Genomic DNA, 144,179 nt, shown 5'->3' with positions numbered 1-144,179 from the left:
AGAGTGCCCACAACTTTCTGTACTAATAGAATGGCCAAGAAGTTACACAAATGACTCCAAATTAGCCAGGAACTTTTCAAGGAGCTTTTTAAAGGCATTTTGATGTGTCAGCTGTTAAAAGCTTTTGTCTTTCATATCGTCTGTTCTGTTTACATGTTGCAGAAATGGTGCATAAAATCAAAATGTTTTGAGCTTTTTATAGGTAAGGATAACAATTACCCCTAAAGTCTGGCCTCAAGAAAAGGTTTTCTTCTCGTTTTATATCTAATATATAAGAGACCTTGGCATGTAGGAAGTGTGTTATTTGAAACTATTCATTTTTAAGCATTTTGATTGACATGTGCACAGGTGAGCAAATACTGCAAATTTGGGCCAAAATTATTTTTCAAGGAAACAGCAAACTAACCATTTTCCTGGAATTCAAATGCATCCTAAAGCACAGCAAAAGCATCACGAAATATCTAGGTGTTATCAAACCCTAACCCTAACCCTAGCCCGACATCTAACCCTAACCCTAGTTTAAGCACATAGAGTGCCCACAACTTTCTGTACTGATACAATGGCCAAGACTTTACACAAATGACTCCAAATTAGCCAGGAACATTTCAAGGAGCTTTTTAAAGGCATTTTGATGTGTCAGCTGTTAAAGGCTTTTGTCTTTCATATCGTCTGTTCTGTTTACATGTTGCAGAAATGGTGCATAAAATCAAAATGTTTTGAGCTTTTTATAGGTAAGGATAACAATTACCCCTAAAGTCTGGCCTCAAGAAAAGGTTTTCTTCTCGTTTTAAATCTAATATATAAGAGACCTTGGCATGTAGGAAGTGTGTTATTTGAAACTATTCATTTTTAAGCATTTTGATTGACATGTGCACAGGTGAGCAAATACTGCAAATTTGGGCCAAAATTATTTTTCAAGGAAACCGCAAACTAACCATTTTCCTGGAATTCAAATGCATCCTAAAGCACAGCAAAAGCATCACGAAATATCTAGGTGTTATCAAACCCTAACCCTAACCCTAGCCCGACATCTAACCCTAACCCTAGTTTAAGCACCTAGAGTGCCCACAACTTTCTGTACTAATACAATGGCCAAGACGTTACACAAATGACTCCAAATTAGCCAGGAACATTTTAAGGAGCTTTTTAAAGGCATTTTGATGTGTCAGCTGTTAAAAGCTTTTGTCTTTCATATCGTCTGTTCTGTTTACATGTTGCAGAAATGGTGCATAAAATCAAAATGTTTTGAGCTTTTTATAGGTAAGGATAACAATTACCCCTAAAGTCTGGCCTCAAGAAAAGGTTTTCTTCTCGTTTTATATCTAATATATAAGAGACCTTGGCATGTAGGAAGTGTGTTATTTGAAACTATTCATTTTTAAGCATTTTGATTGACATGTGCACAGGTGAGCAAATACTGCAAATTTGGGCCAAAATTATTTTTCAAGGAAACAGCAAACTAACCATTTTCCTGGAATTCAAATGCATCCTAAAGCACAGCAAAAGCATCACGAAATATCTAGGTGTTATCAAACCCTAACCCTAACCCTAGCCCGACATCTAACCCTAACCCTAGTTTAAGCACATAGAGTGCCCACAACTTTCTGTACTGATACAATGGCCAAGAAGTTACACAAATGACTCCAAATTAGCCAGGAACATTTCAAGGAGCTTTTTAAAGGCATTTTGATGTGTCAGCTGTTAAAAGCTTTTGTCTTTCATATTGTCTGTTCTGTTTACATGTTGCAGAAATGGTGCATAAAATCAAAATGTTTTGAGCTTTTTATAGGTAAGGATAACAATTACCCCTAAAGTCTGGCCTCAAGAAAAGGTTTCTTCTCGTTTCTTATCTAATATATAAGAGACCTTGGCATGTAGGAAGTGTGTTATTTGAAACTATTCATTTTTAAGCATTTTGATTGACATGTGCACAGGTGAGCAAATAGTGCAAATTTGGGCCAAAATTATTTTTCAAGGAAACAGCAAACTAACCATTTTCCTGGAATTCAAATGCATCCTAAAGCACAGCAAAAGCATCACTTAATATCTAGGTGTTATCAAACCCTAACCCTAACCCTAGCCCGACATCTAACCCTAACCCTAGTTTAAGCACATAGAGTGCCCACAACTTTCTGTACTGATACAATGGCCAAGAAGTTACACAAATGACTCCAAATTAGCCAGGAACATTTCAAGGAGCTTTTTAAAGGCATTTTGATGTGTCAGCTGTTAAAGGCTTTTGTCTTTCATATCGTCTGTTCTGTTTACATGTTGCAGAAATGGTGCATAAAATCAAAATGTTTTGAGCTTTTTATAGGTAAGGATAACAATTACCCCTAAAGTCTGGCCTCAAGAAAAGGTTTTCTTCTCGTTTTATATCTAATATATAAGAGACCTTGGCATGTAGGAAGTGTGTTATTTGAAACTATTCATTTTTAAGCATTTTGATTGACATGTGCACAGGTGAGCAAATACTGCAAATTTGGGCCAAAATTATTTTTCAAGGAAACAGCAAACTAACCATTTTCCTGGAATTCAAATGCATCCTAAAGCACAGCAAAAGCATCACGAAATATCTAGGTGTTATCAAACCCTAACCCTAACCCTAGCCCGACATCTAACCCTAACCCTAGTTTAAGCACATAGAGTGCCCACAACTTTCTGTACTGATACAATGGCCAAGAAGTTACACAAATGACTCCAAATTAGCCAGGAACATTTCAAGGAGCTTTTTAAAGGCATTTTGATGTGTCAGCTGTTAAAAGCTTTTGTCTTTCATATCGTCTGTTCTGTTTACATGTTGCAGAAATGGTGCATAAAATCAAAATGTTTTGAGCTTTGTATAGGTAAGGATAACAATTACCCCTAAAGTCTGGCCTCAAGAAAAGGTTTTCTTCTCGTTTTATATCTAATATATAAGAGACCTTGGCATGTAGGAAGTGTGTTATTTGAAACTATTCATTTTTAAGCATTTTGATTGACATGTGCACAGGTGAGCAAATACTGCAAATTTGGGCCAAAATTATTTTTCAAGGAAACAGCAAACTAACCATTTTCCTGGAATTCAAAAGCATCCTAAAGCACAGCAAAAGCATCACGAAATATCTAGGTGTTATCAAACCCTAACCCTAACCCTAGCCCGACATCTAACCCTAACCCTAGTTTAAGCACATAGAGTGCCCACAACTTTCTGTACTGATACAATGGCCAAGAAGTTACACAAATGACTCCAAATTAGCCAGGAACATTTCAAGGAGCTTTTTAAAGGCATTTTGATGTGTCAGCTGTTAAAGGCTTTTGTCTTTCATATCGTCTGTTCTGTTTACATGTTGCAGAAATGGTGCATAAAATCAAAATGTTTTGAGCTTTTTATAGGTAAGGATAACAATTACCCCTAAAGTCTGGCCTCAAGAAAAGGTTTTCGTCTCGTTTTATATCTAATATATAAGAGACCTTGGCATGTAGGAAGTGTGTTATTTGAAACTATTCATTTTTAAGCATTTTGATTGACATGTGCACAGGTGAGCAAATACTGCAAATTTGGGCCAAAATTATTTTTCAAGGAAACAGCAAACTAACCATTTTCCTGGAATTCAAATGCATCCTAAAGCACAGCAAAAGCATCACGAAATATCTAGGTGTTATCAAACCCTAACCCTAGTTTAAGCACATAGAGTGCCCACAACTTTCTGTACTAATAGAATGGCCAAGAAGTTACACAAATGACTCCAAATTAGCCAGGAACTTTTCAAGGAGCTTTTTAAAGGCATTTTGATGTGTCAGCTGTTAAAAGCTTTTGTCTTTCATATCGTCTGTTCTGTTTACATGTTGCAGAAATGGTGCATAAAATCAAAATGTTTTGAGCTTTTTATAGGTAAGGATAACAATTACCCCTAAAGTCTGGCCTCAAGAAAAGGCTTTCTTCTCGTTTTATATCTAATATATAAGAGACCTTGGCATGTAGGAAGTGTGTTATTTGAAACTATTCATTTTTAAGCATTTTGATTGACATGTGCACAGGTGAGCAAATACTGCAAATTTGGGCCAAAATTATTTTTCAAGGAAACAGCAAACTAACCATTTTCCTGGAATTCAAATGCATCCTAAAGCACAGCAAAAGCATCACGAAATATCTAGGTGTTATCAAACCCTAACCCTAACCCTAGCCCGACATCTAACCCTAACCCTAGTTTAAGCACATAGAGTGCCCACAACTTTCTGTACTGATACAATGGCCAAGACGTTACACAAATGACTCCAAATTAGCCAGGAACATTTCAAGGAGCTTTTTAAAGGCATTTTGATGTGTCAGCGGTTAAAAGCTTTTGTCTTTCATATCGTCTGTTCTGTTTACATGTTGCAGAAATGGTGCATAAAATCAAAATGTTTTGAGCTTTGTATAGGTAAGGATAACAATTACCCCTAAAGTCTGGCCTCAAGAAAAGGTTTTCTTCTCGTTTTATATCTAATATATAAGAGACCTTGGCATGTAGGAAGTGTGTTATTTGAAACTATTCATTTTTAAGCATTTTGATTGACATGTGCACAGGTGAGCAAATACTGCAAATTTGGGCCAAAATTATTTTTCAAGGAAACAGCAAACTAACCATTTTCCTGGAATTCAAATGCATCCTAAAGCACAGCAAAAGCATCATGAAATATCTAGGTGTTTTCAAACAATAACCCTAACCCTAGCCCGACATCTAACCCTAACCCTAGTTTAAGCACATAGAGTGCCCACAACTTTCTGTACTGATACAATGGCCAAGACTTTACACAAATGACTCCAAATTAGCCAAGAACATTTCAAGGAGCTTTTTAAAGGCATTTTGATGTGTCAGCTGTTAAAGGCTTTTGTCTTTCATATCGTCTGTTCTGTTTACATGTTGCAGAAATGGTGCATAAAATCAAAATGTTTTGAGCTTTTTATAGGTAAGGATAACAATTACCCCTAAAGTCTGGCCTCAAGAAAAGGTTTTCTTCTCGTTTTATATCTAATATATAAGAGACCTTGGCATGTAGGAAGTGTGTTATTTGAAACTATTCATTTTTAAGCATTTTGATTGACATGTGCACAGGTGAGCAAATACTGCAAATTTGGGCCAAAATTATTTTTCAAGGAAACAGCAAACTAACCATTTTCCTGGAATTCAAATGCATCCTAAAGCACAGCAAAAGCATCACGAAATATCTAGGTGTTATCAAACCCTAACCCTAACCCTAGCCCGACATCTAACCCTAACCCTAGTTTAAGCACATAGAGTGCCCACAACTTTCTGTACTGATACAATGGCCAAGACGTTACACAAATGACTCCAAATTAGCCAGGAACATTTCAAGGAGCTTTTTAAAGGCATTTTGATGTGTCAGCGGTTAAAAGCTTTTGTCTTTCATATCGTCTGTTCTGTTTACATGTTGCAGAAATGGTGCATAAAATCAAAATGTTTTGAGCTTTGTATAGGTAAGGATAACAATTACCCCTAAAGTCTGGCCTCAAGAAAAGGTTTTCTTCTCGTTTTATATCTAATATATAAGAGACCTTGGCATGTAGGAAGTGTGTTATTTGAAACTATTCATTTTTAAGCATTTTGATTGACATGTGCACAGGTGAGCAAATACTGCAAATTTGGGCCAAAATTATTTTTCAAGGAAACAGCAAACTAACCATTTTCCTGGAATTCAAATGCATCCTAAAGCACAGCAAAAGCATCATGAAATATCTAGGTGTTTTCAAACCCTAACCCTAACCCTAGCCCGACATCTAACCCTAACCCTAGTTTAAGCACATAGAGTGCCCACAAATTTCTGTACTAATAGAATGGCCAAGAAGTTACACAAATGACTCCAAATTAGCCAGGAACATTTTAAGGAGCTTTTTAAAGGCATTTTGATGTGTCAGCTGTTAAAAGCTTTTGTCTTTCATATCGTCTGTTCTGTTTACATGTTGCAGAAATGGTGCATAAAATCAAAATGTTTTGAGCTTTTTATAGGTAAGGATAACAATTACCCCTAAAGTCTGGCCTCAAGAAAAGGTTTTCTTCTCGTTTTATATCTAATATATAAGAGACCTTGGCATGTAGGAAGTGTGTTATTTGAAACTATTCATTTTTAAGCATTTTGATTGACATGTGCACAGGTGAGCAAATACTGCAAATTTGGGCCAAAATTATTTTTCAAGGAAACAGCAAACTAACCATTTTCCTGGAATTCAAATGCATCCTAAAGCACAGCAAAAGCATCACGAAATATCTAGGTGTTATCAAACCCTAACCCTAACCCTAGCCCGACATCTAACCCTAACCCTAGTTTAAGCACCTAGAGTGCCCACAACTTTCTGTACTAATACAATGGCCAAGAAGTTACACAAATGACTCCAAATTAGCCAGGAACATTTTAAGGAGCTTTTTAAAGGCATTTTGATGTGTCAGCTGTTAAAAGCTTTTGTCTTTCATATCGTCTGTTATGTTTACATGTTGCAGAAATGGAGCATAAAATCAAAATGTTTTGAGCTTTTTATAGGTAAGGATAACAATTACCCCTAAAGTCTGGCCTCAAGAAAAGGTTTTCTTCACGTTTTATATCTAATATATAAGAGACCGTGGCATGTAGGAAGTGTGTTATTTGAAACTATTCATTTTTAAGCATTTTGATTGACATGTGCACAGGTGAGCAAATACTGCAAATTTGGGCCAAAATTATTTTTCAAGGAAACAGCAAACTAACCATTTTCCTGGAATTCAAATGCATCCTAAAGCACAGCAAAAGCATCACGAAATATCTAGGTGTTATCAAACCCTAACCCTAGTTTAAGCACATAGAGTGCCCACAACTTTCTGTACTAATAGAATGGCCAAGAAGTTACACAAATGACTCCAAATTAGCCAGGAACTTTTCAAGGAGCTTTTTAAAGGCATTTTGATGTGTCAGCTGTTAAAAGCTTTTGTCTTTCATATCGTCTGTTCTGTTTACATGTTGCAGAAATGGTGCATAAAATCAAAATGTTTTGAGCTTTTTATAGGTAAGGATAACAATTACCCCTAAAGTCTGGCCTCAAGAAAAGGTTTTCTTCTCGTTTTATATCTAATATATAAGAGACCTTGGCATGTAGGAAGTGTGTTATTTGAAACTATTCATTTTTAAGCATTTTGATTGACATGTGCACAGGTGAGCAAATACTGCAAATTTGGGCCAAAATTATTTTTCAAGGAAACAGCAAACTAACCATTTTCCTGGAATTCAAATGCATCCTAAAGCACAGCAAAAGCATCACGAAATATCTAGGTGTTATCAAACCCTAACCCTAACCCTAGCCCGACATCTAACCCTAACCCTAGTTTAAGCACATAGAGTGCCCACAACTTTCTGTACTGATACAATGGCCAAGACTTTACACAAATGACTCCAAATTAGCCAGGAACATTTCAAGGAGCTTTTTAAAGGCATTTTGATGTGTCAGCTGTTAAAGGCTTTTGTCTTTCATATCGTCTGTTCTGTTTACATGTTGCAGAAATGGTGCATAAAATCAAAATGTTTTGAGCTTTTTATAGGTAAGGATAACAATTACCCCTAAAGTCTGGCCTCAAGAAAAGGTTTTCTTCTCGTTTTAAATCTAATATATAAGAGACCTTGGCATGTAGGAAGTGTGTTATTTGAAACTATTCATTTTTAAGCATTTTGATTGACATGTGCACAGGTGAGCAAATACTGCAAATTTGGGCCAAAATTATTTTTCAAGGAAACCGCAAACTAACCATTTTCCTGGAATTCAAATGCATCCTAAAGCACAGCAAAAGCATCACGAAATATCTAGGTGTTATCAAACCCTAACCCTAACCCTAGCCCGACGTCTAACCCTAACCCTAGTTTAAGCACCTAGAGTGCCCACAACTTTCTGTACTAATACAATGGCCAAGACGTTACACAAATGACTCCAAATTAGCCAGGAACATTTTAAGGAGCTTTTTAAAGGCATTTTGATGTGTCAGCTGTTAAAAGCTTTTGTCTTTCATATCGTCTGTTCTGTTTACATGTTGCAGAAATGGTGCATAAAATCAAAATGTTTTCAGCTTTTTATAGGTAAGGATAACAATTACCCCTAAAGTCTGGCCTCAAGAAAAGGTTTTCTTCTCGTTTTATATCTAATATATAAGAGACCTTGGCATGTAGGAAGTGTGTTATTTGAAACTATTCATTTTTAAGCATTTTGATTGACATGTGCACAGGTGAGCAAATACTGCAAATTTGGGCCAAAATTATTTTTCAAGGAAACAGCAAACTAACCATTTTCCTGGAATTCAAATGCATCCTAAAGCACAGCAAAAGCATCACGAAATATCTAGGTGTTATCAAACCCTAACCCTAACCCTAGCCCGACATCTAACCCTAACCCTAGTTTAAGCACATAGAGTGCCCACAACTTTCTGTACTGATACAATGGCCAAGAAGTTACACAAATGACTCCAAATTAGCCAGGAACATTTCAAGGAGCTTTTTAAAGGCATTTTGATGTGTCAGCTGTTAAAAGCTTTTGTCTTTCATATTGTCTGTTCTGTTTACATGTTGCAGAAATGGTGCATAAAATCAAAATGTTTTGAGCTTTTTATAGGTAAGGATAACAATTACCCCTAAAGTCTGGCCTCAAGAAAAGGTTTCTTCTCGTTTCTTATCTAATATATAAGAGACCTTGGCATGTAGGAAGTGTGTTATTTGAAACTATTCATTTTTAAGCATTTTGATTGACATGTGCACAGGTGAGCAAATAGTGCAAATTTGGGCCAAAATTATTTTTCAAGGAAACAGCAAACTAACCATTTTCCTGGAATTCAAATGCATCCTAAAGCACAGCAAAAGCATCACTTAATATCTAGGTGTTATCAAACCCTAACCCTAACCCTAGCCCGACATCTAACCCTAACCCTAGTTTAAGCACATAGAGTGCCCACAACTTTCTGTACTGATACAATGGCCAAGAAGTTACACAAATGACTCCAAATTAGCCAGGAACATTTCAAGGAGCTTTTTAAAGGCATTTTGATGTGTCAGCTGTTAAAGGCTTTTGTCTTTCATATCGTCTGTTCTGTTTACATGTTGCAGAAATGGTGCATAAAATCAAAATGTTTTGAGCTTTTTATAGGTAAGGATAACAATTACCCCTAAAGTCTGGCCTCAAGAAAAGGTTTTCTTCTCGTTTTATATCTAATATATAAGAGACCTTGGCATGTAGGAAGTGTGTTATTTGAAACTATTCATTTTTAAGCATTTTGATTGACATGTGCACAGGTGAGCAAATACTGCAAATTTGGGCCAAAATTATTTTTCAAGGAAACAGCAAACTAACCATTTTCCTGGAATTCAAATGCATCCTAAAGCACAGCAAAAGCATCACGAAATATCTAGGTGTTATCAAACCCTAACCCTAACCCTAGCCCGACATCTAACCCTAACCCTAGTTTAAGCACATAGAGTGCCCACAACTTTCTGTACTGATACAATGGCCAAGAAGTTACACAAATGACTCCAAATTAGCCAGGAACATTTCAAGGAGCTTTTTAAAGGCATTTTGATGTGTCAGCTGTTAAAAGCTTTTGTCTTTCATATCGTCTGTTCTGTTTACATGTTGCAGAAATGGTGCATAAAATCAAAATGTTTTGAGCTTTGTATAGGTAAGGATAACAATTACCCCTAAAGTCTGGCCTCAAGAAAAGGTTTTCTTCTCGTTTTATATCTAATATATAAGAGACCTTGGCATGTAGGAAGTGTGTTATTTGAAACTATTCATTTTTAAGCATTTTGATTGACATGTGCACAGGTGAGCAAATACTGCAAATTTGGGCCAAAATTATTTTTCAAGGAAACAGCAAACTAACCATTTTCCTGGAATTCAAAAGCATCCTAAAGCACAGCAAAAGCATCACGAAATATCTAGGTGTTATCAAACCCTAACCCTAACCCTAGCCCGACATCTAACCCTAACCCTAGTTTAAGCACATAGAGTGCCCACAACTTTCTGTACTGATACAATGGCCAAGAAGTTACACAAATGACTCCAAATTAGCCAGGAACATTTCAAGGAGCTTTTTAAAGGCATTTTGATGTGTCAGCTGTTAAAGGCTTTTGTCTTTCATATCGTCTGTTCTGTTTACATGTTGCAGAAATGGTGCATAAAATCAAAATGTTTTGAGCTTTTTATAGGTAAGGATAACAATTACCCCTAAAGTCTGGCCTCAAGAAAAGGTTTTCGTCTCGTTTTATATCTAATATATAAGAGACCTTGGCATGTAGGAAGTGTGTTATTTGAAACTATTCATTTTTAAGCATTTTGATTGACATGTGCACAGGTGAGCAAATACTGCAAATTTGGGCCAAAATTATTTTTCAAGGAAACAGCAAACTAACCATTTTCCTGGAATTCAAATGCATCCTAAAGCACAGCAAAAGCATCACGAAATATCTAGGTGTTATCAAACCCTAACCCTAGTTTAAGCACATAGAGTGCCCACAACTTTCTGTACTAATAGAATGGCCAAGAAGTTACACAAATGACTCCAAATTAGCCAGGAACTTTTCAAGGAGCTTTTTAAAGGCATTTTGATGTGTCAGCTGTTAAAAGCTTTTGTCTTTCATATCGTCTGTTCTGTTTACATGTTGCAGAAATGGTGCATAAAATCAAAATGTTTTGAGCTTTTTATAGGTAAGGATAACAATTACCCCTAAAGTCTGGCCTCAAGAAAAGGCTTTCTTCTCGTTTTATATCTAATATATAAGAGACCTTGGCATGTAGGAAGTGTGTTATTTGAAACTATTCATTTTTAAGCATTTTGATTGACATGTGCACAGGTGAGCAAATACTGCAAATTTGGGCCAAAATTATTTTTCAAGGAAACAGCAAACTAACCATTTTCCTGGAATTCAAATGCATCCTAAAGCACAGCAAAAGCATCACGAAATATCTAGGTGTTATCAAACCCTAACCCTAACCCTAGCCCGACATCTAACCCTAACCCTAGTTTAAGCACATAGAGTGCCCACAACTTTCTGTACTGATACAATGGCCAAGACGTTACACAAATGACTCCAAATTAGCCAGGAACATTTCAAGGAGCTTTTTAAAGGCATTTTGATGTGTCAGCGGTTAAAAGCTTTTGTCTTTCATATCGTCTGTTCTGTTTACATGTTGCAGAAATGGTGCATAAAATCAAAATGTTTTGAGCTTTGTATAGGTAAGGATAACAATTACCCCTAAAGTCTGGCCTCAAGAAAAGGTTTTCTTCTCGTTTTATATCTAATATATAAGAGACCTTGGCATGTAGGAAGTGTGTTATTTGAAACTATTCATTTTTAAGCATTTTGATTGACATGTGCACAGGTGAGCAAATACTGCAAATTTGGGCCAAAATTATTTTTCAAGGAAACAGCAAACTAACCATTTTCCTGGAATTCAAATGCATCCTAAAGCACAGCAAAAGCATCATGAAATATCTAGGTGTTTTCAAACAATAACCCTAACCCTAGCCCGACATCTAACCCTAACCCTAGTTTAAGCACATAGAGTGCCCACAACTTTCTGTACTGATACAATGGCCAAGACTTTACACAAATGACTCCAAATTAGCCAAGAACATTTCAAGGAGCTTTTTAAAGGCATTTTGATGTGTCAGCTGTTAAAGGCTTTTGTCTTTCATATCGTCTGTTCTGTTTACATGTTGCAGAAATGGTGCATAAAATCAAAATGTTTTGAGCTTTTTATAGGTAAGGATAACAATTACCCCTAAAGTCTGGCCTCAAGAAAAGGTTTTCTTCTCGTTTTATATCTAATATATAAGAGACCTTGGCATGTAGGAAGTGTGTTATTTGAAACTATTCATTTTTAAGCATTTTGATTGACATGTGCACAGGTGAGCAAATACTGCAAATTTGGGCCAAAATTATTTTTCAAGGAAACAGCAAACTAACCATTTTCCTGGAATTCAAATGCATCCTAAAGCACAGCAAAAGCATCACGAAATATCTAGGTGTTATCAAACCCTAACCCTAACCCTAGCCCGACATCTAACCCTAACCCTAGTTTAAGCACATAGAGTGCCCACAACTTTCTGTACTGATACAATGGCCAAGACGTTACACAAATGACTCCAAATTAGCCAGGAACATTTCAAGGAGCTTTTTAAAGGCATTTTGATGTGTCAGCGGTTAAAAGCTTTTGTCTTTCATATCGTCTGTTCTGTTTACATGTTGCAGAAATGGTGCATAAAATCAAAATGTTTTGAGCTTTGTATAGGTAAGGATAACAATTACCCCTAAAGTCTGGCCTCAAGAAAAGGTTTTCTTCTCGTTTTATATCTAATATATAAGAGACCTTGGCATGTAGGAAGTGTGTTATTTGAAACTATTCATTTTTAAGCATTTTGATTGACATGTGCACAGGTGAGCAAATACTGCAAATTTGGGCCAAAATTATTTTTCAAGGAAACAGCAAACTAACCATTTTCCTGGAATTCAAATGCATCCTAAAGCACAGCAAAAGCATCATGAAATATCTAGGTGTTTTCAAACCCTAACCCTAACCCTAGCCCGACATCTAACCCTAACCCTAGTTTAAGCACATAGAGTGCCCACAACTTTCTGTACTAATAGAATGGCCAAGAAGTTACACAAATGACTCCAAATTAGCCAGGAACTTTTCAAGGAGCTTTTTAAAGGCATTTTGATGTGTCAGCTGTTAAAAGCTTTTGTCTTTCATATCGTCTGTTCTGTTTACATGTTGCAGAAATGGTGCATAAAATCAAAATGTTTTGAGCTTTTTATAGGTAAGGATAACAATTACCCCTAAAGTCTGACCTCAAGAAAAGGTTTCTTCTCGTTTCTTATCTAATATATAAGAGACCTTGGCATGTAGGAAGTGTGTTATTTGAAACAATTCATTTTTAAGCATTTTGATTGACATGTGCACAGGTGAGCAAATACTGCAAATTTGGGCCAAAATTATTTTTCAAGGAAACAGCAAACTAACCATTTTCCTGGAATTCAAATGCATCCTAAAGCACAGCAAAAGCATCACGAAATATCTAGGTGTTATCAAACCCTAACCCTAACCCTAGCCCGACATCTAACCCTAACCCTAGTTTAAGCACATAGAGTGCCCACAACTTTCTGTACTAATAGAATGGCCAAGAAGTTACACAAATGACTCCAAATTAGCCAAGAACTTTTCAAGGAGCTTTTTAAAGGCATTTTGATGTGTCAGCTGTTAAAAGCTTTTGTCTTTCATATCGTCTGTTCTGTTTACATGTTGCAGAAATGGTGCATAAAATCAAAATGTTTTGAGCTTTTTATAGGTAAGGATAACAATTACCCCTAAAGTCTGGCCTCAAGAAAAGGTTTCTTCTCGTTTCTTATCTAATATATAAGAGACCTTGGCATGTAGGAAGTGTGTTATTTGAAACTATTCATTTTTAAGCATTTTGATTGACATGTGCACAGGTGAGCAAATACTGCAAATTTGGGCCAAAATTATTTTTCAAGGAAACCGCAAACTAACCATTTTTCTGGAATTCAAATGCATCCTAAAGCACAGCAAAAGCATCACGAAATATCTAGGTGTTATCAAACCCTAACCCTAACCCTAGCCCGACATCTAACCCTAACCCTAGTTTAAGCACATAGAGTGCCCACAACTTTCTGTTCTGATACAATGGCCAAGACTTTACACAAATGACTCCAAATTAGCCAAGAACATTTCAAGGAGCTTTTTAAAGGCATTTTGATGTGTCAGCTGTTAAAAGCTTTTGTCTTTCATATCGTCTGTTCTGTTTACATGTTGCAGAAATGGTGCATAAAATCAAAATGTTTTGAGCTTTTTATAGGTAAGGATAACAATTACCCCTAAAGTCTGGCCTCAAGAAAAGGTTTTCTTCTCGTTTTATATCTAATATATAAGAGACCTTGGCATGTAGGAAATGTGTTATTTGAAACTATTCATTTTTAAGCATTTTGATTGACATGTGCACAGGTGAGCAAATACTGCAAATTTGGGCCAAAATTATTTTTCAAGGAAACAGCAAACTAACCATTTTCCTGGAATTCAAATGCATCCTAAAGCACAGCAAAAGCATCACGAAATATCTAGGTGTTATCAAACCCTAACCCTAACCCTAGCCCGACATCTAACCCTAACCCTAGTTTAAGCACATAGAGTGCCCACAACTTTCTGTACTGATACAATGGCCAAGAAGTTACACAAATGACTCCAAATTAGCCAGGAACATTTCAAGGAGCTTTTTAAAGACATTTTGATGTGTCAGCTGTTAAAGGCTTTTGTCTTTCATATCGTCTGTTCTGTTTACATGTTGCAGAAATGGTGCATAAAATCAAAATGTTTTTAGCTTTTTTAGGTAAGGATTACAATTACCGCTAAAGTCTGGCTATAAAAAAAGGTTTTCTTCTCGTTTTATATCTAATATATAATAGACTTTAGCATGTAGGAAGTGTGTTATTTGAAACTATTCATTTTTAAGCATTTTGATTGACATGTGCACAGGTGAGCAAATACTGCAAAATTGGGCCAAAATTATTTTTCAAGGAAACAGCAAACTAACCATTTTCCTGGAATTCAAATGCATCCTAAAGCACAGCAAAAGCATCATGAAATATCTAGGTGTTTTCAAACCCTAACCCTAACCCTAGCCCGACATCTAACCCTAGCCCTAGTTTAAGCACATAGAGTGCCCACAACTTTCTGTACTGATACAATGGCCAAGACGTTACACAAATGACTCCAAATTAGCCAGGAACTTTTCAAGGAGCTTTTTAAAGGCATTTTGATGTGTCAGCTGTTAAAAGCTTTTGTCTTTCATATCGTCTGTTCTGTTAACATGTTGCAGAAATGGTGCATAAAATCAAAATGTTTTGAGCTTTTTATAGGTAAGGATAACAATTACCCCTAAAGTCTGGCCTCAAGAAAAGGTTTCTTCTCGTTTCTTATCTAATATATAAGAGACCTTGGCATGTAGGAAGTGTGTTATTTGAAACTATTCATTTTTAAGCATTTTGATTGACATGTGCACAGGTGAGCAAATACCGCAAATTTGGGCCAAAATTATTTTTCAAGGAAACAGCAAACTAACCATTTTCCTGGAATTCAAATGCATCCTAAAGCACAGCAAAAGCATCACTTAATATCTAGGTGTTATCAAACCCTAACCCTAACCCTAGCCCGACATCTAACCCTAACCCTAGTTTAAGCACATAGAGTGCCCAAAACTTTCTGTACTGATACAATGGCCAAGACGTTACACAAATGACTCCAAATTAGCCAGGAACATTTCAAGGAGCTTTTTAAAGGCATTTTGATGTGTCAGCGGTTAAAAGCTTTTGTCTTTCATATCGTCTGTTCTGTTTACATGTTGCAGAAATGGTGCATAAAATCAAAATGTTTTGAGCTTTTTATAGGTAAGGATAACAATTACCCCTAAAGTCTGGCCTCAAGAAAAGGTTTTCTTCTCGTTTTATATCTAATATATAAGAGACCTTGACATGTAGGAAGTGTGTTATTTGAAACTATTCATTTTTAAGCATTTTGATTGACATGTGCACAGGTGAGCAAATACTGCACATTTGGGCCAAAATTATTTTTCAAGGAAACAGCAAACTAACCATTTTCCTGGAATTCAAATGCATCCTAAAGCACAGCAAAAGCATCACGAAATATCTAGGTGTTATCAAACCCTAACCCTAACCCTAGCCCGACATCTAACCCTAACCCTAGTTTAAGCACATAGAGTGCCCACAACTTTCTGTTCTGATACAATGGCCAAGACTTTACACAAATGACTCCAAATTAGCCAAGAACATTTCAAGGAGCTTTTTAAAGGCATTTTGATGTGTCAGCTGTTAAAAGCTTTTGTCTTTCATATCGTCTGTTCTGTTTACATGTTGCAGAAATGGTGCATAAAATCAAAATGTTTTGAGCTTTTTATAGGTAAGGATAACAATTACCCCTAAAGTCTGGCCTCAAGAAAAGGTTTCTTCTCGTTTCTTATCTAATATATAAGAGACCTTGGCATGTAGGAAGTGTGTTATTTGAAACTATTCATTTTTAAGCATTTTGATTGACATGTGCACAGGTGAGCAAATAGTGCAAATTTGGGCCAAAATTATTTTTCAAGGAAACAGCAAACTAACCATTTTCCTGGAATTCAAATGCATCCTAAAGCACAGCAAAAGCATCACTTAATATCTAGGTGTTATCAAACCCTAACCCTAACCCTAGCCCGACATCTAACCCTAACCCTAGTTTAAGCACATAGAGTGCCCACAACTTTCTGTACTGATACAATGGCCAAGAAGTTACACAAATGACTCCAAATTAGCCAGGAACATTTCAAGGAGCTTTTTAAAGGCATTTTGATGTGTCAGCGGTTAAAAGCTTTTGTCTTTCATATCGTCTGTTCTGTTTACATGTTGCAGAAATGGTGCATAAAATCAAAATGTTTTGAGCTTTTTATAGGTAAGGATAACAATTACCCCTAAAGTCTGGCCTCAAGAAAAGGTTTTCTTCTCGTTTTATATCTAATATATAAGAGACCTTGGCATGTAGGAAGTGTGTTATTTGAAACTATTCATTTTTAAGCATTTTGATTGACATGTGCACAGGTGAGCAAATACTGCAAATTTGGGCCAAAATTATTTTTCAAGGAAACAGCAAACTAACCATTTTCCTGGAATTCAAATGCATCCTAAAGCACAACAAAAGCATCACGAAATATCTAGGTGTTATCAAACCCTAACCCTAACCCTAGCCCGACATCTAACCCTAACCCTAGTTTAAGCACATAGAGTGCCCACAACTTTCTGTACTGATACAATGGCCAAGAAGTTACACAAATGACTCCAAATTAGCCAGGAACATTTCAAGGAGCTTTTTAAAGGCATTTTGATGTGTCAGCTGTTAAAAGCTTTTGTCTTTCATATCGTCTGTTCTGTTTACATGTTGCAGAAATGGTGCATAAAATCAAAATGTTTTGAGCTTTGTATAGGTAAGGATAACAATTACCCCTAAAGTCTGGCCTCAAGAAAAGGTTTTCTTCTCGTTTTATATCTAATATATAAGAGACCTTGGCATGTAGGAAGTGTGTTATTTGAAACTATTCATTTTTAAGCATTTTGATTGACATGTGCACAGGTGAGCAAATACTGCAAAATTGGGCCAAAATTATTTTTCAAGGAAACAGCAAACTAACCATTTTCCTGGAATTCAAATGCATCCTAAAGCACAGCAAAAGCATCACGAAATATCTAGGTGTTATCAAACCCTAACCCTAGCCCGACATCTAACCCTAACCCTAGTTTAAGCACATAGAGTGCCCACAACTTTCTGTACTGATACAATGGCCAAGAAGTTACACAAATGACTCCAAAATAGCCAGAACATTTCAAGGAGTTTTTTAAAGGCATTTTGATGTGTCAGCTGTTAAAAGCTTTTGTCTTTCATATCGTCTGTTCTGTTTACATGTTGCAGAAATGGTGCATAAAATCAAAATGTTTTGAGCTTTTTATAGGTAAGGATAACAATTACCCCTAAAGTCTGGCCTCAAGAAAAGGTTTCTTCTCGTTTCTTATCTAATATATAAGAGACCTTGGCATGTAGGAAGTGTGTTATTTGAAACTATTCATTTTTAAGCATTTTGATTGACATGTGCACAGGTGAGCAAATACCGCAAATTTGGGCCAAAATTATTTTTCAAGGAAACAGCAAACTAACCATTTTCCTGGAATTCAAATGCAACCTAAAGCACAGCAAAAGCATCACTTAATATCTAGGTGTTATCAAACCCTAACCCTAACCCTAGCCCGACATCTAACCCTAACCCTAGTTTAAGCACATAGAGTGCCCAAAACTTTCTGTACTGATACAATGGCCAAGACGTTACACAAATGACTCCAAATTAGCCAGGAACATTTCAAGGAGCTTTTTAAAGGCATTTTGATGTGTCAGCGGTTAAAAGCTTTTGTCTTTCATATCGTCTGTTCTGTTTACATGTTGCAGAAATGGTGCATAAAATCAAAATGTTTTGAGCTTTTTATAGGTAAGGATAACAATTACCCCTAAAGTCTGGCCTCAAGAAAAGGTTTTCTTCTCGTTTTATATCTAATATATAAGAGACCTTGACATGTAGGAAGTGTGTTATTTGAAACTATTCATTTTTAAGCATTTTGATTGACATGTGCACAGGTGAGCAAATACTGCAAATTTGGGCCAAAATTATTTTTCAAGGAAACAGCAAACTAACCATTTTCCTGGAATTCAAATGCATCCTAAAGCACAGCAAAAGCATCACGAAATATCTAGGTGTTATCAAACCCTTACCCTAACCCTAGCCCGACATCTAACCCTAACCCTAGTTTAAGCACATAGAGTGCCCACAACTTTCTGTTCTGATACAATGGCCAAGACTTTACACAAATGACTCCAAATTAGCCAAGAACATTTCAAGGAGCTTTTTAAAGGCATTTTGATGTGTCAGCTGTTAAAAGCTTTTGTCTTTCATATCGTCTGTTCTGTTTACATGTTGCAGAAATGGTGCATAAAATCAAAATGTTTTGAGCTTTTTATAGGTAAGGATAACAATTACCCCTAAAGTCTGGCCTCAAGAAAAGGTTTTCTTCTCGTTTTATATCTAATATATAAGAGACCTTGGCATGTAGGAAGTGTGTTATTTGAAACTATTCATTTTTAAGCATTTTGATTGACATGTGCACAGGTGAGCAAATACTGCAAATTTGGGCCAAAATTATTTTTCAAGGAAACAGCAAACTAACCATTTTCCTGGAATTCAAATGCATCCTAAAGCACAGCAAAAGCATCACGAAATATCTAGGTGTTATCAAACCCTAACCCTAACCCTAGCCCGACATCTAACCCTAACCCTAGTTTAAGCACATAGAGTGCCCACAACTTTCTGTACTGATACAATGGCCAAGAAGTTACACAAATGACTCCAAATTAGCCAGGAACATTTCAAGGAGCTTTTTAAAGGCATTTTGATGTCAGCGGTTAAAAGCTTTTGTCTTTCATATCGTCTGTTCTGTTTACATGTTGCAGAAATGGTGCTTAAAATCAAAATGTTTTGAGCTTTGTATAGGTAAGGATAACAATTACCCCTAAAGTCTGGCCTCAAGAAAAGGTTTTCTTCTCGTTTTATATCTAATATATAAGAGACCTTGGCATGTAGGAAATGTGTTATTTGAAACAATTCATTTTTAAGCATTTTGATTGACATGTGCACAGGTGAGCAAATACTGCAAATTTGGGCCAAAATTATTTTTCAAGGAAACAGCAAACTAACCATTTTCCTGGAATTCAAATGCATCCTAAAGCACAGCAAAAGCATCACGAAATATCTAGGTGTTATCAAACCCTAACCCTAACCCTAGCCCGACATCTAACCCTAACCCTAGTTTAAGCACATAGAGTGCCCACAACTTTCTGTACTGATACAATGGCCAAGAAGTTACACAAATGACTCCAAATTAGCCAGGAACATTTCAAGGAGCTTTTTAAAGACATTTTGATGTGTCAGCTGTTAAAGGCTTTTGTCTTTCATATCGTCTGTTCTGTTTACATGTTGCAGAAATGGTGCATAAAATCAAAATGTTTTTAGCTTTTTTAGGTAAGGATTACAATTACCGCTAAAGTCTGGCTATAAAAAAAGGTTTTCTTCTCGTTTTATATCTAATATATAATAGACTTTAGCATGTAGGAAGTGTGTTATTTGAAACTATTCATTTTTAAGCATTTTGATTGACATGTGCACAGGTGAGCAAATACTGCAAAATTGGGCCAAAATTATTTTTCAAGGAAACAGCAAACTAACCATTTTCCTGGAATTCAAATGCATCCTAAAGCACAGCAAAAGCATCATGAAATATCTAGGTGTTTTCAAACCCTAACCCTAACCCTAGCCCGACATCTAACCCTAGCCCTAGTTTAAGCACATAGAGTGCCCACAACTTTCTGTACTAATAAAATGGCCAAGAAGTTACACAAATGACTCCAAATTAGCCAGGAACTTTTCAAGGAGCTTTTTAAAGGCATTTTGATGTGTCAGCTGTTAAAAGCTTTTGTCTTTCATATAGTATGTTCTGTTTACATGTTGCAGAAATGGTGCATAAAATCAAAATGTTTTGAGCTTTTTATAGGTAAGGATAACAATTACCCTTAAAGTCTGGCCTCAAGAAAAGGTTTCTTCTCGTTTCTTATCTAATATATAAGAGACCTTGGCATGTAGGAAGTGTGTTATTTGAAACTATTCATTTTTAAGCATTTTGATTGACATGTGCACAGGTGAGCAAATACTGCAAAATTGGGCCAAAATTATTTTTCAAGGAAACAGCAAACTAACCATTTTCCTGGAATTCAAATGCATCCTAAAGCACAGCAAAAGCATCATGAAATATCTAGGTGTTATCAAACCCTAACCCTAACCCTAGCCCGACATCTAACCCTAACCCTAGTTTAAGCACATAGAGTGCCCACAACTTTCTGTACTGATACAATGGCCAAGACGTTACACAAATGACTCCAAATTAGCCAGGAACATTTCAAGGAGCTTTTTAAAGGCATTTTGATGTGTCAGCGGTTAAAAGCTTTTGTCTTTCATATCGTCTGTTCTGTTTACATGTTGCAGAAATGGTGCATAAAATCAAAATGTTTTGAGCTTTGTATAGGTAAGGGTAACAATTACCCCTAAAGTCTGGCCTCAAGAAAAGGTTTTCTTCTCGTTTTATATCTAATATATAAGAGACCTTGGCATGTAGGAAGTGTGTTATTTGAAACTATTCATTTTTAAGCATTTTGATTGACATGTGCACAGGTGAGCAAATACTGCAAAATTGGGCCAAAATTATTTTTCAAGGAAACAGCAAACTAACCATTTTCCTGGAATTCAAATGCATCCTAAAGCACAGCAAAAGCATCACGAAATATCTAGGTGTTATCAAACCCTAACCCTAACCCTAGCCCGACATCTAACCTTAACCCTAGTTTAAGCACCTAGAGTGCCCACAACTTTCTGTATTAATACAGTGGCCAAGAAGTTCCGCAAATGACTCCAAATTTAGCCAGGAACATTTCAAGGAGCTTTTGAAAGGCATTTTGATGTGTCAGATGTGAAAAGCTTTTGTCATTAACATCTTCTGTGCTGTTTACATGTTGCATAAATGGTACATGAAATCAAAATGTTTTGAGCTTTTTATAGGTAAGTTTTACAGTTACCACTAGAGTCTGGCCTCAAGAAAAGGTTTTCTTCTCGTTTATTTCTAATATATCAGAGACCTTAGCATGTAGGAAGTGTGTATTTTAAACTATTAATTTTAAGTATTTTTGATTGACATGTGCACAGTTGAGCAAATATTGTAATATTTGGGCCAAAAATATTTTTCAATTAAACAGCAGACTGACAATTTTCTCTATTTCAATTACATTTAAAATGACGAAAAAGGTTGTTCAATCCCTAACCCTAGTTCACGGTTTTACGGATCATTCTGTATCTTACTCAGCAGATCACACCTACCTATCTTAATAACTCAACTTTAATTTCACAGCTTGTTTCCTATGTTTCTAAGCTTTATCAAGGATATACTGTATATCCTCCAACTGATTTTTTTATCTCCCACTCTCCACACATAGAAATAATGTTGCTTGCTGTGCATTGCATGGGTATTATTGATCTTTGGATTTTTGTAATTTCAATGCGTAGTGTTAATTCTGCAATTAGCACGGCTTTGTTTCACTTGGATTTATTGAGCTGGCTCCTTAATTATTTTTTGGCTTCTTACTGTACATTGCTTTGAACCTCTATTGTCCAGAGGCAAAAGACAAACTGTGGTCATGGCATCATTACTTCACAGGTGACCAAGCCTGAAATACTGCTTTACTGCTTTCATTCACTACTGTACATCCTCTCAAGGCTACTCCAAGGGTAACATTGATACCTACTCAAAGAATGCAGAAGGCTCATTCCTCTCTGAAAAATGTGTTCACTGTAAATAGACTATGTAGCTCATGGTAATTTTATAAATTCTATCAGGCAAATGATTACAGATTTTCTAGAGTATAGGATGTCAAATGTTTATAAAATACACACCATGTTAAATTAATTTATTTTTCCCACTCACAAAACACCATATGTCGTCCTGTGTAATGCCCACTACCTTTGTAACATCACCTAGTATGTTTTTTCTTTTCAGTAGGGTGGCGTGGTACTGTACTTTGGTTGTCAGGACTACTGCCTCACAGCACCAGGGCCTTGAGTTGGATTCTGGATTTAAGAGCCTGTCTGTGTGGTGTCTGCACGATCTCCTTTCAGACTGTATTTGCCCCTCTCTCCTCCCACCTCCCAAAGTCAATTAACTTCTAAATTGTCTCTTTCCAGAGATGAGGCATTACGAGGGGATCTCATATTTGGAATTATACAGTTTATGCCTAGTACATCCAATACTGACTATTGAAAAATAGAATCAGATGAGTTCAGTGGGCTGAATAACATCCTGTCTGTGGTATTTCTGATATTCCTATCAGAAAGCTTGCTAAGAGGCACTTCTTCAGGACAGAATGCTGATAATTGTATAAGATATAAAAATGCTGTAGGCTGTAAACACTGAAATAAAAATTGAAAGAAAGAGATCTTCACAATGAGATGTAACTTAATTTAAATAAAAATCTTTCCACATGCAGAAAATGTCACATCCTTGGTAATTAATAGAATAGAACTACAGTAGAGCCATATTTGTTTGCTTACCCAGGGCATTTTCACAGTAATGTCGGCTTTTCTTCTATGCTTACTTTTTAAGGAATATTAAAATGTACGTTTTTGACAGTCAGGCTTCAGGCTTTCACTGTCAGAAGAACATCTGCACTAGCTTCTATACTGTATATTTAATCTTTTATTTGCTACAACATCTGTTATGTATCCATGAACTCACCTGCTGCTATAACACTTTAGGAATAAAAGTGGGGCAATTCAATGCTTGAAGCAAAACCTTTGAAAAAAAAATAGATTTTCCTATAGGGCAAAGAAACCTTTGATATGATTAAACCAGCCTCATTTGGTACTCTGTATTTGGGACCTTCCTACTTTTAGTGTCTATTAGATCAAATCATGATTCTTTTGTTTTTATTTTTTTAAATAATTGTATGCATTTGAATATTATTTTTTTGCTTAAAGGATTGTCAAAAAGTGCTTAAATATGCTGTTCTGTAATTTTAACTTCAGCTTGGAGTGGTTTAAAATGCTTTGACATCCATCAAAAAAATTACTTTAGCATTCCTAATCTAGGTTACCATAAAACCAGCCTTAAAATGCCTTGCTACCTCCTTTTCCAAATACAGTCCTTTAGCTAATGCAATCACTTCAAAGCACTGACAAACACTAATAAGAGTAGGATCGAGCTTTTCACAAAATTACTATCAGTTGTAAGGTACAATATCAAAACACAGAAAACCACAGACCAAATCCTACAGTATATACCTGTACCATATTCAAAATCGTCAAAGTCAACGCAGTGATCTTTTACAGAATCATTAGTAAAACATAGACTACATACTGTAGGACAAGAAATAAAGGCATCCAGATTTAAGACCTATAATAGGGCGTTCTTTCATACAGAACATAAAGATTTGTGGAAACCTTGAACAGTGTTGAGTAATGTTGTTGAAGCTGATGCTCTGTGATCCAACAATATGTGTCTGGATGAGATTTTCAGATCAATTAGGTTCTAATAACCAAACATGGAAGATGGGCCAAAATGCCTCCACTCATTTCTTGTATAACCTTTCTTCTAACTATAAATACACAGATGGAGAGTACCATTTAATTAATAGAGTCAGAGAGTTCACTACTCTACAAAAGAATTGCCAATGCCTTTGATAAGAAAAGAAAAAAGGTTTCAAAAACCAGAGATGAAACACGTTGCATAACACGGGACTATGATTCTCAAATACAAAATCCTCTGTATTTTTTCCTAAGGAACACAAATCAGCTATTACTGACAAAGTTCAAAATGTGATCACAAAAAATAGATGAATCTGTTTGAATCTTCAGTATAACAGAAGTCTGGATTTTTCCAATGCCATTTAAACTTTTTTTTCCTAAATTATGTCACTTGATTGTTTTTGATTTTGAAGTACTACACTCATTAAAAATGTGTAAAATTAATTTGAAAATTCTAAAGAAAAGATTTAGTTCTTTTTTCTTGCAAATTCACTGGCAAACTAGGCTGTACAATAATCATAAATTCAGATTCGAGTCCAGGAGTAGTTTATTGGTGAGATGTGGGAAGAACATTCCCTTCATACTGTAGGTTGATATACTATACAGTACGTTTGTTGTACCATCAACGAGAGAATAGTGAATCAAATCAACATGTTCACTATTTTAGTCCTTAGGATTACCTCTTTGTATCTTATGATAAAGTTGCTAAATAAGTCCTCAAATAAAGTTAATCCAAGTTCCTAATAGAATTAAAAACTAATTCCTGAAAGAAATGTAGACATTTCCTGTCCATTCTGACACAGAGCTTTGGGAATGTGCTTTTTAATGCATAAGAGGTGTTTCCATTCTATTAAATGTTACATTAGAAAGGAACACCAGCTTTTAATTATTAAATAGCTGTAGAACAGCAAAGGCATAATCCTTTAATGATGAGATGCTGTGTTCTTTATGTCTACACGTGCTCCAAAGCAACTGACACTGTAAAGTGAAAACTGTGACTGTTCCCTGAGGTTTTTGAGGAACTCTGTTCCACAATGTTGACCAACCAAAGGTTTGCTCAAATTTTTAGTTAAATAAAAATAAAATAATTTAGGATACCATCTGGTCACATTCACATACTGTATGTATTTCACCGTTTTCCTGCCTGCCAATGACAGAAGCTTGCGTTGGTCTTTTGTTAAGTGCTGTCAGTACACATTAGGTGCATTTAAAATGATACAAGCTTTATGTACTTATTTATCAAATTGCTGTAAGTGCAAAATAACTGAAGTAGATCAACCTGGAATGCATCATTAAAAAAAAGAAATTAAAACAGAACTGATTGCCATCTGCAAGCAGGCTTACAGAGGAGTACATAGTGGTTGGAATCCTAATAGAAATCAATAATAAGAAACTGCAGTCTGGAATGCTAAGAGAAATTAAATCTGATACAAAATCTTTCTGCTTCAGATGTGCAATGTAAAATTGCTCTTACCAGTTGGCTTGTTTAATTTCCTTCTATAATTTGTTAGTGCGCATTTTCCTTTTGATACTAAGGATTCTATAGATACACATCTACTAGATGGCCATTATTGGCCAACAAGCATGGGGAAAATATGCATGAGAGTAATTCATAGTAGTTTTTATTCCCTTCTTCTCCTTCAATAGATACAGATACTGTAGAGCGATGGAAGAACTCAATCCATTATCAATCTCTTTCTTTAAGGAAAATGTAATAATTGGTGGGCTTACAAGTATTGAGATAATTCGCAAATATTAATGAAAAACAACTTGTGAAAATGAATGCAGACTAAAAGTGTATAGATAAAGATTTTTATGTTGCACAGCTGGACTCAATAACACAAAGAAAACAAATCGATAAAAATTGTGGAAGGAAGGCAGCTAGATCCAATAGAAAATGGTGTCTAATAAAACTGTAACGTTTACACGCTGAGTCTCCGGAGGAGTCAGGTGAGGGACCTTTCCAATATAATGAGCCAAAGTATCTTGCCCTAGAAAATCTCTTACTGTCCAACACACTCAGGATTGATTTAATTAGAGGGACTGCCTTAAATTAAAGCAGCTCGGTGTGAAGTGTTTTTTACAGCCTTGTGGAGCAATAACCCTTGGTGTTGGCTAGTATAAAGCAGAAGCCCCTATTTAAATCAGTTTTCAAAAAATCTCCTGAAATGACATACACTGTTTCTTTCTCTTGGCCTGCAGGGGGGAGGATGTGTCACATTTCATATTTCTTTACCTGGCATCACCTGCACTCATGAACAAAAATAAGATGAACTGAAACATGTACAGGTGATGACAACTTCTCTAACAGATCTTGCCTTTGGCTCTCATGACAAATGCAGTGCTCATTTCTTTAGTCTGAAGAATGGATCACTTGAGGATAAATGAGGAAAAAGTTTAAAAACAACTAAAGCAGGAATATTTCAAATGGACAAAAGGATTTCCAAGAAGCATATGCTTACTACTAGAGAAGCGCATGGATGCCATCAAGAAAGAAAAAATCCTGTGTAACTTGTAATAATGTGATTATTATCACATATTTACATATGAGATTATTATCTCCTGTATTACGTGGAAATTTAATGAGATACTACATTATTTTGTTATTATGAAATAAAATATTCTTTTGAGTGTACAACCTATTACATTGTGCATTGAGAACACCTAAAAGCTATCAATAGCTCAGTTGTAACTTTCAATTTAGTGTTCATGCCAATGTCCAATGCTGCAGAATTTGTATGGACTTACAGTACTTTCGACTGAGATTTAGTCATAATGAAATCTAGTAAATTTTAGCTAATGTGAACAATGATTGTGAGCATAAGGAAACTCAGAAGTTTAATTCAATTATAAAGACTCTGCTATGCAATCGATTCTACTGCTTAAAACTGAAATTCATCTAAAGATAATATAGGTATTGCATGACAATTGTGTTATCATGTGGTTATCACCTAAACTACGCTATACTTTATTATCTCATAATAACAAGAGAATTCTCTTGTAAATACAAGATAATCATCTTGTAAATACATGATAATTATCAGGTAATTATGAGATATACATGCTTTTTTACTTGATGGCAGCTTTGTGCTTCCTTATATGACAGTATAGGTTATACAGGTATGTAGGATATAAGCCATACATACTCAACACTTCCAGTTCCAAAAAAATTAAAACAGCTGTCGATGATGTCTGTGACAAGAACCCTAGGTCTTAGAAAATAATTGTTTTGTCTAGACAATTTGAAAAGCTTTGAAACAAGATGACAAATATTATAACCTTTTGCTCTAAATTAGGAGCTATGCTTTTTCTCCTTTTGAAAAGTATCACTTTGTGTAAAAATAATAATTATGTTAGCCTGAAGATATTATTAACATAATCTTATCCATGGGACGCCACCTGTGTTTGCATTTCTCTCTGTAAAACTCAATGTCATTTTTATTTGCTTTCTTTTTTTACAAAATAAATCCATTTGGCAGTGATTCTAGGTGAGGTGACTTCATGGTTTACTAATCCTGATGGTATCTGTCACTGTAATGTGTTATTATGATGCAATTGTTTTTATCAGAGTGGCAACCCATATTTCTAGGAGTTTTCATACATTTGTATTTCCTTTTTTATTTTTTACTTATTTTGCTAACTGAAAAATTGAGTGAAATTACATGGGGCATTTGTGAGGTTACAAATATTTTTACAATGAAAGTAGACTCATTGTTCTTATTTCTGAAATCAGAATTTTCACAGGTACTCTATATATAGAGTTTTTATATTGTACATGTTTACTCATTTATAAAGTATTTTTTTGTATTGACATTCATACCTCCAATTGAATATTTGTTTCATGTTTTGAGAACTTCCATCATGGTGTTCACGCAGATACAGTATGTACCGTTATGCAGAAATTTTCCAGTAAATAATATATAGTATTTCAATATAAAGTATGTGTATCAACATTTTAAAGGAAGATGCCACTTGTGTTTTCTTATAATAACACATTATTATAAAAAATAATAACTTTTCTATGATTATTATTAATTAGATGAGGAAGGCAAGCTTGTCATTTACTGTAGCAATCTTAAATTTACATTAAATTATACATGAGCATTCAATGTAATGTTTTTCATCTACCTACCAAATTTAGTTGACACTGGGCTCCCTATACACAAAATACAGGATTTACTTGAAATTAACTTAACAGATTGTGAAAGTGACCATCACTCAGTGGAAGATCACTGTGGTACTGTAGATTCAGAATCTGTTTAATGTTCCAGTGCCAGTAGGTATAGACAAGATAGAAATCTTTGTCTGAGCCATATTACCCAGAATGCTGAGGGAAATGAGCTGCCGTCTTCAGCCTCCTGGCCAGTTGGGAAATGACCATTGGTCAGGTGACAGTTTCAAAAACCAGGAAGCTGAGGCTTCCACGTTGTTCCGCATCCTCTATACTGCATGGCAGCAGGGGGAGAAGGAGCCAAGAGCACGACCTAGGGCAGGACACGAAGGAAGCTTTTTGACAAGTTTATTTTGTATTGAAGAGTCTCAGAGACTTAGAGAATCCTTGCCAAGCACTGTGACTTGGCTTCAAAAGTGTGATGTTGAAAGGGTCTAGGAGAGAGACCTTATTGTAAAAAGCAGTATTCAGCTTAGCTGTCTGGATATTGATACAAAGGGACAGAAAACGTCAGAAGAGTCATAAAAGGAGCTTATGTCTGGTTTTGGTGGTGTTTGTTTTGTGCTTTCCTACATTATAAATAAAAGAACACTGCTTTTGTCTCTTGCGGCATTGTTAATGTCTTTTTTCCTTGGACTCACCTACTGTATATTAAAGATTGTAACTAAGACACACCACTAACATGTGTCACAGGTGGAATAAGACATGCATAGTTGCAATATTCAGGTAATTACTCTTGGCAAAGGTTAAGTCTTTTCCTGGTCACATTTTTGTTTGTTTTAGATTAAATAAAAGAGGTTATACAGTAGATCAAAATATTTTCATTTCTGTCCTACTGACTATGCAGAAATTGTAATCTAATGTGTTCTTTCAGAATTTTGATTAAATAGTTGTATTGTGTTTTCATACCGGCAGGAACAAGCAACAGCAAATGTTGAGCAATAAATCTTATGATGATAGTATGTCTGGAGCTTTTCATATTGATATCTGGCAGTTATTTGGTGATGTTAAATTTTCATTTGTATTAAGTCTTCCATTTTTAATGCATTATCTGTCACAACTTCTATTATGTACTCAGAGGTGACAGTTCCTTGAATTTTAACCATATGGAAGAAGGCTGTTGGCCAGTGACTGTGATAAAGTTGATAAAGACTGGAGGAGGTGTTGGTTGATTTCCAAACCGGGACTCTATTTCCCTAGTTAATACAACACAGGAATATTGATTACATCTCAACAGAAGCCTTAACAACTCCCCCTTGTTTGTATATGTTAGTTGTTTGATGAAATAAGAGATCAACATTGCTCTTTTTTCAGCATGCAGGTTGCTTCTCCAGACGTTTTTCCTGGCAGCTGTGTCTTATCTTAGCTTGGACTGGATATATTTGCTGACTACTTTGCAAGGGGCAATCAGTAATTCTATTACTAAATGGAGTTCATGACGAAAGTCAAGTTCAAATCAGTAGTTTATAATCACTCTCTATGTCATTTTCACACCTACATTGTGTAATCCCCTGCTCTCCTTTGTATTCATCTTTTGCATCTCTCCTCCACCCCATTTCACCTCTGCAGGTGACCTTTGGTTATTCCTCACTCTGCATAGGGGTACAAGTCTCCTCATCACTTGGTCATGAGGTTAAACTTCAGCTAAGCAGGTTAAGGCAAATTATTGTAACTTAAACTACTCAATAAACCTTTTTATACCATATGCCTAATTCTTGGGTGTTGAAATTTTCTACTGAATCTTTCGTCCTTTGTAGTATATATGTTTACATTGCTATTGGGAAAATAAGATAAATGTTTGTAGATTTGCTGAATAGTATTATTATACTTTAGGTAAGCCTCTTCTTTCTCAATAGAACAAAACAATCGGTACCTTAATTGTATTGCAAAGATTTTTCAAATTTCTCTCTTTGGTTCATGGTGTGATGACTGGCTGGCATATTTGAAAACTGGTACAGTATTGCGGGTATAGCAAATTGCTTGTGTCTCAGTTTATGTTGTTATAATGTTTTATGAGATGGAGACGTTTTTTAGCCACCTGACCAAATCCCTTGTTCTAAATTGTCACAATACTCTTTCTACTTCAAAATAAAATAGTTTAACACTTGCAATTTTTTAATTAATCCAAGAGGGTAGAAAGTTTTATTAAAAACTGATATACCTGTATTAACAGTCTTGATTTTAGGAGAAATGCTAATATTAGAGTTCATCGAGAGAATCCAGAAGACTTTCATGTTCCAATATGTTTGGAGGGCATTTTGTATTCATCAGGTCTGTCTTCCAGGCAGCGAACAATTGTTTTTTTTTTACATTTGAATGACCCATTTTGTATTGCATGTCCAAAGGGAAAGAGGTAGGATAATTGAAACTGATTGCAGGGCTTTGTCTAAAAAGGAAAGTTGTCTGGGAGAATTATCTGATTAATCTAGTGAAGATGGGCTTTCTCTCACACCTAGTGCAGAAATAACTTCTCTTTTTCTCTCTCTGATTAAAAAAAATGGTTTCACAGTGATTCCTTTCCTTTTATTTTTCTTGACTATAATAGTATTTCCATTGAGTCAAATCCTTCACCATTTTATCAAATCAATTATGGCCTAAAATGATATAGTGACCAGGAATTCACATGGTGGCTCTTTCAGATAAGAACAGTAGGCCTGCGGAGTACAGTCTCCCAGACGCCAAGGAGAGATACTGATGTCCACAGGGGACATGTTCTCAAAGATAATCCTAAAACTGATCATTTGACACTGACACTGGGATTTATTCTGAGGAACTACAAAGTACATACTATATCAGCTACCAATTGATTTTCCTGACTCAGCATCATGACAATTGTCTAGATTTAGGCTTGTTTGCCGTTACTGAATCAGTGATTAGTTGGTGGCCCCCTGTTGGTAATAGTCTCAATGGAGCTCCAAATTTTAGAAGAATACAACATTAGGTTGTTTTAAAACCTCGTTTTATACTTATTTAAACCTTGCACATTTTATCCCTTGTAATCCTGACCATTCTGAGTCCCCATTTAATGTTTCTGATAACAATAATAAAGGAGAAACTACTCTTGAAATAAATTTTGTAAATAAATTTTGTAAGGAGCTCAGGGTGATACAAATACAAATGAGAAAGGTACTGTAAAATATTAAGCTTGTAACTATCATCAAGAGCAAAGCGTTGTAATTAAATGTGACTGTGTTTTGATAAGATAAAGGCCTGAAAAGAAATGAAGGTTAATTAAACGGGTGGTATGAAAAATGAGGGTTAATTAAACAACAAGTGGTGCTCACCCTCAGTTCAAGAGTAAGCTCAGATATGTGCGTAACAAGCAAATAATCAGTTAACAAGATCCACCTCCACATAATGGAAATAGCTGTCTGTAACAAGCAGGATATAATGATCATTAAGGATAAGTTTTTGAGAACAGGAGAGTCATACATGTATCAGCCTGTCATGATACTTGATTTTGTGCACTACATTTTACTCAGAAAGGTTTTAGAAACTGACACTTAGTAGTGACAAGCTGGGTTATAATGGCCATGCCAAGTGACCTATTTTGATTTCACTGTGTTTAAATTCTGTGTGCTGATTCTTTTGTTTCTGGCTTTGTTTTTGGCTCTGCGTCAGTCAGATGCTTTTTTTCACAATTGTTTTGCGTTGGTCATAAAAATGTCTGTCTCATTTTCTGTATAGAATCTCTTATTCTGGTTAAATAAAGGAGTTTTATTGGACAGGCACCTGTCCCTGGATAAATGCTAACCACTCCCAGTTATAATCTAAATTTAATAAAGTAAATTTAATTTATTTAAATTTAAACCAATTGAATAAATTCATGCTATAGACAAGATTTATTATTAGCTCATATGGCCCTCAGAGGAGGAGGACCTTGGGGCTCTGGTACCAAACATTTTGATAAACGATCTATGATGAAATGATCTAGAGACTCACATTTAAATGTGAGTGATTAGAGGGACTTGGAGTTTGTTCTTTTCCCAGGCCTTTCTTATGAACATCAGTCTGTATGGTTTGCTGGTGAAAATATCATCTTGTCAGTGACGCTAAAGCTAATCATGAACTTTTTAAAATTGACCATTTCTTCACATTCACATTAGAATCATACTGCTTTTGAAGGTGTGGTGGTGCTCTTGTTTGGTTGTCAGTAGAAAGAATCTGCCATGAGCTTTTTTTGTGTGTGCATCTTTGTTTTGGCTTGGTAAGCAGATTACCTTTTTATCTGTGAAGTATTGGACATGTGGGAGGATTAGTGGGGAACTGCAAGTAATTGCAACACGTTGAAATAAGTCGGTGCTCCTCTGTGAATTATAATGGATAGTTTTATCTTTAAAATCCGTCCAAGTCTGGGGGAAAATCAATGTCATTCATCAATAAAGGACCAGGGCCAATCTATCAATATGTCTCTACACAACAAATAGAAATGTATACTTTAAATTTCCAAAGACTAATAATAGGAAGTTGTTTTACAATTAGGCCCACTGGTTTAACAGCAATTTCCATTTACTTCACAGAAATTGGAATTCTTTAAAGAAAGTTTCCCTGCAAATCCCTATCATATTAAAAAAATAGCTTTGCCATATTCTGGATGTATGAAAAACAAGGCCAATGATGGCAAGAATCCTGATCATATACAGTACTATTCACAAATTTGTTTAGACGTAGGGCTTCAGGGTTCATGTTCTGTTCCAAAGCTCTGCTACCTGCCTTTTCTCCTTTAAGGACCAGGCTCAATGTGTCTCTTACCACAGTCCTATTCACAGCACATTCAGACTTCTTATTCAGAATTTGCTGTAAATAAAATCTGCGGGTCTGTGCACGAATTGTTTGGCAGTTGCAAATGCTGCAAATCAATTCAGAAGCAATAAACTGTCGCTGATGTCTAAGAAAAGAGATTGTCAAGGTCATTTTCTCTCTGGTATGCTATTCATTTACTCTTGAAACTGCACTGCATGTCCTCTGTATCACTACTGAATACGGTCACTATGTATAATTGCCCCAGCTGTGTATTTGACACTGCTTTAATTCTGTAAATTTAAACGTGTTTCTAATCTCAGTTTATTAAAATATTCATCTTTTGTTTTGAATGCAGTGTAATGTGAGAATCAAATTCTTTAGCACATATGGAATAACACTACTAAAGAGCTTTCATCTCAGCCTAACTGCATATATAGTGCTTTCTATGGTCTACAGAAAAAAATAGTTACTTTATATGGTCATATTGTTTTTTTTCATAAATTATAATGGTTAGTAAAAATGAATAAGTACAATGACTTTTTTACTGAGTGATCAGAACAAACACTTCACCAGAACCTCCAATATTTACATGCTGTGAAACGACAGAGCACAGTAAATATCAGACTCTTACTTGATGTATGTATAGTACAGTACATCTTTTACTGTACAATGTTTACCACATATGTCTGAGAAACCATGATAGTGTTATGTGTGAGAAGAAGGCATGTAGAGTTTTGCTTTCTTAAAGTCTAAAGAAGTTAAATTATTCTTGAATTCCAAACTATAGCAATAAGACTGTTCCTGGTTCTAAGATCTTTCATTACACACAGTTCTGGCTTATGAATCTCAAATCCTAAGTAAAAAAAGGAAAATACAAATTATCAAGACAAGTCCAAAACTATTTAAATGTGAAAACCTTCCTTCATTTGACAGCTTAAATGAAATTACTTCTAGTGCATAGTGCTAGAATCTGCACTGAGGTGGGAATCCATGCTAATCAAGTAAAGATGAATTTGCTTGAACTTTATGTCCACCAATTTCCAGGTTATCCCAATAAGTTTCATGGTTTTCTGTCAAATCCCTGCAATGTGTAATTTGTATTATGAAACGCTGATTCACATTTCAGAACGCAGCAAAGCCTACACTAAATTGCTCTCTGAAAATCGTTTATGCTATATTGTACTATAAATTTGCCATCTTTCAGCCATGAGTCCATACTATACTGCATAATTGACATGACAATACATTGCAAGAAGTATTCTCTTCTAGAAGAAGTGAGTTACAATTAAAATGAGATTGCGTTCAGAAGTGTTAAGAGACATCTTGAATGGTGAATTGGGTTATGTTGTACAAGCTTTCTATGATCATTGACATACTGGCTACTGACTGGGAAACCTATTGTAAAACTACAATATTCTTGCTGTTTATTCTGGCCTTTTTCCTATAAAAATATGAATACTCTGAATTTCATGTAATAAAACTATTCTTTCTTATGAATTTCATGTAAGGACTCTTTTACTCTCTTTTGAGTACAGCAGCTCTCAGATGAAGACCCTACATACTGAAGTGCATAGCATTACAATTACAATCCTTGAAATGTTGCTTTTTTTACAAAGTTAATGCAAACAATCTGTTCTAAGAATGAGACACAGTAAGAATATAAATTTACCCAGAGACTAGTTTATAGAAAGCATTACCTGCCTTTCATTTCTATATACTGTAGTGGCTCCCAGAGATTTAGAGTCTGAAATTGCAGTTAATTTAAGGAATCAAAAACCTATTTCAAAAGAATATGAAAAGCAAACAAATGCTAAGGAAGCTTTTTAAAATATAAATGAGCCTGTTATATTTAAAGAATATATACTGTATTTCTTGTGGAGAGAGAGATCACCAAGAAATGATATTTTTATTTCAGCTGAATTACTCTAGCTAACTGTTACTGAAAGATAACCAAACTGTCCAAACAAGTGAACTGTCAAAGGGTCCATAAACTTGTGCACCTGAGAGGATGTAGTCATCCTTCCAAAAGAGTTCATGTGCCTCTGGAATGTTGAATTTGGCCAACAATGAGTCATTACCTTGGTCACTGAAATTTCCAATCCCAAATCAATTTTGATGGAGTAAACATGCTAATGTGCACATAAAACACACAGAATGCTGCAACTCTGGATTTCAGGTAATATCCACTCCAAAACTCATGTCTGTGCTGGTTTCAGTAAAAAAGTGATTAAAAAATAACAGAAAAGCTGGCATATTTTCTTAGAGCTGTTAATCTTTAAGATGCCGCCCACAGAAATATTGATTTCAATTTCTGTTTTGTCCCTGCTGCTTAAAAGATACCAAGAGCAGTCTTCATAAAGTTACAAAAGGAGAATTAAAACTCGCAGAGGAATTTTAAAATAGTTTGCATGCCACAGGTGGTGTGCAAGGGTACTTTATTCTTGAAACCTGACAAACAAGACAATAATTACAGCGTCTACAAAACTGCAGACAACATAAGTCCTGACTGGTAGTCATCAGTGCAATTTAGACTTGGCTGCACCCTTGATTCGGGTTTGTCTTTTGTTTCAGCTGTGATCTCCAGTCATTAATAAGGAAAGAGATTCAAATTGGGCACCAAGAAAATCCATATCTGAAGAAAATTATTAAGCTCAGCAGCAGTGGAGAATATTAGCCATAGAAACACAGTCAAGAAGTGGCTACACTACACTGATGTGCTGTAGTCAGGACAAGAATGCTCTTTAGGCAATGAAGGCCAGTTCATTATTGCATGTTTATTAATGAGGCTGCAGAAAGAGACAATGGAATCACTTCCGGAGTTTTCTTTTAATTGAAATTTTGGTTCATGAATTATGCTACAGTATCTCTTCATAATTCCCCCATTCAACACGAGTGTGTGCTTTGAAACGTAATCTGCTACCAAGGTGAAGTACTGTACAGCCCATAAGATATTTAAACATTAAACTCGGTTGATGCCCATGTACAGTATAACCTTTTCAGGGTCTTTATCTTTTCTATGAGGGGAGATGCCAGTTGAAATGTACACACATATATCATACACTGGATATTTGTATACATACACACTTATTTCACCTGTAAATTAAATCATATGAACCCCAAAAGCTGCTTTGATGTTTTCAAAATGAAACAATGCAATCTATAACTCAAGTGTTACTCCATTGTAGATGATGGCCATAGCCATTTATAAAAATGCAGCTGCTAATTACTATCAAATCTATAAGGTTTCTGGTGCCTTTAGATGATAAAAAAAACTTCAGGAAAAAAAGGTTTTGTACTGCTAGAACTAGAATCTGTGGCCTTTCATAGACTCACATGAGATGTTTTATCTTGACTAGGTGGCCAATTACAAACTACAGTTTCGTTGGTTTTACTTTTTGCAAGTGAAAGGATGAAAACTTGTATATCAGGGAGTACATGGGCTGCTGACAAAATTAGTGCCAATTCAGTGTAAACCAAAACTTTTTTCTCTTTAACCTCTCTCTCATACAAATAAAAGAAACCCGAAAAGCTATGAGAGAATTTAGTAAAGATTGTATATACTGTAGGTTTTACTGTCCCAGCATGTTTCCAATACTTTATCAACACAGGAGATACTGATGAAACCCCAAACAGTTGATAGTACTGGAACAAAGGTATTGTTCTATAATGTAGTACAGTATATTAGGCAGACCTATTTGAAAACTTTTACTGTAGAGGCAGCAATATAGCAGCATGGAATTCTTCAGCAGTGCTGTTTTTTATCATTCATTAAAAATGTATTAGGGACTCCCAAAGCTACTTTGACTCCCTGCAAAGTTTTAGAAAAGAATGAAAGTCTGATTATAGAGAAAAGAGCAGAGGGGCTTCAAAAGCATTAGATTAAACAAAACAAAAGTATCTCTCAGTACGAAACAGTGATACGTTGAAGTTTGCAAGCCATGTTGCAGCTGTTGAAGCCCATAGACAATGCCTGTGTTTTCAGGATGTGATCTATGCAGCAGCTTTCTATTACTTATTTGACATTCTGCTGTTGCATTTATCTGTCTACTACAGACACGCTTATCATTCAGGCTACCAAAAAAGCCTCTCCTCATTGTTGATTAAATACAGCAATTCCTCATGACACTGAAGTCATTTGCCAAGGCAAGAAATGCAATATGACCAGTGCTCCCACTTACACATGAAATTAAAAGCCAGCATTAGTACAAATATATGTCCTATTAACCATAGTCATTTTTTAGCTGGTTCCCTAAGGAGCAGCATATAATATAAAATTATTTGTCATTGCATTAAATTCTGTGAGGAATCATATCCCTAGTATTTTCCATTTACTTTGTTACTAATGAAATATGCACAAATGTTCAATGCTGTAAAAATGCTGGCAGTACAAGTATGTGTTGTTTTTCCACTTTGCAAATGATGTGCTGCTTCCTCTGCATCCAATATTCATATTTCTAGGTCAATTGCTAGATTCAGAGGGACAATGCTGGCAAAGCTAAACATTGTGTATACTTCTGGGCTATGTCTACAAATATGGAGCACCATTACCCAAAATATTTTTCCTTCAGAGTTTTTAAATTTTTTTTTAAAGGTTACTTCATTGCGAGTATTGTGTATGTAGGGGAGTGAAAAGTTTCTTTGTGGGCTGAAAATGAAATTAAATGTTTTAATAATCATGTGGTGCACCCCAAAATGTGCAACAGCTATGTCCTTGCAGGTGGGGGTTGCTATAGAAACAAAGCAAAGGTTTACTCTGCTGACTAGTACCTGAATAGTCATAGTTCCTGTATAGCCTTGCAATGTGAAGAGTTCAAGTTTTGACGTGTAAATTGTTGATTAAATAATACAGACTGAATTAAAAATGGTTTGGACACATGGGAAATTATTTGAAAAACAAATAAAACAAGAAACTAAGTGGCAGAAAAGTATCTTGGGAGTTGTTTTTTACACGTTTCATTTTAATCCATGAGAAAATTAAGTACAAAAACAATTGGCTAGATATAGATGCTGAAAAGTTTTCATTATTGATTAATGTATTGGACTAGTGCAGTTCTTCTGTAACAGAAAAAAAAAGATAATTTTGCTGTGAAGCTATCATTAAAAAAAGTTATTTCATTGCCATTCAATTTGTGACTGTGCAGACCAACATATTAGGTTACCATGATCTGGTCCCATCTGGTCCACTGTGCTTTGGACCCTTTTAGTGACTCAGATGCATCCAAACCTCCAATGTGGTCTTTACCAGCACAGGCTCATTGTCCATTTGGGAAAAAAATCTGTTCTGCAGATTTCTCAAATAATCTCAAATAAACACAACATTTCGGCTGTGGAGCTATATTCGGGTGTCTTCTTCAGCAATGGATATGAAGAAGGTTCCACAGCCGAAATGCTGTTTCTTTTCTTCTCTTTTCAGCATGGAATAAACCTTTACTTGTTCCTTTGCAGCCTACGCATCCTGACGCAGCTACCTTCTTGAACTATCTCAAATGATACATTTGTAAATAATATTTAAATCAGTTACATACAATACATAGCTAAAGTATTGACTCTCTTCAGATTGTCAGTACAGATGTACAGTATGTCTTTCTTTAAATCAAGCCCTTTCTAGTAGCTGCTGTAGAGGGCAGAAGAACAAAGGCTGTTGACATCTACCTGTGCACAGCCTGCCTTTCTGGCTCAGTTACATGGAGATCTCCAGCAGTCTTTAAGTGGGAGGTTCTATCTCAGTTCATTGATTTTTTTTTTTGTTTTTCAACTTTCTCTTTTCAGCTCTCCAAGGTAATTGCACTTGAATCTGGAGCTCTGCATTTCACAACAGTGGATTCCAGCAGCATTTAATTGCTCAGAGAGGCTTGATTAAATGCAAATCTGACAAATATTCTACACATTACTAGGGATTTTTTTTGTTGCTTTTGGTCCTTTCTATAATTGTGTTTGTGATTCTGTCACATAGTCTTTCCTTGCAGTTTTTTTTATAGACATTAGGGGAAAGCCTAGGATCTTTCCATAATGGGCTCCCTCACCATGTCTTCTGTGCCTCCTACTCTGTATTGCAAGGAGAACTGTCAATTATCACTGCATACTGGCATAGTTCTGTCAGCACATTGTGCTAAAGAATAGTTGCTTCAAATGTTGTTTTTCTTTTCTCCATCACTATAAATACTGGAGTTTAGTGTCACCGGGCTCCAGCATGTCATTTTAATTAACTGCACAGATTCAGAGACTTTTATTGCAGTTTGTGGGAGCCCAATTTAAAAAGGTTTTATTAATGGTCTGGGAGTGAAGATTGCTTCGCAAGGCTCTTATTTAGGGAAAGAGGCATGGAAATATAGTGCAATAGCACTTTTAAGTGCCTATAGCATGGAATCAGTCAAAATACAGCTAGCGCTAGAATGTGCATCAATTCTGCCCTGCAGCTTTTCATAGATTCATGTACCTTAATCTGTTCTTAGTAATATTAAATCAAATTTATCTATACTAAATTGTATATTACTACTAATGTGCCAGGTATAGTATGATATTCTAGACCGATAGTGGGATCCCTTTAACTCTGAAAGCAGTTGTAAATTCTATTTAAAAAATAGTTCAAATGTAATTGAAAGTTAGAGTGTAACATAAAACAAAGACCCCAAAAGGTTGCCCTTCACTGTTCTGAAACTTTTCGTTTCTTAAGTTGACTCAGTGCAAAGTGGAAACCAGAGATAATGTGTTGATGTTTTAGTTAGCCAATTAAGAATGAGATCTTGTACTAGGGGGAATACTTAGAGCTTTATCATCATGGGCCAATGTGAAATATTAAAAATAAAGTGTAGTACTAACATTGGTAATTGTTTTATAGTTTTATGTGTTGTGGGACATCCATTCCTGAACCTTGACCTTACATTGCAGTAAGCCATTATCAACACTACATTTCCTGGGCTAAGAAGGGTGACACGTTTAGTAAATTAAAAAGCTTCCTTACTGTAATAAATTGCTAAATTGTTTTATTTTAAAAAACACATTCAAGGTAGCCTGTGCTTATTTCTATTAACAAACTTTACTTTGATCAGTTGGTTTGTTTCCTTTAATGCTCCTGAAGCTTCTATTCCACTTTAAGCAGTAGAAGAAGAACAGACTAACGGTTGGATTTTAAAAAGACAAACAGACTTACCTTTAAGGGTTGGCAGTGGATTTTTTACTGCTTCTCTTTATTCAACTTGAAATTCCAAACCACTGGCATCTTGGTAATTATTGTGATGAATCCTTTGTGACATTTTAAAATACAATTGTTTTATTTCAATATTTCAATTGCAAGGTAAACATTTGTAATTTCTTAGGACATCAACTACAGATATTTAAAATATTCGATTTACTTATGATATCAAAACCGTTTGCATTAATAGCATTATCACTTGGCAAAATTAAGGTTTTTACATAGCAGTATAGGAAACTGAGAAGTAATCTTAACTGAAGATATAATGTAATTAAGGAAAGCCTACTTACATAATTACAGTGCAAACACTGTTCAAGTGATCACATTTCTCATAATGAATACCTGAAGAGTACTTGTTTTACATTTATGTACCTATAATGTGAAGTATTTCTTCCAAGGAAAGCAAAGGATTATTTAATACACTAAAATAACTACCACTGCACAAATATTTATAAATTATAGCCTCATAGTGCTTTTTAATGAACAGTTTATATTGACACTGCTTAGTACCAAGGATGATGAATTATCTATCCTTTTCTGTTTTTTGCAGTTAATAGACCACTTGTCAATGCCTTCCTGCTTCCAGCTGCTACAGTACTTCTTATCCACCCACCTATACTCTTTATTAAAATAAACCACTTACAATATTATTAAATATCCCCTTTTCTCCACATTTTCCATTTTTGAAGAATTAAAGATATTGAAGCTACTTATTTAAATGCTATGCACAATAATTGAGGCACTAATAGTTGAATGATCAACAGTTTTGGAGTTTCTGTTTGTTCTGATATTGAACTGTATATTTCCTCAGTTCATAGGAAGTAAATGTTATGTGAGCATTATCACACTAAAATAATTTGCACTTATGTACAATTTAACACTAGGCATTTCAGTATTTGTTCTTCAAGCTCTAGATTATAATTTCAATACATACTGACCATTCTACTTTTCACCAAAGTCTACACTTTCAGAATTTTACCCTGTCCAAACTTTGATATACTGCAGAATATATGAAAAAACTAAACACTTATCAATGGAAAAGGCACAATTTTCATGCTTTCACTAATAATATATACTGTAATTTGAGATTCCTTGTAGTTTACATCTTTGTGTTACTATCCAAATAGTCCAATTTTAACACCAAGCCTGTATGAAATAGACAGACGTGGAAGTTTCTCTGGGTCAGACTGTAACCTTTGGTTTCCAATGAGCACCCCTGGCAGGGCAAAAGTGTCTTTAATTTCCCATAGATGTTTATGTTTCTTTAACACAGGCATTATTTTTCAATGATAAAGTGCTGCCTCAGCAGGTTATGTGCCACTGAATGACTGTAAGTCATATAGCTAAGGTAGAAGTAATTCATAACAAATGAGTCTCTAGACGTCAGTTTTAAAAATTCTCCCAGTGCAATTAGATTAAAGGTGTATATCATTGAGTTGCAGGAATAAGGAAAAAATCAATAGCTGCAAACTGTCCAAAACCTAAGAAGAACAGCAGTCATTTCAGGGTGTGATTCATGTGTCTATTGAAGCAGCAGTTTTCAGTAATTGTGTTTTTAAAGGTGAGTTTCACTGCTAGCAGCAACACTCCTACAAGGAGACCCAAATCTTGCTGTTTCACCTGCAGTCCCAATAACTATGAAGTAACCTGAATCTTAAGTCTCTCTTCAGGGCATCTGAGTAGTCATTGACTAGACTGCCCTCTCCTGTTAAGGGTACAACGTACTTTAGAAATTAAAGTCAGGTTTGGTCTTTGTATTAATAATCCTCTTGTTAAACGTTTTCCCTTTCTGCCATAGGAAATGCCTTTAGATGTTCTTGTTAATTTTTTATATAGCCAATTTTTAGTTTCAGTTTAGACTCCAAGGCATAGAGCATAGAAACACTGTTCTTTTCATAAAAATAAACTTAATTACAGAGCACTGAAGATTCAGGACATGATCTTCCAGGCGCCAAAAGGACAAGTCATCAAATTTATCCTTTGTAACAGAATTACAAAGGGACCTCAACCCTGGCCTGAAAGGAAGGCATGGACACTATGAAGTCAGATATGTGCACTGCAGCATTGAAAAGCTTCGCAGAGCAGGACTTCACTATAGCAGTAGAATAAAGGATACCACTTTCCATTACCAGAAATGCTTACGCCTTTAATTTTGAATGATTTTTTTTACCTCCTCTCATTTTCTTCAGGTTTACACCTGAGAGTCTTAAATCCTTACTTGCTGTGAAGGAATCATGTTATATTTTGTTTAAATAGATTTGATTAACCAGGGCAGACATGGAAAGGCTCTGGGGAAAGGTATTGGGGGGATGGGGGCATATTTGCTAGGAGGGTGAATATCATTAGATGTAAGGCAACCCAAGCAAAACAGCAAAGATTAAAAATGATTAAGATGATTAAGATGCAGAAAATCAACATTAGCAATAAACTAAATCCATAGTAAACAGTGGGACAGTCCCTCTTATGTTAAAACCAGAAATGGGAAACCCAGACCTGTGTAACAGCAAAACACAAATGCTAATTTATTTTTTTTTACTTTAAGCAAGGACATTTATTTAAAGGTGCTGGTTACAAATGTACAAATTACAGAAATTGAGTTTAATGTACTGGCAGTCCAATTCGCCTTCTCTTAGTGCATGTCACTGATAGACATACGGTTTGGAAGTCATCGGCCTTGCTCACAGATTTCTTGCAAATATTTATTAAGCATTTGACATTGTTTTCTCAGAATTATGATGCTGAAGAGATGCTCAGTTCTGGCAATTCAGTTCCTCCAAGCATTTGTAGGATCAGATCTAAAAGACAAAAATAAATTTTAAAAGACTCATTGAGAGCCACATCTAATTAGTTTTTCTCTGGCTGCTTCCTGCCTCAGTGCTTCTGGTCCTGTTGGTGTTGGATTGTTTCCCTTAAAGTGTCATTCTGGATGGATTTTCTTGACTCTGTATTTGTGATTGTCCCAGTTATGTCTATTCTTCTTTAAATGAAATTGACACCATAATATGATTGCTTTATTTTACTTCCCTATTCCTTTAGGTTTGTTCTGTTAAATACTTTGTGTGCGTAGTGTATAGAGAGTTGAATATCATTATGAATAAACAACAACAATCAACTAAAGCTAGTTCAGGATGTGCAGGTGATGCACTGTACAGTATCTTACAGATTTTTATGTGGCATCTGGAGACTAAGTCATATTCCTGTTTGGACAAGTAAACTTGTATTTGTATTTATGTGCTTTACTCATGATTGTACCATGATTATAACATTTATGTCCATTTCTTTGTCATCATTTCTGAAGGTTTGCATCATGTTTTATGATGCCTTTGTTTTAAATGCTTTAAAATGATTTTACTGTTTTAGTTTAATCAGGTTTTACCAATAAGCCCCAGTTAACCTTTCATGGAGGCACCGCTTCCAATAGTGCTTTATTTATCAATTCTCTAGATTCAAACCCTGTTGCACAGTTCCTGACATGGACAATTTGAACGGTCCTGAGAGACCCAGAAGAGTGATGTAAGCAGAAAAGGCTCACTGCAAACCAAGAGACCATGAGTTGTAAATTTCCTGCATCAGCATCAATCTGTTTGATTCAGGTCACGTTAACATTGTTGCAGGGTTGGATTCCAGATTGTAGCAACAAATCAAGAACAGCCCCATGTCCACATGTTAAACTTCCCAGTGAGGGCCAAGTCTTCTTTGCCAGAAGACCAGTTCCTGACGCAGCAACTTTGAATGCCCTTGAGAGATATAAGAGGTGACATAAACTATGTAGCCTTATTAAACTAAGGAAGAAATGTTACGCAATCCCTTCCACAACACTATTCTTAAATTGATTCAAATGCATTAAGAGTTGGGTGGCTATGGTTGTGTGGTGTTAATACAGCTATGGCATTCAAGTGATAAATAGTTTTTATAGCATTTGCAATTTTAGCTATGAGTTTGTTTTAATATTTTTGCAATCCGCTCATCTGTAAAAGGAAATTGTACTTGTCTGTAAATGCAAAATGTCACATGAAAACAAATAATGTTAATTAAGTGATTATCCTTCACATCAGTAATGTCTTATTTTTAATGAAAATGACAACAGATACTACCCTCTCATGTGTAAAGACAAGTGATATATCTTCTAAGTGCTGAAGCAATATTATACACATTTTTTAAATCTGGTGATGTACACAATCTGGAAAATACAATTAATGCCCAGTAAATTAAATACCAACAGAAGGATCTTTTTAAGAATGCAAACACTTTTTATCTTTGGTTTACCTTTACCCATTGACAAGGCTTTGTCTTCTGGTTTAAAAAAAAAAAAAATCACTGAAGTCAGCTTGTTCTGACCTAAGAAAAATCCCTTATTTTATTATTATTATTATTATTATTATTACTATTATTACTATTATTATTATTTTTATGGCTGTTATTTTTATGGCTGTTTGGGTGATTTAATGACGAAGAGAATAAACTATTAACCAGTACCTCAAGAGGAAATAACAGTCATACTAACAGCAGGCAGTATAGATTATATATGGAGCATAAAGCTGGAGTTGTGAAATGAACAGTGGTTGAAACATATTGACAGGTCAGTGGAGCAAGTACACTACTGATGCTGATAAAAGCACAGTTACAAATGATGAGAGGATGCAGTTATTTAGGCTGCTCACCATGCTTGTCAAAGGCTGCATGAGGAACTCTCTCATCATACAAGGAGGGCTGTGTTATGAGCTGCAAAGCTGTCATGTGCTTCCTTTTCAATGATGCCATTTGGAGTCTTGACTAATGCACATATGTGAATAAATAAACCAGGATAGTAGATACTTTCAAAATATGTAAATTTAGTCTTATTCTGTACTTACGGTAAACAATTACTAAGGAAGCGAACAACCACTTTGAAGGGGAATAGGTCCCTGGACCTTTTGGTCTGAAACTATTGAAATGGCTGATCCTTTCATTTTAAACAAAGTTTCAGGTAAGTGAAAAACTTAAAGATCAATTCAGTCTCTTGAAAACCAAATCAATCACAATCTCTTTCTTAGTACACACAAACTGAGGTAGTAGGGAATGCAATAGTACTGTTGTGAAAATGGTCTAGTGTCAAAATGAAAAAAGACAGTTAAGAAGAATGTATATTCTTCACAGTACCTATATTGCTTTAAATTTTCTGACACAATACCACCCTTGCCATCACCTGTCACACATCACACAGATCATAGGACCACTGTGCAATATGTGGGAACCACTTCCTGCTAATAACGCCAATGAATCCAGCCTTCATGACTTTGTGTGCTCATTCATGTTGGTTTGTCATGCTGTTGACCACATACTGAACATCAAAGATATTAACATAAAATAACTAGTTTGAAAGGCTGTGAAACATTTGGTTATGAAATGATTTATGCTTAATTTGTACCTACCTTTCATCATTGACCAATAATAAGGGATGTATAATGTACAGTATACTGTATATTGCAATAGTGATAATGTTTTTTAACTGTCTCTGGGCTTGTTTTACCTACATTACCACTGGATTCTGTGTAGATGCAACCCATGGACATTGTAAGAGGGTAGTAGGCTCAGATGGAGATCCTTTCACTAACCACATTCTCCAGACTGTCGTGGGGAATGACCTGCCATCCTCCACCATCTGACCAATTGAATAAAGACAATTGGTCAGGTGACATTTTAAATCCAGGAAACTGAGCCTTCATGGCATACTGACTGGGGAGCTGGCAGAACCTCTGTTCTGTGCAGCCTCAGAGGAAGAAGGGAACAGGAAAGTGACCAATCAGTGAGTCAGAGTCATGTAACTTGAGTTTGTTTGAAGTCTTAGAGACTGAGCTTTTGGACAAGTTGTTTTTGAAGAGTCTTAGGAAGAGACTTTATTGTGAAGCCAGTAAGCCGCTTAGCTGCTTGGATACTTATAGAGAGGAACTGAAGAAGTGCAGTTAAAGCTCAAAGGCAGAGCTGGGGTTTGTTTTGTTTTTGCCATTTTTTCCTTGCACTTTAAATAAATCTCTATTTTGTACCTTACGGCTGCATCTGTGTGTCTGTTTAACCTAGACTTGTCTAGTTAAAGATCACTGCATGTTACCATATCCCCAGGTACAGTAAGCCACAATATGGTATACTAAATAAATATGTTTCTTTAAATTGTTGCAGTTTTCATACCACAGGCACTATCAAGCCAGTATATACAGTAGTTTGTCATGTTATGCAATTTGCACACTTGTTATTCTAAGATTTTGTAGAGCTGCATATTCATGCAAACAGTATTTTTAGATGATCCTGCTACCAATATAAGTTAAAAAACCCATGCACTTCTTCTATTTATTGAATAATACTAGTCTTCACTTCCAGCTCACTGGGACCTAGTCAGCCTCTTGAGTGAGCGACATTTACAGAAAGTAGGGGTCAAAGATTATAATTACCTTTAGAGACTGCATGACTTACATATAAAAAAGGAGGTTTTGGTGCCTGCTCCATTATTAATGCTATACCCTTCATTTAGGTTGCAAATCATTCATTTAAAAGGGCACCATTGCAGATTGACCAAGAAGTTTGTGTTGAAAATGAATGGATTTGTTTGTTTTTTTTGCTTATCTGAATGGGTGATCTGAGGCATAGTGTTCAGACAAAATTGAAAAACAAACTATGCACTCACATCCCTGCATTTCTTTTTGTTTTGCTAAAGTATAAAGAATGGCCCCAGGTGTTTTGATGAAAGACTTCAGATCCTTCTCAGCCTTCAGGAGAACTTGCTAAAGGTTCCTTGAAATGGGACTGCAGATATCCCTAATTGTAATTCTGCAGTTTATAAATATTAAAGAGGAATCTGGCTGAAGAACAGAACTGGTGCTCTCCCTTCAGTGGTTATTGAAATAAAATAGCCCAGACCTGCTATACTTAATAGATTAATACTACTTCGGCAGTATGGATGACCACTATTCAGAAAAATTGATTTATTCAATTTTTTCATTTGGATTGGAAAGAAATTACCCTTCCAATTTTGGAACCAAAAGTGGGCCGTGATTTGTTTGAGTGCTTGTCAAAGCTACTTACAATTTCATATGCTGCAAGAATGACCATTTTCAAACTGTTCACCATAAAGTCAAGATGGAAATATGTTTATTCTACATGTATCTTTTTTTACCTGATATTTCAGAGATTGTATTTTAAATGGCACCCTTATTCCATCAAACCTTAGCAATCCACTGAGTTGTCATTTCCATAAAGTACAGGTGCATTCACAGACACACAAACCTGTGTTGAAATGCTGTTTTGTTTTTCATATGTAAAAGTATATTCCAACAACATGGAAGTCAAATGTCAGTTATACAGATTCCATGATATACCAACAGTATATTGCTTTTGTACAAAAACAAATGCAGGAGAAAATGCTCATTTGAATCCCATAAACAGCTTTATATTAATAACCATTTACTTTTTTTTTTTAAACCAGCGACAGTTTATTCCTTACTGCTGCATTTTTCTCAAATGCGAATATGACCCAAATTTCTTTCTATTAAAAAGGAGTGTAGAGGTACTGTCATTGATGTGTTCATGGCAACCTTTCCACCACAGTGAAATTTAATCAAATGTTTGTGTAAAGCCTTTGTGAGAGAAAAACTAACTCAGTACTGTCTGGCTTCATTATATTTTTCTAACGATTCAGACTGTCATAAGTTCAGTTATGTAAGTCTGCATTGAGAGAATCCTATCTCTCTTATGCCAACCAATTCATTGTAGCTGTGGGTAGCACAACACAGGCTTTATGGAGGACAGTGACAGCTCTTCATTTTTTTTTTCCTTTATTTTTTCAAAAACAACTACGATATTTAATGCACTGTACCTGTCAAGGTCCTGTCAGTCTATTTTCTTCCAAAATTCATTTTCTGGATATCCATGTCAGAAGCTGCCCAGACGTAGAAGCCACTGAGTGACAAAACTGGATGCAGGTTGAGCTTGGCATTTATAATTCATCACTGATAGCTCATGTACCTCACTTCCCCATCTAAAAAAAACGTGTTCTGTTGATCATTTATAATACCATGTGATGACAGGTAAAGCTACTTAGTCATTCCGTACTAGGTATGACCTCTTTGCTTGGTGCCAGAGTTATTTCTTTTTCTTAATGATGAGGGGATTGTCAAACCTCATTAAAGGAGGGAATCGAAGCTTAATATTTATAAGACCTTTGATGTCTAGAAATAACTAATGCACTGCACGTGTACTTTATCTGTAGTTTTGCAACCTGTCAAAGGAAAAACCCAGGTCGGCTGAACAGAATGCTAATAATTTGATAAATATTGCCAAAACATCATCCTTGTGTGTACAGTAACTCATCCATATTTTACTTCACTGTGATGTTTCACCTTGTGGCAAGGCAGTCTTTGAGGAGGCTGTTTAACAGCCAGGCTGCCACTAAAGGCCACTAAAGGAATCTCTTTTTGTGAACAGACACAGTGGGTAGTACACAGATCTGATCTAATTAATAGTTTATTAATTAGTTAATTGGTAAAGGCTTTAGAGGGCACATTCTCACATGGGTGTGATGCCTGGTATGTTTGGGTACATAAATGGCTTCATGCATGAAGGTAGTTGGGTTTAAGGAATTAGACAGCAGCCTGCTTTCCAGTATGGCCCTTTATGGGCTCGCATGTTTTCAAATCCCTTGAGGCACCTTATCACACACTTTTTAAAATATAATCATTTTCATTTTCCCCTTTTCCTTTTATCCTTCTGTTTTTGCCCATTGTGTTTCATTTTCTTCCTATAGTCTTATCTTGTATTCTTCTTATTAGTAATAATAGATTTTCTCTGTGATGTGTCCTTTTTTTTGTGTATATGTTCCCTTTTATTCAAATCACTGAATGGTGCTTGTACATATTCCCATGTTCATTCTAGGGTTCAGTACTTTAGCTGTTTTTAATTTTTTGTTTCTTATGTATTCCAAACCTTGGTTAAAATAGGCAATACCTCTGTGTAAATGTTACGTCTTGTGAAGAATGGCATTATGACACAATAGGTACTGTCACGCCCTCTGCAGCCAGAGGGCGCTCCTTCTCTGTCCTGTCCCTAGTTTCCGGTCTGCTGTCCTTCCCGTCCCTCTCTTTCCCTTGGGCTATATATTTCCGGGTCTTGCACTCTGTCCTCACTCAGCATTGATGTTCGGATGTCCTGAGACCCGCCTAGCACCAGGGCGCCCCACGTCCGCTCCCTGAGGGCATAGGTTTCTAAACGGCATTCCTGAACTCTTTGCACTATGAGCCCGGGCCTTTTTCCTGTCTCGCCCGCTACGCATATGGGTCTTTTTCCGCTCTCCTGCTCCCCACGGTTAGTCCCTTTGGACGTCCGTGACAGGTACAGTATGTGTGTGTTTAAATAAGCTATGGTTAGTGCACTTAAATAACATCCTTTGGGGTTCATAAACTCACTTATGCATTAGTAAAAGGAAAAATGAATAACAGGAAGCCAGACCACAGCCTAGATGAGAGTCTTGGACTATTGGACCTCTTTGGAAACTCCGTGAACACCTTTTTGGGTTTACAGGGATATAGTGTAATTTTCCCTCCTGTAAACAGTATTATCATTTCCTCTAGCAATATAAAACAGGACTTGGTCTCTGTCATCCCTTCTGATCCTACATGAGAAAAATGTTTTAATGAAGTATGTATGTGAAGTGGATACGTTTCAATTCTTACACCACAGATGTCCCCTAACAATAATATTTAAAGGAATGAATAGCAATTAAAACTCAACTGTAACATGGTGGCTTTAGACTTCAGTGTAAGACCCAGATGGAATTTCATATTTAAAAATTAATGTAAAAAAAAATTGGGCATTTTTTTCAGTTGGCTACACATTACGTTGTTCTCAGCTTTTTCAATAATAACCGCGACTAGATGTAGATAGCACCTATGGTGCAGATAACCAATTATGCATGATACTTTCAAAATTCCAGCAGCAAAAACAAGCATCCAGCTAACTATTTCAGATCTTTCACAGAAAACAGTCTAGGTACTGTTGCTTCTCATCAGTACCCTTTGGGATCTCTCTCCAATGCAAGTATGCTTATAGTCTCAGCAGAGTTTTTGCTGGTTTCCATTCAAGGATCAATATTGTTTTTTTTATACAGCAGAAAGTGTGTGACACTCATATCAAGACCCTCAATATTAGCATTTGTGACAGATACACACAGCATGTGCTCACGTTGTATACAGTTCATTAGAATTTTAAATTTGGGAGAAAATTATGCCACATTTATACATTTGCTGGTGGGCACAGTAGAAATGTTCTAAACATTTTGTTAGTATTATTTGCAGGTGTATACAATGCACCTGCAGAAAAGAAAGATCCCCCACTGTTTAATATTGTTTCATGCTCCGTATTACTATGTATCTCCTCAAGATACTTTGTTTTGCTGGGCAGAGATTGTCAGTTCTAGTAATCCCCAGAAAATGCTTTTAGAATATTCCTTAGTAAACAAGCTCTACAAGGAACATATTGAAGTCCTTAAAAAAAGAGAAAGACAAGTGCTTTCAATGTTTAATTGTTCTAGTTCAGTGACTTGTTTTGCAGCTATACTGTACCTTGTCATAATCTGTATATTTACACATTTTTCTTTATATTTGCATTAAGTTCTTTATATATCCCTGTATTTGAAAAGTAGTGTTGAATTTAAGTAATTCAGTGATCAGAATACAAGATATGTCAAGATTTTAGTTCTTAATGTGTGTTGCAGGCTCGATCCGAGTCAGAAATAAGGAACAATTTTTGAGTGCAAGTATGTGTTCTTGAAAGCAAACAATTACTCAATTAAACATCAATGAATAGAAGGCATTATGCTTAAGTATTACCTTTGTGAAGGCCAGAGATTGTAAAAGACCTTAATCTTTCTTTTGCCTTCCTTGGTATATAAGGGATCATGGAGTCTGGAAAGTTAAGTAAGACTGGAAATGCTTGCAGGCAATCTTTCAAAATAAGATTAAGCTGAGGAGAGATCATGTGACTTTTATGCTGGGAAGGTAGCCCAAACTTAAAGTTCATGTTCAGATATAGTTCAGAGATGCTGCTCCTTTTCTTCTTATTTTTTGTTATCCCATTATTTATTTTTTATTTTATTTCTGTTTGAGATTCATCTAAGATGGTAGGAATAAAGAAAAGGTGATGAAATAATGCCCCTCACAGTGGGTTCAGCAGTGGAAACTGAAAATGATCCATTTCTATTGTGTCTGCAGTGCACTGGTGTTCCATCTAGGGTGTATCCTGCCTTGCACTCGTTGCTTGACGGGAAGGACTTTGGTGCCCCCATGATTCTGTATTGTTAATACTGTAAGAAAATGGGTGGATGGATGAGCTAATATGCTGTTTAAATTCTCTTTCCACATTTACTGGCTATCTAGACTTGTTGTAAAGGAAATATATATATATATATTGCCATAATACAGGAGCTTTGTAGCTTTTAAGTATAGCTATACTACTGTACATCAGCTTCCCGTTCTACAAATTTACAAAACAAATGGGGGCTTAATTGTATTGTAAAGAACTTCTATAATGGGTCATAGTATGAACTAGAGAGACTAGTATATTTTTAAAATGGCATTTCAGGCAAAATAAATAGCTCAGGTGGGTAGCTGCGTCAGCATGCGTAGGCTGCAAAGGAACAAGTAATAGGTTTATTCCAAGCTGAAAAAAAAAGAAAGAGAACACAACGTTTCGGCCGTGGAGCCTTCTTCAGGTGTCAAAGAAATAGCTTTTGTCTCATTTTATTCCCTTTTAAATTGGGTGCCCAGCCTCAGAACTTGTATGTCTTATAAGGGCATTGTACAGTAGATATAATGCCTTCCAAAAGTATTGGGACTGTAAAGTCAAAACTGTTGTTTGTGCTTTAAGGTCATGCAATTAGTATTTTTTATATTTATTTTATATTTTATATTTTAAATGCAACACGTCTAACGTATTATACATTTCATTTTTAAGTAATCACTCATATACATTGTGTTAGATTAGAACATAAACGTGCTTTGTATTCAACCCAGTGATTTTAAGTGACCAGACGTATTGGGACACATTCACTTTAAGTAAATTTCAGAATGTGAAAGTATTTGGTTGAATAGTCAATAACTGCATGTAGCCTGCAATCTCATTCTGTAATCGTGTGAGATGCTTTGATAAGCCTTAGCTGCAGCCACACTGAGTTTGTGCATATTCTTGCAGTGTTCTGACCTCAATTCTTTCTACAGCATGTAAAATGCCTTCTCAATTGAAATTGAAATTCACATTGCCAGTGTAGAATGTTTGACTTTTCAACTTTATTTGCATTACCAACCCATTGGCCATATGCATTGGGTCATTGTTACTCTGCAGGGTGTACCCAATAAGTATGGAACCATTTTCTTTCTATTAAAGCAGACAAAACATTTCTGTAAGCCTTGAGAATTTATTCTGTTTCATCATTTGTTACATCATCAATATAGACAAATGAGTCTCATCAGAACACTATCTCATCTGTGAAGCTTGGTGAAGGTTATGTCATGGATTAATGAAATGTTGCTGGACTATACGATTCTGTGCTCATTTTATTCTGTTTCTAAAACTTTGAAACTCATAAAAACTGGCTCACAAAAATGATTGACCCTTGAAAGTGTGGCACCAGAGGATGTCCATAATTTATACACACAGTCTAGCAAGTTCTCTCCCTTTATAAAAAGTCAGTTAAACACAATGCAAAGATAGCACACACACACCACCCTCAAGATCTCAAGGAATTTGATACAGCTCTCCAGAAGAATGGCAGTACCTCCTGCAAAATCCAATTGCAGTTGAAATCCATGGTTCACAAGATTGATAAGGCCTATGAAACTGTTCAACAGCATTGAAGAAAGAGTCCAGGAAAATCTTTCTTCCAAAGTCTTCATGATTCAGTTTATAATTCCCTACACAGTATATCCTGTTTTTTTCCATTATGGGTTTTATTTCCAGAGATAACATGATATAGTGGACAAATGTGTTGCCATCTGTGTAGCCAACATCTCCAAACAAGAAACAAGTATCAAGAACAAGTAACATGCAGATCATTTTCCTTTTAAAAACACAAGCTTTATTTTGTATATGGTTAGGCACAGTCTAAATTACTCCTGCAAATGGTGGGACTCAGTTGAAGTACTCTCATTTTTGTTGTAGATAGTATTTGAAAGCAGAAATAATACGTGTTTATTCAAAAGCAATAATCCCCATTGACTAAAAGCATCTTTTAAATCTTCAGCAACTATCATTTATGGCCTCATTATGATTCATTGGAGCCTATTGCTCTTTTAATGGGATGGGGATTACATTATGGCAACTGTACATCTACATTTTCTTACCCACAGTATCATAAATAATTCCAGTCTATAACTGTCTAGGGCACGGACTAGTTATTGTTGAATATATAACTATGAATAGAATCCAAATTTGATTTCTTTTTACTTTTGTCAGTCTGATATAGATATACAAAGAGTTCAATAAATGCTTCAGCTTTAAAAGCATTATATAGTGAGAAGCATTAGATAATGCAACACATTGGTATTGATCCCAATAACATTTCTTGCATTTATATGTACTGTATTTGTTTTTGATTTCATTATTTGTTGTAATGTGTTGTTGTTCAATTGGTACACATCCTCAAATCCATTGATTAAGTACTGTATATCTGAAGCAGATAACATCAAGGACACTTATTCTGCCATCATTTGCATGGACTATCCTGCTGTTCAAAATGAAGCGTGTGCTCTCATTTACAGCCCTATAGTCATTAACAGTTTGAGTCTGGTACTTGTACTTAGCCAACTGTGGAGAAGTTCCTTAAATGTCAGAACTCATCTGGTCAAGTGTCTCTTAATCAAGGCTGGACTAACAGTGGGACTACTAGGCAACATAATAAACCCTGTGACCTGCGGTCAAAGCTTGTAGTGCTATCAATGAGAGACACCACTCTTCCATGATCATGATCATACATGGCTCTAAGAAGTGCATGTTTAAGTGGTAAGGCCATACAGTAATGTTCTCAAACCTGCAATGGTGCAATAGTATAGAGGTCATAAAGAGTAAGCTCATTTAGTCAACACCTCACAGTTCTGATTGGAGGACTACAAAAAAAAATTAATGCAAAATGTTCATGAAATTCATTAAAATCCCTGCTTTTGTAAAATGAAAAATATTAAGAGAGGAAAACATATACTTTTATACAGTATGTACTGTATAGTTATGTATATAAGTTATACTTACAGTATATATAACTTTTTTGTTTTATGTCTTTTTTGTCTCACTAGTTGTAATGGACAAATAAATGGACATCACTGTACTGTATGTAAAATGAGTCTTGTCCATGTGGAGAATGTTCATGTGCCTTCAATCACACTTGAAAAATGCAAGATTTTGATGCATAGGACTACAAACAAGATGTTGGTTCTTCATCAGAGACCATATAATTAATTGATTTTTTTAACACGATGCTGCTATTTTCATACATGAGGCTCATTTATGCTTTTGGATGTTTTTTAGCTAAACATCTAAACATTGAATACTGTCAAAATGCTGGGGGTTTGTCACCTCTCAAGCAGATATTTGATCTTTGACAGTACTCTAGAAGGTGTCCTGCAAATAGGTCTTTGACTCCTCTCAAGTTAAGCCCCTATTACAGAATACATGCCTTCCAATTTTAAATGGAGAAAAAAAGAAAACAGCCCTCTCTGGGGAGGAAATCTCTGCTGACCTTTACAATGCCCTTTATTTAAGAGTGTTTGCCAAGCATTATTATGGAAGGCTGCACAATCTATATTTCAGTGTAGTGAGAACAGATGATTTCACTGCTGATTAACCCCAATTTTAAATGTGATTGTTTTTTGCAATACATTTATTGTAAAACAGAACCTTAACACCCTCTTCTTTAACTCAATAACTATAGTTCAGATTTATTCTTGCTACCTGTAAGTCTATGTATTTCTAATAATAATGCAATCAATATTATTGACTCAGTAAAGAACTAAAAGCACAACTATTTGTTAAGATAGGAAAGGTAGCAAGTGAGAGGTCATTCAGCCAATTTATCTTGTTTAGTTACTGGTTTTGATCCAGAAGCTTTGACAACTGTAACAACCACTAACCAGCCCAGACCAGCTCCGAAGAGGTCTAATCAGTCCCAGCAGGTGGGGGATAATTACAAACGCCGCCGCACGTGTTAATTCTCTTTAGACGTCTTACCGTGCGGCAGGCTGCATTATTTAAGCCGCTCTTACTCGCATATCAATGCTCGGTATTGAGTTCCCTGCTTGTGGCTCTACCTAGCGTTTCTTGCACTTTGCCTTCTGGATTTTCTGACCTCATCGTTTTGCCTTCGGACTACGTTTCTTGCCTTGCCCCGTGGATTGTTTACTACCTGTGACTATTTTTGGTATCGACCCTGTTGCTCTTGTCCCGACCACGTATCTGTCTCTCGTTTTGGATTGTTCGCCACCAGTGCTGTTTACTGATCTTGACCTACCCTTCGCCTCCGGATTACGACCCAGCTCCTGGATAGCTCTGTCCGCCTACTCACCGCCCCAGAAATCCTGCATCTGCATTGGATCCTTTCATCACAACCCAGTCATCGTTACAGAATACCGAGCCTACAGTATGGATCCCGCGGATGCGCAATCTCTTCGTTCTCTCCTCCACCAGCACTCCCAAGCTCTAACTCAGTTACAGCAGTCGGTTCAACTGCTTACCAATCACGTTGCCTGGCTTTCGTCCCCCCCAGCGCCCCCGGCACCTTCAACAGCTCCTCCTGCAGTTTCTTCCGCACAAGCCGCGGCCCCGCCCACCCCTCCCTCAACCTTACCGTTTGTTCTTCCTGAAAAATATGACGGTAATCCTTCTGGTTGCAGAGGCTTCATTACTCAATGTTACCTCTCTTTTCATCTGCATCCGGAGCGTTTTCCTACGTCGCAAGAACAGATCGGTTTTGCGATCTCCCTGTTGACAGGCAAGGCTTTAGATTGGGCTTCCGTTTTTTTTACCAGAGCTGACCCGCAACCCATGGATTTCAACGGCTTTGCGGAACGTCTTCAGGCACGTTTTTCGCAAAACAATCTGGACTTGGTTCACCTTCGGCTCTCGGCGATTCAACAGGGTGATAGACCTCTACAGGACTATGTGGAAGAATTTCAGTCTCTTGCCACAGAATCCGCCTGGAACCCAGAGGCGCTGGTTTGCCTTTTTTGTAAGGGTTTGTCAGAGGAGTTAAAGGATCACTTGGTGTTCATGCCAATTAACTCTCATTCCCTGGAAGCAGCAATCTCCCAGGTCCTGGAATTGGACACCCGCATCAAAATCCGGAAAGCAGACAGACTCACTGGAAGCAGATATGGTCCTCCTGAGGCATCGCTTCCTGCTTTGCCAGCTCTGCCACATGCTCCTCTTTCCCTTCAAGAAAAGGAAAGGCGCCGCCGGGAGGGACGATGTTTATACTGTGCCTCCCCTAATCATCGGCTTGCTGCTTGTCCTTCAAGACCTTCGTCTGCACCTCGTGCTCTACCGCAGCCTTCAGCTAAGGTCAGCAGTGCTGTTTTTTCCTCTGCCTCTTCGGGCACGCTGTTTCCGGCGGAATTGTCATGGTCTGATATTCATCTTCCCCTGTCGATTTTTGTTGATTCAGGTGCAGAAGGATCATTCATAGACGTTTCCTTCGTCCACCGATGGAATATCCCCGTGGTCTCTGTATCACCCCCCGTCAGCATCCTAGCCCTGGATGGTTCTCCACTCACCCCTGCTCAGGTTTCTCTACAAACCATCCCACTCTCTCTCAGGGTGGGGGCCACTCATACAGAAGAAATCTCATTTCTTCTCCTGGACTCGCCTGCATATCCGGTAATCCTGGGCCTTCCCTGGCTCAGGAAGCACGACCCCCACATCTCCTGGGCCAAGAATGAGATCATTGCCTGGAGTCATTTTTGCCATGCTAATTGTTGTCGTCTCCCTGTTAAGGTCTCCGCCGCTATTCTCCCTGTGGATGCTCTACCTTCCATTCCACCTCAATATATTCACCTGAAACAGGCATTCGACAAACAACGGGCTCTCTTGCTTCCCCCTCATCGAACTTATGACTGTGCCATCGATCTATTGCCAGGATCACTCCCCCCCAAGGGTCGCATTTACCCTTTAACCCAAAAGGAGAATCAGGCCTTACAGGACTACATTAAGGAAGCCCTGGACTCTGGTTTTATTCGCCCCTCCTCTTCTCCTGCCTGTGCTGGTTTCTTTTTTATCGAAAAGAAGGATGGCTCATTGCGCCCATGCATTGACTACAGGGGGCTGAACTCAATCACAATTAAACATCGCTACCCTCTGCCTCTAATTCCAGCGGCTTTGGAGTCCTTACGTGGAGCCACCATCTTTTCAAAACTGGATTTACGTGGGGCTTATAATCTTATCAGGATTCGGGAGGGGGACGAATGGAAGACGGCTTTTATGACTACGCATGGGCACTATGAATACCAAGTCATGCCCTTTGGCCTTGTCAATGCTCCAGCTGTCTTCCAGTCTTTTATGAATGATATTTTTAGGGATATTATTGGTAGCTTTGTCCTGGTATATCTTGATGACATTTTGATTTTTTCTACTGACCCGCAGGATCATGTCCGCCATGTACAGGAGGTCTTGTCAAGATTGATTGACAATAGGCTCTATGCTAAGTTGGAAAAGTGTGTGTTCCATGTTTCCAAGATCCATTTCCTCGGTTACAGTATCTCTCCTCTGGGTGTGGCAATGGACTCATCGAAGGTAGCAGCTATTAACGACTGGCCAGTCCCGCGCAATCTAAAGCAGATACAGCGTTTTCTGGGTTTTGCTAACTTTTACAGGCGGTTCATAAGGAATTTTAGTTCAGTTGTTGCACCCATCTCTGCTCTAACTCGCAATCGACCTGGCCGAGGCAAGTGGAACACAGAGGCGGATAAGGCATTCCTACGCTTAAAGCACCTTTTCAGCACCGCTCCTCTTCTCCGTCACCCAGATCCCTCCCGGCCCTTTGTAGTGGAAGTGGATGCCTCTGCCTATGGGGTTGGGGCAGTCCTCTCCCAGCGTCAGGATGAAGGACAGGTTCTACATCCATGTGCCTTCTTCTCCAAGAAGCTCTCCCCTGCCGAAGTGAATTATGATGTGGGTAATCGCGAGCTCCTTGCAATCAAGCTGGCCCTTGAGGAATGGAGGCACTGGCTGGAGGGGGCTCAGCATCCTTTTGTTATTATCACGGACCACAAGAACTTGGCCTACATTCAATCGGCTAAACGCCTCAATTCTCGTCAAGCTCGCTGGTCTCTGTTCTTCTCGCGCTTCAACTTCATGATCACCTATACCCCTGGATCTAAGAATGGTAGGGCGGATGCTCTTTCCAGGCTTCACGACCCCCCGGATTTGGATTATGCACCTGAACCGATAATTTCAACTGACCGTGTCGTGGCAGCAGTTCGTTGCTCGATTGAGGATCAAGTCAAGCGGGCCATGGACAAGACTACCATCCCCCTCCATTGCCCCGTGGACAAACTATTTGTGGTGAATAATTTACGTTCGGCGGTTCTACAGTGGAGCCATGATTCACGGTTCGCAGGCCACCCTGGGGTCAAACGTACGTTGGATCTCCTGAGTAAGGACTTCTGGTGGCCTACCATGAGGGCGGATGTAGCAGAATATATTCGAGCATGTCCTACCTGTGCCAGAACCAAGACCCCGCGTGCCAGAAAGATGGGTCTCTTGCACCCCCTCCCGGTCCCCTACCGCCCTTGGTCTCACATAGGGGTGGATTTCATCACGGATCTCCCCAACAGTCAAGGTAATACGGTTGTCATGGTGGTCTCGGATCGATTTTCCAAATCAGCCCACTTTGTTCCGCTTTCAGCCTTACCCACGGCCCAGGAGATGGCAATGTTGTTTGTCCAGCACATTTTTCGTCTTCATGGTTTGCCCAGGGATGTGGTCTCAGACAGAGGTCCCCAGTTTATCTCGGCCTTCTGGAAAGCTTTTTGTCAAGCCCTGGGTACTCATGTGTCCTTAACGTCGGGATATCACCCTGAAGCCAACGGGCAGGTGGAGAGAACTAATCAGACGCTCCTGGCTTTCCTTAGAGCCTTCACTTCATCGTCCCAAGATGATTGGTCATCTTTACTTCCTTGGGCAGAGTACGCTCATAACTCCCTTACATCCTCCTCCACAGGCATCTCCCCCTTCCTTTGCTCCTTAGGCTACCAACCTTCCCTCATCTCAGACGCCCCTCTGGTTACGACAATTCCTTCTTTGAGACAATACATCTCAAAGTTAAGAAGGATCTGGAAGGTGGCTAGGACATCTCTCCTCAAGTCAACTCAGCGCCAGGCCGCTTTTGCCAACAGACGTCGTAGACCTGCCCCTAGGTTCAGGAAGGGTCAGTTCGTCTGGCTGGCCACAAAGAATTTACCCTTGCGCCTATCCTCCAAGAAGCTAGGTCCCAAGTATATAGGCCCTTTCCGGATCATCTCTCGAATTACACCGGTCACCTACCGACTAGCGCTCCCCCCCACTTTCAGAATCCATTCTGCCTTCCACGTCTCTCTTCTAAAACCATTTCACCGTTCACCCCTGGTGGCCCCTCCTGCTCGTCCTCCACCTCCTCGTACTGTTCAGGGGCGTCCGGCGTATACTGTTAATAAGATCCTGGACTCGAGATGGCACCGTAATACTTTGCAGTATCTTGTGGATTGGGAAGGGTATGGACCAGAGGACAGATCTTGGGTTCCAGAAAGGGATATTCTCGATCCAGCGCTCATCACTGACTTTCATCGCAATTTTCCTCAGCGACCATCTCGGGCGTCGGGAGCCGCCCGTGAAGGGGGGGGTACTGTAACAACCACTAACCAGCCCAGACCAGCTCCGAAGAGGTCTAATCAGTCCCAGCAGGTGGGGGATAATTACAAACGCCGCCGCACGTGTTAATTCTCTTTAGACGTCTTACCGTGCGGCAGGCTGCATTATTTAAGCCGCTCTTACTCGCATATCAATGCTCGGTATTGAGTTCCCTGCTTGTGGCTCTACCTAGCGTTTCTTGCACTTTGCCTTCTGGATTTTCTGACCTCATCGTTTTGCCTTCGGACTACGTTTCTTGCCTTGCCCCGTGGATTGTTTACTACCTGTGACTATTTTTGGTATCGACCCTGTTGCTCTTGTCCCGACCACGTATCTGTCTCTCGTTTTGGATTGTTCGCCACCAGTGCTGTTTACTGATCTTGACCTACCCTTCGCCTCCGGATTACGACCCAGCTCCTGGATAGCTCTGTCCGCCTACTCACCGCCCCAGAAATCCTGCATCTGCATTGGATCCTTTCATCACAACCCAGTCATCGTTACAACAACATGGCTGGGTAGCTTGTTCCACACACCTACAGGCCTTAATGTAAAGAGACTAGGAGGCCCTTCTCCATAGTTCCTACCTGTGTCCTCTAGTCTGTGTTTCGCTGTTGGTTCTGAAGGATTCCAATAGTTTGACTTTGTCAACACCTTTGAGAATTTCCAATATTTGAATTGGATGTTCAAGACTAAAAAGATTCAGGTCTTTTAGCCTGTCAGAGTAAGATATTACTTTAAACCTGGGAATGTATCCAGTAGCTCTTCACTGGATTGATTCAGAGCAGCAATATCTTTTTTGTGTTCGTGGCCACAATATATACCTGTAAATAAATGTATTTTACTGCCATTTTTTGTCCATCCACAGCTGTTCATAATTCTTGAATACAAAGAGAGAATGTACTTGAAATTCATATAAGTTTAAAAAGAACTGCTGAACATGTGAATTGCTCTTAAAAGCTTTACATTTTTTGGTAATACCTGAGAGACACAGCCCAATTTAACTCATAATTTTCTAAATTTATTTGAAAAATGTATTTACAGTAAGTGGGTGTTTTTTTTTTCCCAATTAGACATCAGTTGAAAGAAAAATACCAAACCTTTGCAGAGCTCAAATGCTATAATTGGCCAGTCTTGGCTTGTTTGAACCAATTAACTTATTAAACTGTTTTTGTACTGTTGTAACGAAGCGTAGCTCTGGACCCTATGCAGACGGTATAATCTGGAAGTGAGTGGAGTAGAACAACAGGGAGGAGACGACGAAGATCAGGGCAGGATGACAAACAGGGGGGCGTGACAACAGTGAACTGGTGCCCAGGGAGTGTGGCCATGGCAAACAAGTCCAAGGAGTCCAGAGGGAAGTCCATGGCGAAGTCCAAGGTCCAAATCCAGTAGATCCATCCAAGATGAAAACAAGACGCTGCTAAAAACTGGAACGGGATCTGGTACAGGGACGGGGAATAAAAATGGAATAACGAAGCCAGGTGCTACGAGCCCCGGACTCAGCTGGGTCAGGACGCCGATAGGAGGCCTGTGCCCTCTAGCCGTGGACATAGGGCGACTTGGTGGTAGGCGGGCCTCCGGGCGTCCGTCTTCTAGCAGAGCCAGGAGTAGCGAGAGCGCCCGACTTAAATAAGGAGGGGCAGGATTGAAGGCAGGTGCACGAAATCATCAAGAATGTGAAAGAGCCAGAGCGCGCCAAAGAGAAGGGATTACAATTGTGACAACTGTACAGTATGTTATCAACAATTTGCTCAAAGCCTCAATAGTGTTTCCCCTTTGTAACAAGTTTAAATGTTAATACAGTTCAGCTTGAATGAGAAAAACCAAGCTTGTCATTTAGCAATCTTCAATTCAGAATCTTCAGACACTTTTGATTGCCACAATTCAAGGTACATTACAGTACATTCAGGCAACCAATTTGAAGTGCTGTAATAGCTAAAGACATCACATTCACCAATCCAATATAACAGTCTCTTCTGTTCTTCTCCTCATATCCATCAAGCTAAAAGGTTAATTATCTACAAAAAATACATCTGCAATGATTAACATTCATCATAAAGCAAAATTAGAAAAAATACTCTAGTAGTAGATCATCATAGATTTGTGTTTCTCTTTAAAAAGGTAAAATACTATGTGAAAAGAGAAAAACAATGTAAATGTGTGTACTGTGCATTTACAAATATTAATGCATTGCCATTTTAAAATTGCAAGGATTAACCTGAAGCAGCATTAAAATTGAGGATTATGATGTTGCAAAATTTCTGGTGCTTCTCAGTTTTACAAGGACCTTGATATAATTTGGAGCTGACTTGCCTTCATTAATACACAAGGCATCATATTGCATGTAACCTCAGTACAAACAAGTTGTCAAAAGAGAGCAATTTACACTTCTGCTTAGATGTAATTTATACACAAGAATGCCCTTGACAGTCGAGGCTAAGGAGAAGCAAAGACATGAGGTTTCACCGACCAGGGAGAGTTTGTAGACATATTTAGGCAAATGTGCTAAGGTACAGGCAAGACAATAAAAATACCTGATTTATAAACTGCAGAGCTGCATTTCCAGTATTTTCACTGGGAGGATGGTAGTTTGAAGTGATGCACAGCACACTGACTGAAATTCTGTGCTTCCTTTTGTTTTTGTAATCGCTTGCCCCACCGAGATGTGAAAAACAAATTTGCTCAAAATGATCTAATCACTTCTGAGACATGTACCGGTATTTCTTCAAAACTCTGAAGAAAGACAATTCGGGTAATACATTTACTGGGAAACAACACTATATTTAAATATCAAACTTGTGTGAGTGCTAAAAACCCTTTCATACAAATCACAAAAAAAAGAGCTTTTCAGTTCTCAAAGTAAAGGTTTAGGTTACAGTACTTAGCAATGAAGAGTGTCAAAAGAGTAATTCCGGTTTTCCAGTCAATTTTACTTCATGCTGCCAAAACTTCATATTTTCTGTTTTATTTCTCCTTTTAGTATCTGTGTATGGATTAGTTTGTCTTTATTGACTTAAGTTTTTTCACAGTGTAAGCAGGGAGAGTACATTCTCAAAAAAATCCATAATCAGATCTAATATCACCTGTGCCCCATAACACTGAAGAACACTTGATGTAATATAATTTTCTGGTTACGTTCCACTAAATTCTCAAATTCTCCTTAGCCATCTCTATCAAGCTATTGGTATGAATATTAATAAGCAAATTACAATATGGATACAGTATAGTCAATTTGTGTACTGTACAAAATGCATTTTAGGTTTTTCAGTTCTCCTAGGAAGCTTAGATTAAAGTGAGCATTTTTGTGCATGTAAAGTAATTGTAAGTCCTCTGGCCTGCTGTGAATATAAAAGCTGCACTTTCAGTTTAGATAGAAAAACATGTGTGGGAAAGCATGATGGTATCAGTGTCTCAATAGTGGACAAAGAATGCACATGAAGCAAGATCATGTACCGTAACTACTGAATCCTGACCAGTACTGTATGCCTATCAATTTAATTCTCCAGGGAGGTCCTGCCAGTGTTTGCAGAAAACCACCAGAGGAATGCAAATTCACATAGAAGGAAGTGTATTTGAATGTATTTTTCATGGAAACAGTATTTGCTTTATGCATTTTTAATCGATGACTCTTTGACTTATACACACAATACATGTACTGAGACATTTAAGCTATATCTAGAAGTTGTGTGTTTTAAGAAAGGGTATTTTTGGAAGGAAAGCCAAGGAGGAAAAAAATAAAGAGACCTTAGTTGTCAGAAATCTACTCTGACAAGGACGGACTTCCATCATAGCTCCCTGCCTTACTCACACATTTCTATCACTCTTACCATTACCTTTTCCACAGGATTAAATGCAGTACTGCAGTTTTCAGTCTGGCACTGCAAAACTGCCTTTGTAAAATTATTTCTGTTGATCTGAATATCTGATCAAAGCTGCATTAATCTAACCACACAGGATTTCTCTTACATATAGCACAGCTACAGTACTGTATTTCTCTCAACTAGCAGATGTGATGCTGAAAGCCAAGAAGCACAAAAAAGATTCCAGTGTAGCGATAATGCTGCCATCCCACTGGATTTCTGTTTTACTTCTTCACAGATTTGTGGCAAATCAAACATTTAAAATAACTGAGTTGCTGAAAACTGCGTTTTACTGTAAGTTTTGGGCATAAGAATGAAGATCTGTAACATGTCAGGATCATTAATTCAGTATATACACAATAAATATCTTCTGTATTTTAATATTAACCAATGTATGTTGTCAAATGCACCTTTCACAAAGAAAACCATTTTTTGTTTCCTTATAGGCCTCCCACACAAAACATGAACTAGCTTGATATTCACTAACAGCCTAGTTTCATCTAAATAGAACAACTGTTTTAAAATACAAATAATAGAAAATTAAATTTACAGCTTGCAATGTCTCAATGTCACAACTGTCCATTAAGTACTGTTTTGATTCGTGTCTGAAAAAAAGCTGAGAAGAATTTCTTCTTTTCTAATTGTCAAGTATAACACAAATGCGCATAGAATTGGGATGGATGCTGTATTTGCGATCATATTGTATGTTTTGTTTTTTGTTTTTTTTTAAAGCAGGGTTTTCCCTACTAAAGCTACCCATGGCAACTTGCCAGAACAAATCAGCCTTCAACAAAATGAAGGTCTGAACATGACAGGTGAGGAAATTGGTGATACCCAATTGTAAACTGTGTGGTGCGTGTTTGTTTGTGTGTGGGTGTATGTGTGTATACACTATTTGAATAAACATTATTTTCTTTATGGAGCTTACCTGCAGGAAGAAATCTCCCTTTTCCCCAACTAGCTGTCAGTCAGTCTTCAGGTAGGAAAAAAACAAAGAAGACAAAAAGCAAACAATGAAACCCAACAGCACTGACTCACACAGGGACTGTGCTTACCCACTGTCAGTCATGTCCTGGGTAGGTATTTATTACACGTTACCTGACTAGAAATAGGTCTGGCTGCCAGCCTTGCCTTAGGCCAAAACACAGCCTGGTGGGTTGGAGCTGCAACTCGGCATCTGCAGCTTTACTTACTGCTTGTAATTAAAAAAAATCATTAAGGTCTAGTTCATCTGTATGCTTTCCGCAGAGCTTCACCGCCTTCTACCACACGTCCAGGAGCTGCTGGGTTTGATCCTGTCCATTTTATATATGGCACACACTGAACACACAACGAATCATGAATTGAGTGCCACACGCTTTCCTTTAGGGATTTCAATGCAAGCTGTGTTACGTCTCAGTGACTTTCAATCAGGAATAAATTAAACACTTAACTTTAGTTTTGATATAAATGAAATGAACACACATCCTCTCCTTTTTGCAAATAAGCAGTTGAAAATTGACAATTATTCTCATAGTATTAATTATAGTCATAACACCATCAGCAAATAAGAAGTCCTTGTTAGATTTACAGTACTGTCTTTAGTCAATCACATCAAAGATCGATAGATAAAAATAATTCACAGCTGTATCGCAGATTGAAAATTGGTGTTTCTCTCTGTTGCAGATGAGGTCATATCATTATAGAGTGGTGGTGCTTGTTTTTTTTGTGCTCTGTGAATATATACATGCCTACAATATTCAAATAAAAGCAAAGGTTAATTGCTTTCTTACACCTATGAAACAGAGGCACATTTTGTGTAGAGAGGAATTGAATGTGCTCAAGTATTAATCTGAAATATGGGTGTCAACAGTTCAGAATATCAAAAGACATGCTCTGAAACCCCTTTAAGAATAATGTAATATTCCTCAAAATGTTTAAAGAGTTAGGCTGCTCATACTGTAACTTTACCATTTGTCCAAATCAACACACTTTTCCAATGCTGGAAATGTAGGTTATAATCTACTTTTTAGAATAAACACAGTTTGAAAATATGGCTTTCTGAAGAATCACAGTATCGTGAATGTCTAATTATTCGTCAACAGCGTAAATGCATAAGTCAATATTCATTATTTTGTTTTCTGATTGTGGCTGTCTTCTGACTGTCTCTCAACCGACAACATTCATGATGACAAAACATGCACTTTACTGTAATTTTTATTTAAAAATGAGATTTAATTTTCCCCACTTGCTTATAAAAGTAGTATTTCATGCTTGATTTTCTTATTGATACACTCCTCATTAACACCATTTTTCTGAAATTTGTACATTAGTTATTGTTTTTTTCTCCTCCCATGTCATACGATGATCTCTGCTCTTCTCTCTTGCCTCATCACCAGCCCACCATCTCAGAAACCACCAAAACAATCAGAAATCCCCAAGGAGGCAGAATAGAAAAGGGAAAATTATTTGGTAAAACAACAAAATAATACAATATAATAGGTACAGTAAAATACCTTTTAATACAGGAACAAAAAACAAACAAACTCGAGACCAGAATGACAGCATTGTTGTTCCTTAATATTAAAATGTAATTCACCATGAATTTATAATGTTATTTAATGGATGTTCAATAAATTTGTTACAACACATGAATAAGCTGTAAAGTAACATGTTAACTGTGACAGCATTTACAGTATAAATGATTAGTTGCCTATTACATATTTCTGATGCTCTGAAAGTTTTTATGACATAATGGTGATACTGTATGTTGAATGTGTACATATTTTATTAACACGAGTCATTTGTATTTTTACTGAGGTTTGCTAATATATAAATTAATAAAAATGTTTAAAATGTATCAAATTAATTGTTAATTAGATGCTTATAAAGAATTCATAGATATCGTTAGAACATAGTGTTATCATGACATTTAGTAACATTTAATGCACACTAGTTCTGTTTTCAACAGTTTTAATGACTGAGAAGGGATTTGAGTATCTAATAAATCTTGTTTTAGATCTACACAGATAAGTGCAAAAAAATGTGAGGTATCAGCATTTCCCTTTAGATGCTATTGGGCTCACATTAGAAGCTCTCTAGCTCATGTTCAGTAAATGAACCACTTTTATTTGCTTGCTTTTTTCAGAATTAGATTGCTTCATTTTGTGGAAAGCTAAATGTATAAAAGACACTACAGTATATAAAAGAAGGTTTTCTCATATAAAATAATGAAGTTAAAACTGCAAAGTTCTATCAGTATCTGTAACTACTGTAAAATCTTTTTTCTTAATCTGTTCTCCATGAGAATTTAACTACCTTAATTACTAAATGAATTCTACTTTTCTGCATGTGGGCTTCAAAGTTAAATGCCAATATAGTTCATTTTGCAGTGAAATTTGCCTAATAAAATATCAAGACATGAAAGCACTCAAGTGAAAATGCAGAGCTAAAGTAGATGAGAATCACTACAAATTAATATTTCCAAAAGGTAATTATTGTGGATAAGCAAGAAAATCCAGAGTGATATTCATTTAAATGTATCATCTGCTCAGCCTGAGGTGTTAATATATGTTTCACTTCTCATGCATGCTTACTGCTTAGCTTAAGAAACGTGAACATAATTATTTAATTATTCAAACAAAAATTAGTTCAAAATATTTCAGTTTTCAAAATCAAAGAAAATGGGAAATATTTGGGTTACGTTGTGAAAACACTTTGAGCAGGATCTCAAAACTGTTTTGTGAGAGTAGGGCAAACTATTTTTTAGGTAATTTTCTTCATATTTCAAGACACGTTATGTTCGGTGTAAATACAATTGTGATTTGATAAATAAAATTTTGTTATAATTCAAGTGATTGAAAGATAAAATTTGATACAATTGAAAGTCCTGAAAGGCCCAGGATTAATAATTTATGCTCAAAGCAATTTGTCTTGTCACAGCAGGAGAGAGATGGCTATCTTTTAATTTGTGTCCTTTTCATAGTTCGGTACAGGCATGAAGTCACATTCGCCAGATGTCCATTTTTGGATCAGTCTTTCTAAACCTGCCTTTCTACATAAATAATTCACATCTTCTCTCAACTAAAAGGTAAGGTTATGGTCATTGTTAACTACTAAGAAATACAACTCAAATAATGCTGTTTTTTTCCTTGGTTACACTAGCCAGAAATGTCTAGGTTAGCTAGACAACTGTTAGTAAAACTTGCTTACATGAATCTAAAACATCCACATGACTGAAGTGAACCAGTAATATATTAATAGTTAAGATTCCATGAACAGGAATCGTCCACATTCTGACTAATCCTGAAACATATTTTGTTTGAAACTAAACATTTATTGTGTAATGGATATTTAAAAAAAAAACAGATTAAATACAAAGCTATTCAGCCAAATCAATGTAATTACAGTTTGAAAATTAATACAGACTCATTCTTCATTTCAGGCCATTTAAATATTTCAATTGTTTAAAATGTTTCTTTTTTAAATAATGTTATTACTAGAAAAGAGATGTCTTAAATATTATCACCAAAGGCTCCAAATCTACCTTCAGCAAATTCTTCTTTTCTGCCAAGATACTGTAATTTAGTTTGCAATTAGGAAAAAAAAACATGTAGCAGGGGTGCCCTTAGGATGGAGGTCAAAAGAAATGTCAGACCATTTAACAATGTGAGCAATACTTTTTTATTAAATATAGTACCTTTTGTATATACGGTACTATTTTATTTGATTATATTGGCAATTTGTGTGAATACTATGTGTGCACTTATTTGGGTATTAATGTCTGCACATTCTATCTTTAATTATGATTCCCAGTTTTATTCTGGAAATATGCGAGATGTCCACCAAACATCTGTTGACTGAGTGAAATGTCTCACTATAACAGCTGCAGTCATATATGTCACAATTCTGAAAGACCCAAACTCTATAACAACACTTCTGAAGCATAATAGCTTCTGGAAGCAAACATACAAAGGCCGGATTTTAACTTGAGTCCCATTTGTTTTGCAGTTAGGCTTGTGAAGTCTGAATTATTTTTCTGGACAAAAATCCTAAATTGAATTTATATAAATTTAAATTTCATTAAAATAGGTTAAAACTTAAATAGGTTAAAATAAAAATGAAGTTTAAACTTGATTACTTTTGACATTTTAACTTTTTGTAACTTTTGTGTCTGATGAACCTTGTAAAATCATATACAAAACCACAAAAGCCTTGTCTTTCTGAAACTAAAGTCAGTTTCGAGTAATGATATATTGTAAGTTTCAAATGTTCTACAAACAAATAACACACTGCAATGAAGTTTTTTTTGGCAGTCTCACTTGTTTTCCCTTTCTGTCTGATCAGACACAGTGTCTTTTCTTGACTTTTTCTTGAATTTTTCAGCTCAAAGCCTACATTTGCATTTATACAGTTTTATTTTCCCACAGTGTCAGACATCTGTCGGATCACACCTGATTAAATAAATGTACTATTGTGTTGTGCTTTAACTCTGGCTAACTCTGTAGGCATTTTCAGAAAACTTTGATGGGTAAAGGGAAACACATTTTATGGTACTTTATTTCAGATTGGTGGCCAATGTAGTGGTAATTATGGTTCACAGGGTATACCAACATGCAAAAATTAAATTGAAAAATGTTTACTCAGTCCTTAGTCATAGTTAGATTTGGCTCAACCCACCTGGCTTAGTACACCCATGCAGTTGGGGTGGAGGAGGGATGCAGAAAGAAAAAGGCTTTAGTATATACTTTATGTGGAGTTTTTGCTTACTGTAAGAAATGTCATCAGGAATGTTTCTAGGTTAGGGCAACTAAGGTGGCAGTAAAGTTGACTGCAGACATCCTTTGGAAACTCCATACCTTAAAACTGGGGTGGAGAAGGTCTGCCTGAAGTCAGTTTAGAGAATGCTAAGTGAAGGGTTAATGCAAATTTCAAGGTGTCTGTGTTCATAACATGTCAAAACTCCAAGAACATCAGTTGGTGCCAACTGGTAGAGAACTAGAGACTGAAAATTATCTCAACGATGCACAAAGCATTCATTCTGTGCTCAGATATTATATGCAGAAAATATTTACACACGACAAAGAAGGAAGATCTCATTTTACACACCATTTTCTGTTTTTTTGAAGAGCTGATGCTTAGACGGTTGTAAAGCTAAATCCAGTTACAGCTCCTAAGACTGGATACATGTACAAAAACACACAATTTCAGTGAATAATAAATCCCTATTATGTAAGGAAAGGCACCAGTAATAACAATCAACTGGTGATTTTAAAAAATCATAATGATATACAATTCTAAGAATAATGGAAGGCAGAAAGCGATTCAGGCCAAGGTTTTTTATTTTAACATCAGAGATAATGTGTATCTCATTGAAAGCATTGAGACAAAGCTTTTAAAAGAAAGAATGAAGGATTGCCAAAGGGCAGAAAGAGATTAAGTGAAGTACAAAGACTTATGAGACATCTCGTAATGAAGATATTATGTCTGTGAGCTAATGAATGTAGATTAGGTTTAATTACAAAATCACGTGAGTTCCCTGTGCTGTTCCTGGGTTCTAATCAATATATAAAAAATACAACAGATTGACAAATGTCTAGAATCCTCTGCCTTTAACATTTAATTACAGTGACATTTATAGAAAACAGATACTAGACTGGTGTTTGTATTCAGAAATATCATATTATATATTAACATTTCACAGTTCCCTGTTCCTGGATTATTTTGTTTTTAAACAGAAGTGGTACAAGTTCAGTTTCTGTAGGACCATAGAAAGACAAACATAGGCAAACACTTATGAGCTGGATAAATTCTTTGTCAATTAAAAATGACACAAAGTGCTCGCTTCTTGCTTTTAAAGGCTTTTATTTGGACACTGATCTGAGATGCTTTAAATGTGCAGTTTGGTATACATTTAGTATTGTACGACAGTTTGAAAAAAACATTTATTGAAGGAAATATGAGGACAAGGAAATGGATCTTTAATGGAAGAGCCATGTCTCACTGAGAATTACTTGCATTTAATGGGCTGAGATTGGTTTTCAGTTTCTGCCATTTTTCACATGGACAAAAGGACACCCAGGAGATTCTAAATTCTTTTCCGTGCGTTTTATGTTTTTGTACCTTGTGTCTGAAGCAACAGCGTCACTAACTTGAAAATGTATTTAATTCAGGGCCCTTCTTCTACCTATCCCTTAAGTTTGACTCAATATCCTTTTATAATTTCAGCTTATTCTTAGTAAAATTAACAGTATTGAAGATTTTACCAAATAATATGAAATACAGAAAAAGCATTACGTGTGATTTGATAAAAGACAATTTCCCACCACATAATGAAAACATAAACGACCACTACCCCAATCTTCTTCATTTCCTATCACCTTTAAAAAGCATGTCTTGTGCTATTGTAGTTGAGAGTGCCTGGTAACTTAAGACTGAGTTCAAAATGTGTCCCATCTGCATGGTTATTTACACAACTTACATACTTATTGACAACAGGTTTATTTAAGGTACATTTGTTTTCCAACTGAATTCCTCCATAGTCAGGAAAGGTGAAGACAAGAATTACTGAAGTTTTTGTCAGGTTTTTAAGACTAATTTAAACTATTTTCTAGAAAGAAAAAATACTACAACTCTTGACAGAGTGCATAGTGAACACATGTACTATCATTACAAAAATATATAATAATAAAGACAAGCTATGAATAAAACTAGTGTTATTTGTAAGTATTTGTATGCTGTACATGGTTTAAACTGTACTGTACCACCTGAGGACTTGATAGCTGGTCAGAACATTTGATTATATGTCAGTCCTGCTACAGCAAGAATAAACTGCAGAAAAGAATTGACTTTTGAAGATCCTTTATCCTAAAGCTTGAAACTACTGTAAAACCAATCATATGGTGGAGTATACTGTTTATAGAAACAATATTATAGCAATGCATAAGATAAGCTCAGGAAATGCATATAAATCATAATGCACATGTTAGCACAGTAAAATTATCAAGGTATTTAGCCAAGTTATTAGATAAAATAAAGGCTCGACATGTCAGGAAACTTTCTTTCAGAAAATTTCAGGAGCAAAGATCCTTTATTGCTTTCATCTTAGAGAAGTTCCTTTTTTTCAGATAAATGATACCAATACTCACCAAAATTATTTTAGTTAGTTAAGAACAGTGATACAGCTGACAGAAACACACAGCTAAGTAAGGTGGAAACAAAGGTGCTGAAATTAAAGTCATATTTAACTGATAAACTAAAACATTTCAAGGTGGTCAGTAGGTAAACATTTGGCTGGATGTCTCATACTGTATATGTCCTTGTACTGTATAACTGCTCCTTTCAGAACAGTAAGCACAATGGCTTTGAGTGCCTACCCATAGAGGGTTTTCTGTTTTTTATTATTTTAAGGAATTGTCCACTTAATGTTGGTTATATCACGGTTAAAAAGTAACAAGGATAAAAGGGCCAATAGAAATGTATTTTTGCATCTTAGTTGTATTTCTGAGTGGAGCGTGATGGTTTAATGTATTATTGTTGTTGACTATAGTTTTAATTAATCTTATAAATGGATATCTCAAGCAAGCAAACAAACAAAAGAATAATGCTAAAGTTACCGGAGCCTTCATTGAGTGCTGCTGTAATGCAATGTGATTCTATAGAATAAAGGATGTCTTTATCAAAAGGTTCTCATTACGTAATCTTTAATTAAATGCTTTCCTTGTAGTTAAAAAGGAAGGCATTATTATTTTTTGGGGAAGTTGTGTAGGAATACAGTGTTAGTGCTATACACTGGACTATATATAGTGCTTTTCTGTGGGGGAGCTGTATATCACAAACTGGCATGGATATCTAGAAGCACATTTTTCTGCCCACTAACGTCCTAAATGTGTGTTACATATCTTGCATAACTACAGTCTTTGCACTCATTAATTTATAAAGCTTGTAAGTAAAGGAAATGCTTGACAAATGTATTTGTTGTATCCTCTTAATGCAACAATAAATCACTTATGTGCTTTAAAGAAAAACCACTGAAATGAAGAGCACTCAAAATGTCAATGAACAGAGAGAGGCAGTTGGGTAAAAAAAAAGTGAATAAACAACCAACAAAAATTATAAAAATATATTTGAAATTTGCTAGATGTGTTTTTTTCTTCCTAAAATCAAAAGCCCCTGTCACATTGCAAGAAAGCCATTGTTACATGAGCAGCATGGAGACATGCATTATCCTGCTAAAATGTTGTCGGGTTAGAGCCTGTAGAAAGGGCAGCAAAGTGAGGTCCCGGGATGTCATTAATGTAGCGCCGTGCAGTCAGGTTGCAATCAATCACGACAAGTGGGGCTCTGTAGTGACTAGACACTCCTGTCCAGATCATCACATCTGGTTCTCCACATTGACTGGACTGCTGTACACAACAATAAGGATAGAATTCTGCATGTCAGCACCACATTCACTGACATCTATCACGGTGATCAAGACAAAACCTTGAACTCTGGCTATAGAAGAAGATTCCACTGCTAGCATGACTCCCTGAGGTTTCCTACATCATTCGTCTGCTTTGATAAGCATTGGCAAACAATGAGACTTGTGTAGTCATCTGGCTTGCAGACAACAACTTAGCTTGCTTGGATGTTTCTTCACTGTTGAGTTGCTGATGTGAAGGTTGTTGCAAAGCTGATGCACAATAGTATGAAGAAAGATGATAATAACAAGGCGTTTTGATTCTCAGACCTCCAAATCATAATCTGTTATTAATGGGCTGCATTTGAATGTGACATCCTACCATCTAAGAAATTGCTCTCTCTGAATACCCAGGCAAAAGCCAAAAGACAGTGTTGACGTAATACAATCTTTGACTTACTGTACCAATGGTATTAAGCTGTAGCTCTCTCTATAAGTGGGGAATATTAGTTACTTTCTGTGATTTTTGTTCTTGATTTTTGCTAGGATTAACATTCAACAGATTAAACCACCTCATTACCTGGGCCTATCCAGTTCTTTCACTAATGAGGTGACTTAGAACTTATGCAACAGTCAAAATCAGGCAAAAGTGTTTTGTGGTCAGTCATGAATGCTGAATTAATGAAAATGATACCAAAAACATTCAATGTTCAGTATACATTAGACTCTTATACTGACTCAGTCTGCACCTCCATTGAAATCTGACCATGGAGTAAGACTGGTTGAAACAGGATATGGTAATCTTGATAACTATTGGTAATAATGAAAAAGGGCTGAAGGACAGACCTTTATGACACCCCCCAGTCTTTAAAACTCATCTCTCTGCAGTTACACTTTTATTCTGTCACAGTGCTGTATCCAGGTCTCTGACATTAAAGACTTTTTGATTCCAGAGATGGCCAGTCAATATTCTTTCTTTCATTCTATGTACTGACAAAATTAGTTATCTCTACCTGTTTTGTCTGTCCTTTTTCTGTCAGTCACTTTTGTAAATAAGTGGAACTTTGTTCTTTATTTGTTTTCTCACATAACGATGATCAGTACATCATAACTAAAAAAAGTTTTTGCCTTTTTGCTTTGCAACAAACAGCTTGTCTAAACAGTTTAAACAGATCAGCAATGTAGCAAAACAAGGATTTCTTCTTAAGAAAGCACCATAGTATCAATGTTGTATATTTTGGCTCATGTACTTTTGAGCAGTTTTCTATCACAAATTTCAGGTATTGAGGGTCACCTTTCCATAATCTGTTTAATTTCTTTGTGGCATGAAGGACTACATGGATGTGTCTGTGTTATGTGATAACAGCCTGGACCTGCACAAAACTACCCTCTGAATATGCAGCCATCTGATAACAATAAATAACCTAGAATTTTCAGAAGCTGTTTGTTTTCTTGGAAGGCATGCCTTGTGTTTCAGAACTGTATTAGGGCCGTGAAATTGGCTTGAGTTTTAAATCCACCCAAACATGGCCATGTTTCCTTTGATTAAAAAGAAGGTAATCTAGGTCATATTGGCACTGAGGCTGATTTAGAATGCAACCTGACCCATTTTCATTCTTTGGCAGCCTTAGTCTCCATTGCACAGGCTCTGTAAACTGCGAGATGACACGTAAGGATAACCAATGAATCAGGAGGTTGGATCTTGCATTTCTGTGTGCTTTGTTTTTTCTGCTCAGTCATCAAGCTGTGCTTGCCCCTCAGCCAGAGCATTATTTTATTGACATTTACTAATGAGGATGATATAATGTTGTTCAGGTCGACTGGTACTGTACATTGTGACTTGATTGTTTATTATAGTGCTTTTGGGTAAGAAGCAATAGATAACAGTATATACTTTTGAAGTCTTGCTTATGGTGTCTTAGGGACGTTTTTTTCCTTAATTTGTTTGTTTGTTTTTTTTTTAAACTGAGAGGTAGCGGTGGCACAGTGATGCAGTGGTTAGCATTGCTGGGGCTTTGGGCTCTATTCTAGACCTACCGTAGGCTGCTACAGTATATGTTTGATGTTTGTACAGTATGTTCTTGTGTTCGGATGGGTTTCCGCTGGGAGCACCGGTTTCCCCCCCACAGTCCAAAGTCATACTGGTAGGTTAATTGGTTTAGCCGTAGCGTGAGTGTGTGCATGGAAAGTGCGTGTGAAGGAAAGGCATCTCATCTAGGATGCTCCCTGCCTTGCGCCTGTTGTTTGTCAGGATAGGCTCCGGCTTCCCCATGACCCTGAATTGGATAAAACAGAAAATGTTTTGATGGATTGAAAGGCAGTTCTATTCAAATCTGTTATTGACAGAAGTGTAACAAAGTGTAATCTTACATTAGAGCAAACATAGTGTAGCCGTATTAGTACTGTAGTTCACTTAGTCTTTAGTTTACTTCTAATTATATGGAAACAAGTCCTTGTTAGATTATAAGAGTTCTGTTTTTAATTTAGAGCTCACTGTTCACTGATAGATCTAAAATTAATTCACTGTTCAGCTCCCACAGCTACTACAGGCAACTTAATGAAATATAATTTCATAATTTTTCCGCATTTTCTTGATCCAATGAGGCCAGGCTTGCCTGTGGGAAATGAGTAAAAGAAGTAACTTTATTATGATTTATTCATAAATTTTGGCTGAACAACATCTCCATTGAATGGTTATATTCTGAAGATTGATTTGGCCTCCAAGATGCTTTTAGAGGCTTGTTGTCAACCTACAGATGTTAAAATTTTCCCATTTTGCTATGAGATATGCAGAAACTTCTACAATCCCAAAACAGTGCATGAGGTCTGTTGTGTTCCAAAGGCATGAACTTATAAGCAGTTGGAAAGGATGCAATAACTAAGATGAATCATTACTTTTGGTTTAATTATAGTTTTATGCATTCTTCTGTGACAAAAATTCTTCTTCAATAGTAAATCACCAATGTCAGGAATACCTTTTTGGAATCTCTCATAAATAAAAATGAACATTTATTTAGATTTTTCTTTTGTAAAATTGAACCTTAAATAGAAGGTTCATTTTTCCCGGGGAGAGCATAATGAGGAATGACAAAAAATCACCTAATGAATTAAAAGGCCTGATTTTAGGAGTATTATTGTTTTTAATTATTTAACCAACAAATGTAAAACAATGAGTGCAAAACAGGTGTTGGATTTCAAGTGTAGGCTTTCATTTTTTCTGCTTCTAGTTCCAGGGTAGAAAATGTCTTACGCATATGTAGTGTTTTGACCTAGGAATTTGCAGCTCCTTAACATAATTTCATGTATATTTTATGGAAATAACATGGTGCAAACAGCATAATTCTGAAAAAGCAAATATTTGCAGTACATTGGATTAAATGTAATTGTAAGTTGACTTTTTTATTTTACTTCATAGTAATATTCATAGTATGTTTATATTTGCTCTGAGTTTGCAGACTGTTTTGGTGTTTCCATTGCAGCTCATTTTGTCTAAGCACATTTCAAGGCTGAGAAGTTTAGTTCTCAAAGGAAAAGAGACCACATTTTTGCCACCTTTATTTCTTTTATTGACTGCTAAAGGATCTGTGCTCATAAAAAGCAAATGAAAATTGAGACTGCTAATGGGAATGCAACACAATATCGATAAACCCTTATCCTTAGCCATCAGCCACAATACTGATAATAAGAAAGGTTCTCATCCACATTTGTAATTATATGTGTGCACATACTGTATACAGTATATCCACAAATAAAAATAATATTAATAATAAAACATTTTATAAACATTCTTTTATTGCCTAATAGAAAAACTTTACCTTACGATCTTTAAATGACCATTGTAGAGTACAGTACTTCAAATAAGAAGACAATTTTTAATATGTGCACTTTGTCATCTGAATGTGTTGTTACTCACCACACTTTCTTGCTTAACAAATTCGTATTGTTTAAATATATTTCACCCTAATCATGGTGCTCTTTGCAAAATCTCTTGTTAAGATGATTAAGTGAACAGAAATAGCTTTGTATATCAAAAGTTAATAAAGGTCCTCTCACATTCTCTAAATGTACAGGATTTAAATAAAGTTTCTTTTACATTGTGTTTTTCATTAAACAGAATCTCAAGATATTTTAAATAACACAGAAGAGACAGGTATTGTATACACAAATTAAATAAATGCAAAATAATTAAAGCAAGAGAATAAAAGTGATTTTTAGGACAGGAATGAGTGCCTTGAAGCAACAGGGACTGAAAGAAAGATTTTTGACAATACACTAATATTGCTTACTTTACACATTAAATAGAATTAGTTCATTTCCACAGGTGGAAGAATATCAGAGGAGATGGACTGTTTTTTTTTTAAGATCTCATGGAACTGCCTGTAAGAGCAGACGTTTTGAACTTGGTGACCTGGCTAAATTCCCCTCTTTGCTTGTACATGAGGCCAATGATGACACACTGTGGGTGGGAGAGCTATCTCAGCAGTGTGTCAGGTCCAAATCAGAAGCAATTTTGACTGTTCACGAAATCTGCAAAGTTTCAATTTAAATGATGCACCAGTTGCCAAAAAGATGCAACTGGAGGACTGAGAACAAAGTAGTGGCCACCTGGCCATCTTGGTATTATTGTATACAGCAGTATCATATTGTATATTAGTGGTATACTTAATAGAAAGACACTTAACATGTTTGGAATAATTCAGCCACAAGGTTCCTTAAATAGCAGAAGTTAGTGATATTGTTAGTATGGGCCACATATTGACAACAAAGACAAAGAAATGGTCAGTGTGGCAGTACAGAAAATCTAAAAGTTACAATCACAACAAGCGGTTAGTGACTGGAAGCTTAATTACAAGCAATTGTAAGCATTTTTACAAAGCAAATTTCACAGTCATGAAGAAGATGGGAAATGGTGAAGAACGATGTTTAGTCATCTCATTAGCTGTGCATCATAAGTGATAAGGTAAGGGCGTTTGATTTATTTTTTGCCTTTAATCGGAAGTACTGGAGTGACATCAAACTTGTTGTAGTCCATAAAGCTGCAACTGCAAATGAGGTACAGAGTAAAATGCATCAGCAACTCATGCCTTTAAATCTCATAGCAACTAAGTTTGTGACATTAACAATGTACAAGATGAATTGAAAAACTCCAAAACAATAATTAGAATATATGACTTTTATGAAGTGCAGTTTCCTGCTTACTGTAATGACTTTATTCTTTCTCTTTAGTCAAATATGTCACAATTAAAGCCCAGGTTCAGCACCATCAAATATGTTTGTTTTTTCACATCTAAATCTAAATATAAAAAACTTTCACCACATTTTTTGTTAACCCAATGATGTGCAGGAGAACAATCTTTATCTTATACAGAATGGTCATTTGTCACATGTCAGGCTCTCCGTAAGTTCTTCAATTCACAATAAAGAAATACATGCTAATAAGGTTAAAAAAATGATATCAGTTGCTTTTAATCTATAGTTTTGTGTGATGTAGTGCATGTTATTTACATTTCACTTTCTACTGCTATTTAATTCAATTATTAAATAAACTATTTCAATGCATTTTTAGTCTGTGGAAGCTTTAGTGCATTCATATAAACACAGGTGCTAATAACTTCTTCTAGTTCTTCCAAATGTATTTTTATTATAAAAACAAACTCCAAAATATTTGAGTTATCTCAATTTGTTACACTCTGTATAGAGACTATAAAATACACTATACTCACACTGCTCTATATCTTTTTTCTGTTCTATTGCTGTCCTTTGTTGTAGATAGCTGTGGTAACCAAAATGAGCTAATTTAGTTAATTTCAAAATAAACTATTTCAAGGAACAAATTAGCAGACACCCTTCAGTACAGAAATGATTATAGCCCTTGTCTGCATTTTTACCCAACTTGCTAAAAGAAACACAAAAGCCCCATCAGCAATATTTAGCAGAAGTGTAATAGCTTGACTGTACATCTGGCATTTGCTTCATAGATATATAAATAAAAGAAAACTTTAAGCTGCCAGAAATGAAAGACCTAAAGGGGGCACAGGTTGACCTTCTAGGAATGTGATTATTTATGCAGAAAATGGCAGGGAGGCACAGATGACTTATGTACAGTACAGCAGTATTCTCTTTTCCATTTTGGAAAATGTTTTTCTGATTAAAGCGACTTGGCTCTTTGACTGTTCTTTAAAGGTGACAGTATAGGTCATTTCAAAATTTTCACTATGGAGACACCTGGGAAGGAAAGATTTTTATAATATCGCAAACCAAGGCTTTCATCTTCTTCACATGCCACCCTACTGCTACAGCCCACACACTAAACCTCTAGTCTCAGCATTCACACTCCCCACCTTACAGCATTGTAAGATTGCTCCTTTCATCCAGGTAGCTTTTACATAATCACTGCTGAATAAAGCATAAAATACTTGGCCTTTGCATTACTGCAGTGAGAGTTCAATCCATCAGGGTCACAGTGGTGCAGTAAAGTGACCAAAACCTAGACTTTTTACCATCCTCAGTCAGCAAAAATGCAAAGCAGTGCAGTGATCATGGTGGTTGCCAGACTACAATGAAAAAAACCCCACGGAAGACCCCTCCGGAACCTCTACATGTATGATAATACATTGTTTAAAGAGAGCTGGGAATAATGGAACATAGGCAGCTAATCCCTTTGTAATGCAGTCTGACACCACTCACAAGCATGTAATTGTGAAGTGTACAAACAAAGCTCGGATGAATTGTTATCGACGTGACTCTTAAATGGCTCATGCCTGCTATTTCACGATACTGAACCCAGCAGGGTGGTGCATAAGACTGGGAGTCTGAGTTCATCTAATGCAAGCCTGAAACCATTGCAGAAAAATACCCCAACAATATTCAGGGTTATAATTTAAACTCATGCATGCATGGAGCACAGGCATAATTACATTTCAAACTGTTTAAGAATGTCAACTTTATTTAATGCTTATGAAAAAATGTGGGGGCAGCAGGAAGCACCTTCTCAACTTGCAAGCAGCAACTTAAACTTAACGTCAAGAGGTTGTAATAAATCTATAGAACTCACAGACTCGTCCTTGGGTTTTAACACTGGAATGCTTTAAGCTCACTTCATTATAAGCTTCTCTCTGACAATGAAATAAGCAGATTAGTCCTGTAACTACAAACACAAAAAATAACAAGGCTAAGACATGAATGCAAATGCTTCCTCATTTGAGCTAAATATTCATGTATTCAAGAGTAAAGGCAAATCAAACCTGTACCAAATATGACAAATAAACACCCTTAGTGAAATTAGTAAAATTGCACTTTTTTTTGTTTCTAAGAGTATTGTATATTGGGAGCTGAGATGCTTTGTGTTTTGCTTGTCTTAATGTAAAACTTTAGAAAAAAAATTAAGCTGCCCTGGTTAGGGGTACTTGCTAAAAATATTATTATTGTAAATAATATTGAAACTTTATACTGTATCTGATCATTTTGTTTATTATCATACTGTTTGTATTTGTTTGACATTGCAAGATATTATTGTAATGCGAAATAATATTTCATGCAGATTTAGACCAAAGTTTTAAGTTGTTGTTTTTTTTAGCAGAAGACGCTGCATACATTAGTTTGAACTGGCATGATTACTCTTCCCCACAGACTTTATTTTTTAGCCATTGTCTATGGGGGCTATTACTCGAGGTTGCACAGCTTGTTTTGATCTCTATGTGAATTATGCATCAACCTCCCTGAAGAAATTCTGCCAGAAAGCTGGAGAAATGAAAAGAAAAAAAATGAATATGAGTTTTCTGGGCTGATAATCAGAGAGGAGGTGCTGTATGGAACGTCTGGAGCAGCATGCCATGTAAGTCCTGGATTTGATGGCTACCTTTTGCCACAACAAACAAAAGTAGCATCGCAATATTATCCTCGAACCCTAGTGCAGATTGCTGAAGCAGACAAAATTCTTTCCAGACTTATTTCAGGTGGCAGGGAACGATGAAGTCATGTATGTCCAACCTTGTCTTCACTTTGCATAAAAAGAAAACATTGCATAAGTGGACAAATCTTGAAGACCAACACATGTAAAAAAAGCAGAACTTACAACCAAGGGGAAAAAAACATGTTAAATCTACTTTTCGAATGAAATAAATCATAATTGATAATTAAGCGCATGTTTGCATTTATATGTGAAGACATTTATTTCATATAAAAGAAAACAATCTCTACCGACTGAATGCTCAAGCCTTTGAGAGCTGTTTGAATGTGGCTGGCATGTGTGCTTCACCTTGACTTCTGTTTGTTGCTTGTGAGCTTACCTCTGAAAATAAGGCTTTCCTTTTCTTTATGCTCTGTCTGAAATGGCTTTTTAATTGCAGCCGTTGAGCTGTATACACTTTAAAATTTGAAATATGTAATTGACAGGGGAAATTAAACTCTGCAGTTTCTATTCATGTTCAGGTTTCCAGAACTCATTTTCACTTGCCTTTGATTCACTTTGGAAAAATGAATTCTGAGTTAATACACAAGTGTTTGGAAAATACCAGGAGAGAAGTGCAATGGATTAATTTTGTGAATAACAATCCATACATTGCTTTCAGTTACTAAATTTTCAGACCTTCCATGGTAATGCTCTAATATAAAAGACATTTTCTTAGGTAATGCCAGTTTGAATTTACAAATTAGTTTTAATATTGAGTAAATTAGTAAATTAGTTTTAATATTTTCAATTGGCAGATTTAGTTACTAAGAACTTTTCCTTCTTTTCAGATGTATGGGATTGATGAAAGTACTAATCACTGGTGTTTTTTGCAATTGTTTGACATGTTTGCATAGGGGTTTCATTTAAAATCAGTTTAAGTTCTTATCACTTCTCAGGAGTTAATTTTCTTCTGGAAAAAGGTGGATTACCAATTGAATGTATAACCATTTTTAAATTGGTTATTGGAAGGAGCTATTGAGACAACGGTCAGCATCTAGCTAGTGTCAACTTTTGCAGTTGTTGGGAGTTCCAAAGCAGAAAAGGAACTGAGGTGTTTTCTGAGTTGTTGGGAGTCTGAGACCCATTGATCAAAATAATTGTCTGATTTATTTTGGTTAATTAAATTTATTGTAAATCATTAAGAGTCAAACACTTTACAGTAAAAAGGTTTACAGTAAAAAAGTTTATTAAGTTTATTAATAAAAGACAGAGAAAAAGAGAGGATAGAAGACAGGAGAGGATAGACAACAAGATTCAAGGAGAGGGGTGAAAACATATGCCAGGTTGCTCGGATCAACTGTAAAGACTAGATTCTAGTTAAGTTTTTGAATCTTGTTAAGAGAGCCTGCCATTCTGTTATTTTTAAGAAACTCTAGTTTCATGTATAAAGAATCCCTAGGTTAAAAACGGTCTCTCCTGGTTAGCGCATTCATTTTTAGAACATGCTCTTAGTAGCATCCAGATTTATATAGAGAGAATTTAACTGTAGGTCATATTATGTTTAGTTTAGAGGCAATAAAGAAGGTTTATCTCTCTTGTTGACCTGTGCAGATATATTATTATACTTGGTAACAGTCTGGGCTTTTTCAGGTTGGTCAGGACATACAGTATGCCTCTGAGACACTTTGTTTGTTAACAGTAACTTGTACTGTACTTTATGTAATATTTTTTGTGTTTTGCTTTCTATGTGTGTTATCGTTGTTAATAATATCAGTTTAACCCAGTGAGTCTGATTTATTAATCATTATGTCAAAGCTGAGCCAGAGAACAAAGATTTTAGGTGCCTCCAATTATACCAACTGGACATATTCATCAGATTTAAGTCCAGAGTGTTTTATGGATTCCAGTGCTAAAACTGCACTATATATTTATAGATCATTGGCAACTCCAAATCATTGAAACAAATGCGACATATACAGTAGTACATGAGGCATGACTTACTGAAAAACACACATGTTTTCATTCAATTTGTGCCATAAATACTTCAATTAATTTTAATATTGGTGCAGCTAAGATGTTGACTTTATAACTGAAGTCTTTTAATAAAAATTAATAACCAAGGATATTGAAATTGCTTATTACGGGCAGTACTGATATGTGCTGGCACTGCATTTGTTATAACTAGCCAAAAGCAGATGGTTTTGATGGATTAACATCCTTTTGGCAAGTCTTTTATTCAGAGCTTAGCAATCCTTTGTACCAGTTCACCAGATCCTCATTTAGACTGAGAGTGTTTGAATGGGTTCATTATTGTTTATTTCTTATATTTCTTATAGAGGTTATACAGAGCAGACAGTTAATTGGCACATATGTTTAGTTCATAGATAATTCATAGTCTCCAACAATATCAAATCAATAGACCACCTACCCGTATAGATGGTTATTCATCTTAAATAGACCATGATTTATTTCATGGAGTGGAAAATAACACCAATAGACTCCAAGCCTGACGTGAGTTGATAAAAAATAGTGATGGATGGATTAATTTATGTGTGTGAACATTTTGTTCATTTTGTTTCATTGCATTAGTTAGAAGGAACATGCAATGTGAGTGCAAAATGAAAGACACACAAGCATATATAAAAATACATGCACACACATACATTCTGTATATACAGTATCTATTCACTTAAAGTTTAAAGTCTTATATTTTTTTAAGCTCTATGGTCAGCATTGATCACAGGTCAAAAGCTGCTTTTATGCATTGATACATCAGCAGTCCTTCAACACACAATTTTCATCATAAGTATTGATTACTTCATAAAATGGAATTTGCACACAAACAGCATACTGTTTAGTAGAATGTAAGGTAAAGGTTATGGAGTCTAATAACGTAAAAGGAACTCTGGATGGTTCTTATGTTCCTCTGTATCACATTTAAAAATATTGTGATTGAAGTGTAGGATTTCATAAAATACCTAAACCATTCTACATCAAAAACTACTATTAAGTGTGTCACTACTCAGGAGACATGACAGGTAAACACTTTTAATCACTTCTGATTTGGTTTGCACAGTTCATTCTCACAAAAAATAAACATTTCTATTTGACATTTAAAACATTTCAAGGCAATAGTTTTGGCCACTATGCACAAATATCTTCTGTTGATTCTCCATATTGGGGACTCTTATCTTTTTTAGAATTCATGTCTCTTTATTGTATTGTTGGAAATCAGAAATGAAGTAACATAATGCCACAACTTAAGCTAGTGTCTGTGTCTAATAGGCTGAAAAGTCTGAGACAAGGTACTTATAAAGAAAACAATCTGTAGGATTACATTTTGCTGTTGAATTAGACTTTATTGCTAATAATGACTAATTTAAAGTATTCTAGGAGAATTGCTTTGAGTTGGTTTCTTATTAAAGTAAATTTTTTTGAAAAAAGACTTCAGACAATAGGTTAATTCTCCATTCTTCCTTGTATTGGCTGGTTATTAATTGGATTAAAATGAATTCCACTGTCTCTTAAGATTTATTTACTGGACCATAGCTGCATGCAAAACAGGCTCATGAACTATACTTCTCCACAGCATTTCAGAAGGAAACAGAGATAAATTAAAATGGCAAACCCATGCAAGTTTTCCATGTATTACTGAACATTTTTATTTATTTAGGTGTCTCTTTAAAACAGCATTTCAATGTAAAATAACCTTATTAAGGAAGAAGTGTACAGAGAAAGGAACAAAGGTACAGAGCAATATAAACGATTGTGTTTTTTTCCAGACATTCAACACTGGTATCTATTGCTGTGCTGAGACAGGAAATCAAAAAGGCAAAAATAGTCTCGTAAATATATAGTAAATGTATCACACATTTTCTGTGTATGTACGTTTTTGGTACTATAGGGGAGTTTGTTCTATAGCTTTGTTTTTATTTTTGTATATTGGAATTTGAGTCACTTGTTATGTTTCTACTATATGAATTAGATTTAATTTTTAGCTATTGCAATGAAAACAATTCAGCACTCAATTGCTGCAACCAGTTTTGAAAGGTATTTCTCAGAGGTTGATGTTTAAACTTCCCTAACAGGCCCTGCATGATTTAAGCAACTAGAGGTTGTTTGTAAACGCATACCAGATATAAATCATCCTCTGTTCATGAGTTCACAGGGGATACAGTAGCAACAAACAGGTATTGCAATTATTTGTTACTACTTTTACAGCCCATATTTACAGTATACGTCCACGTCTGCTATTTATTTGCTGATAGCTAAGACCTGATATTTTACCCTTCTTCCATGTGTGTGGCAGGACATATCTGAACATTTGTCTGCTTCAATAACAAATGCAATCACAGTTGGATAGCTGAAAGCAATATATAATTGAGGGACTCTTAAGGGAGGCTGAATCTTCCATCCAAAAACAACAAAACAGCAAGTGCAGAAATAAATAAAAATATCTAATTGCTAATAAGCTCTATGTAAATTTTAGAAAGGCACATATTTTATTAATGTAAATATCCATTCTGATCCCCAGGGACATTAAGGACCATTTCTCATCCACACAGTAGGAAACATCGTCATCTTCATGTAGTGAAAGTGGAAGCAAATTAATATCATTTTGGTTTTGTGCAGGTAATCCTTGCAGTGACTTGCAAGCTGTCATCTGTCACAACAATTCCACTGTATAAATTCCATGTAATATCTACTGTACTGGTGAAGTAATACAAACATATTACATTCGTCAATTTGCTGGCATATTCAGTTTTAACTTCAGTCTACAGAATTTGTTTGGGTTTGAGGAGGGACCAAAGATTAGAGAACAAGCAGTGGGAAATACTGTATGTCTAGATATATTTAGAGCATTTTTTCTATTAATGCTAGACAACACATACCTTCAAGTATACCTCCTACACAGAATCGATCTCTCTCCATAGAGAGTCCACTAAATGAACTAAAAATGGCCAAAGCATTGCCCAAGGTGTGTGATAGACACAGGCCCTGCCGCATATATTTTGGACCCGCTCAAAGCTTGACCCATACTTGTACAACCTACAGTTGCTCAAATGGTTTCTCTGCTGACTAAATCAGGTCTCTGCTAGCTAATGTTCGCAAGGATCAAGTCAGATTTATCAAGATGGTAATGATAGCAGCTATTAAATGTACTGCCTTTCTTTTTTTGCTTTCCCTAAATTATAACCCCATTTTTATTAATTAATTTACTTATTTTTCTAATCCCCAAAAGGAATCTCCATGTGCAAAGGATTATATACAGCATATGCCTCTATAAAGTGCTTCATTTACTGAAGCATTATGTATATGATGATGTTGAACTGGATGGCTATTTATATTTAAACATAAATGTTCTTTATTTTTACCTCTCTAAAGACCTATTTGTTATCATTGTGAATTGCATCATCTTTTTCCTTCTTTTTTTGTTGTTGTGAGAAATCCTTAATAAACTTTAAGTTAAACAAATACGGCCCTGCAGTAAACGGAGCTGAGTTTAGGCCAGGCAAAAACATACATTTTTTTCCTCTGGGTTATGCTTTTGCTCCTAATTTGCTGAAATGCATCATACTGTAAATCTAGGAGGACAGAGACAGTAGGGAGTGTTGAAGTGAAAGACTACAGACAGCAGGGGCGTGGAAGAGAAATGAAATGAATGTTTTTCACTTTATTCACTTTATTCAAAAAGTGTACAAAGTATCTAGGAAAAAAGGTCAGGAAGAAACACAAGTGTGACAATATGCACATGAAGAGAAGGCTTTGGAAATGATAACTGAAAGAAAGGTACTGTACATTCATTTACAGTATTAAGTATAAACATTAAATATGAATGGAGTGCAGCATACATAGGACTCAAATTTTTATTTAGCATGGAAAAATAAGAGAAAGAAACATGCAAATACTATATACTATCCTTCTGATTTATTGGGGAAAGAATGTCATTCATCACAGCGAATACAGACTGAGCATTCACTGAAAGCAATTACAGGTGTGGGTGGGAGAGGGGTGTAGGCAGCACATTACATCAAACCACTCTCTTAAAAGTATTTTTTTGGTGTGTCAGACACAAAAATATTATTTCTAGATTGAATTGCTCTAAAGAAGAATCGGGTTTCCAAAAGTCGTGACATGAATAAAGTTCTGAAATTCAAGTAGGGAAAACTAATAAAAATGGATTCTGTAAAATTCTTTTTTTTTTACTTGAAAAATCTAAAATGGTATGGGATATCCGGCACAGTATACTCGAAAGTACAGATCTGGGTTTCTAAATTTCATTTAGACCATTTCTTAATTGATTTATTTAATGAGTTAGACAAAAATGCATAAAATACATATCTAAAGACCTAAAATTTAACCTTTTTGAATGTCATTTATCAGTATGTCATACAGTATATCTATACATTATATTAATACTTAGTGACATGACAATTAATTTCTTATTATATCAATTAAATGGTTAGAATTTATTAATTAGTTAAAAATGACAATATATCCACTCAATTTGGAATTCTGAATAAATTGAATTCATACTGAGCCATTGGAGAGTTCAACAATTCATTAATATTCTAAAATACAAGAAAACAGTTACAACAGTGGCTATAACATCCACCCAAACACACTAATGAATCTTTGCTCATAACTAATGGATATGGTGTACTGTACGTATTCATGAGCCTAAATCCAAGGTACTATGAAAATAATTGATACATTTTCATGCAATTGTACCTGGCTCCTTGTCAATCAAAACCAATGAATGTGTACAGTGGATCAAACTTATATTCACTCTCCAGGCTTCAGAGCAGCAAATGTTTTTAACAGATATTGCAATTTAATAAGATATCCTTATTTTAAAAAAATATACTCATTGACTTATACTGTATATACTGTAGGTCATACTGTAGGTCAGCTCTTTAAAGAGAATTTTAAGATTTCCAAAGGCTGTGACTGTGACTGAAACAAACAAAATCCAGTCTATATACCATTATTTTCTTCTAATGCAGGGTATTTTTAATAATACAGATACCATGTACTTGCAAATTCTTAAAGACACTCTCTTTAATATATTGTGACTTATGTATTATTGTGACAAGATGTATTGTTAAACTGCTGTTTATTGTTGTCTAGTGCCTTTAAACAGGAAAGTCCTTCAACTGTGACAAAAAATTGTCTAATAGTATTCTTCAAGAGCACATTTTAAGTGACTTTGGTAGTTGTCTCTTTCCATTAACAAAGTGGGAATATTCTGCCATTCATTCAAGGTTGCACGTTAAACAGCTGTACACGATACTATAATTTCAGTAATCAAGAAGCAATAAAGGCTAAATGACTTTATGATTACACGGGAAACTTTTAGATGATGGAGATGCAGTTGCAGGTGCTATCACTGCTCAGTCCTACCATTTGATTTTCCTCCTTATTAATTTACATTTCATCCATCCATTTTGTAACCGCTTCATCTAATACAGGGTCACAGGGGAGCTGGAGCCTATTCCAGTAAGCAACTGGCTCAAGGCAGAATACGCTCTGGAGAGGACACCAGTCCATTACAGAGACACAAAAACACACTCACACCAGGGGAGATTTATCCAGAATCCAATTAACTTTCCAGTATGTCTTTGGACTGTTGGAGGAAAGTAGAGCACCTGGAGGAAGCCCACATGAACACAAGGAGAACATACACTACATGGAAAAACTGCACACAGATAGCACCCCTAGTCTGAAATTGAATTCAGTGGGAAAAAAAAACAGGAATAGATTAAACATAAGTGAAACAAACTTAAACATACAGATATCACCCGGAAAAAGCAACTCCTATAAATGAGACAAATCTTTTTGAATTGTCGAAGAAGAATCTTGTTTTTAGGCCAGCTAGAATTTGAACGTGGCAACAAAGAGTTCAGTCTGAGAAGAATCTGGCAGTGAACAAGACACACCCCATGTCAGCTATTCCTTTGTACACTTGCTTATGTAAATTAAAAGGGTTTATAGTAATGTGTAATGTCACATTGGATATAATTGTCTGTTACTAAATGAGAATACAGTGTAAATGTGCCAATTCTAAACAAAGTCAGATATACGGTACTCAGTGTAAAAGTAAAAGGAAAATTGTAAAATCACCTCATATATGGATCTATTGTTTTCACATGCAATAATGATTTTGTTTTTAAAGGACAGGTTCATGAGGACATCTCAAGATCTGAGAGGCAATACATTCTCATGTGTTTTTTTATGTTTCATAGGAACAAAGTATTTTGTTACTGACACATTTGAAGGTCAGAATATTTGTTTTTTTGTGCGGCATTTGAAGTGAGAAGGGAACTGCTGAATTCCTATTTTAACAAAACCATTGCATGTATGGGTGTAGCTTTAGATTATGTCGTGTGTCTCATGTTCATCAAAAAATGGAAATCAAAATAAAAAGCTTAAGACCAAGAAAAGACTTTTCTCTATATTCAATGCATAATTCAGACTGGGGCTACGTTTATGCTTGCTTGAGGCAAAATCCATTAAATGTTTTAATGTGCTCATCCTCTCTCCCATGAGCTACAGTATTAGTTACATTTTTCATCCGTCACCTATGCATTAATTTATGTTATGCTGTTTCACCATTGTGACATTGCAGAATTGCCAGAAAATTTTACTGTTACTTACTACTGTAAGTCTGTCAGTCCTTTCCACAAATTATTCACCTGCTCTAAAACAATTAAATTCTATCTTGAGTCTTTCAGCACTAACAACCTGCTTATCGAGGTATTAAAAATAATATACTGTGCAGTATATGATTTCTAAAGGTACTGTATAGCTTTTGTTATTATACTGTACATTATCTCTCATACTACTTATTTAAATGTAATTAAAATATGCTTGATTAATTTAATTGGCAAGAAGTAATAAAGGTACTTTTCAAGAATGAAATAGTGATGTCATCCCTGCTCAGGGGCCATCTTCTCTGTCTCATTCCAATTGATGTATATGTACTGCCAAAGCAAGCATTATATCCAATATATATCCAATCCACACACATTCAAGACTTCTCTGGACAATACCAGATAACTCAGATGGTATCTTGTACTTCCAGCAACCTTATTTACTCCATATCGTGCAGAAACCATTTACATTGGTGAAACAGAAAGGAGACTGGGGGACCATTTCAGGGAACATGCCAGGGCTGTGAGGATAAAAGATCTCTCCAAGCCCATAGTTTCCCATTTCACCTCTAACAGCCATTATCATTCTGAGCTCTCCGTCTGCATTTTCAAATAGGGGTTTTGTGACTCTTATTGCAGAAAGACATCCGAAACCAAAATTATCCTAAAACTAGGATCACACCTTCCCCCTTCTCTCAACAACAGATTTGTTTCCTTCTAATCCTCTCTGTTCATTTGCAGGTTTTGATTTCACTACTCTCTTTACCTCTCTCGACCTCTCACCACCTGAGTGTCAATACTGCTTCTCTCCTGCTCCTGCCTCCTCTCCACTCCTGGCTTTTGTTCTCCCGTGCTTTATCAACTGTCGGTTTTCCTCTCTCCCTAACAACTGGAGGAGGCTCCACAGCCGAAACGTTGTGTTTCTTTTCTTTTTTTTTCAGCATGGAATAAACCTTTACTTGTTCCTTTGCAAGAAATAGTGATCTCAAATATAATATTATGGCCAGTACTTTGCTTTTGTGAATTATGTTATGGAGTCTTAATCATATTCTGTGTGCTTCACTTTTAATAAGGTTTGCAAGGAAAAACCTTGGGATGAAGACAAGCCCCCGTATCATACACTTTGCTTCTATTTGCTTCATGCAAACACTGAAAGAGTCCAACAATAATTATGCATTGTGCCATTGCGTTTATCAGGTTATCTTTTCAGTCATTTGGTCAAATTCTAATTATCTGTAAATTTTCTTAATTTACTGTACATGCTGACATGACAGGTGTAAAGGGATGGTATACAGTAGTTAATATTTTAATGTTTGGCGTTAACTTGCCTAGCTGAGGAAATGACAATGTCTACCTCGCATTGCAGGCAATGAAATAGGGAGGCAGCTGTAAGGGTGAAACTGGGATGAAGGTGATAGAAAATGTGTGTGCAAATGGATGCAATTTAGCCCCCTGCAAATTTTTGCTTAACAACCCCCTTAATATCTCCAGGAATTAGCCAAACTGTTGTGTAGATTCAAGACTTTTTCCCCTTCTCCTTTCTAACAGTAGCCTTTTCTTTAAGCCTTATCGTTGAAAGCTTTTCTTTTTCAGAACTGGCAAAAGTGTCCTTTTTGCAGCTTTTCCAGAAATGTAGTTTCCTGTCTTGCTTTGAATGTTGAGTTTCAAGTTTCTTTCTATCTTGATTTCATTTCCCACTCCTATTTTTAATTACTTATGTATAAATATATAATTAATTTCTGATAGTAGAAGAAGAAATTGTAAACTCCTAGACGATTAGCCTCTTTTAATAGTTTCACTTTAACAGCACATAATCCTGTCTTGTCATTTCTGTGTCAGTGGCCTGTCAAAGTGAAAAAAGACAAATCATGGATTGACAAGGCATCAGTTGGGCACAGTCTATACTTAACATTTCAAATGCAATGCTCTCTGTTTTTTGTTGACCTTTTAAATTACAGTATAATAATACAAGCTCTTTTTCTAGTTAGGTATTTAAAATGAGCTAAAAGATTAGCTGTATTTGCTTAGTTCAATGCCATACAGTAACAGTGGTCCTCAATGTGATGTGGTATTGGTATAATTCAATACTGAGAAACAGATTTGTGATGTTAATAAGCTTTTAAAACAGAACCATTCAGACTTCTAAACTGTCCTCTCTAAAGTTCACTTCATATAATTCATATAAATGATACGGGCTTTAATATCTGAAGATTTGAATATGTACAGTATGATCTATCACTTTACTTCCTTTAACATTCTGACTGATGGCCTATTTGTTGCTGAAACAGCATCTTCATATGACTTTAAATGATTTGATTGGGATGGTGTTACTTTTTGTAGCCTCTACTGACTTGAGCCCTTCTTTATGATAGTACTCATAGATTACATTGAGTATTAATGCATCGTCATTCTGTTGCTGCAGTAATATTTTATGAGTGCTTCTAAAATGGGTATTGGACATTAATCTAGATGTAATTAACCCAAATATAAAACTAAAAAGCCAAAATTAAATTACATCTATTATTCTTTTTCAGAAGTGTCCATTTTCCTCAGGCTGGGGAAATCATGTACAGATACCCCCCCCCCCCACCCCCTAAAATTTGAAGCAGGAAACAGCAATCAAAACTGAATTGTTTTAGTGAAATGGTGCATTAATTACATTCATTAGTTTTTGAGATCATAACCCATTGTTTCCTTCCTGATGTCCCACAACATTCCGGTCTTCCAGATTTGGAACACACTGCTGTTATCGCCATGCACAAATTAAACCACAGGAAGAAGGCTAGTCTAGGAAAATAGAATACAATGTTATGGACAGGATAAACCTACCTTGGATTTGAGCTGGTTGGTAGGTGAGAATCAATTTCAACTTTCATCTCTGGGCTTTTTAAGTTCTGAACTTGGAAGTTCCTTTTTACTTTTCCTTTTATCACTCTGGACAGCTATAGTAATGTCAAGAGAATATTTTGCCTGCAGGTAGGAATAAAAATGTAATGGATGTAAAGGAGTGAAAAAGACGTGTGATTCATGCCATCTTATTAGCTGACCCGTTTTTGCCTGGTGTGCTAGAGCCTTTTAATTAAGCTCAAAACGACAGCTAAGGAATTTGTCCAGTAAATAAGAAAAACAGAAATGTCTTTTAAACAATAACAATATTTTAGCTAAAAAAGAATAATTGAAATTCCTTTATTACAATTTGGTGTTGTTGTTGGAATTTGTTTTAGGTTCTTTAACTGCACACAGTAGTAAAACTGATATGGTAATAAAACTGAAAAACTGTGCTTTCTTGTCTTTGAAGTGGGGTAACATGATTAAGTAGTTTGGCAAAAATGAAACAGTAATTAATGTGTAATGTTACCATATCTTTTCTTGCTCTGTGCACTGTGTGCACCACGTCACTGTCACATTCATGCTGTAATTTACATGCAAACGGAACAAGATGTGTTAAATAACATTCAGATATGTTAATTTAATGCAATGGGACCTGTTAAGATATTGTGGCAAGATCAAGAAATAAGGTGTTTTGGCAATTTTTTAAACTTGAAATAGAAAGTAACAAAAACAGTTTGGAAATGACATGGCAAAAATCTCACATCCTACATAAACCTTCTCCCTCCAGACTACATAGATTTCTTAAACTGCAATCACAAAGATATCTTGGGCTCCAACAAAATTATGATTTTAGCTCAGAAAATCTATATTAATTTCAAGATTACACAGAGATATAAATCCTCTTATAGTGCATTAATATGCTGTATCTTTCCATACATCTGTGGTTTGGCTTACAATTCCATTTTCCCAAAAGATATCCAGTGAGATCATTCTGTCTTCTAAAGCTGTCTGAGAATCAGTCTTGCCCAGATAAACCTAACAGCATCATACTCAGCACAACCATTCTCAGAAAGATCCTTAATATCCTGACAGTCTAACAGTACAGTATCTTTTTCTACTATGTTTTAATCTGGTTATACAGTATATATTCCTGTATGTACAATAATGTGTTATTAAATACTTAATTTGTTAATTGGTTTGGATAATTTGTTAATTAATCTGAGATGCCTTTGGAATATTAATCTGGAATATTAATTCCAGAAATATTAATCCAGGAACTCATTTGGTTTTGACTTTCCCAAGCATGATACTTTCTTGCAGTTAAATTCGGAAATCATTTTGAATTTTATCGTCTTATTTTCTACCTTATTTTTCAAATCAATATATGAAGGTTTTTTTTAATAACTTCTATACTGTATATCAGTTCTTAAGATTAAATGTCATTGTCTCCCCTGACATAAACATTGATCTTTTTCAAGAAACCAAAGGGTTGGTTTGAGAGTGTCAGTGACAATAAGTCACATACTGTACCTCTATAATTATTGCTGAACTGAGGTGACAGTGACATTTTTGTGCACTGAATTCACATGTTCTATAGAGGATATCAAGCTGAAGTACCTCTTTTAGTGGGAAGTAAAACTATACATGACATTTGGTAGATTTGACAATTTTAACTGTTTTTTAATCTGTTGTCTGTGATACTGTTTACAGTATGTGGTCTATATGTCTTAGCCACGTGACTACAGTACTGCATATAGTAAGTTTGCCCAGTGTCACCATGGATTCTTGACTTACTTTAAAGTGCTTTTACTTTGTTCAAGATGCCAAGAACAATCCTCTCTTTGAATATATCTGACTATGATAATAAAGAGTATGTAAGCAGTTTCCTAAGCACTGTAAATACAATTAGCAGCCTCATCAGCATTTCATTTTGCATGTCTGGCTTGGAATTGAGCACTATTGCTTGATACTAAGAGCTTTATTTGGGGGGAGAAAAGAAACACCAAAATAATTTAAAATATCACCACTCATCCATTACTGGAAGCTTGGAATGATCCTTGACCCCCCTCCCTCTCCTCTCCTATCAATTTTTCCTCAAAAACATTCAGAGAAAATGCCCCTTTTCAACCAGATGTTCTACATGCTGTTCTGTTTCACCTACTGTAGTCTACTGTATTTCTCTTTCAGCTGGCCTCCCTGTTTCTATTAATCAGGAATTAAGGCCTTTTCCCTGCCACTACCACTACCAAGCCCCTGTTTCTCTCTATTCTCTGCCTGTCTTCATTCTCTACAGGCTGGGATTCTTTTTGCTCTCTCTCTTTTGAAATGTTCTCCCTCTCTAATGTTGCTCCAGTCTGGTGGAAAGACCTGAGATGAGAACTGTGCAGGCCCTGAGCACTTTGTGAAGCCTCCTCAAGACTTCCAGAAGCACCAGTGGTCATCTCTTCTCAACTTCACTAAACCTTACTCTTTAGATTCACCTCTACAACTCCCATTATTTCAACAAAGCCTCATTACACTTGAAATCTGCAACATCCTTTTTTTTTGTTGCAGAACTTTTACTCTTTCACTATGCACTATCTGCCCTGTGTACTGTAGGTGTCTTCTGTATGCTGCACTTACCTCAATAATGTTGATGTATCCCTCTCATTGCAAAACATAGTACTTACCCCACTGCCAGATACTTGGACTGGTTTTGTTCCACATGCTATTTTATATATAGTGATATATTCTAAATTTGCAATTTTATGTTTTTGCTTCTGGGCAGGCATGTTGGCACAGTGGTTATCAATTCTGCCTTGCAGAGCTGAGACCCTGGTTTCAATACCTGGAGTGCTATCATCATTGGGTATCTATATTCATCCCATGTTTGCATGGATTTCCTCCTATAGTCCAGAGACATACAGTACTAGCAGGTGGGTAAGTGAATGGGCTTCTGGGAAAACTGGCTCTGGTGTAAGTGTGTGTATGTCTGTGTTTGTATCTGTGTGTGCCCTGCAATGGCTGGCATCCCATCCAAAGTGTATCCCGCCTTGCACCTGTTACCTGTCAGGTTAGGCTCCAGCTTCCTTCTTCACCCTGTAATGGATAAGTGGATTAGAAAAACTACATTGAATAACCTTCAGCATTAAGAATACTGCTAACCTATGGGATATTGTCAGTCCATGAATGTTTCTGTTCTATTTAACGTTTCATCAATAGAATGTTGAATTATTTCAGAATGTGTATTTCATTGCTGTAGGTAAGCCTATAAGGAAATTAAAGCATCAAGCAACTTTCAGTTACGCAGGTATGTTTGCATTCTTTGCAAAATTCAGATGATTAAATTTGACATTACCTACAGTAGGGCCTGACATATTGGTGTCTTTATTTTGATCATGCAATCTCTTTTTTATACTTACTTTGACCCTGTTCTGTCTCATCACCCAGCTAAAAAAAGCTGTAAATCACAAAACAAGGTCACCACTTCCTACTTTTTTATTTCCTGTTCTTATCATTTGATTGTTTTGCTTTTCTTTTATTTGAAAACAAGGCTGCCAAATGTTCTTCCTCTATCTCCAGTTATACTTTACCTTGCATTTGCTTTGTGTACTAGCTAAATGTATCAACCAATGGAGTATCTTAGGGTGGTAATGTTGTGATTTTCCTGTAAGTGTATTAGGTGATGGAGTGATACATTTTATTTTAAGCATAGAATTGTCATGTACTAGGTATACCCTAATCACATGTTTATCATTCAAAATCTCTATGATCAGTAGAAGAAAACATTCTTAAATCTAGATGCTTATAAACAGATTTCTCTTCATCAGAATGCATAGACTTCTTATTCCTTTTTATCTCAGTACAATGATAAGAGGTGAGAGGTTTCAAATTGCTGTGTCAACACAACAAATCCACAGTGAGAAAGTTGCAACAATTTATTGAGCAAAGAATTTTAGGTATGCCTTTGAATAATCCTTGTGTGTATTATTGTGACAAGTCATAAACAATTTCACATTTATATATAATCCCCTTCTGCATTAAATCTTACAGAATCTTATTAAATCCAATGGGATTTTGGTTTCCATTAACAATAATTACAGTCATTTATATTTAGAATTTAAGGTTAAATTGCTTCTTACTTATCAAGACGTTAAGGGACAGTTCTCGTGTCATGAAAATAATTCTTACGCAGTTTGCTCACATCTTTCTTATAGGAAATCATTAAATAGAGTTTTGTTTTCTTGAAGAATGTGTGGTGTACAAAGTTCAAATTTCAGTTTTGAAAGCTGGAATGGAAAATGGAAAGGTTTTTGGGCCATTCAATTACTTCTGTACTGCTTTGTGGTCAAAGTGATTAAATACCTGCTCACACTCTGTTCATTTTCAAACCCAGTTTCTCTTTCTCTGCTCAAGTGCATTTGTACAGCAGGAGAAAACGATCCTCTTGAGCAGCTGCCCAGAGATTTTGGGCTGCTCCTCACAAGGTTGCCTGCTGAGATAAACAGGCTGAGCCCATTGATGGAATGAACCAATCGTTGTGGACTATTTAAACCAAAAGAGCAAAGGAAACTGCAGACGTTTATTGCCTTCTTATCTGTCCTACATCACAACCATTCTTTTTTCTCACTTGTGAAATAAGGAAGACAATGTATTTTTTGTAGATCTGCCACTTATTTGCTGCCACAGAGTCTCTTTTATTCCTGCAAATGTACCATTGCTTTTGAATAAGACTGACAGATATTTTTTATGTTAAAAGTCATAACTAATAGAAATCTAATAAAGGAACGTTTCCTCCATATGCAAACATACAAATGACACTACAGTACATCTGCAACAATCTAACAAAGCTTTACTTTCGTGGAGCTACATAACACATGTACACTACACTTCACACACTGGGGCTGTGTGGTGACTCTGTGGCTAAGGATCTGCGCCTGTGGCTGGAAAGGTTGCCGGTTCTAATCTCACGGCCGGCAGAGGAATCCTGCTCCATTGGGCCCTGAACCAGGGCCGCTGTATAAATGGCTGACCCTGCGCTCTGACCCCAAGCTCTCTCCCTGTCTGTGTGCCTGTGTCTCTCATAGAGAGCAAGCTGGGGTATGTGAAAAGACAAAATCCTAATACAAGAAATTGTATATGGCCAATAAAGTTATCTTGTCTTATCTTCATAAACACTACATGACATAATATTACAACATGCATCATCCTTTGTAGTCATTTGTGAGAAACACATTACAGACATTCAAATATTCATCATGGTTTAAAATGAGATATACTTTTAGTCACAATGTAAGAGCAAAACTCCAGGTAGAGAGAAGTCAGCTGAGACGGAACCGAAAAAACTTTCTGCACATGCACTTTAGATAGATAGATACTTTATTGATCCCATGAGGGAAATTGCAGTGCAACAGCAGCTTAACACAGTCAACACAGCACAGTTTAATGAATGATACAATAATAATAATACAATACATATAATACAATACAATCAGTACAGTGAGAAGTGCACTAAAAAGAGTTACTCACAGTCCAGAACATACAATGAACAAACCAGAACAGTACACAAAAAGTTGTATTGCATAATATAAACATAAATATAAATGTATCGCACAAGTTCCAGAAGTCCTAGCATTTTTGTGAAATTTTGTTTTGGTGTTTGTGGATTTTGTTAATAAAGGAGTTATGGCGGTGTTACAGAATGTAGCCAATCATTTTAAGGTTAGGAAAATTATATCAAACATTAGATAAACTTTCTCCATGGATTCTCACAGACTACTCAGATAAACTCTGTGCATTTTCACTACAAGTACAACACTGTGTAATTGTTTGCACTTGATATGTGGTCTCGATTAAACTTGGAAATTTCATAAGCATTATCCAGATCAACAATGGTGCTTTCTTCTAAGGCAAAGCATCTGCAGATAGCTTTTATTAATTATAATTTGTTTTAAGGATAAGGTTTAAAGTATTTGATTTTAAAGAAAATAAAGTGCAATATGTTACTAAATTGATTTAATTGTTTAAATGAAATAACGTTATCATAGTAAAATAGACAGATAATATTCTAGGACTTGACATTTGTTGACTTCAACTGCCACTGTTGTAGCAATCTGGTTATTCGTTTGTTTTAAATCAAGAGAAAATCAAACTTTAATTATTCCTTTTTTCCTCCTTTCTTACAATTTGATATTTATAAACTGATTGGTTCCTTGGTTCATTAATATCATTTCTCAAATTAAAAGCTGAAAGTGAGTAAAACCTAAAATGTGCTATCAAAGAAAGCTGATTAGTATGGGGTTACTGTATGTTCTTTTTTGAAAAATGTATTATATGTTACCAAGTTTTTACAACACATTTGAGACTGCATCTGAAATGTTTCAGGTCAATCAACTAGGGACAACACTATGTTTATTATGTGAATATGAGAAGAAATATGTCTTTTTGGTACCATTTTATTGTCTTTTTATGACCTTTTGTTTTACCTTGTACTAGTATTGCACCACATAGATTTTCTTTTTTATCAATATTGGAATGTTATCAATGGAATCTGTCATCCCTTATTGTGTCGTTTAGATGTACCAGTTGGTTTCTCGCTAATCAGACTCAAGTAGCTTTTAGCTAAGCTACATACTCTGTTGAAAGTTCTGTACTCACAACATTTCTGACTTTCAACTAGATCTAGTTTGTTGAGAACTTAGCAAGCAACAGGTTCTGATTAATTGGATGTATTAACTAGATGACAATAGCTATGCGAAGGACCCAGAGCTTCAGATACAGTATCACAGGACCATACCCAGCTACAGGGATTGAATACACTGATAGGAGCTGGCATGTTACACACTGTGCATTCAAAGTTCGTAGGGCTAGCTCAATGTGAAACCTGCAATGCAGCAAGAATTCAAACAATAAGACATGATCATGGTATAAAGGAGAAGAAACCTCACTGTTGGCTGTAAAAATATATTTTAGCTCTTTCAAGTGAATGTATCTCATGCTGGAAATATGGGAGCTAATGTTTAGTACAATTTGTTGTGCCTTGTTGTGAATCCTGAAATGCATATAACTATGGGGGTAGTCATGCTTCCTATTATTAGACTCTATAGATCAAAAGAGAAAGGAGTATTCCCAGAGCAGATGAAATGAGTTTAAAGGATTACATTCCAGTCAGGACATATCTCTTCCTCAGTACAATTACATTTTGTGATTGAGAGAGCAGAAGGTTACATTTCCATTTCACAGAAATATGAGACACCAATGCAATAACAAAGGTGGGAATTATGTTTGTTACAAGTAGATAAACAATAAAAAATAATCTTGCTTGATAAAAAGGCTGGCAGGCTTTTTTGTTATTATTACATTTCTGTATTTTTATATATTTCGTCCCATCGATATGCTTGATGGACTCAATTTAACTTTCCTGAGATTAAAGAAAAGTTTTGTTTAGATCTTATTTTCCCAGAATTTAATTTTGTTTGAAACTAGGGTAATTTACATCTCAATTCATATGGAATTGGTCCATTTGGATAATGATTTCTGAAAGAATTTCCATGCTCATAGTAGGATTTCCTGAAAAAAGGGCATCTTGCAAAGACCAGTGGTAAATCCTTTGAAATAGTGAAGGCTTGATCTATCTCTTTGTGTATTTTTAGTTTGTTGGTCTTTTAAACTATGGGAAATCCATGGTTTCATCTCTAAAGCTTCTTTGCACGCACATGCTAGTATCACATATGTACAGTATAAGTACCTCTTATTGTGGATACACCGTTTTCCCATTACAATATATGTATAGCTTTTAAAGTTCTATCAGCTCTGTCTAAAAAACCTGGTGAAATCATTCAGTAAAAAACTACAGTAGATGTGAAAAGTATATTATTTTGGTTTTGTACTGTATCTCAGCCGTGGTTCGCTGAAATTGGTTGTCTGTCATTCAAACAGTTTACAGTAAGTAGGGGTGAAATTATTCTGCCAAAACTCCTGTATCCTGTAATGCAGAAAATTTATCACAAAACAGTTTTCCTGGACAAGAGCGTTTTGTTTGAGACTTAATATAACTAGTAAACGGATCTAAAGAATGGTTCATTCATGCTTAATATTTTTTTGCTTCCCAAGTGGAATGTGCTTTAAGTACCCTGTGGACATTACTTGAAATCATCAAATCACTATATTGCTGCACACTTTTAGACGGCTTCAGCTAGCATTTAGACCAGGGCTGCTTATGTACCTTTTAATCCATTCACTTGCGCAAATCTGCTGCACCCAGCTCCTTGATTATCAATTATGAATTATTAATAATTGCTTGTTAATTATCTATTATTAATTATGAACTGTTATTAATGTATTATTAAATAATAATTCTTAATTATAAGCAGGTCAATATTGCAATTAAGGCAATAATTGTGTCAAAATATTGCACTGGAGAACATAGGAAATACTTCAACTTGAGCAAAACTGATTTGGACTGGATTGTCCCCTCCAAAATGTCGAGACCCCTTTCTTGCATTGTGGAAAACCTCTGATTGTCCCTTCTTATACATTCTGAAATGGGATACCCATACCAATCATTTACATTGAAAGAGTCATGGAGTCTACATGCAGTTGCAAACCTAACAGTGAGAAGCATAATCTGTTTCTTTTTAAAAAAAGCTTAATGAATGTAATGCACTCTCATTATCTCAGACTTTTTTTTAGAGGTATAAAAAGTGCATTGTGTAGAGACAAAAATCTTCAATTGCATGAGGCAGTTACAAACAAACCACTCCACCACTCTTTTGCAAAAGGGGATAGGATTGACAGGCATGAGTCGCTGGGGAGCTTAGATAAAATTACTCCAATATGGCCTCTGGGACCAGTATTATCCATGACAACATGTTTCACATGAAACAACAATGCTCTGATAAAGTCACTTCACAGAAGGTTAATTATCCTTACAATGTATTACAGGTCCCATATAGATTTCTCTTGGCGTCTGCTCTTACATGTAAGGCATTGAGGCCTAGAGGAGGCCTTCTAAAATTGATATCGACATAAAAGATTCATAGGTTCGTAGAAACAGATGACAAATGATATTTACAGAATCAGTCAACCAGCTCTCCTCAAGGGAACATTATATTAAAATATAAAAAGAAAATAACCATGCAGTCAGGCAGTGTAATGCCATACTACTACCAATACTTACCAACTGGAAATTAGGCGCAGTACAATCCCTACCTGCATGTGTGCATGACAATATGTGTGTGTTTTACCATAAACACCATTTTTTCCATAATCTGTTCTGTTCTGTTTCAGTGTACCAAGACAATTTTGCTCTGTAATGGAAAAATAATGTACTGTATCTAATGGAATTTTAGCAGCTCAATTCAATTACATCTGACTTGAAGTTGTACTGAGTCTTCATCCTGGACTTTATGATTAATTTTTTTTTCTTCTCTTTAATAACATAGTTTGGATAAGCTTATGCGAGAGAACATATGATGCTGGGAACCTAGTCATGAGGAAAATGGAGTTTAACAGAAAATATTAAAATGCAATCAGAGTGGTTGAGCATAAATCACTAATGAAGTCTGCTCTACAGCTTTATCAGAGGATAAAAGCAGAACCACTAATTCTAGGTATTTGGCACATTTTGACAATAAAAAGAATATTGGAGGTCAACACAAACAAAAACACCAAATATCTTATTTTTGAATGAAATGTATTTCCTCTTTAAACTCCCTTTTTTATTATTTCAAGGATCACGTTGTTCAGTTTGACTTTGAGTGATTTCCTTATATTCTGAATTACTGATGATTGTATTGCTGTTATCTTTAAAACTTGTTTTGTTTATACTTTGAAAAACTGCTGTCATGAAGAATTTGTCTTCTTTTACCAAAAACTTTTTGAGCACATTACGTTGCTTTGTAGTAAGTAGTAGATGGAAGGAGAAAAGATTCTTTTACCATTTGAGACCCTTGTATCCATACTTTTTTCACTTTTCAGTAATGTTTTGATTAATTAATAACTAAAAATGAAGACATTAAGAAGGTTTAGCATTAATTATATTAGAAAAAACACTGAATCACAGTGATTATTAACTTTTGTGGCTACCAATCAAATTTAATTTGTAATATACGCAAAAGTCATTAATAAACCTTGGTAGTACAAATGTCAGTTATGTAAGACATTTGTAACAAGCTTGGAATATGTATGTATTTCATAAACTTGTGTATTGGAACTTCATGGTAACTACAGTACACAGATTGTCTCTGTTAATTAGCTGTCACTTCTGAATTTTTTTATCAAGCATTTTTGCCCCTCTCAGTGTAATTAAGCAACATAAGAGCTGCTAATCACATCAGGAGTCATGGATTAATTACCTCTCATTTAGTGTTTAACCATCTCTAATTGACAGAAACAAAGATTTGCCTGGGGATGCTATCTTGGCTACTTAGTGAACCCTGATATTTCTTATTCTTTCAGCATATTGACTTAATGGACAAAAATGTCTAGGCTTTGTAGTGAGCAATGGATCAAGCAAATGAGACCACTCAAAGGCACTTAAAGTTGCTGCTGGAGTCTACGGCACTTATCAGTCTGCAGCAAATAAATCAAGAATTGGTTTCTGGTACCAGCATACTTTTCTAAAGCAAATATATCAAACTGTTTGGACCTCAGGAATCTTTTTTTTTTCCCCTTGAAAGTGACACAAAACTTAGGAAAATTACAGTGAGTAATTATTCTCTCACAGATTAAAGATGTCTCATTGATTTAAGTAAAATGGATGTGGCCTTTAAAAACACCATGGCACAGCATATCAATTTCAAGGATCATTAATGAAGTATGATCACTTTCCCTGTCTTTCTAGACTGATCTAAATCTTTGTATTCTTCCCCTGTCCTTTGCAGAGTCACATACTCTGAAAGATCAGCATCTGATAGCATCTTTCCTGCTGCAGACAAACATGGTCCTTCATTGTGGTAGCTAAGCAGTAATTGCTTTAAATGAACACAGATGTACTACAGGTGGTTTCAAACAAGCTAACCTGTGTTTCAGACTCAAGCTTCTAGATATCTGTTAAATTAATCCAATGAAACGTTATATACATTTACAGTAAGTAGTTTTTATCTATGATAGATATACTGTACAGCTTCTATTGCAGAAAAGACTTGCACTGTCTCTTATTAGAATATAGCCATATTCACTAACATATGGGCATCTGTCCCTGAAGTATCACCTAAGGCCTCAGGAACTCATAATAAATACAGGTTGCCTATCTAGTGTCCTGTGGCTCAAATATTCATTAGCTTAATACTTGCAGAAATTTCATTGATCTCTAACATTACAGACATATACAAGAGATCCCTAGTGTAATGCTAACAGGCAGCAAAGCTTTTATATTATACAACCTAGTAGTTTGCTATTGCCTTATCCATGTACTGTATAGTAAGTAACACACAACTGACAGCGAACCTAGAGACATTATTACAATCAATTTCCAACTTGAAACTGAACATTTTGTAATGTGTAGATAACATCTAAAATAATTTGCATCCCTCTCAACAGTTATCCTGAAGAATCACAAACCTTTGAATTATACATTGATTTTTTTATCAGAGAAGGCTTTAGCACAGACAAAAGTCTCTGTAAAACTGAACACAAATGACACCAATTCAGGCTCCTCCCTATTCTTTGGCTTATTTATGAAAGATGTTGTCACACTGGTGTTTTATTTCGTGTTTTCATTGTATTGAACATTGAAACAGTGATATACATTCGCCTCTATTTAAATAAACCAATTGTAGAATTTTTTGTCAGTGTCACAGTTTTTATCATTCTAATTAACTAGCATCTGAAATGTTTATTAATTATCATTGCAGACATGAAATCTTGAGGACCTGGATAGAAGACTAGATGTTAGTGTTGCTAGGTTCATCCCTTAGGGCCTTAAGTAGGTGGGCTTCAAACAGTCTGTATAATTGTGGGTTTTTTTTTTCATTTTTATTTACGATAAGCACTTATGTGTTTATTATCCATTTAATAGAATGGTGGTTTTAAAGTAGAGTAGAATAAAACTTTTATGGGAATGTCAGAGGACTGCAATTTGACATAATCAATTCTCAGACCAGAGATGTTTTTTCTGGTCTGTTGCTTAGTCTTTTTTTAATGGAAATAACCATATCTGACACACTGTAACTAGTGTATAGTTTCTGTTGGTTTTTTTTGGAATTTAAATAAACATTGATCTACACATCTACTGACCATTTAGCTGATGAATGTAATGTTAGCTATCTTTATTTTTTTTCTTGAACTCCTCATGTCAAATGAAAGGCAAGCCTTTAAATTCTTTTAATTTGATTTTTCAATCGTCAATGAATCAATCAATGAAACAACCAATTAATCAGTTTTTTCTTATCCAGGTGGGTACTAGGTATTGGTGGTGGAGGGAAGTCCCCATTACCAGTGAAGCGCTTTGAGTGGGGTATCCAGAAAAGCACTATATAAGTGTAAAGATTATTATTATAATGTATAACACTTTACAATTCAGAGCATGCTTAAACACATACTGTATGAACAATTTGCAATATTTGAATGTGTCCTTGAAATCATCTGTTGGAAGTATTTTGGAAAACATTACCAGGTGGTGGTTAAATGTAAAAAAAATGCATTCATCTTCTAAAACATAATTTACAAATCTGTCCTTTAGCACACAAGATTAACACAAGTGATAGAGCTTGTATAAATGAGTTGCAAAGCAGGGATTATAGGGATTAAGGATTTGTTACATCATAATGCTTAAATAAATATTAAATATCAAGGAAAAACGGAAGTAAAGTGGTTGTGCACTGTCAACAAGATACAGATTAGACCTGGTTGTCTAGTAAGATGAATAAAACTGAAAACAATTTAGCCATCACTTACTGAAACCTAATTAGCCACATTGCATTACTGCTTTAAGGACACTTTCTATATACAGTCCACAGAACTCCCCCCCTTTTTCTATTTTCGTAATGTCAGTGAAGCTTTAAACATGGAGTTCAAACCACTACCGCAAGCCTTATTGTGAAAACTTGTTCAAAGGAAGAAACACAATTTTCCCTATGTCTCTCTTTAAATGAGACCTTCCTGTTGGGGAGACGAGCTCCTCTCCCCTCGCCTGTCTTTTCTCCTCCTGTGCCTTCTCGCAGTGTTTGTGTGAGCTCTCCCCCTCGTGGGGCTGACGACCTCCACCTCTTCCCCAGAGCTCCTCCTCCTGCGCTCACCAAGGGCTGCTCCCACGAGGCATGGAGGGGGACCATCGAGCACAACCTTTCACACTTAGCTGGAGGACTAACTGTTGTGAATTCTCAAACAGGACATCCTACTGTAGCTCCAATTGGCATGCACTGAGCTTCTGACTGCATCACATTATAAAGCTGGGTTAGCAAGCACGAACAGTACTGAAGATATCAGCATTACTCATTAGTGATTCCTAGAGTGAAGATAGTCTTAATTAAAGAGTCTCATTAGGCAATACTACTTACAATCAATATCTGTTTCATTTGAAATTGCTGAAATTGTTGAGATTATAGTATTATAGATTGTAGTATAGATAGTATTGTATAGATTGTGGATTATAAATTGTAGTTTGCATGCCCTACTGTATTACTTAACATAAGTTCATAACTGAACTGACATTGCCTGATCTGGGCAATTCATTGATTTTTACTGTGTGTCTAATTTTGCCCACAAAGAAGCAGTCCAGCTAATATAAAGTAAAAAAAAGAGGAACAAATAGCAAGAAAACGTTTGTGGCATTTTGCTTAAGCTAGAGAGGTGTGAAGAAAGTGAAAAGGCATGCCTTTCATTATCTCATAAGAAGACTGAGTAAATATCATTTGGCTGATTTGAAATCTATCAGCAGCGGCAGTTATGTCTGCCTTTGGTTATTCAGGCCATTGTGTAATATGTTTCCTTGATATTTATTGTAACATTGACCCAATAATAATTCTAATAATTTCTTAGGAAGCCAAATATATGATCCAGTGTTTATGTTTATCTTAAAAATAATAATAGGATACTTATGGCTGAACCAAAGAAAGGTTTTGGTCCTCTGAAAAGTAATTTAGAGTCGTTTTTTATATTGAAGGTTAAACCCTTTCTTGTGACATAATTAACATATTTGTATACTTATCAAATTAAAATGTGGAAGTAAACGTCAAATAAATGCAATTTTGACATCATAGTTTAGCACGGAAATTTACAGTAGGTATTGTGTATTAAATGCAATTTGGCCTTTCTGACCTATACTTTAGCTTAAAATTTGTGTAACAATGATGGGTTATTCCTAGCGACAAATGAAGGATGTGCATTCACAGCTATGAAACTGTAGAGTATGGATATTTCATTCAAATATTATACCATTTCTAAAATTGTTTTGTTTGTTCCATGCAATCATGCACCTGAAACCTATTTCAGAATGAAAAACACATCTTGATGTCCTACTCACAAGTTCAGTGTCTGTGAACTGTATATGTTTTTGTGCAAAGCATATCATGGTAACGTAATTATACAATATATATATATAATAAACGTTGTCTCAGAATTGTTTGGGTTGGCATTACATGCCCAGGTTTCTGGTATTGGTGGACCAGTAGGTGGTGCTTTTTCCATTTCACCAGAATTTCCAAACTAAAACTCCTGTATGATGACAGGAAGCACAGTGCTGTGGAAGATTGTGCCCTTTGGATGAGACGTTAACCCAAGGTCTTCATTCCTTGGCCATTGAAAATCCCATGGCAGCGTTTCCAAGAACAGCAATGAAAATCCAAGTGTCTTGGCCAAATTTCCTCCACAGTTCAATTAGTTAACCAGTTTCTTATTTCTGTACCAGATCCACTATGCAGTGAGTCTGCTGGCTCATAATGGATGCTAGGTGTCATGCAAGTGACCCCTCCTTTATTTGAAGTGCTTAGAGGTCCTTTGGGATGAAAAGCACTGAACAAATGCAAGGAATTGTTAATTATTAAAGATAGGTTAATTTAAAGCTGAATAAAAAGAATTTTTGTCTTCTTATGAAAATTGCATTAAAAAGATTTATGTTAAGGACATTGTAATTATTTATAATAACTTTGTACAAAGGACTACATCACCTCCAATGTAAATTAACTGAAGTATTTATTTATTGTTAGGAGCACTTAATGTGAAATATTGTTTAATACAGTGTATTGCCTTCTCTGGGATATAAAGACAAAGACAATATTTTAATACACTGATATTTAAAGGCCTTTGATAATGCAATAAAAGTAAAAGCATACAAAGGTTTAAAAACAAATTATTATGATATATTAGTTTTGTGCATATATTAATTATACAATTAAATTATATTAATCAGCCTGCTGTGAAGCAATAATTTCAATCACAATGTCCAGGATTTTTAAAAGTATTACAAATTTGTTGAAGGGGTATTTTAATTATTCGTAACTTTCAGTGTAATTAGATTATAGTGAAAAGGTTACGAATTTTTTCTCATTTTCATGTTGAATTGCAAATTCAGCTTAGAAATAGAAATGATAAATATATTCATTTTGCACTGTTAAACCCTCGTTTAGGTAGAGACGAGGCAGGATTGAAATCGTGACTTTTTTGGGGGGTAGCTCACTGGGCCAAAGAGAACGGGAGAGCCCCTACCTCGTTCATGTGTTATCAGGGCAAAAGCAAGGTGGGGTGGAGAATGAAATCCATAGAGGAAGAGACAAGAAATGTAACACTTATATAATACATAATGTATTATATTATATATATATTATATATAATTGTATAATGTAACACTTATGTCGGTAGAAACAGGCAAACCTACTGTAGGTGTTTTCCCTATTGTCTATTTAAAAATCCAGTAATAATATTTTTTTGCAGTGAACACTTAAAGCTTTGCAGAACTCCTCAGTCAATCTTGGAAACTGAGAGCGTGGTTTGTTCTGGAAGTGTTTTCTTCCTGCTTTGCCTCACGTCTCCAAGGCTCTGGAATTGCCTGTTTGCACGTTCTCCCCACAACTATGCGGGTTTTCTGGTTTCCACCCCAAAGTCACTCCCGTTAGGTTTGGCAACCCTTAATTCTTCTTCCCCCATGACGAACCACAAAGAAGAAAACAGTGCTCCTCATGACTCCGATGCCTCTGTCCTCTGTGATTAGAGCTGGCTGTGGGACAACAACTGTCTATGCGCATAGATGATGTTTACTGGGAAACATTTATAGAGGAAGTAAAAAACAAATCCAGCAAAGGACAAAGTCGAGGATTTTTTTAATTGGTATCACAGAGATTACAGGGCAAAGCAAAGGAAAGAGACCAGTTCACAGCATAGAGGAGAACAGAGTACAGTTTAAAGGCAATAACGATACATTCTGCTTAGTTTCCCCTCCAAAAAATAGGCCTTTCTGGGCCCTGCAGCACTCAGGGAACAGAAAAGCCCATTCAGTGTCTCATGGGAGATTTTACTAAGAGGGGGAATATCCCTCTTAAATTAATTTTATGGTCTTTGGAAAACACATATCCCTTTTCAATTTTCTATCTCTGGCTCCAGGCACCTGTCTTACTGTACTTTCAGCGGCACAGTTCTGCTCCCATTGCACTTTCTTCTTGTGACAGCCCTTATCTAAAGAAAGAAAAACATTAGTTAATGAGGTAGAAATGCCGCTTATTTCCTAGACAGGCTTGTAGGAACCATACACAACCGTCAACAAAGAGAGAGAATCTTCAATAGATGGATGATTTCTTTTGAGCAGGTCACCATTTAAAAAAATGTATTTGAGTTGTTTTTTCCCCCCACCTTTAGGATATATTCCATTTTTTGTATCTGAAACAATAAAACATTGAAAGAGAGAATGCCCACATTTTCCATTCTAAGCATCACACTGTGCGTCTTTTTTTAATCAATTTTGTTAGATAAAACCAAAAACAAAAATGAAAAAAGTAACTTCTTAGTCCCCATGACCAGTCTGTACTTCTTACTGAGGGATAACGTTTAAGAACAGAGTCATACACTTTTAATCATGTTAGCATTATCCTACTTTTTAAAAATTCAGGTTGAAAGGCGTGCACAGTAGTCTACTTCAGTTTCAGACTGTGTTGCCTGGAAGGGTGTTTTTCCTTTTCCCCTGTGGTTTCAAAAAATAGGTTTAAATTTGCAGAAGACCCAAGTGTTTCCCAGCATGTATATTTCAGTATACAGTATATATATACAGTATTTTGTACACTCTCTGGAAATGTTTAATCTACATTTCAAACTTTAAAATATATTAATGGGATAAAAAGTCAAGGGTTGGTTTTAGAAGAGTATGATGAACAACAGCAATCACCCTATAATCACAGGTTTTAGGTTGCGCTATGCTGGTAACTTCTATTTTTATGGTTTTTCAGTTCAGTTTGGTCACTACTGGAAGCTTTGTTTAATGGTTACTTGTCTATTAAAGCAAAACCTTGTGATTTTTCCTTAAAATACTTGCTGGGCAGAGAAATTGACAGCCATATTTCCCTTGAGGACAAATTCTCCCCTGGAAATCACAACTGTAGAGAATATTACAGTGGTGCAGCTTGTGAAAATAAAACCAATGCACACATAAAAGGTGTAGTATGTTCTACTTTGTGGTTTATCAAATTGTTTATTAAAATTTAATTTAAATAAATTAATGAAACAATACACTCAATATTATTTGTTAAAAATTGTTAAAAGATGTCAGTTAATTTTTTCATCCATTGTGCCAAACCATTTGAGCATTTTTCTCAGAAGTGGCTGCCTCTTGTAAGATCAATTTAACTTAATTCTGTAAAGGGTAACAGATGTTTCCTAGTGGAGACCTTCACTTTCAGTGCAATGCTAATTATTTAATTAGCTAGATTATTTCTTGGTTGTGGAATTAGTAAATTGGGATAAACTTACAGTACAGAAAAATAATAGTACAGTTTTCAAGTGCTCCAGGACTAGGAGTTACTCGTATGTGAACCGAAAACACTTCTTTAAAACACTGAAAGGAGAAGGTCTTTAGAACTCAGGAAATGTCTAATGAATTAGAATTATGTTTTTTTTTCCCTTTTTTAAAAACATCTTACTTTCTGATTTCCTCATTTTGAAAGAAAAGTGTCCACCAGAGTGGCATACACTACATGAAGGTGTGGTGTTATTAGGGAGTATCAAACGACCTGGGAAAGGCACTAGCTTGTACAATGTACTGTACGCACTGATGTTTCTTTACATTCTCTTCCCTTTATGTGAAAAATTCCATAGGTTTTGCATTCATGTCCTAGTCAACTTGATGTTAAATCGCTTGAGTCTTGCACTTGAAGTATTATACTGTATGTAATGTACTGTGATTGCTCCCCATTAGTACTGACTAATTTATACACATAAAAAAACATATGATATATTGACTATCTAAAGAAAGCAAAGCTCGCAGAAACTGCTACAACTAATCCATTGCCTGCCTGATATTACTACAGTATCAAATATTGCCAGACCATTTATATGACTATTTTTTAAATACAGAAAAATCTCTGTCTAGTTTACATTCCGCCCCTTTGATATGGCTCAGATCCATTTCTCAAGTGATGTGTTCAAGCTTTTTTCTAATTTTCCTAAATACCTGACTTTGTTTTATTTGTTTTAATGAAAACTCAGGCCAAAAGCTTTTAGGCGGTCAGTTTAATTGACCATCAGCTCTCAATTTATGCTCTCTGTTAAGCTGATGCCCAAATGGCCAATAGAGAACATTATTTTATCAGCCATCTAATACAATGAACCATGGTAATTCTGGTAATATCATGGTAAATAAGGTATTTCAAAAAAGATACAGTATAAGGGAAATGAACCATGAGGAACAAACTGTGTCTCTTTAAAAATGCAATTATTCCTTTTCTAAAAATTCTGTAATTTCTATAGATGTCTCCTTCAAAGAATGATAATAAAAAGACTCCTGTGACAATTAATACACTTAATTCCATTTTCTAGAACTCATGGAAAACATTATGCATTTTTTTAATAAGGTTTTATAAATCAGTCTGTAAACTGAGTTTATCCAGTGGAAATGCTGTTGAAATAAATAAATACATAAATAAATAAAAAATCCTTTTATGATATTTGAAGTCCTTGGAGTCGTCATTCTAATGTGGAGTTATTCTTTGTGTAGAGGTGATACTGAAGGTCAGAAACAACACATTCAGAATTGTACATTGAGACAGCTCTTGTCTACATAAGAAGGAAGTGGCTTCTCCCTGGTCTATAAGTAACCATGTAAACATTTAATATTTCTATCTGTAATAGACATACGACTTATACAAAGATTTGAGCTTTTTTGAAAAGAGCATATAAAGAAAATGTATTATTATGTATCTACATACTGTATATCCCTATTTAGTTAGTAATGCTTTTTATTAAAAGTACACAAAAATATAAATTGTGAGTTGCCTTGGGGCACATTTCTGTGTTTCATGTTAGCAGATTCTTTGAGCATTTAGAGATGCTGCTTTTCATCTTCACTTAACCATATAAAAATGATTCAAAGTCAATCCATAGCCTGAGCTTCCTGCAAATAGTATTTTCCTAGTGGGTTTTGAAAGGTTTTACTGTATATGATAAATGCTGCATTCTGCATTCTTATTTTTGTATATTAAACATTTGCTTTGTTTCTTCTGCTTTTAAAGACATGATATAACCATGTAATTTCTGGGTTTCCTCTAATATCCTGCTGAGACTTATGGCAGGTTTATGAGAGTCTTTACATTTCAGAACATTTCAGTGCTTTACATGTATTATGTTTTTTTCTTCATTGGTAATTATAATATAATAATATATAAAATAGAATATACCACCATGTTGATCAAACACGTCTCTTCTATTATATATATAATATGTTTTTTTCTTGTCTAGATTTGTCTAGTCTAGATCTTTGTTTTTGTATTTTCCAGCATTCTTCTTACTGTAAAGATAGTATTCGTAAGAGGAGCAGTAGGAAGGAAAGCAATATCACTGTTTCTTGTTTCAATAACCAATGTTCTGTCAAAAATTTGGAGGAGTCAAAGTGTACAACATGGCAAAGCTAGAACCAAAAAGGTGAAACTTGTGAGCAGCTCTCCTCTATAACCTAAAAGGAAGCTCATATCAGCGAGATCACCAATAATGATCCAATATCACCAAAGATCACCAATAATGTCATTTATACTGTATAAGTCTTCCTGGAGATAACCTATGGACCTTTTGCAGATTATCCAAGCTTGCTATCATAAAACTTAAAATAATCTTTCTTTAAGTGCCTTAGGTATCATCATTTTGTTTCATCTCCCAGCACTTACAGTATCACACCTGAGGATACGCACAACATGAAAGAGGTTTTTTGAAACTCTTCTGGGCTCATCCCAGATATTTATTAATAGCAGTCCTACGCATGCTACCAAAAACAACATTGTGCCAATAAAATATTAAAGCTGTAGGCTGTACATTTCTCTCTGCATTTTCTTTCCTTCTCAAATGGATTGTGGGAGTATGGAACAAGCTGTCCAGCCATGTTTTTGAAGCCAATACCCTGGTTTATTTTAGGAATTGGCTGTATGAGATCATGTGGTCAATTAGCTATCATCTTGTTTGTAACCTTTCTTAAAATACACTGTTAAAGGGAGAAAGCAGGACGTACTGTATGAATAAGCTATGATAAAGTTAGGAGTGTGGGTTGCAGTTGATCACGATTATTCAACATCAGGTGATTCAATTGTATTGCTTTTGCCAAAAACTGAAATTACAGTTTGGTCATTCAAAATGAATAAACTGTTACTATGGGTAAATGTAATTGAGATTGACAATGGGTATTGTTGACACTTGGAATTTTTTACACCATTAACCAAACAGTAGGGGGTCTTTGTGAACACCTTCACAAGGAAGCCATTATAGCACACATTATATTCTGCATTTGATTCATCTAAAAAACAGACAAAAAGAAGGGAATTAGAGTATAGCCAAACTGAAGAAGGCTTACCAATTTACCAATCACAGCAATAAAAGCAATATACTGCAGAAAAATGACAAACGAAAAGAACATTTTAAAATGCATTGTGTGTGTGTGTATGTACTGTATGTATGTGTGTGAATCTAAAACATACAGTAAATGTGAAGAATAAGATGCTATGTTACCCAAGAGAAAAAGGATTAAAGGCAATTTGGCATATAAAGAGTAAACATTTTGAATCTGTAGGGCTTGGTGATAAAACTTGATTTCCCTTTATGTTTAACTTACCAGCAATGGCAGAAAAGTATGAATGAGAGATTTTCTACTAGATAACAACATCATTTCATGCTTCAGAGCTATTACAAACAGCATACTGTATATCAGAAATTGCTTTGAAGATACAGTAGCTACAGTATGTAGGCTGTAATGCAATATCCTCTGTAGTCAGATGAATTTTTTTTCCATATGAAATATAACCTCAATTAACTTTAAAAAATGGACACTGTTAATATATTGTAGGTTATATTAAACAATTAAAAGTGCTGCAATACATGCTTTTTAGTGCCACATTTTTGCCAGTTTATAACAGTTTTATAACAGTTATAATCAGTTTATAACAAAAGTTCGTGAGGGATGATAACAGTCAAGTTCAATCTCTCAGCTGTCACTAATTCATAATCAATCCTAATGTAATTTTCTCACCTAAACATTATGAATACTGTACATGTCCCCTTCACTCCCTCGCTTATGTCTTTTATATCCCTCCTCCACCCCTCTCCACCTCTGCAGCTGCCCCTTGGACACTCCTCACTCTGCATGGGGGTCCCAGGCAGCTCATCTTGTGACAAGGAGGGGTAAACTTCATAAAACCTTTCTCAGAGGATACATCATAGTTATCATTTATGACCATCCTCCCAAAAGACATTACAGCTACAGTACTTATGTTTTCTTAACCCAAACCCTAATCCTAACCCTAACCTCATAATCCTGTCCATATCTCAGACCTAATTCCAATCCACATTTTAACCATAACTCGAATCCAATTCTAACCAGAGTTCTAAAAACAAAACATCCTATATTGTTCACTTTGACAACCTATGATTGAATCTGTGAGGAGTGTTTGAATAAAGGGTTATGCATTTTGTTAGGACATTATATAGCCTCTGTGAAGGTATTAAGCAGGTTACATAAAATGTATTTAAAACAAAAATGACCACAGTCTCTGTCTGTTTTTTTACATCAATGGTCATACAATATAAAACAGTTATATATTGTTCAGCTTTTCCCTAGCGCACTAGGGGCCACTAACATTTGAAACAGCAGCCATACAGCCAACAGCTTGCTGTGAGGAATAGTGAAATATTGATTACATTTCTGTCTCGTAGTGGCTGACAAGCAGAAATGGAGCATTTTTACAGCTCAATTTTTTTAACCTTGTGTTTGCAAACAACAAAAAATGGCATTACTGCTGTAATAGAAGAGTATAAGTCATTCCAATGCTGGGTGATCACATTATCTGAAAATCAGAAAAATACATTTATAAGTAAAATTAAATTGGCCTCATTGTTCGGTTGTTAGTTCTTATTACTTTCTTGTTGACAACATGAGAGATGAGAGTTTCCTTCTGGTTTTGTGAATGTCAGCACTTGTTCGTTTTATATCGTGGCATTTTTTCTTTCAGATCACTGCTAGGGCTCCTGCAAGTGTCAGCACCATCTTCTTTCAATATTAAAATCAAAGCAAGCTCATAGAGAGATACGTGCTGATGTTGTACAATCATCCATCACAGCTAAAAGCAGACTTAATTTAGAAAAACAATTTATGAATGAGCAGTTTGGAAGTCTTTCATGCTGAATCAAAATACTTACATTCCTTCTTTGTACACACATCCCACAGCACAATAATGGAAGCATTCAATATAATAAGCCTATATTATTCTGTACATTAAAGGTTTCCTGTGAAATCTTGCAGTTCTTGAGAACTTACAGAGGTCTCAAGTAGCTTGTTATTTTTGTATTAATTCTTTTTTTATATTAAAGTAGGAAGGTTTGTGTATGAGTACTTGTTTGTTTCAACATGTACTGTATTTCTCTCAAACCAAAAACTGAGAGATCTCAGTAATACACATTATAAAGTTGTGATTATCAAATTTTAATATTACAGGTATCGTAAGATGAACCAGCATTAAAGTCACAAATTAATTATATAATGTTAATGGAGTGCTTTATAGGCAGTTTCATTGTATTGAATTGTAAATTTTGCTGGACAGATGTACTGTAATAGATTATCCTATCCTATCCTCTAGGGTAAAATGATGAATTCTGCAGTTCATTGTCAAGTTCATGTGCTATTTATTTTTTGCAGATCTGCAACAATTAGGATATTAGGTTAATTTGGCATTTACTCTACAAATACAAATATTGAATTCAGAAATCTAGCAAATGAAGTCAGCTTCTGTAACTACATCTGTAACATCAGCATTCCTATATACATCTGTAACATTTCAAGTTCTAATTCAATATTAATTTTTAATGTCTAAAAAACACAGAATTCGTTATTGGTGCTTAATGTCAGGGATTGGTTTAATAAATCACCATGTAATCTGTCTGTTGGATGGTTAAGAGGTATTATTCCCAAATCTGTGTTTTCTGATATTGAATATTTCACAATACACGTTTAATGACATGGCAAAAAATATAAGACATTCACAAAAATGTAACAAAAAATAAGAAAAAAATTTGAGCAAGCTTATAACATCAAAAATGAAAACCAAAATTCCTAAAGAAAAAAAATATTTAGTAGATATTTCTCTTTTTATATCCCAGAGGTATCCCAGAATGAATATTCAGATAATTTAATCTTCTATATATAAGTTGTCTTGGAATAAAAATTAAAATAAATAACTTATTTTGTTGTGACCTACTGGATTTCACATACAGTATGTTGTTTTGTGTTCTCCCAAACAGTAACAATCGTGGCAGGCGACATTAATCAAAGAATTGAAAGTATCTCTAAATGTCTGTTTTAATTGGACACAAGGTCTTAGGAAATAGAGTTATTTCTTTCTTTACAAGTTTAGTTCTAAAATGACAAGGTAATTAAAGACTCCTAGAAAAGGAAAGGTAGTTTTTTTAAGGTGCATTTCAAATGACTGGGCTTACGCCCTTACATCTTTTATTAGATATTTTAGTTTTGTTTAAGTAGGGGAGCTTGGACATACAGTACAGTATGTTAGTGCTGACTGCGGATGATAAAATTAAACAACAAGCCAGAGTAAAGAGTGGTAAAAAATATATCAGAGCAGCTTTGCCACCTTCTATCCTGATCAGATATCAGAAACGAAGCAAGGCTGGATTGGGCCAGTACTGACACGGCAGACCTTTAAGGAAAATGCAGTATGGTTTCTTCTGCAAGTGGTGCTGATAGAATAACAGGTGGCACTTTTTTCTCTTGACCTGAATTCCATATATACTGGCCAGTATGCTGGCCAGGTCCTTCAGATGAGACCAACATCCTGACTATTTTTGGACACTTTTCCAGGTTGCCTTTGGGGAGATTTTGGCAGAATGATCAGTGAGTCACAGTGGTCTTGAATATATTCCATTTGTAGACTGACAAAGGATGGATGGAGCCCTCCATAATCTAATGAATTAACTATTCTTTGTAAAAATCTTTTTTGATCATGGAGCGATGTACTGGATTTCTCCTAAATAGTATGGTTAAGACCAAACTCACACAGTTTCTGACCATTTAGACCATTCGGGTGGTCTGCCTAAACTCAGTCCTTGTGTACTTGTTACCAAATTATTTAACCACTAGATTCTAATCACTTATTCACTTGTTGTTTACTTATTGTTTCACGTACTGTACACATGATTCCTAATTATTATTTTATCTACTTACAAAACAGTACATGCACCATTGCATCTCAAATTGGCAAATGTGAACATAATCCCTCTTTGTAAAAAACGTTTTGATTAAACAATGGTATCATGGTAAGAATTTGCAATTCCCATAATTGTATTGGGGTTCACTGTAACCCCCAATACTGGAACTGCTTTATTGGAAGTTCTTTTTCTTAGCGCTGTAAGCAGGGTAAAACTAGGAGAAAACTGAAATAAACAAATAGTGTAGATTTGTCATGGTAAATTTCTATATAGGATATTCAAGCACTTCACTATGCATAGTATATTAACAAAGCAATGTAATGTTTTCTTGCAAGGAGAATCCCCTGTGTGTCTTCTTATTCAGAGACTTGATATGCATGTCTGAGCCCTGTATTCAAAATGGTTCTAAATGGGACTTAGTGGTTTAGTTAGACTACTAAATGTTGGATGTGTTGACATATCTAATGGGTTCAGCAGAGGACAAGTAAAGAGGTTCCGAATATCAAGTTTCCACTGCTAGTAGGGAAGTCTTTCTGTTTGTTTGAATCTTATCCAAGTGACCTATTTGCCAAATGAAGACTACCAATATCAGAACACTACCTGATATTATCAGAGTATCACATTCACATGGGCTTGAGGATGAAGATTCAGCACTTTCAATTTTTGTTAATAGGATTTCGTGCTTTACTCATGCTGCATATTAATTATGCTAATCCATCCATACACATTTTTCTAATGTGATCATAATTTATTCATTAAAGCGATGATTGAGGTTAAACAAAAGGCACCAAAGAATACAGCTGTTTGTGTCTTCCTGTTATGCTGCCTGTGTGCAGTGTTGTTGATGAGCAACCACGATAAGGATTAAATTTAACCCCTTGCTGTGTTCTGATGGCAATTTCTTAAAGAATCAGGTCCAACTATAAGGTACAGCATGTATACATAGTAAACACAACCTAGACTTAAGGATGCTTACTGTTTGGAATTCAGGCTTTCAGGACACAAGTGTATAAAGTATCACCTTATGCATACTTACCATAAACTAGATCGGAGGTATCTAATTATGACTTTTATTGCTTTACATAAACAAATAAAACTGTATTAGTTAAGTGTTAGATCTTATTTTATTATAAGTGCTGTGTTAGTGTAACTTTCTGAGTTTGATTAGATTATTTTTCTTTTTTAAAGCATGAAATTAAAAAATATAAACTAGGCAATCAATTCAATTCTGGGATCTGGAGAATGCATTAATATCTCGCCTGGGTTCGATAACAGGCTTGGTGGTGCATAATATAGGTCCCAAAGGAATGCTAAATGAAGTTTTGCAATGTAAGCTAGAATTTGGGCTACAAAAGAGTGATTATAATATTTTGCCAACACAGCATGACAGAGAAAACAAGCATTATGCTGCACACTGTAAAATAGGTCCAGTAGTATTGTTCCCAACATTTAACAATGTGGCCTATTCAAAATATTTAAACGAAGAAATAGAATTGAATTGTGTTGCAAAAATGGTAGTTTCTAATAGGTTTAAATCAGGAAACAACAGCAGAGGAGTGTTAATGTGCTTTATAAGCCATTAACCAACACGTCTTTTGGCTGACAGCTCCAATCAGTAACACAAAAGAATGAGAAGAAGAAGCTGGATCAGGAATAAAACACAACTGGAGTCAATTAATCTGTCAACATTCCCTTCACATTTATTATGTATTCCATTAACTGTCACTTGCGAGACATTCATTGACTTGTGTCTGTTTCTTATTTTGTTCTGCAGAGCTGGACTAATGTGCAATATCTATTCCTTTCACTATTTTTGAATATTCTGTACTGTTTTGTGGTTGAACAGACCTTTTAATTTCCTAAAACAATCTTCCTTTCAGATACTACTTCAGAAATAACCCTAGAATTCAATGGTTTAATGCGTTAGCAATTCAACACATACTGTAGAATTGCCTTCAGCCTGCTCGGCTGAGGAAACAACAGCTAGGCCATAAGGATGAGGCTATTGGAGCTTCCCCCTATTCCTTGCAATGAGCCAAGGAATTGCTCCAAGGTTGATAATGGGATAGAGGGAGGGAAGGGGGTGTTCATTTACTTCATTACTTATTTGTATACCTAGCAGAGCTAAGCGGAGTGTTGTCTTTTCCCTTAAACGTCAGTTGCTAACTCCTTTAAATCATCTCGCAAAGGAGATAACATAGATAGACCAATTTACATTATTTCTCTACTCTCTTATTAATGTCCATGTTGTTTTTTATCTTAAACAGGCCTACTGAATCCCATTTTGTTACTGATAAATTTGATTAAAAATACTTTATTTCAAGCACAGAAACCAATTAGTTTCATCTGCCCATTAAAATTGAGAAATGTAGACACTTGCTGCCCTCCTGCAGGTACAGAAAGTCTGCAGATACTTACAGTATGGAAAAAGACTTTCTGCACAAAGCTGCATTTTCCATTGAAATTCATGTGTCCCAGGGAGCTCCAGCTTGAGTCTGCATGAGAGGTGGGAAGTCTGCAGTTCACGCTACACTTTAAAGAACCACTAGTGTGTTTCAGAAGCAATCTGGACTGAAAATGAATATAGAGTATATAATATAAAAAGTGAAAAAACTGTACTGTTTGCGTAGGCAAGGCATCCACTTCTTTTGATTCCATTAAATCAAAAGCAGAAACAGTCTAAACTCACTAAGAGATCTTCTCTGACAAGGTCAGGAATTTCTTTTTAAATAAGTTGTATACTGTATATATCCAGTTTGCTAATAAAAAATAACACAGTTTATGAGAAAGCAGATTTATTTGAAAACAGAAAAAAATCTTTACTCAAATTACTGAATTAATTACCTTTACCATCTCAGCTTCTCTTAAGAAGAAGATACAAAAGAAATAAATACAGCAAAAAGTGGTGAGAATCTTATCCCTCTGCAATAGGTTTGTACATGCGGTAGCCTCCACTGTTGCAGAAATACATCCAAACGCATTACTTTTTTGTTTCTTTAAAAAAGGTTTATTTATTCTGCAGTGTTAAAATCTGGGAGGACTAACTGTGATATGCCATTAAAAAACAGCATATACAATTTCAAGGTTTGAACTACTGTACATTAGTCAGCCTGTTTTGTTTAATGTGTGAGATCATCATTCTTAACCTTCTTCATCATTCCATAACATAAGAATTGTTTATAGTTCCTATTACTTAATTACACACATACTGTACGGTATGCAGGCTGTTTTTTGAGTAACACTTTTTTACCTTTTTATATATTGTTATATATTTTTTTTAAAGCGTACATTGTTATCATAAACTGCATTAAACAGTAATAAAAGCTCCCAAAGCAAAGGGTTTAAATGGTTGTTTAATGATATGTCTGGTGCCCAAGTATTAACGTATAGTAAGGTATTCAAAGTAATGGTGATCAATTTACATATCAAAGCATAAATCCTATGTTTGTCTTGCTAATTAAGAAGAATTAGACTGATATCAGCTCAAGCAGTTTGAAAGAGATTTAAATATTAGAGGTGGAAGAATAATAATTATTATCCAACACCTGCTAAGACAAAACACAAGGATATTATCCCAATCTTATTCATAACCAGCACGTCTCTAATGAAATGAGTGTCAGAATGAAGTATCTCACATTACTTTCAGTTTCTAATCTCTTTAGTTACACATGGAGACACCGTCTGGAAGAAAGAGATATAACACACTGGAATGCTTCTTTTGCTATTTCATTAAAATAGTTATTAAAAGTTTAGTTATTAAGTGTTTTCAGTGGTTTATTAATCTCAGGAGTGGCCAATGAAAGAAACAATCCTATATTGCAGCCATTCCATGCAATGTTTTTACTACAGTAAAAACTATCATAACAAGTATTGCTAAAACTAAGAGTAGGAGACTGTAAAGTTGCATCTCTATGGATATACTGTTACGGGTTGATCAGTACTAATTTATTTCTATAGCACACAGGCTAATTTGTTCTCAATGTGTTATGGCAGGAAATACAAAAGCAAAATAAAATATTCAAGCCATCATGCCACCATTAAAAGTAATTGTGCTCATAATGCTTGTGTGATACAAATGTGAACTCACCCTACAGGCTAGATTGAATTGTAATACATCTGCTTGGCCCCAGAGCTATTAATTAGAAAAGATAGAAAACAAAGGTGGAGATTAATGCGTCGCCTTGCAAAGCGTAATCAGTCTTTGCTGATAACCTTGTGTCTTTGTCAACAGCCCTCCAATTAAAATGAAGAACCCTACAAATGTATTCAATCAAGCTCAGTGAACTTTTGGCCATATCTTTTACTTGCAAGCAGCATTGTGCCAAAACCCATTGTTCATAGCCATCTCGGATAAAGAAGGTGCTGTGATATAAATGCATTCTTTACAATGTGGCAGCTAAAGCTTTTTTGCTGGTTTTCTCAGTCTCTTAGGAAAAGACTGAGGTAGAGTTCTTTTTTTTTTACTGAAAGGCAGTGCTAAACACAATGAAGATAACCCCCTCATTCACTCCCTTTTTTGTAACAGTGAGGTTACACCTGTACCTCTACTTTTGGCATTTGTTTCATTTACTTGACAGTGGATCAGTGGATTGTTTTCTCTGCTATGAAGACAAAGGAGTGTTAATGGCCTGTGCACATCTGAAAAAGGACAGAACTCATACCTCTCATCATTACAACATAATCACAAATGGTAAAAAAAAACCTTTCATGACAAAATAATCAAAGTTGGGAAGGGAGACTTACTCTGCATATCAGTGATTCAGAACGATTATGAGAAAGCAGCTGAGATGAGGCTCAAGGCTGCTGTCATCTTTCCTGAACTTTTTTTAAGAACTCTGTTAGGTGGCATTTTTTATCTTGTATCTTACAGTATGTGGAATGATATATTTTTGCTTTACGGTACTCTGGGTCTTAAAACTTTTAGACACTTGCCCTATTACAAAGCTGACATTTTATTATTTGAAGAAGTGGATGGCATACTATGCCCTGAAGGACTAAAATGCAAAATCATCCTACAGAGGGAATGTTTTGCCCTTAGAGACAGCCTTGGGATTGGGTGTGCACAAACTGAAGAAACAGCACTTATTTATGTGGAGCACTTGTCTACTGGGGCCAGCAGCATGCATTAAAATTGCATTTGTTTTTGGAACTCGCCAAAACTAAAGGTATTTTGTACAATCCGAAAGGAAAGTACTAGAAACTTGCATGGAATTGCATTTGTATTCATAGTGTAAGATTTGGTATACAAAAATGTATATATACTTTTGCATCTACAGTACATTCTATAACCACCTTTTTAAAGAAAGCTCTTTATAATAGCAATGATAACTTCAAGTTTTTACAATGCCATCTCCAGTCAAAAATATAACAGTAAAAATCGAAGGCTAAATCCATCTCATTTTCTTAACCATTAAAATGGAATAAATACAAAAGTAAAGGTTTTCAAAGTCTGAATCTGTGACAAACATGTCTCCATTATGTCTCCATACACTGGGCTGTCCCAGTGTAAATCAATAAATAAAACACAAATGTTTCCTTTAATTGGTTCTAGAAATTGATTCTAAAAGAAATCCCAAATCAAGTATATTGAGCAGATGGAATCATGAACTGAATATCTGATATCCTAGATTGCAGAATCCCTTTGTGCAATATTCAGCAGCTGTGCATTTAAAACTTCCTCAATGCAGTATTATCTACAGTCTTGAAAGCTGCAATATCAGAATTTCTCATCAGAAATTAGTTGACTTCCCTTTAATATGATATATTTTAGTTATCCTCTATCTACACAGCTTTCACTGTTTACAGACATTGATGTTAGAAAACAAAACCTTTCATTTTGTTGACTCATCATGTTTTATCATCAGGACTCCCTTATAACAGGGATGGTTGTATCATCATGAGATTTTAAGCTTGTTCCATGAATATTAAGAAAAAAAAGTAGTTCTTTGCATACATACAGTAAGATATATTTTGAAATAGCTGAGATTGTAAGCTCTTAAAAGAAAATGAGAATTACAATATTGATTTAATAATACAAAGACTTAAGAGGTAGGGAAATAGCTCAAGGACATGTTGGGCAACCTTAGTAGCTGAAGAATGTGATTTTTGTATACATACTAGGATTTTTAAAGAATGTATTGTTCTGTCTATAGAGGAATATTAGTTGTACCTCCACTTAAGCCCCTTCATTCTTTAAACACTAATAGCAAACAAATACAAGATAAGAAATATAAGTGCTTGGTTCTCTGCAGATAAAATAAATGCATTCTATAGATAACTGTGGAATGACAGATATTAGCTTTGGCACTACTTGTCTGAACTCACCCAGAATGAACATTCTGAAATGCTTAACATAATACATTGAAGTTTGCCTATACTTTAAATTGTTACCATATTTTTGAAAGAAAACAAATGCAGAGGAAGGCTTTAAGGGACTACATGCAAAATTACTTAATTACCAAGACCAAGCAATTACTTTACTGGACCCTCCTGAAATTTTCTTCACACCAGAAATTTCAAATGCTTATGAAATTCTAACACCTAAACAACGCAACATGAAATTTCACAGAATTGTAAAGGCCTATAGGAAGTTATGCCAGAATAATGTGTAAGTGTAAGTGTATTACACTTACAGGTAACATACTGTAGTGTGGTTGCCTCAGATTGTTCACAATAATTACACTTATTACTTAAGTTTGTACATCTTTCTTCTCAGATATTAGTTAATTGGTTATATTATTTGGTAGTCATGTAAAATCTTTGACCTCTGGTTAAATATAAATATAATTTTAAATACATTTTTAAATACATTTTAAATAAATATAAATTATGCTTAATAGAGTAATTTTAATTAAAGAGTGCAGAAAAGGTGATGGTTACTTTGGAATACATTTAGGAAATCACGTGTCATCATAAAAGGTCTTTGACAGTGACATCTTACCTTTCTTGAATGTTAAGTGCATAACTAAAAGTGCCTGTATAGTGTACAGAAAAATATGTATTTTTTATAAAAACCCTTTTGGCCTCTCCGAACGCAAGTGCAAAACTGAGTCATACCTCCCTATATGGAGTGCAGATTGGGTCAAGGCTTCTATGGAACACAAACATGAATACAAACACTCCATGAGTTATGAACTTCCAACTTACATCTGCATATACATTGTAAACAAATCTTCATTTTCATTAATTTTAAACTCATTAATCTGGTCACATACTGTACAAACAAGTCAGGAACTATTGCAGGAGAGTAGCGTACAAACACACTGCTTACAGTAGTTGCTTGTTCCTTACATTTCATGTGAAAGCAGTGTGTGTTTCTTAGATTTGTAATCACCAAAGAACTGCCCTAAGGAAACCAAATGTACGTTATCAAAAATGCACTTTCCTGTGACCGCTGACCTCTCCTAAAGTTGAAATGCAAAATTATCTCAATTTATTCGAAATGACATACAGGATCATCGTTACTGTAAAACAAATATGGAAATCCATATACTGTATGCATTATTAAACCATGATCTTTGTCATAACTTGACATCTGATAGTAAAGATATGTTGACTTGATTCACAGTCATTGTTATCTGCAAGTATATTTTTATACTGTTCGAAGGGGTTGATACTTTCACACATTAAAATATTAAAAACTTTCTACTGTTTCAGCCTCATACAAAATATTCATAACAGGAGATGATAGAGTTCCGCTGACAGCTTCACTTATGAATGATGGTCTTTTATGTTCTACTTTGTTAATTGGAATATCAATGCATTCTATTATTTAAAATCCTGCTTGAAGATTTTCTGATTTAGCCTCTGCATTTTATGTCAAAAGAGACAAGATCAGGCAGAAATCATTCATTAAAATTAGAACACAACATGTTTATTTCACATAATTCCATAGGTACTTTCATGCTATTGTTTAAGTTCAGCCTATTCAGGTGTCAGACATTACACAAATGTTAACCTGTATGAACTTAATTAATTGCATCTCATTTGTGTTTAGTTTCTAAATCCCAACACTGTGATCTGCGTCTTAAATTAATTTATGTGCTGCTGTCACACCTAGACATCTGCAATCAATGTTCTCTCACTTTCAATTACATGAAAGTTTCAAGCATGAAAACTATTATGAATAAATAAAGGAAGATTATCTAGAAACTATTTTTACCATCAATCATGGGAAATCAAAGCTTTTGGAATCTCCAAAAGGCTGAGAACAGGAGTCAGACAATATTTTACACAGAAAATCTGGGAACAATTCTTCAATGTATATGAAATGCAAAGAAAGGATTTTATGTAAGGCAGTTCCAATAATTGTTATATATTATTGTCAAATATATAGTATTGATAGGACAAAACATTTTTTTTAATACCATCCAGGAATCCAAGTGTAACCAGTATTTGGAAAGGCTGACTGAGACGCAAAATGAAAATGACACTTTCCTTTGGGTATAACAAACACAATAGTAATAAAACAAATATATTATTTAGACTTTATCCTGCTTTTTAAGACAATATAGCCTAGCATATTCATCAGTAATATCAATATGGAAATATATTTCAATAATAATATCAAAAGAGAATTCATCCTAATCAATCATTAAGGTATAATAGTCTGAAAATGTCTGGAATTGGCAAGATGTTGTAGATGTACTATAAAGGCTTACAGTACTGACAAGTATACTATGGATACCATTGCTAAAGTAGGAGGTAGGAGTTCTTCTCACCCTGTCCATGTCAAGTCAGTTACAGTATGCGTGTTCAAGGTGATGGCCCATACAACTGAGAAACATAAAAAAGAGCATTCTCTGATTAAATATTTTACACGTAAAACAGATCCTGAACATTTTAAAGGTTTGAGATAAATGTTTCTGTTTTTAAAAGTTCATATAGAATAATGACTACGTTATAAGAAATTTGACCCTAGACAGGCAACACATGAGCAAATGTTCTGAGGAGCATTAATATTGCATCACAGGTAGTAGGAGGAATGGAATTCTGTTGATATACTACAGCTCCACATGTCAGCTATGGTACTGTATATTAGCAGAACTGCTTTTTTTTCCATTGCAGTACTATTGTACAGTACATCATAATGTACTGTAAATCTGGGGGAATGGTCAACCAACAGAAATAGAAAAAGGAAATAGAACAAATTTGAAAACTACTGTACTTTATGGCAACCTTATCTCTACACAGTCATAATATGACACCAGAATGCAACTATGCTTTATATACTTTAGCTGTTAGATAAGTTAAAATTCACCTCCCATTGAAATGTTAATGTGTTAGAAAATTGGGTTTTCAAGGATGCAAGCCAAGAAATACTTAAAAGTTCAACTACATGAGATATATACAGAGTCTGTGTTGGATACAATCTGTTGTTTTCAGCATTGCCAAGTTTCTTTCTTCAACAATCATAAGGTTCGTGGTACAAGAAAAAGAACACAAAATCACGACTCAAGGAACAAAACCCACAAGATACTTATTAGTAGACAACTTCTCCCTCCTACTCTGGTAAGAAGAATCAACCTCCTTTAGCAAAAGTTTTAAGCATACACCTTGGTCGTGCAACATGATTCCATTTTAAAGCACAGAAGGTGATTAGAAGAAACCACGGTTCAGTGAAACATGGTTTTTAGTTTCTTAGCTCTTTTTTAAGAATGTGATGTGTTTGCATAGTAGGAAGCAAACAAGGCCCCTGGTAAATCCAAAAATAGCTGGAAATCTGAAATTGAATTTTTTAAATGTAATATATTCCCTGTTGAATTGTTATGAAGTAAACAATGTTCCAGGGCAATATTGCAGGAGGAAAGGTTATTGTTTTTTTTTTTTAAACGCAATGAAATTAGAAATGATAACATATCGGAATGATGTTGTTTTCTTTTCAGAATTTAATACATCTTACACTGTTTTTACAGGGGATGTTCAAAAGGTACATTTTTTATCGCTCAATAAATTAAACCATGTCCCCTCTATCCTACATTTCTCCCCATCTAAGTTTCACTTGTGGCTGTTTTCCCAGGTCCTGAGACTATGGGCATGTTCCAGTGGCATGTGTTGGTGTGTACATTGCTTTTTGTTCTGATCGATTGAATATCTGCTGTAGCTCACATACTTTTTTCTTATCACACCTCCACATAAAATACAAACAGTGGTGTGAAACAGGAAAGGCAAATTCTCAGATATAAATGGGTAGATTAATTGATTCATTATTCGGATGGTGATATTAACTGATTAAAAGAAAATACAATGATTAGAACTCCATTTTAAAGTAGTTGGAGATTTTATGCAATTGTTTTGGACTGGGTGTTGCTTCTCCTCCAGGGCCCAAAGCACTCACATTTGAGCTTTCTAACTGTAGCTCTCCATTTTTTTCCATTGAGCAACTGTGATCTTGGTTGCTGCTTAAGTTAAGGCTTATATGTAGAGTTTGTTTTAAGCAGCTGCTCTATCTGAACCCCCACATTTTGATCTTTAATCTTAGATGAACCTTAAATCATTGTTGCTGTTTAATGCACTCACAAAAAAGTGGGAGCTGTAGTAAAACTAAGTTCTAATACTTTTGCTCCTAGCAGAAGAGGTGCAGCCCCCAATTTGCAACAAATGCAAACAAAATCCTGTTACTTTACCTTGCATGCATGTGCAATCATAAGGATTGGCTGTTTCATGAAAGTCAAGGTGTGATGATTTTAAGAGCTAGTCCACATTAGTCACGAATATATATCTAAATGAAATGTGACAGAAGGCTATATGGGAACTTTTACGTGACCGACATAGACGCATGCCTCTTAAGAAATGTAAGTCTTTTGCATTTAAATCTGATTTTATCCATGCATTATTGAGCATGTATAACACATTTTGTATAACATCTGTTAGAAATGGTACAAATTCTCCTCAGAACTTGACTTGTTGTAGCTGGTATCTTGAATGACTTTTTAAGACTTAACAAAAACTGGAAAACCAAATCACAAGGAAATGGCCTGGACTATGATAAGGATAAATTTTTTCAGAATTGATATTTCTCAAGAGCATACCAAAGTAATGAATTTCAAGAATGTATTCCTCACAATTTTCTTTTACTTAATTGGACAGGGCATTACAGTTTTGTTTCAGATGTGTCTAGGACCTTCTTGAGAATGATAGTTGAGTGTGGGCCAGAGGGCATCTGCTGATTATTGGCCCTTATCGTAGAAAGGCAAGAGGCTATGACTCCTTAATAATTTGAATAGTTAAGCAGAGTTGTCTTCTCAGCTCTGAGTTAAGCTAATCAGACAGCAGTCAAAACTGAATGGAGACCCGATGGCTCCACAGCTTTAAAGAGTGGAATTTTCCCAATGTCAATGCCCAATACAAGTAATGCCCAAATAGCTACAGTACATTTACATACAGTAAATGAAGTGTACCGTATGTTTTTCATATTTGTAAAACTGTTTATGTTCCCTATTAATTCTGTTAGGCAAACTTTGTCACTGTTGTTATTGCATATTTAAGTCCATGTTCATGATTTCTCCCTTTTGGGTTTGGGTCAAATATGTCATTGGGTGACCTGACATTTGCAGCTCTCCTTGCACAGCTCTCTTTTGTTCCTTATTCTCTTTAATAGTGAGCCACCCACATCCACATTTATTCAATGGAACAGAGATGTGATGCAGTTTTTTTTAAATGGACAAAATTAGGTGCACACAAGTTTTTCTTTAAAGTTTTTTAAACCTTTAAAATGAAGGTACTGTATGTGAGGAAACCTTAGAGCAAAAAACAGGCTTATGAGGGAGGGTTGGGTCTGAGTGAGAGGCCTCATGTTGTGCTGGGAGATAGGAGTTGAAGAAGCAGGCAACTGTCTCATGGAGGAGTTAGGCGTTGGAGAGGGGACATGTTATTTTGTGCAGTTTATTCTAGTTTACCTCAGGAGTCCCATTTCAAGTCACATGAATCTCACTGAATTTCTATTACATGAACCTCCAATCATTTATATGTTACTGTGCAGAATGATGTACTGTATACGTATTATAGCTCTACCAGTCCTAACTAAATGACCTTGCACACACCCCTGTTATAAAGCAAAGTAATCCTAATTGAAAATTAAAATGATAATTGACTTCAGGAAATACACCCACACTCCCACCCTAACCCACATCGGGGGAGATTCAGTGGAGCTGGTAGAACAATACCAGTACTTGGGGACTGTTCTGGACTCCAAGCTTAATTTTGAAGCCAACACTGACCTAATCCTCAGAAAAGGTCAACAGCGTCTTTTTTTCTGAAGGAAGCTTAATTATTTTCATTGGTCATTGTTGCTTTGTTCTACCGGTCCTTCCTTGAATTTGTTCTAGCTTTTACCCTGATCTGCTGGTTTGGCAACCTAAATCTGAGAAGCAAGAACAAACTGGGCAGCCTTGTGAAAATATGTCAGAAGTTCATTGGTGCTGATCTTCCAGCTCTCACCTCCATCTATCATTCACGTGCTTTGCGTAAATCAAAATCCATCTGCGGCGATCCTTCACACTACTTGTTTAATAATATCCAGTTACTCCCATCAGAACTAATAAATAAAAATACTAAATAATCATAAAATGTCTTTTCTCCTTTGTTTCATTGAAAAAAATCCTTTACATCACATACACTGAAAGAGTGGTCTCCCAGAGCCATAATATAGCCGCTTAACTCTACTCTGCTGTCTCTGGTGGCCTGTGTGGACTGCCCTAAAATGCTGTGTCTTCAGCAACCGTTTCTGAACTACCTTGAGCCTCCCTTCTACACCCTAGACCTCAATCTATTACCAGTTGGCTATTCAGATGAAACATGAGGCCTTCCACTTTTTTCGCTTCCCAGAGACTGTTTACTATACTGCAACTAATATTTTTCTATGCGTCTATCCTTTTTGCGTCTTGTTTCTGTCTCTATTTCCTCAGTTTTACTCTTTGTGGGAGGTACACGGGAAAAAGATGGGAAAATGTTGTATTTTCCTTGTCATGAATTGCTCCCAGTTCAAATACTGCACCAACCATTTACTGTACATGTCCTGTAACATTAAGTAAGCAAAATTCAATTAAACAAAAAACAATCTAGTCTAGAGCAGGGTCTGCACACACGCCAAGACAGTTAAGGGACATCAGTTTACTTACTTGGTACTCCTATGGGAGGTGGGAGAAAACTGAAGCACCTGGAGGAAAACCCATGCAGACACTTTCAAACCCTAAACAGAAGGTGCCCCAGGCAGGAAATGAACCCTGAACCCAAGAGCTGTGTGGCAGCAGGTCTGGTGAGTAAAAAAGAAATTGTTTTGGATATATGGGATAAGCTATCTTGTCAGTCTTTCACTTAGGTGTGCTGCAGTCTACAGTCTACCTTGTTACATATAGACACTCGGGTCATTTGCACAGCAGGTTTCCACTGTCTATTGGGAAAGATGTTACATGCATACATAACCAAGGTTTCATTTTGCAAATGCACTACAGTATGTGTCAGACAAAAGATGGTTCCATTGTGAAAAATAGACTCACTGTCTCATTATTTCAATGACCTTGTTAAGAGAGATAACAAGAAAAGGCAGCATAAATTACATGCTAATCATGCTGGTTTCCTTTTGCTCTAGTATCAGAGAGCTGGGACACAGACAGTGAGATTCAAGCCTTTGGATTCCTTGAGTCTACAGATTTTTCTATTTTTTTACTTTTTCTTTAATTTTTCAATGTGGCGTTTGTAATGAGTATTACTATTGTAGAACACATTAATAATGTTAATGTCTCTTAAAAGCAGAATTATGTGCATAAGGAAGTGATTAAGATTTACTGTATATATATATATCACTTTCTGCAACCCTCAAACTCTTTATTCACAATTAACACTTGCTAGATAACCAATATTTATAATACAGTATCTATGTAGATACAGGCAAGTATGTACTATGAGGGGAGGTTGTAAAATGTAAAAACTAAAGTATGACGTTGGCTAAGACACCTTTTACATACAAGTAATAAAGAAGCAAACTTAACTCTGTATGCTAAAACATTGTATGTTAGAATTCATTGTGCATTGTGCATATACTGTATAGGTATATTTAAACACAACCATTGCAATTTCCATTATTAGCAGATATTCTATTTTTAATGAGTAAATGGTCAAAAGTAGCTACTGTAAGTGGTGTGTAAATGGTAAAGAAAATACATGTTTTCTGTTTTTTTTTTGTGTGTTAATGAAAATCTGTGACAGCAGGAAAAGTATTGGTTTTTAAACCAAATCATCAGCCAAAGATTTAGACAACACTTGGGGAGTATTATAGTATTATATTACATTATTATTTCTGCCCAAAAGTCCCAATGAAATGAGCTGTTAAAGTAATTCAGGGGATTTAGTATAAGGATAAAAAAATGTAAAGCAAATGTTGTAACTATTCCACTATACATTTCTTTGCTGCTCAGTAGCAGTCACTGATGTAAGCATCTTAGGCTTTGATTTAGGTCACCGCACTGACACTATTCTCAGGAGAGTCCTTGCATCAAGAAGGTGAGTACTGTAAGTGTCTAATAGCATCTTTCTGTGGTTTGCTGCTAGGAGACAGGATGGCCCAAAAATGCACTTGCTGTTTTTGTTAGAACTACGTGTGATCATATGAGACAGATCCACATAACATACAGTACACATTGAGTACCATATAAAGTGCCATGTAATGCTTTAATAGGGTTAGGAAACTCATAAATAACAAATGTGTTGCTTGTGCTGTAATCCATTCTGGTGCAAGTAACTCACTCACTACTTCATGTACTGTAAGTTAATCTGTTAAAAAATTGGGATAACAGTCTTTGCAGGTCATGTTCATGGACACACATGAAATGTCTGACCTTCAAGTAAAGAAACCAACCTTTGGGTGAACATCAAAGCAAGCAATGCAAGCAGGCAAACCGAGGGGTCATGGCGTGAGGCTAGCGTAGACTGGGGTGTGTACAGAGCACGTGGAGTGGCAGGGTGCTGTCAAGCGGGGTTCTTCCAGATGGATGTCATGCAGGCAAGGTTTGGAACAAGGTAGACACAGTAGCACATCGCAAGGGAAAGTCATAGGAAGCCAAGGTCCAAGCTGAGATAAACACCGAGCAGCGAGGTAAGGATAAGCCAGGTCAAGATTCCAACAAGCACGACAGGGGGTGCACAGGAGCTAAAGAGAGCGGCATGGGAACACAGGAACAAAGGTAACAACTAGGGAAGACAGGAACTAGAGACCAAAGCAATTTACAAACACAGGAAGCAGAGAAACTCTGGGACAAACTAGAGGCAAGCTCTACAGAGGACTCACTCGAGCAGACTCTATATGAGAATCCCGAGTGAAGTCTGAGCTGCCCTTAAATAGCCTGAGCCACCTGAGGATGCAGAGGTGGTAATAGAGCACAGGTGGATAGGCTTCCTGTCTGATTGTGTTTTTGTCCTGTTTCCAGTCCTAACAGGAGGGTTGGGGGTGTGATCAGTTATCATGACAACACTAGTTTGCTCTGTGGCGCTGCTGCCAGGGCAAGCATGACAACACTTATACAGTTTATACACAGTATTTATGAAAGTTAAACCTGGAACACAAACAGAAGCTACAGCTCTCTCAAAGTAGCATGAAAAGATGTACTGTATGCTCAACACACAAGAGAAACAAGAGAAACTAAAACAAAAAAGAAATGAATGGGTATGTGATGTACTGTAACTGTAAGCCTGAATAGACAATGGAAATGGGCACAGTGAAAAAATGGATCATAACTGAACCAAGAAAATGCTGGACTGGATCCCAAGAGAGGAAATATGACCAGGAGAGATTTCCTGTAAGCTAGTGAGAAAAAAATCAATATGTTTACACAAGTAAGATGGAATAGATGGCTAAAGACAGACATTCATGGCAGAATCTTCCTGAAGCCATCACCTAGTAGTGAATCAATAGAGGCTGATGTTGCTGATGGTGATCGTCATGACCATGCTGATATACATTACTATTTCAGTGTTTACGTACTGTAAAAGACCAGTCCTATAGGGCCATAGTACTGCAGGGTTATATACAGTAACAGCATACCTCTTAAAAATTGAATTGAACAGGTCATTGGCTTAATTGGAGCAGGTGGAGTCTTTTCCAGCTCTTCACATCCTGCTAATTTAAAATGACCTATACAACCCAAAGGACTGTGGCCCTCCATGGCTTGATTGGAAGACTGGAACCCCTGTAATAATTATAATAGTCTGCTATGTTATTTTAATGTATAAATCTTAGAATTCTATTCTGATGGTCCTCAATGCAGCATCAACTGCTGTTGTAGGCAACCTGCTCTTTTGTTGCAGTACATGGCAGGAGTTCCTATTTCAAGACATTGACATGTATGAATAATGTAATATTTACATTCTAGTAAACTATCAGACTGTGCAACATCTGTATTTGTCACATCTTTTCTTCCAGTGATTGAAAGCATTCCAATTTAAATTAAGACTCTATAGAACAGTCAGAATTTTATACAGGGATGGGAATTGCTCCCATTGCATATATGTATTCTGAAATATATCTTGAAAATGTATGTGCTTCTTCTGAATGTGCCTCTATGAATCACAATGCATGGGATATTTTATTTACAGGCATTGCAGTGACAGGTTGTGCATCCACCCCATTAGTACAGACAGGTTGTACATTCACCTCACTATCAAAGAAATCTTGAAATGGGGAAGGTATATCAGGAACAATGGTTGTGATCATGCTGTGCGACAAATACAGAGTAGTTTATGATTAATAACAACATGTCCGGTCTCCAGTTTGAGTCTTTCCCATAAAGTTTCTTTCTACTACTCCAGATTGCCTTTGGCACTTTTCCATAAATGTAGCATTAAACCTTGTAATACTTTCACCTCGATTTTCAATGCTGTAACACAACATGGTGTTTTTTTCAATATCTTTCACTGGTTGAATGACACATTTGATGAAATAATGTTCTGCTGAGTACTTTTACATACAGTCTATTACACCCTGGCTGGGAGCAGCTCACAGCCTGCGGACAACAGCAGCATTCCCCTGAGTGCTCCTCCATCATCTCAGTCTGTGAGGACAGGATTGGGTCGTTTGTCCATCAGACCAGCTGTGTATCGATCACACAGCCAATCACTCAATTAATTATGCTGTTCACTGTAGGGCTCAGGTCGCCATAGGGGTGCTCTGACATTGTTGAGCTTGCAGCGAGTCAGCAGGACGACAGCCCCTCTCCATCTTCTGAACTTGTCGCTACTTTCCTCTTCGGCTGATGATTCTGTACTACTTCTGAGCAGCCTCATTCCAGCCAGCCCTATGGCACCAATTCCGAACTGCTTCATTCCTACCAGATTCGGCATCACTCAGAGCAGCCTCACTCCAGCCAGTTCTTTGGCACACCCCCCAGGGCTGCTTTCCTCTATCTTGTCAATCAGCTTTCATTCAGGACAGAACGGCAACTACGGACCTGCCTATCTGCCTGCCTTCTTCTTGGGCTTCTTTCGGCTTCCTCCTATACCTGCACTGCATTGTAAATACCCACGCAACACAGGCATAAGACAGTCACAGTTAAAAAAAGTTTCCAGTTTTTGGAAAGACAAGCAAGAAGCAAAAGGCAGTCATACCGTAATCACTGGTGTTAAACAACGAGAAAGTACAGACTCCACTCAAGGAAATATCAAGGCTTAGGTTATCACAACAATGAGCTTTGCAAACCTCGGCACTCCTGAACAGCAGAGGGAAATGCGACATGGCATGGTTTCAAGGCAGAAGGATAGTAATGACAAGCCATTGAAGTATTAAATTGCTTTTGCTTAGGAGATAACAAAGTAAAACTCTCCAGGCTTTCCACCTTGGTTATCCCCACTGTAGCTTTATTGAGAGAATAGAGCATGAAGGGCTTGGAACTGAATAGCAGATCAAGGACCATAGTAGCTCAATTAAATCTCCATCAGATCTTCTTTTAACCCATGCACCAGAAATTTCTCTCCTCATCTCCCCCTTGTTTGAGATGTTCTGTGCTATATTTTAAGACCAATTTTGCTAGGTAATAAAGTTTCTACAAACTAACTTGGAGAAGTGCAGAAGCTCCTCCCATATTTTGCGTTTTAACGCTAAGTGAAAGAACTCAAGAAGGGACCTATACTAATCAAAGGTTTAAAATGGTCTAGACAAATTTTAATCATGCATCTGAAAATGTTCTTTGCAGTAAAAGTTTCACTTGACAAATAATGGAAAAATAATCAATACCTTAGCAGAAAGCTGAGCTTTGTTAATTCTGGTTATATTACATATACCATATGTACTGTACTTTAACCTCAGATACAGTACAGTATGTAGTCCATTTGGTGCAATGTACACCTAAATTTGAATACATTTTTTGACCTATTAATTTTATTGAACTTATTTTTATTTAACTGTTTGATGAGTTTGTTTTATGATTTAGGAAGACAATTTCATGAGATTTTCTACAGGTATTTTTTTAATATCTTTCCTGAGTTGGCTATCTGAGACTTTTTTATGATTGCAGTATACTGTAATTTTTGCTGCAGAGAAGCAACCTTATAGTCTAAGTTGACTGCACCATTTGGCAAACCATTGGTCAATTGCACAGCAAAGAGAAAAGCATTGAACATGTTCACAAAAATAAAATCTTTCAAATTCACATCTTTATAGCTTATATACAGTATGTACCCAAACATTTTGCAAAAACATTCTATGATTGAGTAAATATAATAAGACAATATCGGAAAATACTAGAATGTCTTCCTTCAGCATGTACTGTACTGTACAGTATCTACTGTTGTAAAAGCATCTTGTTTTTTTCCTTTAATTAACTAAAGCTTTAATTCAAGGGATGTTCTGAGTGGGACAAAGATGTCCCTCCGTACCGTGCTGCATGGAAACAAAGATGTTTTATTTTTCTAATGTAGTTCTAAACTGGACTCATGACCCTGATTCAGACCACTGCTGAGTTTCTGTTGTTAGCAAGGTCACATCCATTTTATTATCCTGTTAGATTACATAATTTCTGCCAGTAGGTAGTTGCGTCAGCATGCGTAGGCTACAAAGGAAAAGGTACTTCTCCCCACTTGAAGAAGGCCCCAGAGCAGTAATGTTGTGTCTCTTTTCTTTTCATTTCAACATGGAATAAACCTTTAGTTGTTCCTCTGCATAGTTTCTTCCCTATTGCATATACAGTAAAAGCCTCTAGGAGGCTGCTTATTTCTCCAAGAATGACACAAAGAAAGCTAGCAATGCATTTCTTCCCCAAAACTGTGAAAATTGTAGTATCAGTTAATTTAAGTTCAAAATGCCTCAGAAATTTAGATCAGTCCTTCAGTGTTGAATATTGTATACCATGTAGTGCAATGTCTCATTCATTTATGTCATATTTGTACTATTTGCCTTGTGAGTCCTTTTGAAAGCATTTGCATGCTCTAATGCTGTTTGCAAGTCAGGAAATGGAAAGGCAGGATTTGAACAGCATCCTCAATCAAACTGACACAGCCAGGTCACAGGATAACCCACTAATCCTAGGAGATGAAAGGAAAAAGAGATCTCACAGATTCAGTGAGATAAAAGCCACAGGGCAGAAACACACTGCTCCTCCTGACAAAAATTCACAGCATCCTTTTTCTTAACCCACTGCTTCAGGAAAGAATCGGGTGAATATGCAGATTGAGTACCTGCAGCCGGTTTGTTATTTAAGTCTTTTATGCCTCAACTTCATTGAGATCTGACATTGAATTTTCAAGAAAAAGACATAATTCAGAACTCAATGCTTTGAATTAAAAGTGTTCAAGTGAAAAAGAAAATATATATATACTGTATACTGCATACAATATACACCACATATGAAAGAACCCAAACATACAGTAGGAAACACTACTTTACAGGGCTACAGGTGTGTTCTGTCCATGGTTCCTGAAAACAAAAGCCGTCTGAAAAAGGTCTTTCATTCTATGTTGTTGTTCTCTGAGCTAATTCAGAGTTTCGTGACTGTATCTCAATGTAAAACATTTCATAACATTCAGTACAAAAAACAAGCAAAAAATAGCTCCAGCCCTCTTTGTCGGAGACGGAACTAAATTTATAACGTAAATATTGTTAATACCTGGTGTTCCCCTTGAGAACTTGAGCTGCCTCCCTCTCCTCCTTTCAGTGCCAGACATGCAGGCAGTGAAAGCTGCAAGGTGACAGAGGATAAAGAATTGTGTGGGTGGCATTTTAAATGTTTTCACCCACACTGTCTATTAAAATGAAGCAGCAAATGGCCACACGGCAAGGTTTCTCAATAAAGACTGCATACACTTTCTTTGTAGCTCAGTTATCTTAATAAATGGGCATCATTAGGACTCTTTTCCTTATGTCTGAACTACCGTGTTTAATCTGGTCTTAGAGCTTTAGTCATAATAGCACAGAATTCTTCTGTTTTAATTACATTTATGTAAGAAAAATAACTCCATCACAAGGTAAAATATAATTTTGTCCAGATAATTATTTTGAGGACATCCATTTATTTATTTATTGTAGGTCTTGAAAGGTTATCTTTTTTATTTATGGAAAACAGAGCAACAGATAGTAAACTCTATTCTATTACATATTTGCTTAGATTGAAATATAACAGTTAGCATATGTTTGATAATGAAGCTTCTTTTTGACACATTGCAATCCAAAACCAGACACATCATATGCAGTACATCATGGGCTTCCCCCCATTAATTGAAAATTAGATTTGCCTTTGTTTCAGTCCCTGCACCAAAACAATTCTAGTATTTTAAATGTCTGTCTGTCATATACATTTCCAAATTTAATGATTTTATTCCAAGTGAACAACAATGAGTTTAAGGATATTTTTTTCTCCTGGTTTATGCATTAATAAAAGATCTTAATGAACTTCAACCATAAACATAAGCCTGTTGGGTCTCTGCAGCTTCAGCTATCAAACAGGCTTGGTGGCAATCAAATCAACCTCATCATTGTTTCCACAGGTTTTGGAAAAGGGTGTATGTGATAAAATATTCATTTAGTGCACAGAAGGGTGTTAGCAAGTACTAATGGAGTAATTGATATGGAAGGAGATGAATAAGGAAACTTATCATATTTTGCTTTATTGACCAATTTCTCATGAAATGAACTACTGTGTAATAAGCTTCTTCAATTCATGATCAGTTGCTGTGCAGCAGTCATTCTAGGTGATGTATGGTCACTGGCAGTGGATCTCCACCGATACATTATGAAATGTGTTTTGAGACCGTTCTGGATGAAGTGCAATCCATGTCTTATTGAAAAGGCATGTGACACAATGTCATATTGATCTGCAGGGAACAAAGTGTCTAGTTTTGTTCATGTCATTGCACTGTCACAGGATTTCTGGAAGTTTGCTCCGGAGCTTAAGTTTGCAATGTGACTCCTGAGGATTATATGATGGACTGCTGGCTGTCTGCATCCCAGGAGTACTAATTATTCCTCACAATTGTCCATCGGGCAAACAAAAGAAGACAGACGAATGCAGGTAATAGTAATGCAGGAATCAAATGCCGAAAATATTATGCCAGGACCATTTCCTGCAATTCCGTGCTGGCACACATTTTCTGGTTAGGATTGGCACACTTATTACTGTTTGTGCTGTTCAACTCAGATGGGAATTAGAAGAGAAAGTGTGGCAAGATAATACGCATGCAATTACTGACAGTTTGCCAACAGCTCAGTAGGCAGTCAAACACTTAGTGTAATAACTCAAATTAATTGCACATTTAAAGAATCACAATATCTTTTTAAATGATCTGCCTTTTGGCCTTCTTGTATTATACATGTACAGCTCTTGATCTCTTCCCAAAAAAAGACATCTCGGAACAGGTGCAGAAAAAAGCAAAGAAGACAATTTTATATTTATATAGTGGATGTATTTTATTTTGTACCAAAAGCCTGAAAACACTCAGGAAGCTAACCTTTTTAATTTCTAAACCACACTTATTACACACAAGCCCACTGTTGTCCAACAGGACTGCAGTTTGACCGAGCTCAATATAGCTTCACAAAAGTGGCCCATACATTTGTTTCATGCTCATTTCTGAAAAACAATGATTTTTAATGACTCTTCATGCAACCATATCTTCACAAGGAACCCTTTCTGATTTTAAAAGAGTGATTTGCTGGTGCTGCAATATGTGAAGAATACGCTTATGAGCTCATTTGTAAGACTGTGACTTGGTATGATAACACCAATCAGCTGATCACATTTCGGTAGAAATGTTTCTACATTTTTAATCACACATTAAAAACATGCTGCAAAGACCGAAGCAAAACATAAAACCTACTGGGCAGTTACCAATTCATATTTCTTATTTTAATTAGCACCTGGTGCTATTTACAGTAGGATGCTACATTTAAAGTTGTTTTTAACCCATTATGTTCCATTTGGTCATGCAGCAGGGCAGGATATGGCAAATGTGCATCATATCTTTGTATTACATTTGTATTACATCGCTTGGTATTACTTGACAGTGGTATAAGGAAAAGGCTTCCAGCAGCACCTATGTGTTAGAACTGTCTAGACAGCCAAATGATGTAAAGTGCTGCCTAAACAGCCACAAAAAAAATAAATGTTGGGCTGTTGTGAGTAGCAAAAGAAGCTTCAGAGGAAAGTGGCGTGCATTCCAACAGGTCCTGCAGGATATATTAAATAATACTGTATTTGTAGACCATTAATCTCCCATTCGTCATGAAGGATCATCATTATTAGAGGTTATGATTGGGGCAACGGTGTGTACTTGAAAATGAATTGACTGCGCAATTCACCTAGTTCACCAGTTTTCAGGGATCAGTAGGATCAGACTCATACTTCTCAAGTAATTGCCTCCCACTAACCGAATCTGTTTGTTTTTTACAGGGGTCCCTAGTATTTTGAATAGTGAGTGCATGTACAAAATCACAGGTACTGAATATCCCTAAGTCTGTCGTTGTGCAAATTCTAAATTCACACAATTAATTTAATTCAATGAGATTAAGAAATTTACTGAAGCCCAGAATGTAGTAACAATGACTTGTAATCATTATTAATATCATACTTTTTTTTTTTGCTCCTAGAAACACATCCCTTCAGTGCAATTTTACTTTCAATGCAGCTGCTTATCGAAACCGTTCTGTTTCGATTCATTCTCCCTCCAACCATCAGAAAAAGTACAGTATACAACCTGCTCCAGGGCTGCATTGACTCCACTCTTCCTTGGAGCAGTAAATAACAAACCAAAGATTCATAGATGTACCTGTTTTGAGGGCAAATATGTATCAGAAAAGAAAATTAATTTATTAAAGTAGCATATCTGAAAATTATTTTCCGCTTTCATGCTTTGTATCTTTACTGTTTGTAAAAGATGACTCCAATTTTACTTTTTGGATATTGAATTAATGCCATCTCTTTATAAATTTTTGGCTTGTGAAAAAAAGGAAAAAACTAAATCTTACCAGCTGAAGCATAGCTCTGAGTATGATGTTTGGCACTTTCCTAATGAATGAAATGTACAGTACTAATGGAGCATGTGAGAATAACAAACCAGCAGGCTTCCTTGGTTTTTGCAAGCTAAATACATATATTAGAACTATTTGTCTCGCTTTCAATAAACTGGAGTATTTATGCTATTATCTGCACTTCCAGTCTTCTTTCATAGGACAGTTGTTTGAAAGAGATATTTGACTTGACTGGTTAGCACATAAATTAAGGGATGTAACCCTTAATAAACCGTAAGAATAAAGATGTTGAACATCAGAACAAAACGAATCCTTCAAATATGATCTTCTTGAGGCTTTGCACTCAGTGCACGGTGAATTTGCTCATAATTACCTAGCTGAAATGCAGAAACCACATATATTGAGATAATTAAAAACGTAATTTACAGTGTACAGTCATAAACCCCATCAAATTTCATGACATCCATATTGGTTATGCTAGCAACATTCTGAAATAGTGAACTTTTATTGGGTGTTTGCTTAGACCGTAATGATTTGCTTTGACATCTTGGGGATGTAATTACTGTGAAAAAGTGAAAAACATTTTAATAAATTAGTTCTGTTTTTTGTCAGGTATATGAGTCTCCTATGTAAGACTCCTTTATTTTTCCCTCTGCATAATTCTTAAGGACATGTTTTGTGACCATGAAACAGAAGAATACATCAGGAATTTCAGAAATACTGTAGAATCCATTCATAATGTATCTGAAAGATCTGCCAAATCCACATAATTTTTTTTTTTATCGTTCTGAATATTTATTTTCCTAATAAATACTAAAACAGTTCAAATTAATGTAGATATAATACTGTATATAATATAAACAGAGAATATAATATTTCTCTTTTCTTGTTCCTCAAAAAATGTATGATTTTTAATTTGACTCTTGGATTTAATAAACACATACCTGTTATGGTTGCAGCTGGCTTCAATTAATCCCTCATTATCCAATTTTCCTTCCTTCACTACAGTATATTGTAACGCAATGGGGTTCAGGTGGGCGCCCTTGCCACATCAGGTCGGCCCCCCACCGTCGGGGGCTCGAACCCGGGACTCCCGCATCACTCAACAGGGACCCAGCTTGGTGAGCTATAGAGAGATCTCTCCACAGCCCGGGGACTGTGGTCCTGCTATTACAGGGAAGGGCGGTGACGTCACCGTTCTGGTAAGCCGGCTCTTACACAGTGCCTGTCGGCCGTATGCGTTACACTCTCCCCCACTTAACTCGCCGTCCTCGGCGAAGGGTTATCCCACCCTGCTTCTGAAACCAATGTAACGCAAAGGGGTTCAGGCGGGCGCCCTTGCCGCATCAGGTAGGCCCCACACCATCGGGGGCTCGAACCCAGGACTCCCACGTCACTCAACAGGGACCCAGCTTGGTAAGCTAAAGAGAGATCTCTCCACAGCCCGGGGGCTGTGGTACTGCTATTACAGGGAAGGGCGGTGACATCACCGCTCTGGTAAGCCGGCTCTTACACAGTGCTTGTTGGCCGTATGCATTACAATATAAACCCTCAGTTCACCTTGTAACATCGCTTGGTTTTAGGATCTCTTCTGTGGCCTGAACTTTCTTCCTAAAAAAACCTTTTCTACCTTGTCTGGACTCCTTCAATGTCAACTCTGGTTTTGGATTTTTCACTCTTGTCTCGCCCCTGTCTGGGCTGGACATGACCCCGCCTGGAATAACCGACCACTCTACCTCGTCACCTGCCTTGGATACCTCAGTTTCCGAACCTTGCCTGGAGACCCACACAGAGTTCATAAATAACACCGTTCTTACAATACCTTTGCATTTTGTGAGGTAGTTTTCAACATAGGACATGTTATATAGAGTACAGGACAGTATCACGTCACTCAATGAAACATCTTGCAGTGTGATTTTCGTTGTGAGTTGTGTGGATGAGGAAAACCTTGAGGAGAGCTCAAAGATACACAGTACTAAAGTGTTCTAGAGCTCGCCCTATCAGCTTGAGGAAGCTCAAATCTTAAAGGTCAGCCTCCCAAAGGCAAGTGATACACATCTCCCTCTCTTTGTTCATTATCTCTTTTTGGCAAGCTAGGAAAGTGGACAGATCAATCAAGCTCTTTCTAAAGGGCATACCTCATATTGAACTGTAGCATCTGGATTAAAGGGATCTCTTTTTAATAAGCGCAGCTCTCTTTACAAATCTATTTCACACACTTAAATTTGATGACAAAACTAAAAAAGCAAAGCCATTTCATTATGAGATTATAACAGTCAATTTTAATAACATCTTCTTTGGTCACAACATTCCCAAAATGTGTTGAGCCTTTTCAAATTATTTTATCTGATATTGCTAAATGAATGTTTAAAAGCTTCAGATTATTTCAACTCTCTCCAATTGTCTCATAAATACATTCAATTTTTAAAATTACTGTTAACTTTACTATTACTATCCGTGTGTTCAGGTGATACAATATATTTATCTTGTAAGCCAGGACCCTTTTTATTTCATAATATGCATAAACACTACACTACATGCAGATGCAGAATGGATCATCTTTCTCATATTTCGGGGAAAAATGTTATGACACATTACGAGTGAACTCCGCCTGAGTAAATAGTTTTGCAAAAAAGTTGGGACAGCTTGAGATGAATAATTTCAGCCCAGTATGCATAAAAACAGAAGCTGGCATGCCTTTGAGGAGAATGCAGAAAGAATAAATAAATTAAATAATTGGCTGAGAAGCAGCTATGAAATATTTCAGCCAGTCACCAAACAAAGATGTGTCTGAAAGGTTCTCTTTTCATTACATCTCAATTTTAGATGATTAATCACTCAACCCTCCTTTTTAAAATAGCAACATAGAGGGAGGGAGACATGGGTCAGACAGATGTCCTACGACGCAAAGGAGAAATATTAAAAGAATTCTTTTGTCCCACTGACAAGCAAATACACTAAACTACTTTCTTCCTTGTGGATATCATCTGACGTGGAAATGATCAACTTTCAAGATACCTACCACTTAATTAAAATCGCAATAGCTCCTGCTGCAGAAATATGGTTGTGTCACTGCCAAGTTTTTTTTTTACAAATTAAAGCCAAATAATTGTTTTTAATCTCAATTCACTTATTTTCATACTGCTGTGTGTGTTAAGATTTCAGTGTGCAAGGAATTGAATTATAATAAAGATGGGAGAGTGGGTTACTTGATAGTGATTAATCCAGACTTGAAATAACAGTTTGAAACCAATTAAGCTGTGCATTGTAATATGAACATCAGGACACCACTACACATTTGGCACAGTAATTCCTGTAAGGAGAGGAGTTTGAATTAACAAGTGAGAAAAATGCTATGGTTCAGAAGAAATTCCTAATAATGCCTTTGCATTTAACTTGAGTCTTTCATGAACGGGTGAGCTTCAAAGAGCCTTAAATAACAAGGTGAAATTCAGAATTTTGCAAAGTTACTGTTCTAGTCATAGTGTCATCACACAGCATGAACCTACTGTAGCTTACAGTAGCTATATTTCAAGTTCTCCACTGAAA

General features: G+C 36.0%; 1 long non-coding RNA gene and 1 pseudogene across 1 annotated transcript; one reads left to right on the top strand and one right to left on the bottom strand.

Annotated features, from left to right (window-relative positions):
- Positions 1-64,353: 64,353 nt before the first annotated feature.
- LOC148641533 (uncharacterized) lies at positions 64,354-129,708 on the top strand. The gene is made up of 3 exons (XR_015929884.1): positions 64,354-64,436; positions 67,586-67,690; positions 129,514-129,708. It is a non-coding gene; the product is annotated as an uncharacterized LOC148641533 (long non-coding RNA).
- LOC148641534 (U6 spliceosomal RNA) lies at positions 89,791-89,891 on the bottom strand (annotated as a pseudogene).
- Positions 129,709-144,179: the final 14,471 nt, after the last annotated feature.

The sequence above is a fragment of the Lepisosteus platostomus genome, chromosome 24 (genome assembly GCF_059453375.1).
Source record: "Lepisosteus platostomus isolate fLepPlt1 chromosome 24, fLepPlt1.hap1, whole genome shotgun sequence".
Taxonomy (NCBI): domain Eukaryota; kingdom Metazoa; phylum Chordata; class Actinopteri; order Semionotiformes; family Lepisosteidae; genus Lepisosteus; species Lepisosteus platostomus.
This window is presented reverse-complemented; position numbering and strand designations above follow the sequence as displayed.